Source organism: Clarias gariepinus, chromosome 1 (genome assembly GCF_024256425.1).
Source record: "Clarias gariepinus isolate MV-2021 ecotype Netherlands chromosome 1, CGAR_prim_01v2, whole genome shotgun sequence".
Classification (NCBI taxonomy): Eukaryota; Metazoa; Chordata; class Actinopteri; order Siluriformes; family Clariidae; genus Clarias; species Clarias gariepinus.
The window spans coordinates 32536112-32658876 of NC_071100.1; the positions used below are offsets into that span (position 1 = coordinate 32536112).

A 122765-nucleotide genomic window follows, 5' to 3' on the forward strand; every position below is an offset into this window, starting at 1 on the left:
TATGACCCTGATTTCCTGTTCACCACAATTTGACATAATTAGGGATTTTTGCTAAGGAAGCGTATTCCAGAAAGTCTGGATGAGATCATTTAGATGAGTTGTGGAATAATCTATTGTTCATCCTTTAAGAACAATAAAAAGAAATAAAGTAAAAAAAAAAAATAATATTTTATCTGATCTAAGTGGACTAAATGACTAAAACTCCCATGTGATGAGCAATGCTTGATTTTTCCATCACATTCATTGTTGTTTATGATCTATATTTTGTTAGGGGTCATTGGTCAAAGAATAGTGGACGGTGTTGGCCCTGTTACACATCAGCCGCTATTCTTTGACTTATGACTCCTAATAAAATATAGACCATGAACTACATATTCATTTGATCCAAGACAACAAACTTTTCCATTAAATATGGAAGCTCCCATGTGATGAACAATGCTTATTATCATTTAAAATCAACCATTTTAGAATAATAGAGATCTCCGCAAAGGTTTAAGGATTACTATCTGTTTCAGACAGATTTGAAGGAGAATTGTGAGATTTAAATGCTTTTAAAAGAAAGTATTATTAAAATATTATAAAATATTATCACACACACACACACACACACACACACAAGAAATATGAGTATTAAATACAGTATGTATATGGGAATTGAGTCATGGTGAGGAATGGTATTTTATTTCCCTTTACTACAAAAAAATTTGAGTATAGAGCATCTTGATCACTTTTTTTTCTGGATTGCTCTAATTATGTGCACATTATGTGAGAAAAAGACATTTTTTTAGGTTTGAGTAGTTGGTGACTACATACATACATACATACATACATACATACATACATACATACAAAAATACATACATACATACATATATTACATACATACATACATATATTACATACATACATACATACATACAGTATATTACAAAATGCATTTAAAATAGAGTTTTTCCAGCTGATCATGTTTATGCAATGATGAAACATTTCCATGCTGATAGGAATTGTCTCTTTCAGGATGACCCAATTTAAAGGACAGGAGGACTCACTAAGTGATTTGATGGGAATAAAAATTATGTAAATCATATTGCTATGGTCTTCACACTGACCAGATTTGAACCCAACTGAACAGCAATAAAAGTTTTCAATTTTAGGCAAAAGCAAAAAGTTAGATAAAGCTTTCCATCACTATTAATAATTAATAAATGAGTTAATAATAGTAAAATAAAATGAGTTAATCCCTCCCGTGTACAGTAGGTCTACATACTTATGCCAAGAATATATGTCAATGCACACTAAAGCTGGTGGCCTGTGTTAGTCCAACATCATAGTATATAATAGTATACAATATATACTACATTCATTTAGTGCAGTTTCAATGTTTCATCTGAATCTACAGTTATAAAGTTGTTGCTGTGACAGATCAAACAAATGTCATAACATGACTTCAAGAACTTAAATATTTCCATTTTATTTTTGGCCTTGTTTATCAGAATGGCAAAAATCTAAGAAAAAGGTCTCTGATATTTTATGTTGTCAGTATACGTACCACTGTCATCATTTCACCACTCAGTCCATATATTCCGAATCATTGGAATCTGATTCATTTCAATAACATATATGCATGCTACAATTTATTTAACTCATAAAAAAAGATTACAAATCTTTCAACCCTGCCAAAAGCCATGAAAACACATGTTATAAAAATAACAGAGCAGTAACAATACTTTACAGTCTAAACAGTTGAAGGTGTAAAATTCTGGACCTGTATGAGTTCCTTGAACTCGTGCCTTGCAAACCCTATATTGAAGCCACTGGAACAATGAGCCAGATTATATTTTAAAACATCTCTGTGGGTTTTAGATATAGAGGATGAGTAAGTGTTTGTGTGTGTGTGTGTGTGTGTGTGTGTGTGTGTGTGTGTGTGTGTGTGTGTGTGTGTGTGTGTGTGTGTGTTAACGTGCATTCAAGTGCATTAAGTGTGTGTGTGTGCTGTCCCATGGCAACCAAGCAACAATTAAGGGTGTAACCATCCAGTCATGGTTAGCCCTTATCTATAAAGATTCCCATTTAAGGCTCTTTATCAAACAGTCATTTTTTACCTTTTGTTTTAAACAGTGTTTAAAAGGATAAAATATTATACAGACAGACAGACAGATAGATAGACAGATAGATAGATAGATAGATAGATAGATACATACATACATACATACATACATACATACATACATACATACATACATAATACAGTACATACATAATAAATAATACAGTACATACATACATACATACATACATACATACATACATACATACATACATACATACATACAAACAAACAAACATACATAATGCATTGATAAAGTTATTTTAACTGATCATGATTGTGCAATGATGAAATACCCTTTCCTTCTATTCCTGTTGCACTTCATTTATTTATATCCTATATGCATTTATTACACATATGTTTCACTGAATGTGTACTGCACACTGTTTATGAATCACAATAATGTTCTATTTGAACTGACAAATGATGACCTTCACTTTTCTGGGAAGGCTTTTTATTAAATTTTTGGAGCATGACTATTGAGATGTTCCTCTATGTTTCTCTATAGCACTATAAATCACCAACGTACATCAAACACTGCTTTAACTCTTACAGCTGTTCACTTTCAGTGAGGCTGTGCCCAGTGAAGCCTCAGATTTCTGTACATGGGTGATAGATATAAAACCATGGTTAACGTCACTATAGCTACATTTTCCCCATTTGATAAAATGTGCATATTATACACTTTATTACTGCCACATGATTTGATGTTTGGATAAATATTGCCCTTGTTCCCATTAAGTAAGGTAAAGTTCAAAACATGTTTTCATTGTAGTACAACTAAGTGCTGGGAAGTCTGTGAAGTTACTCAGACCTCCAGTTGGAGTTATCTGGAAGTTGAGTCATGTCAACTAGACTTAGTTCACTACTCATTCAAGTAGGTTCTTCATTCTAAGGTGGGTTAGAAAAGTTCCTCGTATTTAAGTCCTCCGAGGTCAAGTCAGATCCAGCCGTATCTGAAACGGCATGTTACATGAACAGTGGAGAAGGTGAGAATAAGCGGGAGGCTTGTTAGAGATTAGACGGTAGAGAGCTGTTAGGAAAACAATAGAGGGAGATTAGAGAGAGTTGTAAAGTGTAACGACCAGAAAGAGGAAGGGGAATCCTTAGGTGTGTCTTTCTTGGTGAATGTGTGAAGAAGTGTTGATTTTCCTTGGCACAGATGAAAGGGCAGCATGAAAATAGGAGAGAGGTTCATGTAAAGACCTCAACCTATGTTGAGAAAAGGATTTTCCACCTGCACATAGATGGTTTTACATTAGGGAGACATTAGGGCGATAAAACAACCTAGGCTATAAAAGGATGAATCAACACAGAAAGAGCAACACTTCAGGACCAAAAAGCTACTTGGATGAGTAGTGAAATGTTTCTACTGAACTAAGAAGATAAGTGACTGGAATCACTATCAAAGCTTTTCACATTATGTTGCTGCCATCATGTGACTGAGAAGGGAATAACAGGACAATAAAGCCACATAACAGTGTCTTCACTAGTTACATCTCGCAAAGGGTTTCTATAATTGTTGTAATCTATATTTAACTTCAATATTCAATAGGTGCTTTGTGCATGACGAAGATGTAATTTGTGTTACAAACACTTGGGTACCGAGCTTCAGCTCACCACGCCTATTTACTGTTAAACTAGAATCACCAGTTTTAAATTAATTGTGTTCAGAATGCACGATGAGAACTGTAATAAGGACTAATGGCTGTAATAAGGCGCCGTAATAAGGCGCCTTATAAATAAAAATGGCTGTAATAAGGCGCCGTGGCTTAGTTGGTTAAAGCGCCTGTCTAGTAAACAGGAGATCCTGGGTTCGAATCCCAGCGGTGCCTTTTCAGCAGCACGATCGATTCTCTCTTAAAATGTGAATTCCGATTATGTTGTGATGGTTACTACCTGCAAGTGTCCAATAATCACGTGGTTGTTTGCCCCAGGCCGTTTTGAAGAGTTACTTCCTTTTCACGTCCAGAACGTTTGTCCTAAGGTTGACTTTGGTTCCACTTTTGGAACTGTTATATAACGTATTTTTATTAAAAAGTTTGCTCAATTTGTTATTTGCTTGTTTATGATGAAATTATTTTTTATCCTCTATACATAACTGGCTTCGTTCTGCTAACTTTCAAACAAACTTTCTTCAAAGGTAACGTATAGGTGTTATATTTGAACCTACTTCCAGTAACATTTCTGTGAAATTATTTTTTGTTATTTTTTACTACTTTAAATCCCACCAACTTTATATATATATATATATATATATATATATATATATATATATATATATATATATATATATTCTTTTATTAATTAATCGTAATGTAATAAATGTTTTAGCAAATCAAATGTCTCACTATAGTATCATGACACTGATTAATCATTGATTAATAACCTCAAACCATTTCTGGTAAATCTCTGCCTTCCTGAAAATGTAATTTAATGTTCCAGGTACTGAGGCTAGTGCGCTGGTTCTTGTGACACAGACTGATTCAATCAAATGGAAATTTTGACAAGTTTTAACAAGCTTTGAGTCTCACCTCCATGCATTGCTTCTTTTTATCATACTTTGCACATTTCTCAAAAGGGTTGAACCTTGTAATCAGCTGCCAATCAGTAAATCTGGACTAAATGCGAATGATATGGGCTAGTTTGTGTATTTTTTATAACTGTTGAGTCTTGCATAATATTCTATAAAGTTTATACATATACATGAATGGTGAAGAAAAAGAAAAAAACCTTCATTGAATGGCAGTTCTGCTGTGAGGTTCCCGCTCCTTATATCCACTGATTGTCTGACTAACTACCAAAATATTGCATCACCAATAAGACACTAGGTAAAGGTACTTACTTAATTACTAGGTAATTAGACAAAACATTAATTCAATACAGCAAAATGCACCATTTTTAATAATGAATATGAGTTGTATAAGCACCATGAGATACAAAGTGTAATTAAAATTAAAAGAGAAAAGTTTTGTAATTATTTTGTGGCCCAGTTATCTAGAAGCATAGTCTAGTTAAGATCATGTTAAATGGTAGAGAGAATGTGGAATGTGATGCTCAGTCTATTATTTAATGGCATTCCTTTGCTGTGATGAGCTAAAAAGCTAGCCCTGAGCAGTTACAGTAAGTCAGTTGGCATAAGCCCCTAAAATTAGTGGTCAAGAAGTAGTAATTTGACACAGTTACTTATATATAGCAATAAGCTACTGCATACATTTTTAGTTAAAGGTTTCCTAGGAAAGTCTTACACTGATCTTATTATATATGTTTTATTTGTGGTTTCTCCAGCTGCTGTCCTTCCAGATTCTGCACAATCCACTCTGTTTCGCTAAGTACATTATATTTGTAGGTTTTGTAGTTGAGCATATCTTGGGCACGGAAAACTTTGTTGGACTCATACAGATTGCTCCAATAGGGAGGAAGGGGATGGAAGCCACCCAGGTGGGCTAAATGGTCATTATAAGCCCACTGTTCAGAGTCCAGTTTTAGGATATGTCGGGTAGCAACACCGCGAGCTCGACGAGCAGCCATATCCAACTCAATATCCCTTTCCATGTCTTCAATTGAGGGGAGGGGGAACGAGCCATCCAGAACAGAGATGGCAAACTGAGCCTGAAAGTGTGAGCAGAAAAAGAAGAGGAGAAAACATGGAAAAGAAACAGAGTAAAATGTGATAAAATTAAGCAAAAGCCAGAATAACAATTCATCTTTACACATTTGTTAACATTCCAAAAAAAATATTATACAGCAGCAAGGCCAGGCAGAGACATTTAGAAATTTAACCCACCTCCTCTGCACAAACAGCTTTTATTGTACATTTATATGTATGGTATTTGTATGGCACAGATGAGCAGGTGAGGGTTACGGGCCTTTCTCAAGGGCCCAACAGTGGCAGCTTGGTGGTGCTGGGGTTTGAACCTGGGACCTGATCAGTCCAAGGGATTTTCTTCTGCCTTAGTACTGCCAGAAATATATCTGCTATATATCTCACTCACTTACTCACTTACTTCTACAGTATACCACTTTATCCTGTATTCAGGGTCGCGGTGACCTGGAGCCAACCCCAGGAGGATTAGGGCACGAGGCAGGGTACACCCTGGACAGGGTGCCAATCCATCGCAGGGCACACACACATACACACACTCACACACTACAGGCAATTAGGGAACGCCAATCAACCTAACCTACATGTCTTTGGACTGTGGGAGGAAACCGGAGTACCTGCAGTAAACCCACCAAGCATGGGGAGAACATGCCAACTCCATGCACACAGAGACGGGAATCGAGTCTGGGCAGGAAACGAACCCAGACTGCTATATATCTATCTAATAAATAATTTTGAAAACCTCTTTAAGCAAAACACTACGTAAGTATATGTAACTCACCTGAACGTGGAAGTGTGGAAAGGGGCATATAGCTCTGCAGATGCCTATAATGAAGAGTGATGGGTAGGCAGGAGGTATCAGAAATTTGTAAAGAGGATAGACCAAGTGCTCTTTTACTTTCACCCCAATTCGCTCATTCAGAAATGGAAAGACAAAGTTGTAGCCTGTGCAGATCATGAAGACCTCTGGCTTTGCATGCTTTCCATTCTGAAATTCCAGAGTGCCATCCTCCAATACTTTGCTTACTGGAGGAGCCTGCTCCACTCCTTGGGGCATGGGGCAAGTCAGGGGCTTTTGACCATGACTTAGGATCACCTGATTGGAAGATATATAGTCTGTCACAAAATAGGCCTGAAGTGTGCATTCTTGAAAGTGCTAGAGAAATCAACAGTTAACCTCCACAAAACCACATTAACATGTTGATTTGTAGATTGGTACAATAACATGGCAGAAATTAAAGTATGGCATGAAAGACCTTAGCATTGACGTTGGCAAGCTCCATAGCAATGTCCAGCCCAGAAAGACCAGCACCAAGCACCACCACTGACTTGTCTGCAAAGGGCTCTGCACTTCGATAATCATGGCTATGCATAAATATTCCTGTCAAAAACCAACAAATTATACATAAATTCTGGTCTCCAAATGTTCTACCCTTCATTAAAAATAGAAGAGGTAAATTTAAAATATGCCTCTACCAAAAGACACAATAAGACAAAATGAATGGACATTGACTTGTATTTGGTTTATATAGGTTTTCTACATTCACTTGTTAAACCAGACTCAACCCTGCAAATGAAAAGAAGCTTTTAATTTACATTAATCAAACATTTATTTGGTTTGTGTGTTATATTGACTTTAAACATACACTATGAATCCTAGTCTGTTACCAGATATAAACTTCTAAGAACTGATCAAAGGGCAATTGGTCTTGCGTAATATGAGAGATCTTCATGGATATGGCTTTTAATCCTACAAGTTTTGCTCAGAATTACTGACTAGTGAGTTACTTTTCAATCCAAAAACTTTTTAAGTAAAGATAGCAACTGATAAATGAACAGTTACCAAAATCCAGCATAAACTGTTGTTTAAATTACATAACAGGCAGGTGCACGTACCTTTGAACTTTCCCAATCCAGGTATAGCAGGGATGTATGCGTCATAGAAATGCCTAGTGTTTAAAATCAGTAGAAAATAAGTGGGTAATTTGTTCTCAATATAATTTAAAAATGTTGCAATAGTTATCCTGACTGATATTCACAATACTCTTAGTTCTAAAAGAACAACAAAGCAGTATGCATTTGATTAAGCTCATGCAGCCTCCAGATATACCATTGTGTGAGAGTTGGCTATATGCTTGGCTATTTGTTATAGCATATAAAGTAACAACATATGCAATTTTGTTCACAAGCACAATTTTGTTTGAAAAGGATTACAACAGATAAGACTTCTGAGCCATTGTATTTGACAAGATGAAAACCGAGCAACCTTTGCCCCCGAAATTATCTATGTGTTTGACATGACTACTGGCAGTTTTGCACTGATCTATAATCCATATTTGTAATTATCTATAACCTTTTTCTAATGTATTGTTTTTCTAAAGACAATGGTAAATTAGCATTTGTCTTTTAGGCTAAATCATTGTATATTTTAGACTATTTTAAGACAGAGGATTGGTATACTTATAGGCACATTCATCCATCTCTTGCAGTGCAACTAGGGACCGTGGAGGTCAATGGTGACCATGGTATTTGTTCCCATTTTACAACTGTGGTGAAACTTCCAGTCAACATTTACACAAACATTTACACACTACGGGCAATTTGAAAATGCTAATTACTGTGGGAGGAAACCAGAGTACTCAGAGGAAACCAACCAAGCACGGGGAGAACATGCAAACTCCATGCACACAGACCCCAAGGCAGCAATTGGCCCTGGACTGGAAAGTGCAAGGTGACAGTGTTAACCACTAAGCCACTGTTTTAGGCACATCATAGTGTAAAAATAATAAATACATACCCGTTACACACCATAACAGCATCAAAGCGCTCTGTTTTAGATTTACTCCGGTCCACACCATCACTGCTAGTTATGTCCCATGCCAAACCTTTCCAGCCACCCTTTACTTTCACTGGGTCAACTGCGTCTACGGTTGTGCCAAACTGAAACAGGCATTTAAGTATAAAAAACAGTTTATATAATCACTGTCCACATTATACACTTTTTATTTTCATAATGCAATTGTGCATTTCTGCACCTTGCATATAGGATGGACTTAATGTAAAAAAGGACAATAAAATTACCAATTATAAAATAAATCGCTATTCAATTTATCCTACCCTGATGTGGTCCCAAAGGCGGAAATGGTCACAGTACTGCTCGAGGTATTTGCGCACCTCTGTGTGGTGGACAAATGAAGGAAGATGCTTTGCGAAGGGGAAATCAGGAAATGACATAACTTCTTTGGGAATATTGGTTCTGCCAAACGGGGAAAAAATAATGATGTTTACTAAAAAAGAGTTTTTAAAAAAAAACATGCACAACACATAAATGTCAATTTGCAAATATAACTGGGGAAACTTAGGATGCATTGATTGAGTTTTAATGCAATATAAGCACTCAGATATGTTTATACATGACATTAGCAGTGTAACCACATTGTTGCCATGCATAGAGTGACTTTAAATCATAATTCTGGAAAGATTCTGTATATACTCAGCAAAAAAATAACGTCCCTTTTTCAGGACTGTGTATTTCCACAATAATGTTGTAAAAATCCAAATAACTTTACAGATCCTCATTGTAAAGGGTTTAAACAATGTTTTCCATGCATGTTCAATTAACCATAATCAATTAATTAACATGCACCTGTGAAATGGTCGTTAAGACCTTAACAGCTTACAGAAAGTAGGCATTTAAGGTCACAGTTCTAAATACGCAGGACACTAAAGAGACTTGTCTACCGACTGTGAAAAACACCCAAAGAAAGATGTCCAGGGTCCCTGCTCATCTGCGTGAACGTGCATTAGGCATGCTACAGGGAGGCATGAGGACTGCTGATGTGGTCAGGGCATGTCCGCACTGTGAGACGCCTAAGACGGCGCTACAGGGAGACAGGAAGGACAGCTGATCATCCTCGCAGTGGAAGACCACGTGTAACAACACCCGCACAGGATCGGTACATCCGAATATCACACCTGCGTGACAGGTACAGGATGGCCACAACAACTGCCCGAGTCACACCAGGAACACACAATCCCTCCATCAGTGCTCAGACTGTCCGCAATAGGCAGTCCATGAGGAGGAGATGCACTGCAGTACTTCAAGCAGCTGGTGGCCACACCAGATACTGACTGGTACTTTTGATTTTGAGCCTCCCTTTATTCAGGGACACATTGTGAAACATTTTTAGTTTATGTCTTATGGTGTTGACTCTTTTAGTGTTGATACAAATATATACACATTAAGTTTACTGAAAGTAAAAACAGTTGAAAGTCAGAGGACGTTTCTTTTTTTGCTGAGTATATTCCCAAACTCTCTTAATACAGTACATATACATTTAATCTCTCTATATATTGCACAATAATGCAGCACTTCTCCTTTTTGTATCATTTTGAATTAATAATGTGTATATACATAAATATATATTTATATATACACATATCCGCATATATCACGTCAAATGTCCACTTCATAGCATTGTCTGTTCTGTAGTTACTGTATATACTCACTTCATAGCAATGTTGCACAATATTAACAGCATTTGCTTTATATAGCTAATTATTCTGTTTATTTAACCTGCAACTTATCCTATGCACAATGCCTATATTTGCAATGATGTTTATACATTACTATTTGCACTTCTGGGAGATGCTAAACTGCATTTCGTTGCTGAGTACTTGTATTTACCTATTCTATTAGTATTTAAAAAACACAAAATAATGGGAAAAAAACATCAATGTCGTTATGCTGTAACAGAGAACAAATCAGATATTTATGCTTTATCAGCTCTTTTGCTCCACCTCCGGGTACACCTGTGCACCACTGAGACAGCACTAGAGGTCATTCACCTGAGGTCTCTGTACATGCTGCTGTTGATAGGCAGGCCGTTATCGTAATGGCCCACGCGCTCTTCGTAAACCCACGTCCCGCCCACGTGCTTGGTGATCTCGAACAGCACCGGTGGTTCGAACAGATCCTGGCGCGCGAGCAAGTGTCGCGCGACGCATATACCCGCCGCTCCTGCGCCCACCACGGCCACGCGCAGCTTCGCCAAGCCAGCCATAATGATCCTACAAACGTGATCGGAAGGAGAGGGGGGGGGGGGGATACTCTGCTTACATGACGGATTTTTTTAAGACGATAAAAATGTATTCGAACATCGAGCACTTGAACACAAGACATTTTTTGTTATTAAAATACTTATATTAATATCATAAAATCCACGAAGGCATAACCTAAAAAGAAAATATTACACTTTGCTTTGATCTGTACTGTATACATTGTAAATTCTACACCGCATATAGTAATTTATAAATAAATAACCCTTTGCAGATTAAAACATATCAAGCGACAACCTATTAAGTTACCAATTTTAACAACTGCTTTAAATAATCATCATTTTAATGGCTTATGCAATCCTACATAAAATGTATCTGCCTACTTACTATAACTCAGAATAGTGAATGCCCCCAAACTGCTTCAGTCCAGCTCGATCCCCGGAGTTAACTTGGAGGAGGAGGACGAGAGGGGGAAACTCTCAGCTATATTTAAGCACTTTGGCCTCTGGCCAAATACCTCGTTGTTCAAAACTAATTAACCCTTTATTAGACAGACTCTGAATTTTATAAAATTAAATGTTTTTAGCACTGGGTCCGATTTCACTTAGAGTCTGTACTGTAAGCATATTGGTGCATCTCACGAGAAATATAGGATTGCAAATGTAGATGACAGCTCAAACTACAAATGCAATAAGTATTTTGGATTTAAATATAACATTTAATTGCAGATAAAAAAATTAAATGTGGCAGATCTTGAAAGTTTAAATTGAAGACAGCACTTAAGGTTTACAAGTTTAGACTATTAATTTTTTCACCTCTTTTCACATAACTTACAAAAAAAATCTGTTCTACTCTTCTGCAATAGTCTTACTTTGCCTTTGGTTTGCTCTTCAGCTGGGCCAGATGTTCACTGTCAAAATAATGTTATTTATTCCACATGTGTCACAGATTTTTTAACAAATTTCAATGATTAACATTATCAGTGTCTTTAAACTTTGTACAGTACACTTAGTTACAATAAAACTACAAAAGCCTTTTTAATGAAACTTTGGATAGCAATTAAGCGTTTATACTGTGTTTTTTATAACACAGTCTCAGTAGTGATACTGTACAGCTAAGCCCTTTGATCTATTCTGATAATAATAGATAACAATATTTTGCTATGTGTAAGCACTTTGTAAAAAATAAAAACAAAAGTAAAAGGCAATGGTCACCTACAGTAAATAGGATTGTAGCATCATTGAAATAACTGTATATATACAGTTTAAATATTATACTAGTTTTGAACACATATTTTATTGTGAAAATTAGGATGCATTGATTGAGTTGTAATGCAATATTAGCACCCAATATACATGACAACAACAGTGTAACCACATGGGTGACATGCATATTTCTGGGTGTAAACTTGCTCTCTGTAAGATACGATATGTTAAGAAGCGGTTTACTAGGCCAAGAGCAGGGTTTCTAAACTATACATTACACACATGGACAAAATTGTTGGTACCCTTCGGTCAATGAAAGAAAAAAAACTCACAATAGTCACAAAAATTACTTTAATCTGACATCTGTTTTGGGTGTTTTTAGCTGTGTGTTTTATCTGTGTGACCGGCCCTGCTATAGGAACTTTAAAGGGAAATGGATGCATGGGAGCCAACTTTTAGAAGGCCCTCTTAGGCCCTCCTATTATGGTCCTGGCTTCTGGCTATCAGGGGGTCCTAGGGAGGATAGGGGCTTTGGGGGCTTTTAGAGGGCCCTCTGATTATGAGGGCCCTACTAGGAGGCCCTAGGGAGAAGGGTGTAGTGTACCATTAGAGGGCCATCTGATTACAAGGGCCCTACCATGGGGCCCCTGGCTTCTGGGGGGAGGGGAGGGGGGGTGTTAACAGCCTTACAGAACGCCCTCTGACTAGGGAGCGGTGGCATGGTGGGATGGGAGCGGTTAACCTGCCCGCTGAGTGACCCCCAGTCTCATTTATCATTTGCCCGCCGTGGCTCTAAGTGGCAAGAAATTCACAGCACATATTATTTTGACCACATCATATTTCTTGTTGGGTCTTTTTGTTGCACCTTATACCATCGTCAGATTTATACATGTCAACTTGCATCTGGCAAGCTAACGCCCGGCCACCTTTCAACTACATGAGCGCACTTCTCCACAACCTTCTGACAACCCACGTGTAATCCTGTTGTTTATCTAAGTTATTGGTTTATTAAATATGACACGGGTGGGTAGTATTTGTGATTTCGCTTACTTTACCATTTCATTCTGTTGGTGTCCTTGAATTTATTTGTTCCTGGCCCTGCGCATGATATGACTGCCCCCTAGCTATGAGGATGTAATTGTCTTCTTTGGGAAAGCTGCAAAGCAACAATTGCAGATTATAACAGATACATGGCATTTTGGTTCACTTTTATAGACATTTCCATTTCTATTTTGAACTAGCACATTCTGGATAATTCAAACAAATAATTTGTTTGTTATGGTACGATCTGGTTGTGCTACGTTGCTACCTGTCTCGCGAACATTTTGCCCAGGGGCCCACACAACCCATAATCCGTCCCTGCTCCTTGGTCGTCTCCCATGTAGTCCACTTTGGCTCAAACAACAACGGACGGTGCGATCTGACACTGATGTTCCCTGAGCATGAAGTTCACCTTGGATCTCTTTAGAAGTCTTTCTGGGCTTTTTTGTTACCATTTGGATTATCCATCTCTTTGATTTGTCATCAATTTTCCTCCTGCGGCCATGTCCAGGGAGGTTGGCTACAGTCAGTCCCATGGATCTTAAATTTCTGAATAATATGTGCAACTGTAGTCACAGGAACATCTAGCTGCTTGGAGATGGTCTTATAGCCTTTACCTTTAACATACTTGTCTATCATTTTCTTTTAAATTTCCTGAGACAGCTCTTTCCTTCGCTTCCTCTGGTCTATGTTGAGTGCGGTACACACCATGTCACCAAACAACACAGTGGAGTCCTACCTGGAGTCCCACAGTATATATAGCCCCACTGACTGATTGCAAGATTGTATACACCTTTGATGCTAATTAGTGGACACACCTTGAATTAACATATAATTTTTTTTCCCTTTGGTCACATTATCTTCAGTCTTTTTTAGGAGTACCATAATTTTTGTCTAGGCCTGTTCCATGGGTTAATTTTTTAATAATTACGTTGAAGCATAGTTGAACAGCAATAAGTGACTTTCATTTAACATTAATATAATTTTTTTTTTAATTATTACTTTTGTTAGATTAAAGTTATTTTAGTGACTATTGTGAGTTTTTCTTTCATCGACCGAAAGGTACCAAAAATTTTGTCCACGTGTGTATGTCCATCAAAATATTTTGTTTCGCTGCGAGCAGGGTTCGAACCTGCGCGGGGAGACCCCATTGGATTTCAAGTCCAACGCCTTAACCACTCGGCCATCGCAGCCGAACGAGCATGGTTGCCGCTTATCACCAATTTAGGTGCCGCTTATCACCAATGGTAGCAGAGACTATTAAATTATTAACGATTTAAGTATTTGTATATCGCGGTAAATTATGCACACTATCTCTCTCTCTCTCTCTCACTGCGTGCACCATGTCTGTATGTAATCCAACTAAAATACATTGCAAGAAAATACACACCGCATTGTTTTAAACAAATCAACAATGCACTAAACACACAGATATATATCTAAACATAACCAGTTAAACAGCAACATTTTTGAAAGCTTACTTGTTTTTCTGCAAGCGGTGTAAACACTGAAATCTTTAATTGCAGAAACGTGTTACTCGTTATTGATTGGCTAATATTATCACGTGGACGCCGTGTGACGTTGCCTAAAACATACCTCTTTCCCTTTTTCTGTACATTTTCTCTTCCAATTAGTTTTTTTTCTTTTTGGGTGAGAATTTGTTCTACGTTCTGCTTTTTATGTTAACAAAGACAGTTTTTTTTCTTTTCATTTAGCACTTTTTTAGATTCTTCTAAAAGCTGAGAGAGCAAACGAGAGCGAGACGAATCAGGTTCACCCCGTGACCCTAAATGAAAGCAGCATCTGTCAGTACCATGTTATACCGCAACCGATTTCGGTGTTACACCGGTAAGAAACGTAATTTCCTGTATCTCTTTAGTAGTTGCGCAATTTAGCGTTGAATGTGACGCATGTTTTATCTAAGCCGTACACTTTAATGGCCAAAGTTTTTTATGTCATAGCTTTCCATTTACAGGATCCCAAATTTGTTCCAGCATGCCTTTGCGCCAGTTACCTGTTATCAGTGTCATTGTTTCTATAATACATAGGATGAGTCTAAATCTTAATCTGAAACACGTAAAAAAAATATTGGGATTTAGAACTAGTAATTATGTGATTTAAACACAAACTAACAATGCACTAAACATACAGAGCGATATCTAAGCTTAAGCCGTTAAACAGCACCATTTTTGAAAGCTTACTAATTTGTTATACATGTTAACTGTTTATATGATGTTAAACAGGTGAGGAAATGTGTTATAGTAGACAAGGAGCCTTCAGTAATTTCCAAGTCATTCTAAGTCCAAGTCCAAAAAAAAAACATGGGTTGATCCTCACTAATTTGATGCATCAGCAAATAGCCACGAACATTAGGAACATTGGTAGGATTTTTTTTTAATCTATAACAAGAATTAAGGCATTGATCTTGGTACATAAAGGGCAAGATCGAAACCCACTCCTGATTCCCTATCTCTGATCAATCAGACCTCACTGTCTTAAAAACTGTCATGCATCTGTAATGGATATTATGAAATGGGCATGAGTGTATATATACATATTTTTTGGTAAACCTTTGACAACACTATTCATTACTATATCCCCACAGATGCAAGTTAGAGCTTTACTGTTAAAAACAGAAGCTATACATCAACACTGTCCAGTTCTCTGGACTTGGTTTCATCGGAACTGGACAGTAGAGTTGGGTTTTTTAGACCAATGTGGATAAGGACCATCCAAGCTGTTCATCAGCATAAGGTGCAAAAAATCTTAATCTGGCATGCTTTGAGAGTGTGTCAGTGTTACTTACACATCTGTGAGGGCATCATTAATGTACACATATATGTATGCTGCCATTCAGATGCTGTCTTTTCCAGGGATCTTACACTATTTGTTATTTGGACATTAAACCATATTCTACCAGGATTACAAGGGCATAACTGCATAAGCCTTGTGTCTGAAAATGGCAGTTACTCCTTATTAATTTCTTGTATTTCATAATTGCAGTCATGGTGTTGTACTGGATATCAGCATAGTAGTTGCTACCCTAAAGTCAAAATGGTTGTGCTTATGAGTTCAATAGTGCTAATTACAACATGCTGTCTGTTTAAAAGGTTTGGTTCTGAAAAAATTGATGGTAAAAGAAGTCTTGTTTTGTTTTTTGTTTATGTAATTAATGACAAGACATATAATTAGCTTTACTAAAAGAGCACAAACACCGGAATAGTTAACATGCAAAATTGCCATTTTAATTTTACTGTCCACTTGAGTCATCACACATTCATATACACTGCCTGGCCAAAACCATCATTATTTCAGAAGGGTCAAAATATTGGGCTGCATCAAGCAAAGGAAACAACTAAAATGATTGAAAATAATTGGAACTGGGTTAAGAACTCTTTAACACATTGTCAATACCTGGAAGGATAGTGCTCAACCGTCAATGTTTTTGGAGTAACATGGTCAGAAAAAAAACTCGAGAACTTACAGTATATTGGGTATAACAGCTGTGTGGCCATAAGAAAATCACTTGTTAGTGAGACTACTCAGAAATAAAGGGTTTGGTTTAATAAGGAATGTAAAGATTGGGCTTTGGAGCAATGGAAAATGGCAATGTGGTCCGATGAGTCCAAATTGACCCTATACAGTACCATTGTGATGTTTGCATCAGGGTAAAAAGCATCCATCATGTATATTGCCCACTGTACAAGTGTCTGGAGACAGTGTTATGATCTGGGGTTGCTTCAATTGGTCAGGTCTAGATTGCATGTTACGTGGCAATAAAATAAAGTCAGCTGATGACCTTAATGCACTGAATGACCAGGTTATCACACCAATGGAATTTTTCCTCCCTGATGACACGGCATTTTCCGGGAATCAAATTGTGAAAGAGTTATTCTGGGAGCATGAGGAATCGTTCACACATGAACTAGCCACCTCATTGTCTGCTGCAATCAAAGCTAAAGGTTAATGAATGAAATCTTAGAGTGTGAAACTTTTTTTGGCAAGGCAGTGTACATACACCAATGCCTCATAAAGTCGGCTTACAGAATCGTTCCTTAATTACGACACCGTGGTACTGTTAAAATGCATTTACTTCATAAAAACATTTTTTTTTTATAGGTCATAAAGTCGCATCAGGCCTTCAACCAGGCCATAGTTGCTGGTGTGATATTGCTTAACTATAGTTGGAAAATCTACAGTGCATCTAAAAATTTAAATCTTGTAATCTCATATATTTAAGATTAATTACACATGAAGGATTCCAAGTCTTTTTTGTTTTACTTTTATGGCTTACAGACATATCCAGTATCCAGTATGTCAAAATATTAAAATATTTTCAAAAATTAATCAAAAAAAGATTTACAATACAGAAATGTCCAATTTTAGAAAAATACGTTAATTTATGTCCTCAATACCTGGTCAGGGTTCCTTTAGCACAAATTTCTGCATCAATGCAACATGCCATGGAGGCGATCAACTTATGTTGCTGCTAAGACATTAATAAACAACAGGTTGCTTTGATAGCAGCTTTCAGCTTAGCTGTATTGTTGGTTTGGGTGTTTCTTATCTTCTTTTTGACAATATACCATATAGAAGCTTTTGTGGTAATATCATGGTCAGCAAACCAGTTAGTGGTAGATTTAGCAGTGTGGACAGGTGCTAAGTCCTGCTCTTAAAGGTAATTGGCATCTCCATAATGCTTATTAGCAGATGGAAGTGTGCCAGAATCTCTTGGTAGTAAGCTGCATTGACACTAAACTTGATAAAACAGTGTGCTTTTTCAAGTTTGATTATTCCTTTCGTTTTCCTTTAATGTAAAATATGTAGTGAAGTAGGAAATATTGAAAACAGGTTTAGATTTTTTTTTTTTTTTTTTTTTTTTGCCATTTTGGGGGATACAGAAATGAGAAAAAATAAACACATAAACAATGGCTTTCAATGTCCGCAGTGGAGGAGGACTGAAGAGGACTTTAGAACATCAACAATAGGAAAGACTTACTCACTGTATTGCCAAAAGATTTTGGATACCTGACTATAATACACATATGTCCTTGTCAAACATCCCATTTCAGAGTGTTTATTCTGTGAAGGCTTTTCACAAGATCTTGAAGCACAGCTGTGGGAAACTGTCCCTTCAGCTAAAAAAAAAAATAGAGGTTGTGGTCCTGGAACAGTAAATTGGGAAGGGTGTTTTCTGGATTAATCTGCAGTATGATGGACAGAAAGATCCAATGATTACATCATAATTACAAGTTTATTAATATGAATAAAATACCTCAGGAGCATTTATGTGATCATGCATCTCTTTATTTAATATTTTAACATGCAAACTACTAATTGCTGTAAAAGACCACTACCGCTTGTGAATTTGACCTCTCAAAATCCTTATAGAAGTCATCTGATACTGTACATCTGAGTGTTGGGGTATTTCTGTCAGGTATGTAAAACTTGATGTGTTAAACATTAGCATGTGGCTTATATCACTAGATGGCAGAATATCTACACCTAATATACTGTAGATACCTACACCTAACATAATAAAAAAATGAGCAAACAAGGCCGGCATTTACAATACTCCTAATTTTACCTGTAAGTGTAACAATAACGTGTCCAGTTAAAAAGGATCGTTGCACCTTGGACCTTTTTTATTAGCCCATGAAAACAAACACTTTAAAAAGCATTTGATCATAGTATTAGGCAAGTACAACCTCAGATGAACAACAACATACAACTAGACAAATACATTTTCTGAAGAAAGTGGTTAAAAAGTGGTTGCTAGGGTGTGGCTTGACAGCATCACCATGATCCTGAGAGACTGATTGGTTGTCTAAGTAAAATGACCCACCCCTATGTCTCTATGACAATGGGATCCACAGTTAGGTTCAGTTTTAAAGTTCCTATGGAAGTTACTATATTATTGAATTCAACTGAGAGCACTTCCTATTTAAATAAGGAGTACATTCACCATAATATGTCACTGGGGCAAATTTGTGCAATTGGCAATTTAGTCCCACCACCCGAATAAGCCGCTTGATTTGACACCGATATTCACAAGTAAAAAGCATTCAAGAGCATTCCAGTTGCCAACCTTCCCTGGAATGGACGACCCAGCACATTCACCCAAATAACACAAGAGAAAACAGACAGCACAATTAGAAGAAGACTGAGCAAGTAAAGTTTGTTTGGAAGTGTGCCAGGAGAAACGTCTTCTGTCTAAACAAACATGGATGTATGACTGTGGTTTGTTTAGATGTACAGTAAAAGGGCATCTAAACGAACAAACAAAGACTTCCAGAAGATAACATGAGACCAAAGTGGTCTCAAAGTTTGGCCTCGATGCCCAGAGCCATGTTTGGCAAAAATCTGACAGCATTTCAGCTGAAACACCTCATACTCTCTGTCAAGGATGGTGTTTGTGCAGTGATAATTTGGTCTTGTTTTTGCAACCACAGGACCTGGGCACCTTGTAACTCAACTATATACTCTTCTGTATACCAGAGCATCCTACAGGGAAATGTGAGGCCATTTGTCCAAAAGCTACAGCCAGTTTAGATCATTGTATGACCCAACAGGACAATAATCTAAATCAGTAAATCTACATCAGAACAGATGAAAAATAAAAGAATCAAGGTTTTGGAATGGCTTAGTCAAAGTCCGGACCTCAACCCATCTGAAATGCTGTGGTGGGACCTTAAGAGAGCTGTGCATAAACAAATGCTCAACGAATCTCAAACCTCAATGAATTGAAGCAATGTTGTAAAAAAGAATGGTTTAGAACTGCTCCACAAAATTGTAAGAGACTGATAAAGTCATACAGGAAACGATCACTTCAAGTTATTGTTGCTAAAAGTGGATTAAAAAGCTATTAAATCAGGAGGGTACTTGGTATTGCATGCATGTTTTTTTCTTCATTTTTGTTATATATATAAATGGCACAGTGAAAAAAAAGTTAGACATTGGTGTTTTCTGAGGCTATATTTGCCTAAAACTCAGAGCCACTATGATCACATGATTTGTATAATGTTTTTACACAAAAAACAGCATTAAAATAGGGAGCAGTAGAAGCTTCTCCTGAAAAAGCAAAATCAAGACACCAGTTGGCAATAGCAAAAAATCACTTGCGTAGTTCTATACTGTAAATTGTGGGTTTAATTAATGATCAATGGCTGCAAACTAACAGTTACTGTATGTGTCTGGACCATTCAGGTGTGTGGCAAGAGGGAAATGCATAAGAAATGGTTGTAGAGAAGCAATTGTAGCTGCACATCAATCTAAAAAAAGGTTATAAAACCATTTCCAAACAATTTGGGGCTCAGTGAGAATGATTATTTGTGAAAAACATTCAAGACAGTTGCCAATCTTCATAGGAGTGGACGTTTCAGCACGTTCACCCCAAGATCAGACAGTGCAATGCTCAGAGGAACACACGAAAACAAAAAATAACAACCAAGAGTTATACCTTAGACCTTACAGGCCTTACTGAGCATGTTCAGTGTCCATGACAGCATAATTAGAAGAAGACTGAACAAGTGTGGTATGCTTGGAAAGGTTGCCAGGAAAAACTTTTTTTATGTAAAAAGAACATAAAAGCACAACTGACATTTGCAAAATTGCATCTGAACAAACCACAAGATTTCTGGAACAATGTCCTATAGACAAATGAGACCGAAGTGTTTTCAAAGTTTGGTCTTAATGCCTAGCGATATGTTTGATGAAAACCAAACAGCATTTCATCAGAAACCCCACATACCCATTGTAGGTAGTGGAGCAGTGATAATTTGGGCTTGTTTGTGCAGCCACAGGACCTGGGCACCTTGCAGTCATTAAGTTGACCATTAACTCCTCTGTATACCAGAGTATTCTAAAGGCAAATGTGAGGCGTCTGTCTGACAGCTAAAGCTTGGTCACAATTGAGAATGATCCGAAGTGCATCAGTAAATCTACATTAGCTGCAAAAAAAATAATCTTTAAAAAAAAAACTTAAAAACTTTTAAGTAAATTAAAGTCAAACTCCAGACCACAAACCTGAAAGGCTGTGGGACTTTAAGAGAGCTGTGCATAAAAAAAACTAAAGTCTCAATGAACTAAAGCAATGGTGTAAAAAAAGAATGGAACAAAATTGCTCCACAATGATGCAAGGGACTGATAAAGTCATACAGGAAACGATTACTTCAGGTAGTACCTCAAGCTGCTAAAGGTGGATCTGTAACCTATTGAATCAGAAGTGTACGAATTTACAATACCAAAAAGCACTCAGTTGTACAATTCTATACTGTAAAATGTGGGTTTAATTAATGGTTAACTACTGCCAATTACCTATATGAAACTTTTTAGACAGAAAAAAACTAACATTCCAATGATTACAATAAAAAATTAACTATAAACTTATACTATAAAGTGGCAATTAAATTATTATATACTAATTCTAAGTTATTTTTAAATGACTATCAACAATAAGATAAAATGTTAAATACAATGTAATTCATACATATTCATGTAGGCTAATTCATTCATAAAATACATTGATTTTGATGGTTGTCGAGACCATCTTGTTTACCAACATTTTTTATTTATTTATTAATACAGAAACATATAAGAAAGCAACCTTTCCTGAAGTTAGTTTAGTTTGTAGTTACAAAAATTACACGTATATGGTACCTAATTTGTAAATGTAAAAATAATAATCCATAACACAGAAGTAAACTCTGACAGATACTCCCTGCACTCATTACATAATCATCAGGGTACTTTGTATTGTAAAGTTCTCTGTTCACTGTTAATATTCTTTAGGACTGTTTTCTTTTATTTTTAAACAACTAAGTTACTCCATCCGGGGTATTTAAGACCAAACATTCACAAAGACATCCAAAGAAATATAATCAAAAATAAAGTCTGTGCTTTCTTTCAGGGTTAGCAAACCTAGTAGGTTAAGACCTTTTGCACATTTCTACACAAATGACGCTCTGTAGCAGACATTTCACACCAAACATCGAAACTTTAACAGAAAAATCCTTTAAATATTAATGTGCAATGTATTTAGAGAATATAAGAGTTTAATTTTTTGAAATATATTATGAAATAAAAACCTTTACACCTTTAGGTTTTTTTAGATGAGCTATATATACTGTGTACTGTATATATGCATACACAGCTCTGGAAAAAATAAGTAAGACACCACTGCAAAATAATCAGTTTCTTATGCTTTTCTTTCTTACAGGTTCATGTATTGGTGAAAAGAACAGCTTTGTTTCATTTTTTTGTAAACTGCTGACAATATTTCTTCTAAATTCAAAATATAACTATTGTTATTTAGAGTGTATATTTAAAGGAAATAACATCACAACACATTAAAATAACCCAAGATCATGCAGTATTTGCAGAGCTTTAATAACTCAAATAAAACAAATTGCAAATACTTAAATAAATTGTGTTAATGCTTTGACTAAACAACATTAATAAATCAGTATTTGGTGGAATAAATCTAATTTTGTAATTACAACCTTCATGAGTTTAGGCTTAAATGGTACAAATGGTTTGTGACCAGCCATCTTCATCTTGATGCCATTTCACAAGTTTTCTGGAGTAAATTGCAGTGGTCTCTTATTTTTTTTTCCAGATATTACGATGAAATAAAATGTCACAATCAAATTTTTAAACAAAGTTGCAATAATACCCAGCCAAATAACACCACGGGCAAAGATTTATTTTTTTATTTTTTTGAAAAAGGTGGTTTTCCTCTGTAGTTGCACAGTTTAAAAAGATGGCAGATATAATAATAATAATAATAATAATAATAATAATAATTTTTAAAATTGTAAAAACCATGACAGAGACTCAGAGTTGAAATAGAAGGATAATATTAGTACCCAATTTTAAGGGTTTTCCCCATTTTGCTATTTTGATTTATCTTATTCTCTTTATATAATGCATTCACACAACAGAAAGAAAGTGGGTTAGAAGTTATAGATTGTATTTATGATCATGTCATTTTTTAAAAAGCAATATAATTACTGTTTACTTGGGAGGAGTGTCCAACTGGTAGAATTACATCCAGTTATTGTTTCTATACTTGGAAATATATTTAAAAAGAAATATTATTTAAATTATATAACATTTATTTTCTAGGTGTGGATCTTTATTGTGTGTGTAACGACCACAAAGAAGATTTGAACAGCTTAATTGACACGGAAGGCTTCTGCCCTTTGGACTAGTTATTTACCTGAATTATGTTAGGGATTGCCTAGGGAGTTTTTTGTGGGAAAAAATATTTTCCGGAAATCCTGGCCAAGTTCATTACAAATATTCATTTACACCTTTAATGCGTAATTAAAGGAAATGCAATAAATTGTAGGGGAACAAAGGCAAGAACAATATTACATAATTGCTTTCATCATGTCTGTATTTTGAAATTTGGAAGGTTTTAATTACGAGACTAACTGACAAAATTTGTAATCCAAAACCGACATTGGCATAAAAGACCACAGAGTTCATGAGTGTGAGATATCAGTATGTGTTGTCATAGTAACCAAGCACAGTTGGTAGTCTGTCAAGAAGGTACTGTGTTTATAGCACTCATAAACAGTTTATCAGAGGGTGGAACTCCTTTGACAGCAGTGATTTTGCTGGCTTATGAGCATATGACACAATGAGAAATCAGGGCTGGGTTTCACTGATGATTTGTATATTTCCAGTGGCTGCCATCAATTTGATAAGACAAGCATTTATTAAGCTCAAAGGTAAACAAAAATGTTCAGGAATTCCCTATTTATAAGTCGCTTAAAATTTAAGCAAACTTGTGACATTACCCACATGACAATCGGTGCTATTATTATAATTTGTGATTAAAAATCTGCCTTTAAGGGACTATTTGGAATAATATTTCCACTTTATCTAAAAGTCTAGCCCATCAGTTGATACACTTTAAGTTCATTCATAGAGTGTATGTAACACCATGCAGAGCTTATTTGCTGAAATTGTCCTAAAAAAAAAAAAAAAAATGCAATACAAGCTCAATAGGAGATTACAAGCATATGTTTTGGGAATGGCCATTTATCCTGAGTTTTTGGCACCAGGTGGTCAATTTTCTTTCCATACTTTTTCAGGTGAATGTTCCTTTATGCCCAGGTTTACTATTGCTGGTAGATGATTCTAATATCACTCTTGCTTTGCAACAAAAAAGAATATTAATGGCAGCTTTGACCGCAGCGAAAAAGACTATTTTGTAAAGTTAGTTTGAAGCGGATACTTACTTGCCTGCTGTATGGGATTCCAATTTTTTAGATATTTAAATTTTGGAACGTGCCACAGCCAGATTTCATAAAGTTACACATTGGACAATTAATGCCTGGACTGCTGCTATAGACCTTGTTAAAGAATCGACAACTTGATTAGTTTTTATGTATATTGTAGCCATGTGTGTAACCCCCCCCCCCTCTCTTTTTGTATGAATGTATGTATGTGTTTACATTTCCTTAATCTGTGATTCACTTATTCATTTTGTGTGCTTTTTCCCCTTTTAAATTATAAGGCCCCCCCCACCCCCAACTCTGGAAGCATTGCATTTGTTTGTTTTCATAATTGAATTTCTAATAAAAAGTTATTAACAAAAAAGAATCTGCCTTTAAAATATAAAAGAATGGAAGACAGAAGCATTTTATTACTGATCTCGGAGTTTTGGTCTGCACAGCATCAAAATTTTACTAAAGAATGTATTGTAAGAGAAGTAAAAGGGAAAAAAAAACTTTTTTTGTTTTTTGAGGTTTAAAAGGTTCCCTATCAGAGTGTCACTTTACAAAATTTGGTTAAAACAATTTATCTAAATACTCCAAATTCTTTATATTGTATGTAGCCCGCATTGGTTAATTTACTGTAGCTGTGTTGTTTATGACACCCTACTGTAACTGCAAACCTATACAGCTTCCAACATGACAATGACACACCCTGACACTAGCACAAACAGTTACTGATTTACCCAATTGATTGCGCAATAAGCTTTGTAAGAATATGGAAAAACAACATGACATGATAAGTGTTAGACTGCCCCCCACACCCTTTATGAAATACAGCCCCCCCTTTATAAAGACACTGCACCAATGTATCTGTCTCACAATAGCTAACTGCATAAGTTAGTTATGGGTCCTCTAAAACTAATATTTATTTTAACATGGATAAGTAACATATATAATTTGGGAAATGCTGAGAATGGGTAAGATTAAATTTATTAATCTTGTTGAGATTTTTAGGAGGAGGATTAGATCTTTTTTTGCTCCTTTGTTTAATATTTTTGTTTTAATCTTTTAGTGTGATATTAATGTGATATCTCTGTTACAGTTTACATGCTACAATATTATATGATGTATTGCATTCTTAATATGTGAATTTCTAAAAACAACTGTAGAAAATAAATTTTATTTAATTTGTTGAAGATTTAATATTTAACTTACCTGTAAAAATCTGATTTTATATATATAAAATATATATTCAAGGTGTCCCAAAAATTTTACATCATTTCAAATATGAATATCTGAGTAACTACAGGTTTCATGTTGAAAAATAAAAGATTTATTAATCAAAATCCAATCACATATTCAAATAGATATAGATTTTATAACCGATTTCAGAAAGTTTCACAAATGTTTAATATGAGCACTGCCTGTGACACGACACACGTCAAGTCGATAGTCTAGCTTCGGCCAAACACATTGTAGCATATCTTGCATAACGTTCTCTAGCGACCTCAATTATTCACTGCTTGAGTTCCTCTAGGCTTGTAGGTAAACAGAAGGAAAAGATCAGTCCTTTTACATAGCCCCACAGAAAAAAAATCACAAGGTGTCCAGTCAGGTGAACGTGATCACCATTTCAACAGCATATTGTCAAAAGTAAAAAAATAAAAATAAAAACAGTAAAACATTCAACTTAATTTATATGCATCTTGTTAAAATTTGAAAAATTTGAGCAAGAATTGCCTATGTTGTTAGACTATGAAATGATGTCAAATTTTTTGGCACTGATCAGCCATAACATCTGTACCACAGAGAGTTGAACTGAACAAATTTATCACCAACTATACACCAGCAAATTTCCCCAGGTAGCTAAGATCCCAAGGCAGAAGACCCAGACTCCAAACTCCCCAGATCCGAATTCGATCTACCACGCATTGGATGTGCTAAACAAACAAGTCTTATCCATAATGGCCCCACTTGCAAAAAACATCACCCAGAGTATATGCTGCCAACTTTTTGGTGCCAGGCACCCCCGGATGTGCCCCAGGTTAAATCAAAAACATAGGTGGATTTAATTTGAACAGTTTTAATGTTATGGTTGATCAGTGTAGTTTGGTACCTAATCATAAGTTACATAATATGTTTCAGTAATTAAGGGTGGAACTTGTTGATTTATAGTTTCAGTTGTTTTAATATAATAATCTAATATTCTCTCCTTTTCTAGGAATGATTTTGGTGAGCGTGATGCTGGTAGGTTTGCTTTATTAATTTGGCAGATACAGTTTTTGAACCAGAAAAGTATACCTAAGTAAATGGTTAACTCTTTCCACTTTTTAGATGATTTATTTGCATTATGGTCCAACTTGCTTATCTACTTTCATCATAACCCATCCTCTCTCCTAAGTGAGATTAGCTTTATTCTTCTATAAGCATGGTTCCAAAGTTCTTCATTCTTATAACATGTTAACAATTTGACAACCTACGTATAGGACACAAGTCCTGTAAAAAGAGCCCAAGGGCACAAAACACAATCAGGGGCATAAAAGGGTGGAGTATAGTACACTCTATAAAATATATCTGTAATTGGTGTCCTCTAAAACACATTAACACAGCAATACGTATGTCATTGTTTTAGGGTTACTCCTGGCCTTATTATAATATTCTATATTAGGTTTCCTAAAGAAAACATTTTGCATAATAATTTGTCCATGCTGGCTAATGGAGTCTTACGTTTCTGGCATTTTATGTCTTTCTCTGATTCATACTTTTAAATAAAATTATCTCTTTCTTTAATTTATAATTTAAACAAAAACATGGGACAGATTAAACAGAAATAAACCCTCAATTCTTTTTTTTTTTCCATTACAGTTGTGATAACCGCCTGTGACTTCAATAACAACGAGTTGCCCTTCTGTAATTTTCGGCAAGACATTACGGATCACAGTGATTGGATTCGCCACAAGGGTCCCACACCCACATCTGGCACTGGACCTAGTGGGGACTATCCTGATGGCAGTAAGTCTAGGGATCAAGGCACCTGTACACCTAACTCCATATGAGTGTATTTACACATACTGTGCAGTACATGTATTAATTTTTGTTTCCATCCTCAGATAGTTATTACATATACCAAGAAGGAGATAATGTCAGTAATGGACAGAAAACACGCCTGTTCAGTCCTGTGTTGACCTCTACACAAGCTGAGATTTGTGTGCAATTTATGTACTACATGTATGGCTCAGATGACAGCAACACTTTGACTGTGTTAGCCAAACGACCTAGTGCGGAAGATGTGCTATGGCAGAAAACTGGAATCCAAAGTCCATCATGGCTTGGTACAGCTGTTACTGTGTCTAAACCAGCCGGGCAATCTGTTGAAGTGAGTACAGAAAGTTATATGTTGGGTAACCAACATTGGCTTGGTTATAGCAGTGTTTCAAGCATATAACAGCAGTTTGTTATTTTGTACAATGTAGCCTAACTTGGTCTAAGTTTTATGTAGCATTCTTGATTGTTTTAGACATGTTTATACATGTTTAATATTGTCTGTGAATATAAGGCCTTTAATTCTACATAGCATTTTTGGTGGTAGTGTTATAATAAATGCTTATATGAAATATAAAATACATTTAGATGTCTTAAATATCTGTCACTTGCTTACAAGATAATCTTATATTTTAGATTGTATTTGAAGCAAAACGTGGGTTCTCTTCATCATGTGATACAGCCTTGGATAACATTAATATCACAGAGGGAGCTTGTCCTGGTACATTCACTCATTTATTCTTCATAAAAATAACATAATTGCATGAATTCAGTAATTAATGAATCAATTAATTTGATTTTACTCAACAAATTAATTGTTTAAATGTGTGTGGATATGTTTATGTTTATAGGTTGTATATCTCAGTGTGACTTCGATGAAACAGATAACCTCTGTGGATGGACATCAGTTTCAGATGTGTTTGGTTGGATTTTTTGGAATGGACCCAGTGACACACCTGGTACAGGTCCTGATGATGATTTCTCCAAACCAGGCTGTAAGAAAAAAAAAATCTTATTTTCTCTGTTTTAATTATGTATTGGTTAAATGTAACAGATTAACATATTTGTTGTTAAAAGCACTGTTAAAATGTGTCCCTAAAGTACATTTATATATAGTATCTTATTTCAACACTATTTTTAGTTTAGCTCAATTAAAGTTGTGTAAGCCTGTTATTACTACAATGCTGGTTCAAATACAAAATGTTGAGTACATAAGGTTTAAAATGCTTCTAGTTGTGCTAATAAAATATTTTTGTGGTACTTGCTGTTGTTGGTAATATATCCTAGTCATAGAACAAATATGAACTTTTGGGTCTGATTGGAAAGGTTTTCAGTCAGTGATTTTTGTTGTCCTTATCCACCAAATTTTCCTCGAAAGTTAACCGATAATGCATTTATAAATCCAACAATTTTTTTATATTTTTTATTGTACTTTTTAGTTTGCACAAATGTTTTACAAAAACTCAAAGTAGAAAAAAACTACTGGATGTAACTTTACAAACCTATTATCACAGTGGGATCATACCTCTTGATGGATTCGCTTGATAGTGTGCCAGGGGAGTCAGCTCAGCTGTGGAGTCCATCTATATCGGCACCTTCTTCAAACTGCCTGCAGCTGACCTTCCATTATTATATGTATGGCACAGCTCCAGACATGGAGCTTAATGTCCATGCTGTTGTCAATGGTAAGCACATGATTGAAAATATTACTAAAAGAAAGAAAACTTTTTTTGTGTAATTAATAAATTAAATTATTAATCACTACATAATCAATGACCTTTTTATAAAGCAATGAGACTCACAAATGTTGCTGTGAAAATCTTTAGGAGGATCACTGGGGAATCCTATTTTCAGTATCAGAGGAAACCAAGGTCAGGGTTGGAAACCAGCAGAAGTCAAATACACTTCAACAGGAAATATACAGGTATAGATTGTGTTCAGTTGCTTTAAGACAACCAACTCAATGCAGTCATTTAAAGCCATTATTGATGGAATTGTTTGTAATTTCTCTGAAGCAAAAGTCTATGTGTATTTCAGTTTGTAATTAATGGTGTGTATGGAAGTACAGAGAAGACAGATATTGCAATAGACAGTGTGTGTATCACAAGTTGTGATGGTAAGACCACAAACTTATATTATACTTATACATATACCTATATGAACTTCATATGTGGAATTTTAACATAACCATGTATCTTAGTACTTTTTTTGATTTCACATTTACTGTATATTTTTAGGGATATTGAAATGTAAATATTAATTATTTATATATACATATTACTTCGTAAACTGTGTTTACTTAAAGTCTAAATATATATTTATGTAAATATGTTTTATTACACAGATGTCCATATTCTATAGCCAGATTGTATAGTATACATTTATACTGTTAGTATTTTTTATTTTATTTAATTTTTTCCCGTATATTTATTTTTATTTTATTTTACTTTATTCTGTTGTTTCTTAATTTTTAACTTTGTACTGTCCACTTGCTGCCGTGGCAAAACAAATTTCCCACTTGTGGGACTAATAAAGGTTTATCTTATCTTATCTCTTAACTTATCTTTAGCTATAACACCAACCACAAAACCTACAACACCAGGAACTACTCCAAAACCTACGACTCCACAGCCCTCCACACCTAAACCAACAACACCAAAGCCATCCACACCTCAACCCACAACTCCAAAACCAACCTCACCTACATCGCCAACAACAACACCAGGTAAAATGATTTGACATTCGTTGCTACACTATAACCAGCAATACAACCATGTTCTAAGCATGTCTCCTGTCCACTAACAGTGAAGTGTCCTCCTGATGCTGAGTACATTGAGTGTGGTCCAGCTTGCATTCCCAGCTGTAAAGAACCATCCACCAACTGCACTGGCTCCTGTATCACTGGCTGCTTCTGCAAACCAGGGTTTGTGTTCAAGGGGAAACGCTGTGTTCCCATCGAGAGTTGTGGATGTCTGGATGAAAACAATAACTACTACGAGGTATTTTTTACAATTCACAGATGTTTAGGGCAAATTTATCCCACAAGCAGCACTATTCATTCTGTAAGTGTTATTTTGTTTCAGCCAGGAGAGATTGTGTTTGGAAATGGCTGCTCCAAGCTGTGTCGCTGTGCAGGCAATTATACCTTGAGCTGTGTGGACAACACCTGTGACCCCACAGAAGAATGTCGGCAAGTTGGAGGAACATACGGCTGCTATCCTAAAGGTGCTGTGTGAGACTTACATACAGTGGTGTTACTGAATAATATCAGCTTTAGAGACTTTTACAATGTGGAAAGTTCAAAGAGCTATTGAATAAAATAGGTTTTCTGATTGTAGGTTATTTGAATTGTTAATGCTTGTTTACCTTTTCCATCTACAGACACCTCCACCTGTATCGCTTCAGGTGACCCACACTACACCACCTTTGATAAGCGGAACTATGACTTCATGGGCAACTGCACTTACTTAATGTCAGAGCCGTGTAACAGTACAGACGTGCCTCATTTTGCCGTCTATGTTGACAATGAGAATCGCTACAACATTCCCACCATCAGTTATGTGAGTGCTGTCCATGTCCATGCTCTGGGAGTTCAAGTGTCCATCCTGAAAGGAGGAGATGTGCAGGTGAGGAAACAGAGGGAATCACTGGAGAACATATAGAGAGTGAAAATCTGGATTCTGCAGTAATGTAGTACAAGTAAATAAGTTTCTGAACAAGTTTCTCCAACGGTTCTCAGGTGAATGGAACCAAAGTGAACATACCACTGAGTCCTGTTACTGGAATGGACATCTTCAAACAGGGGACACTCTACACAGTGTCATTAAACTTTGGTGTGACAGTTCGCTACGATGGAAACCACTATATGGATATCAAAGTTATCAAAGAGTGAGTGTTGTGTTACAGTGATGATGATTAAGGTCTTGTTAATACAGTATACGGCTGACATGCCCAAATGTTTCTCTGAAGGAAATCCATAAGCAAATAACATTGGTCTATTTAATCTTAGAGGGCAAATCCAGCCTTGGATTAATCGAAATTGATTTACCCTTTATTTTGCGCTCATACAATGTGCTTGTGTGTGTTTCTGCAGCTATCAGGACAAGCTTTGTGGCCTGTGTGGAGACTACAATGGTAACATTAATGATGACTTCCGTACCCCCAGCGGTGAACTGGTCACCAGTCCAACAGATTTTGGCAACAGCTGGAACACAAACCCTGAGTAAGTCACTGGTTTAGTGTTGTACACTGTGTGTACAGAGCAGGTTGGGGGTTCCTTACTCTCTCCATGGTGTGTACAATGGCCGAGCAGTAACACGTCTTTACATTTACGTTACAGCTGCAATAAACCACCAGTCAAGCCAGATCCAGACTGCACAGACACAGAAAAGGATCTTTATGAGAGTCCTGCTTACTGTGGAATCATATTGGACAACCAAGGCCCATTTGCAGTCTGTCACCCAAAAGTCAATCCTAATGTAAGTTCATTGACCAGACCATGTCCAGCTGAGCTGAAGACTATTTTAGTCATATAAAATCAACACGGTGTTCTTTGTTTTTATTGTGTGTTTTGGTATAGAGTTTCTTCCAAAACTGTGTGTTTGACCTGTGTGCATTGGGTGGCCCTGACTCTGCACTGTGTGAAGCGATTGAAGCGTACGTAAATGAGTGTCAGGACCGTGGTGTCATCATCGGACCCTGGAGAAACAACACCTTCTGCCGTGAGTCCCAAAAATCTTAAACACTCTTTGGTCAATTTTCACAAAATTTTTAATTATTTAAATTATTATTCAGCTGTATGACTATACAAGATATATGTTATTTATTTTCAAGCAAGTCAGTCTACTTCAGTAACATCTTGTGTTTTTCTTTAGCTCTTACATGCCCACCCAACAGCCATTACAACTCCTGCGTGTCTCCTTGCCAGCCCTCCTGTAACCCTCCTCCACCCGGCCAATGCAATAGACCCTGTTCCGAGGGGTGTGTGTGTGACCCTGGATATGTACTCAGTGGTGACAAGTGTGTGAAGCAGGACACATGTGGCTGCATGCATAATGGACACTATTACCAGGTGAGTGAGTCTGTCTGTCTTTGTCAAGTCAGCCGATGAGTTTAGTGTACACTGTCTAAACTGTTCTGCCTTCTGTCTCTGTGTGTTAGCCTGGAGATGAGTTCTACACTAAGGACTGTGAGCTTCTGTGCAAGTGTAACCCTCCATTCGTCAGCTGCAGTGCTGCTGAATGCCCTCCAATGCAGCAGTGTGGTGTGCAGGGAGGAGAAATAGGATGCTACCCAGTTGGTTAGTACTTTTTTACAGTAAAATTCCGTAGCTTATATTTTCATGAAACTGCCTGGGTCAGTGATGATTTTTTTTTTAAACAAGTAAAAAAAAAATTACCTTTAAGAAGTTGTATGAAGCCACCTGTGTCCTATCCCCTTACTAGACTCCAAGGACTGTATTATTTCTGGTGACCCCCATTACAACACCTTTGATGGTAAATACTACACCTTCATGGGCACCTGCACCTACACACTGGCTCGCACCTGCAGAAACAACACTGGTGAGAAAATTTACCTGGTTATTACACTACAGTTCATGATTATTTGGTCGTTAAATCAGTCAGGTGATATATGTAGTTGTTCAGGTCAGGAATTAGTTTTAATGTTGCGTGTTTTACAGGCCCCTGGTTCTCTGTGGAAGGAAAAAATGAGGAAAGAGGAATTGCTGGAGTATCTTATCTCAAGAAGTTGTATGTGACTGTCAACAACATCACTGTAACAATGATGAAGAGCCGCACCACTCTGGTCAGTCTAACAACTGCTTATTTGTTGTTCCTTTTATTAATTTATTTTTTAATGCTAAGTTAACAAAACATTTAAAACTGAATGTTTTTAAGCACCATATTGTGACATTTTTCAATTAATTTTACTTGCTTTTGCCAAATGCATATTGTTTTATTAAGGTAATTTCTCTCTCTCTCTCTCTCTCTCTCTCTCTTTCTCTTTCTAATTCTTTCCCACATCTGCAGGTGAATGGTCGTAAAGTAGCTCTACCCCACTCTCCTTCTCCTCTGATCTCTTTGACTTCAGCTGGGCAGTATGTTATTCTCACCACTCCTTTTGGTCTGGAGGTGCGCTGGGATGGCAACCACTACGCTAAGATCACCGTGCCCAGGTACTGATTCTTGATCGAGCTTTAAATAAATCAGTACATGCAGCGTGTCATTTTCAAAAATTTTACCATAAAAATTAGAGAACGTTGAGAAATTTTAGGTCTATTTAAAAGGTATAAAAAAGTATTTGGTGGCTTTAAACATGGATTGGAACATAAATAGGGAAAACAATTAAGCCTTGTTGCAACGACAGACAGGCCAAATCAAATCGTAGCAGGAAAAAATGTCTCCTGGTTGATGATAATTCTTATTTTTCATTCTCCCATTCTCTCTCTCTCTCTATCTCTCTATCTCTCAGTACTTACTATGATCAGATGTGTGGTTTGTGTGGAGACTACAATGGAAACCCCAACAATGATTTTACTAAACCAGACGGTTCCCTGGCTGGCAGCTCCGATCAGTTCGGCAACAGCTGGCAAACTGATGAAGATGAAGACGAAACGTTAGTCTATCCTGTTTTACTTTCTCTCTGTTTAATTTTTCCATTCGACAATTTTACATAGGTCATAAAGGTTTTACTTTTTGAAGATACTGTATGTCCAAACCTGACTGGACAGTTTGAGTACTAGGATATAAAAGATGTTCATGATGTGTTTCTAGGTGCAAGCCTGATGTCACACCTGACCCACCGTGTGACCCAAGTCTTGAGGCTGAAGTGTCTAAACCTGAGAAATGTGGAAAAATTACTGACAATGCAGGACCATTCAGGTGAGTGAATATCACATCAATAGAGCTTAAAGGTTTTCCCAAACAGACAATTAAAATGTCAGGAGACAGAACTGATCTGCAAGTATCCCAACTTCAGTAACGTTAATAAACAGACACCAGGGTGCAACTTGTACATGAATAATTTCAGAATGACTTAAATAAGACCAAATTTAACATCAAGGAAATTAGAGGTACAAAAGCTAACAAGAGCACAAAACAATAATCCACATCATATAAATAAAAATAAGATGCTAATCAGATAATCATGTGATTTATTCGAGTGCAGAAATAACAAAGCCAATGAATGTAATGCTGGGCTCAGAGAAGTTACAAAGAAAAACACTTGTCATTAATGTGCATGGAGGGTGTGCAAATGAATTCACTCACTCTCACTAAAGTCTATACCACTTTATCGTGTATTCAGGGTCACGGGGGGGCTTAGAGCCACCTGCAAATGAATTGAAAATGAAAATTATGTTTTTATGTTCTATTTAAAATGTATTTTCTGTTGGTGTCATTCTTACGTTACCTTATTATTCCTCTTATGCACATAGGGATTGTATAAAGGTGGTGGACCCCCTGCCCTTCTTCCAGAGCTGTGTGTTTGATATGTGCCGCTACAACGGACTGCTGCAGACTCTGTGTGACCAGCTCCAGGCTTATACTGATGCCTGTCTCAGTGCAGGAGCTCCAGTGCACCAGTGGAGGCAGCCAGACTTCTGCCGTGAGTCTCACCATACAGTACTGTTTAGAACGATCATCACACGCACATTCAGTGATTTCTTCTCTAGTTTACGGTAGTAACGTGTTCTCTGTCTTGGACAGATAACTAATTTCCACTTTGTTTTATAAACTAAGAATATAAAGATACAGTGGAACCTTGGATTACGAGTATAATTCGTTCGCGAAGCGGGCTCATATTCCAAAACACTCATAAACCAAATTCAATTTCCCCATAAAAAATAATGAAAACTCAAATTATTTGTCCCACAGCCCAGAATAATAATTACATAAAAATAATTTACACAAAATATTAAGTAAAAATGAAACAAATTAACCTGCACTTTTCCATTAAAAAAAAGTAAAAATAAATCCCGACTGATAAGTGTTTCCGTTTATGTGCGCAGCCGCTGTGTGTGTGGTTGTGTGTGTGTGTGTGTGCGTGAAGCCCCTTCCGTCGCGAGAGAGAGTGTGTGAACCTGCACGGTGTCAAATTATGCGCACGCACACACATGAGAGAGGCTGAGGGAGAAAATTGAGTTTTAAAATTTATTTTAATTTCACATAAACACACATTAACAGAGAAAGACTGTTTTGTCGAAAAAATTAGCAAGAAACATCGCTAATGACATTCGTGTGAGCACATACTAAAAGAACAACTGCTGTAAAGTAAAACAAACAAACAAATGAACCTTTAATTTACCTTTGAAAAGAATCTCGGGCAGAGCAATGTTTCTGTGTAGGGCAGAGAGTGTGTGTATGTGTGTGTGTGAAGCAGAGAGGGGGTGCTTCACACACACACACACACACAAACACACACACTAACAATAAAAAAGGCGAGAGAGAGAGAGAGAGAGAGAGATTGTGTGTGAGACCCGGCACGGTGTCAAATTACGTGCGCACACACATAACGCACACACATAACGAGGCTGAGGGAGAAAATAATTTTTTTACCTTCTAATGAGACTGTCTTATGCTTTACACACTATAAGAAACAGTACACACGCACTTACAAACACAAAATAAAATATGTTTTACACACACACACGTGGTCACAGTGTTAAATAGTTCACGCGTGCACGAATGTTGATTATACCAGTAAGAGACGCGCACTAAGACCCAGCAGGGGGGACAATTTAACCACAACTTCGCAGCGCAAGAGAGAGAAAAACCGTTGGCTCAGTTCGCAATCCGAGGTTTTACTGGAAAACAGTTGCAGAACCAAATTCTTCGTGATGACAAGTGGGATAAATATGTTATAAGTTTTATGGTTCTTCTTTGTCTTTTTAATATTTCTCTCTCTCTCTTTCTCTCCTCTCCACAGCTCTGGTTTGTCCTCCTAACAGTCACTACTCTATGTGTGTGAGCTCATGTCCAGAGACATGTGTGGGTATGAGTGGTCCACCTGGCTGTGCACAGAAGTGTGTTGAAGGCTGTGAGTGTGACCCTGGTTTTGTCCTGAGCCACAACAAGTGTGTTCCCCTTAAAGACTGTGGCTGCGTCGACCCTAACGGCTCTTACCACCCTGTGAGTTTCATACAAAACACACACACGCATACACTTGTACACATACTGTAATACCTTGACATCATTTACTGAGAAGAAATGCTCATTTATTGTATCATTACACACTAAGTAACATGTGTGTTTGTGCACTGTCTAGGTGAATGAAAGCTGGTACCTTGAAGGCTGTAAACATCAGTGTATGTGTCTAAGTGGAAAAACCATTCTGTGCTACAACACCAGTTGTCTGCCTACAGAGACCTGCCAACTGCTGGATGGAGAGTACATCTGTAAACCCAACACAACACCCCAGCCCCCAACACCCCAGCCCCCAACCTCTGAGCCAAGCACTCCAACACCACCAGGTAAAAAAATATTGTTTCTATCACTCCACACTATAACCAGCAATGCAACCATGTTCTAAGAACTTCTCCTGTCCACTAACAGTGAAGTGTCCTCCTGATGCTGAGTACATTGAGTGTGGTCCAGCTTGCATTCCCAGCTGTAAAGAACCATCCACCAACTGCACTGGCTCCTGTATCACTGGCTGCTTCTGCAAACCAGGGTTTGTGTTCAAGGGGAAACGCTGTGTTCCTATCGAGAGTTGTGGATGTCTGGATGAAAACAATAACTATTACGAGGTATTTTTTACAATTCACAGATGTTTAGGGCAAATGTATCCCACAAGCAGCACTATTCATTCTGTAAGTGTTATTTTGTTTCAGCCAGGAGAGATTGTGTTCGGAAATGGCTGCTCCAAGCTGTGTCGCTGTGCAGGCAATTATACCTTGAGCTGTGTGGACAACACCTGTGACCCCACAGAAGAATGTCGGCAAGTTGGAGGAACATACGGCTGCTATCCTAAAGGTGCTGTGTGAGACTTACATACAGTGGTGTTACTAAATAATATCAGCTTTAGAGACTGTTACAATGTGGAAAGTTCAAGGAGCTATTGAATAAATTAGGTTTTCTGATTGTAGGTTAATTGAATTGTTAATGCTTGTTTACCTTTTCCATCTACAGACACCTCCACCTGTATCGCTTCAGGTGACCCACACTACACCACCTTTGATAAGCGGAACTATGACTTCATGGGCAACTGCACTTACTTAATGTCAGAGCCGTGTAACAGTACAGACGTGCCTCATTTTGCCGTCTATGTTGACAATGAGAATCGCTACAACATTCCCACCATCAGTTATGTGAGTGCTGTCCATGTCCATGCTCTGGGAGTTCAAGTGTCCATCCTGAAAGGAGGAGATGTGCAGGTGAGGAAACAGAGGGAATCACTGGAGAACATATAGAGAGTGAAAATCTGGATTCTGCAGTAATGTAGTACAAGTAAATAAGTTTCTGAACAAGTTTCTCCAACGGTTCTCAGGTGAATGGAACCAAAGTGAACATACCACTGAGTCCTGTTACTGGAATGGACATCTTCAAACAGGGGACACTCTACACAGTGTCATTAAACTTTGGTGTGACAGTTCGCTACGATGGAAACCACTATATGGATATCAAAGTTATCAAAGAGTGAGTGTTGTGTTACAGTGATGATGATTAAGGTCTTGTTAATACAGTATACGGCTGACATGCCCAAATGTTTCTCTGAAGGAAATCCATAAGCAAATAACATTGGTCTATTTAATCTTAGAGGGCAAATCCAGCCTCGGATTAATCGAAATTGATTTACTCTTTATTTTGCGCTCATACAATGTGCTTGTGTGTGTTTCTGCAGCTATCAGGACAAGCTTTGTGGCCTGTGTGGAGACTACAATGGTAACATTAATGATGACTTCCGTACCCCCAGCGGTGAACTGGTCACCAGTCCAACAGATTTTGGCAACAGCTGGAACACAAACCCTGAGTAAGTCACTGGTTTAGTGTTGTACAGTGTGTGTACAGAGCAGGTTGGGGGTTCCTTACTCCCTCCATGGTGTGTACAATGACCGAGCAGTAACACGTCTTTACATTTACATTTCAGCTGCAATAAACCACCAGTCAAGCCAGATCCAGACTGCACAGACACAGAAAAGGATCTTTATGAGAGTCCTGCTTACTGTGGAATCATATTGGACAACAAAGGCCCATTTGCAGTCTGTCACCCAAAAGTCAATCCTAATGTAAGTTCATTGACCAGACCATGTCCAGCTGAGCTGAAGACTATTTTAGTCATATAAAACCAACACGGTGTTCTTTGTTTTTATTGTGTGTTTTGGTATAGAGTTTCTTCCAAAACTGTGTGTTTGACCTGTGTGCATTGGGTGGCCCTGACTCTGCACTGTGTGAAGCGATTGAAGCATACGTAAATGAGTGTCAGGACCGTGGTGTCATCATCGGACCCTGGAGAAACAACACCTTCTGCCGTGAGTCCCAAAAATCTTAAACACTCTTTGGTCAATTTTCACAAAATTTTTAATTATTTAAATTATTATTCAGCTGTATGACTACACAAGATATATGTTATATATTTTCAAGCAAGTCAGTCTACTTCAGTAACATCTTGTGTTTTTCTTTAGCTCTTACATGCCCACCCAACAGCCATTACAACTCCTGCGTGTCTCCTTGCCAGCCATCCTGTAACCCTCCTCCACCCGGCCAATGCAATAGACCCTGTTCCGAGGGGTGTGTGTGTGACCCTGGATATGTACTCAGTGGTGACAAGTGTGTGAAGCAGGACACATGTGGCTGCATGCATAATGGACACTATTACCAGGTGAGTGAGTCTGTCTGTCTTTGTCAAGTCAGCCGATGAGTTTAGTGTACACTGTCTAAACTGTTCTGCCTTCTGTCTCTGTGTGTTAGCCTGGAGATGAGTTCTACACTAAGGACTGTGAGCTTCTGTGCAAGTGTAACCCTCCATTCGTCAGCTGCAGTGCTGCTGAATGCCCTCCAATGCAGCAGTGTGGTGTGCAGGGAGGAGAAATAGGATGCTACCCAGTTGGTTAGTACTTTTTTACAGTAAAATTCCGTAGCTTATATTTTCATGAAACTGCCTGGGTCAGTGATGATTTTTTTTTTAAACAAGTAAAAAAAAATTACCTTTAAGAAGTTGTATGAAGCCACCTGTGTCCTATCCCCTTACTAGACTCCAAGGACTGTATTATTTCTGGTGATCCCCATTACAACACCTTTGATGGTAAATACTACACCTTCATGGGCACCTGCACCTACACACTGGCTCGCACCTGCAGAAACAACACTGGTGAGAAAATTTACCTGGTTATTACACTACAGGTCATGATTATTTGGTCGTTAAATCAAAAACTTTAAAAATCAGGTGATATATGTAGTTGTTCAGGTCAGGAATTAGTTTTAATGTTGCGTGTTTTACAGGCCCCTGGTTCTCTGTGGAAGGAAAAAATGAGGAAAGAGGAATTGCTGGAGTATCTTATCTCAAGAAGTTGTATGTGACTGTCAACAACATCACTGTAACAATGATGAAGAGCCGCACCACTCTGGTCAGCCTAACAACTGCTTATTTGTTGTTCTTTTATTAATTTATTTTTTAATGCTAAGTTAACAAAACATTAAAAACTGAATGTTTTTAAGCACCATATTGTGTCATTTTTCAATTAATTTTACTTGCTTTTGCTAAATGCATATTGTTTTATTGAGGTAATTTCTCTCTCTCTCTCTCTCTCTCTCTCTCTCTCTTTCTAATTCTTTCCCACATCTGCAGGTGAATGGTCGTAAAGTAGCTCTACCCCACTCTCCTTCTCCTCTGATCTCTTTGACTTCAGCTGGGCAGTATGTTATTCTCACCACTCCTTTTGGTCTGGAGGTGCGCTGGGATGGCAACCACTACGCTAAGATCACCGTGCCCAGGTACTGATTCTTGATCGAGCTTTAAATAAATCAGTACATGCAGCGTGTCATTTTCAAAAATTTTACCATAAAAATTAGAGAACGTTGAGAAATTTTAGGTCTATTTAAAAGGTATAAAAAAGTATTTGGTGGCTTTAAACATGGATTGGAACATAAATAGGGAAAACAATTAAGCCTTGTTGCAACGACAGACAGGCCAAATCAAATCGTAGCAGGAAAAAATGTCTCCTGGTTGATGATAATTCTTATTTTTCATTCTCCCATTCCCTCTCTCTCTATCTCTCAGTACTTACTATGATCAGATGTGTGGTTTGTGTGGAGACTACAATGGAAACCCCAACAATGATTTTACTAAACCAGACGGTTCCCTGGCTGGCAGCTCCGATCAGTTCGGCAACAGCTGGCAAACTGATGAAGATGAAGACGAAACGTTAGTCTATCCTGTTTTACTTTCTCTCTGTTTAATTTTTCCATTCGACAATTTTACATAGGTCATAAAGGTTTTACTTTTTGAAGGTACTGTATGTCCATACCTGACTGGACAGTTTGAGTACTAGGATATAAAAGATGTTCATGATGTGTTTCTAGGTGCAAGCCTGATGTCACACCTGACCCACCGTGTGACCCAAGTCTTGAGGCTGAAGTGTCTAAACCTGAGAAATGTGGAAAAATTACTGACAATGCAGGACCATTCAGGTGAGTGAATATCACATCAATAGAGTTTAAAGGTTTTCCCAAACAGACAATTAAAATGTCAGGAGACAGAACTGATCTGCAAGTATCCCAACTTCAGTAACGTTAATAAACAGACACCAGGGTACAACTTGTACATGAATAATTTCAGAATGACTTAAATAAGACCAAATTTAACATCAAGGAAATTAAAAGGTACAAAAGCTAACAAGAGCACAAAACAATAATCCACATCATATAAATAAAAATAAGATGCTAATCAGATAATCATGTGATTTAATCGAGTGCAAAAATAACAAAGCCAATGAATGTAATGCTGGGCTCAGAGAAGTTACAAAGAAAAACACTTGTCATTAATGTGCATGGAGGGTGTGCAAATGAATTCACTCACTCTCACTAAAGTCTATACCACTTTATCCTGTATTCAGGGTCACGGGGGGGCTTAGAGCCACCTGCAAATGAATTGAAAATGAAAATTATGTTTTTATGTTCTATTTAAAATGTATTTTCTGTTTTGTATAAAGGGATTGTATAAAGGTGGTGGACCCCCTGCCCTTCTTCCAGAGCTGTGTGTTTGATATGTGCCGCTACAACGGACTGCTGCAGACTCTGTGTGACCAGCTCCAGGCTTATACTGATGCCTGTCTCAGTGCAGGAGCTCCAGTGCACCAGTGGAGGCAGCCAGACTTCTGCCGTGAGTCTCACCATACAGTACTGTTTAGAACGATCATCACACGCACATTCAGTGATTTCTTCTCTAGTTTACGGTAGTAACGTGTTCTCTGTCTTGGACAGATAACTAATTTCCACTTTGTTTTATAAACTAAGAATATAAAGATACAGTGGAACCTTGGATTACGAGTATAATTCGTTCGCGAAGCGGGCTCATATTCCAAAACACTCATAAACCAAATTCAATTTCCCCATAAAAAATAATGAAAACTCAAATTATTTGTCCCACAGCCCAGAATAATAATTACATAAAAATAATTTACACAAAATATTAAGTAAAAATGAAACAAATTAACCTGCACTTTTCCATTAAAAAAAAGTAAAAATAAATCCCGACTGATAAGTGTTTCCGTTTATGTGCGCAGCCGCTGTGTGTGTGGTTGTGTGTGTGTGTGTGTGTGTGCGTGAAGCCCCTTCCGTCCCGAGAGAGAGTGTGTGAACCTGCACGGTGTCAAATTATGCGCACGCACACACATGAGAGAGGCTGAGGGAGAAAATTGAGTTTTAAAATTTATTTTAATTTCACATAAACACACATTAACAGAGAAAGACTGTTTTGTCGAAAAAATTAGCAAGAAACATCGCTAATGACATTCGTGTGAGCACATACTAAAAGAACAACTGCTGTAAAGTAAAACAAACAAACAAATGAACCTTTAATTTACCTTTGAAAAGAATCGCGGGCAGAGCAATGTTTCTGTGTAGGGCAGAAAGTGTGTGTATGTGTGTGTGTGAAGCAGAGAGGGGGTGCTTCACACACACACACACACACACACACACAAACACACACACTAACAATAAAAAAGGCGAGAGAGAGAGAGAGAGAGAGAGAGAGAGAGATTGTGTGTGAGACCCGGCACGGTGTCAAATTACGTGCGCACACACATAACGCACACACATAACGAGGCTGAGGGAGAAAATAATTTTTTTACCTTCTAATGAGACTGTCTTTTGCTTTACACACTATAAGAAACAGTACACACGCACTTACAAACACAAAATAAAATATGTTTTACACACACACACACGTGGTCACAGTGTTAAATAGTTCACGCGTGCACGAATGTTGATTATACCAGTAAGAGACGCGCACTAAGACCCAGCAGGGGGGACAATTTAACCACAACTTCGCAGTGCAAGAGAGAAAAAAAACGTTGTCTCAGTTGTGATCACGTGACGCTTGGGGCAAAACAAGAAGTGCATGCGTGATACATGATACTCAGTACGCGTAAAGCAAGACTTGCTCCTCTTTCAAGTCAAAATTTATAAAAAATCTTTGCTCAACTTGCGGAACACTCGCAAACTGCGTTACTCGCAATCTGAATTTTCACTGGAAAACAGTTGCAGAACCAAATTCTTCGTGATGACAAGTGGGATAAATATGTTATAAGTTTTATGGTTCTTCTTTCTCTTTTTAATATTTCTCTCTCTCTCTTTCTCTCCTCTCCACAGCTCTGGTTTGTCCTCCTAACAGTCACTACTCTATGTGTGTGAGCTCGTGTCCAGAGACATGTGTGGGTGTGAGTGGTCCACCTGGCTGTGCACAGAAGTGTGTTGAAGGCTGTGAGTGTGACCCTGGTTTTGTCCTGAGCCACAACAAGTGTGTTCCCCTTAAAGACTGTGGCTGCGTCGACCCTAACGGCTCTTACCACCCTGTGAGTTTCATACAAAACACACACACGCATACACTTGTACACATATTGTAATACCTTGACATCATTTACTGAGAAGAAATGCTCATTTATTGTATCATTACACACTAAGTAACATGTGTGTTTGTGCACTGTCTAGGTGAATGAGAGCTGGTACCTTGAAGGCTGTAAACATCAGTGTGTGTGTCTAAGTGGAAAAACCATTCTGTGCTACAACACCAGTTGTCTGCCTACAGAGACCTGCCAACTGCTGGATGGAGAGTACATCTGTAAACCCAACACAACACCCCAGCCCCCAACTCCCCAGCCCCCAACCTTTGAGCCAAGCACTCCAACACCACCAGGTAAAAAAAATATTGTTTCTATCACTCCACACTATAACCAGCAATGGAACCATGTTCTAAGAACTTCTCCTGTCCACTAACAGTGAAGTGTCCTCCTGATGCTGAGTACATTGAGTGTGGTCCAGCTTGCATTCCCAGCTGTAAAGAACCATCCACCAACTGCACTGGCTCCTGTATCACTGGCTGCTTCTGCAAACCAGGGTTTGTGTTCAAGGGGAAACGCTGTGTTCCCATCGAGAGTTGTGGATGTCTGGATGAAAACAATAACTATTACGAGGTATTTTTTACAATTCACAGATGTTTAGGGCAAATTTATCCCACAAGCAGCACTATTCATTCTGTAAGTGTTATTTTGTTTCAGCCAGGAGAGATTGTGTTTGGAAATGGCTGCTCCAAGCTGTGTCGCTGTGCAGGCAATTATACCTTGAGCTGTGTGGACAACACCTGTGACCCCACAGAAGAATGTCGGCAAGTTGGAGGAACATACGGCTGCTATCCTAAAGGTGCTGTGTGAGACTTACATACAGTGGTGTTACTGAATAATATCAGCTTTAGAGACTTTTACAATGTGGAAAGTTCAAAGAGCTATTGAATAAAATAGGTTTTCTGATTGTAGGTTATTTGAATTGTTAATGCTTGTTTACCTTTTCCATCTACAGACACCTCCACCTGTATCGCTTCAGGTGACCCACACTACACCACCTTTGATAAGCGGAACTATGACTTCATGGGCAACTGCACTTACTTAATGTCAGAGCCGTGTAACAGTACAGACGTGCCTCATTTTGCCGTCTATGTTGACAATGAGAATCGCTACAACATTCCCACCATCAGTTATGTGAGTGCTGTCCATGTCCATGCTCTGGGAGTTCAAGTGTCCATCCTGAAAGGAGGAGATGTGCAGGTGAGGAAACAGAGGGAATCACTGTAGAAAATACAGAGAGTGAAAATCTGGATTCAGTAGTAATGTAGTACAAGTAAATAAGTTTCTGAACAAGTTTCTCCAACTGTTCTCAGGTGAATGGAACCAAAGTGAACATACCACTGAGTCCTGTTACTGGAATGGACATCTTCAAACAGGGGACACTCTACACAGTGTCATTAAACTTTGGTGTGACAGTTCGCTACGATGGAAACCACTATATGGATATCAAAGTTATCAAAGAGTGAGTGTTGTGTTACAGTGATGATGATTAAGGTCTTGTTAATACAGTATACGGCTGACATGCCCAAATGTTTCTCTGAAGAAAATCCATTCAAGACCAAAACTACATTTACTCATCTTTAAAGCAAATAACATTGGTCTATTTAATCTTAGAGGGCAAATCCAGCCTTGGATTAATCGAAATTGATTTACTCTTAATTTTGCGCTCATACAATGTGCTTGTGTGTGTTTCTGCAGCTATCAGGACAAGCTTTGTGGCCTGTGTGGAGACTACAATGGTAACATTAATGATGACTTCCGTACCCCCAGCGGTGAACTGGTCACCAGTCCAACAGATTTTGGCAACAGCTGGAACACAAACCCTGAGTAAGTCACTGGTTTAGTGTTGTACAGTGTGTATACAGAGCAGGTTGGGGTTCCTTACTCCCTCCATGGTGTGTACAATGACCGAGCAGTAACACGTCTTTACATTTACATTTCAGCTGCAATAAACCACCAGTCAAGCCAGATCCAGACTGCACAGACACAGAAAAGGATCTTTATGAGAGTCCTGCTTACTGTGGAATCATATTGGACAACAAAGGCCCATTTGCAGTCTGTCACCCAAAAGTCAATCCTAATGTAAGTTCATTGACCAGACCATGTCCAGCTGAGCTGAAGACTATTTTAGTCATATAAAATCAACACCGTGTTCTTTGTTTTTATTGTGTGTTTTGGTATAGAGTTTCTTCCAAAACTGTGTGTTTGACCTGTGTGCATTGGGTGGCCCTGACTCTGCACTGTGTGAAGCGATTGAAGCGTACGTAAATGAGTGTCAGGACCGTGGTGTCATCATCGGACCCTGGAGAAACAACACCTTCTGCCGTGAGTCCCAAAAATCTTAAACACTCTTTGGTCAATTTTCACAAAATTTTTAATTATTTAAATTATTATTTAGCTGTATGACTACACAAGATATATGTTATTTATTCTTAAGCAAGTCAGTCTACTTCAGTAACATCTTGTGTTTTTCTTTAGCTCTTACATGCCCACCCAACAGCCATTACAACTCCTGCGTGTCTCCTTGCCAGCCCTCCTGTAACCCTCCTCCACCCGGCCAATGCAATAGACCCTGTTCCGAGGGGTGTGTGTGTGACCCTGGATATGTACTCAGTGGTGACAAGTGTGTGAAGCAGGACACATGTGGCTGCATGCATAATGGACACTATTACCAGGTGAGTGAGTCTGTCTGTCTTTGTCAAGTCAGCCGATAAGTTTAGTGTACACTGTCTAAACTGTTCTGCCTTCTGTCTCTGTGTGTTAGCCTGGAGATGAGTTCTACACTAAGGACTGTGAGCTTCTGTGCAAGTGTAACCCTCCATTCGTCAGCTGCAGTGCTGCTGAATGCCCTCCAATGCAGCAGTGTGGTGTGCAGGGAGGAGAAATAGGATGCTACCCAGTTGGTTAGTACTTTTTTACAGTACAATTCTGTGGCTTATTTTTTCATGAAACTGCCTGGGTCAGTGATGATTATTTTTAAACAAGTAAAAAAAAATTACCTTTAAGAAGTTGTATGAAGCCACCTGTGTCCTATCCCCTTACTAGACTCCAAGGACTGTATTATTTCTGGTGATCCCCATTACAACACCTTTGATGGTAAATACTACACCTTCATGGGCACCTGCACCTACACACTGGCTCGCACCTGCAGAAACAACACTGGTGAGAAAATTTACCTGGTTATTACACTACAGGTCATGATTATTTGGTCGTTAAATCAGTCAGGTGATATATGTAGTTGTTCAGGTCAGGAATTAGTTTTAATGTTGCGTGTTTTACAGGCCCCTGGTTCTCTGTGGAAGGAAAAAATGAGGAAAGAGGAATTGCTGGAGTATCTTATCTCAAGAAGTTGTATGTGACTGTCAACAACATCACTGTAACAATGATGAAGAGCCGCACCACTCTGGTCAGTCTAACAACTGCTTATTTGTTTTCTCTTATTAATTTATTTTTTAATGCTAAGTTAACAAAACATTTAAAACTGAATGTTTTTAAGCACCATATTGTGTCATTTTTCAATTAATTTTACTTTCTTTTGCCAAATGCATATTGTTTTATTGAGGTAATTTCTCTCTCTCTCTCTCTCTCTCTCTCTCTCTCTTTCTAATTCTTTCCCACATCTGCAGGTGAATGGTCGTAAAGTAGCTCTACCCCACTCTCCTTCTCCTCTGATCTCTTTGACTTCAGCTGGGCAGTATGTTATTCTCACCACTCCTTTTGGTCTGGAGGTGCGCTGGGATGGCAACCACTACGCTAAGATCACCGTGCCCAGGTACTGATTCTTGATCGAGCTTTTATTATATCAGTACATGCAGCGTGTCATTTTCAAACATTTTACCATAAAAAATTATCGAAAATTGTAGGTCTATTTAAAAGGTAGTAAATAGTATTTGGTGGCTTCAAACATAGATTGAAACATAAATAGGGAAAACAATTAAGCCTTGTTGCAACGACAGACAGGCCAAATCAAATCGTAGCAGGAAAAAATTTCTCCTGGTTGATGATAATTCTTATTTTTCATTCTCCCATTCCCTCTCTCTCTATCTCTCAGTACTTACTATGATCAGATGTGTGGTTTGTGTGGAGACTACAATGGAAACCCCAACAATGATTTTACTAAACCAGACGGTTCCCTGGCTGGCAGCTCCGATCAGTTCGGCAACAGCTGGCAAACTGATGAAGATGAAGACGAAACGTTAGTCCATCCTGTTTTACTTTCTCTCTGTTTAATTTTTCCATTTGACAATTTTACATAGGTCATAAAGGTTTTACTTTTCGAAGATACTGTATGTCCAAACCTGACTGGACAGTTTGAGTACTAGGATATAAAAGATGTTCATGATGTGTTTCTAGGTGCAAGCCTGATGTCACACCTGACCCACCGTGTGACCCAAGTCTTGAGGCTGAAGTGTCTAAACCTGAGAAATGTGGAAAAATTACTGACAATGCAGGACCATTCAGGTGAGTGAATATCACATCAATAGAGTTTAAAGGTTTTCCCAAACAGACAATTAAAATGTCAGGAGACAGAACTGATCTGCAAGTATCCCAACTTCAGTAACGTTAATGAACAGACACCAGGGTACAACTTGTACATGAATAATTTCAGAATGACTTAAATAAGACCAAATTTAACATCAAGGAAATTAGAGGTACAAAAGCTAACAAGAGCACAAAACAATAATCCACATTATATAAATAAAAATAAGATGCTAATCAGATAATCATGTGATTTAATCGAGTGCAGAAATAACAAAGCCAATGAATGTAATGCTGGGCTCAGAGAAGTTACAAAGAAAAACACTTGTCATTAATGTGCATGGAGGGTGTGCAAATGAATTCACTCACTCTCACTAAAGTCTATACCACTTTATCCTGTATTCAGGGTCACGGGGGGGCTTAGAGCCACCTGCAAATGAATTGAAAATGAAAATTATGTTTTTATGTTCTATTTAAAATGTATTTTCTGTTGGTGTCATTCTTACGTTACCTTATTATTCCTCTTATGCACATAGGGATTGTATAAAGGTGGTGGACCCCCTGCCCTTCTTCCAGAGCTGTGTTTTTGATATGTGCCGCTACAACGGACTGCTGCAGACTCTGTGTGACCAGCTCCAGGCTTATACTGATGCCTGTCTCAGTGCAGGAGCTCCAGTGCACCAGTGGAGGGAGCCAGACTTCTGCCGTGAGTCTCACCATACAGTACTGTTTAGAACGATCATCACACGCACATTCAGTGATTTCTTTTCTAGTTTACGGTAGTAACGTGTTCTCTGTCTTGGACAGATAACTAATTTCCACTTTGTTTTATAAACTAAGAATATAAAGATACAGTGGAACCTTGGATTACAAGTATAATTCGTTCGCGAAGCGGGCTCATATTCCAAAACACTCATAAACCAAATTCAATTTCCCCATAAAAAATAATGAAAACTCAAATTATTTGTCCCACAGCCCAGAATAATAAATACATAAAAATAATTTACACAAAATATTAAGTAAAAATGAAACAAATTAACCTGTACTTTTCCATTTAAAAAAAGTAAAAATAAATCCCGACTGATAAGTGTTCCCGTTTATGTGCGCAGCCGCTGTGTGTGTGGTTGTGTGTGTGTGTGTGTGTGTGCGTGAAGCCCCTTCCGTCCCGAGAGAGAGTGTGTGAACCTGCACGGTGTCAAATTACGCGCACGCACACACATGAGAGAGGCTGAGGGAGAAAAATGGAGTTTTAAATTTTATTTGAATTTCACATAAACACACATTAACAGAGAAAGACTGTTTTGTCGAAAAAATTAGCAAGAAACATCGCTAATGACATTCGTGTGAGCACATACTAAAAGAACAACTGCTGTAAAGTAAAACAAACAAACAAATGAACCTTTAATTTACCTTTGAAAAGAATCGCGGGCAGAGCAATGTTTCTGTGTAGGGCAGAGAGTGTGTGTATGTGTGTGTGTGTGAAGCAGAGAGGGGGTGCTTCACACACACACACACACACACTAACAATAAAAAAGGCGAGAGAGAGAGAGTGTGTGTGTTTGTGAGACCCGGCACGGTGTCAAATTACGTGCGCACACACATAACGAGGCTGAGGGAGAAAATAAATTTTTTACCTTCTAATGAGACTGTCTTTTGCTTTACACACTATAAGAAACAGTACACACGCACTTACAAACACAAAATAAAATATGTTTAACACACACACGTGGTCACAGTGTTAAATAGTACACGCGTGCACGAATGTTGATTATACCAGTAAGAGACGCGCACTAAGACCCAGCAGGGGGGACAATTTAACCACAACTTCGCAGTGCAAGAGAGAAAAAAAACGTTGTCTCAGTTGTGATCACGTGACGCTTGGGGCAAAACAAGAAGTGCATGCGTGATACATGATACTCAGTACGCGTAAAGCAAGACTTGCTCCTCTTTCAAGTCAAAATTTATAAAAAATCTTTGCTCAACTTGCGGAACACTCGCAAACTGCGTTACTCGCAATCTGAATTTTCACTGGAAAACAGTTGCAGAACCAAATTCTTCGGAATGACAAGTGGGATAAATATGTTATAAGTTTTATGGTTCTTCTTTCTCTTTTTAATAATTCTCTCTCTCTCTTTCTCTCCTCTTCACAGCTCTGGTTTGTCCTCCTAACAGTCACTACTCTATGTGTGTGAGCTCGTGTCCAGAGACATGTGTGGGTGTGAGTGGTCCACCTGGCTGTGCACAGAAGTGTGTTGAAGGCTGTGAGTGTGACCCTGGTTTTGTCCTGAGCCACAACAAGTGTGTTCCCCTTAAAGACTGTGGCTGTGTCGACCCTGACGGCTCTTACCACCCTGTGAGTTTCATACAAAACACACACACGCATACACTTGTACACATATTGTAATACCTTGACATCATTTACTGAGAAGAAATGCTCATTTATTGTATCATTACACACTAAGTAACATGTGTGTTTGTGCACTGTCTAGGTGAATGAGAGCTGGTACCTTGAAGGCTGTAAACATCAGTGTGTGTGTCTAAGTGGAAAAACCATTCTGTGCTACAACACCAGTTGTCTGCCTACAGAGACCTGCCAACTGCTGGATGGAGAGTACATCTGTAAACCCAACACAACACCCCAGCCCCCAACTCCCCAGCCCCCAACCTTTGAGCCAAGCACTCCAACACCACCAGGTAAAAAAAATATTGTTTCTATCACTCCACACTATAACCAGCAATGCAACCATGTTCTAAGAACTTCTCCTGTCCACTAACAGTGAAGTGTCCTCCTGATGCTGAGTACATTGAGTGTGGTCCAGCTTGCATTCCCAGCTGTAAAGAACCATCCACCAACTGCACTGGCTCCTGTATCACTGGCTGCTTCTGCAAACCAGGGTTTGTGTTCAAGGGGAAACGCTGTGTTCCTATCGAGAGTTGTGGATGTCTGGATGAAAACAATAACTATTACGAGGTATTTTTTACAATTCACAGATGTTTAGGGCAAATGTATCCCACAAGCAGCACTATTCATTCTGTAAGTGTTATTTTTGTTTCAGCCAGGAGAGATTGTGTTCGGAAATGGCTGCTCCAAGCTGTGTCGCTGTGCAGGCAATTATACCTTGAGCTGTGTGGACAACACCTGTGACCCCACAGAAGAATGTCGGCAAGTTGGAGGAACATACGGCTGCTATCCTAAAGGTGCTGTGTGAGACTTACATACAGTGGTGTTACTGAATAATATCAGCTTTAGAGACTTTTACAATGTGGAAAGTTCAAAGAGCTATTGAATAAAATAGGTTTTCTGATTGTAGGTTATTTGAATTGTTAATGCTTGTTTACCTTTTCCATCTACAGACACCTCCACCTGTATCGCTTCAGGTGACCCACACTACACCACCTTTGATAAGCGGAACTATGACTTCATGGGCAACTGCACTTACTTAATGTCAGAGCCGTGTAACAGTACAGACGTGCCTCATTTTGCCGTCTATGTTGACAATGAGAATCGCTACAACATTCCCACCATCAGTTATGTGAGTGCTGTCCATGTCCATGCTCTGGGAGTTCAAGTGTCCATCCTGAAAGGAGGAGATGTGCAGGTGAGGAAACAGAGGGAATCACTGTAGAAAATACAGAGAGTGAAAATCTGGATTCAGTAGTAATGTAGTACAAGTAAATAAGTTTCTGAACAAGTTTCTCCAACGGTTCTCAGGTGAATGGAACCAAAGTGAACATACCACTGAGTCCTGTTACTGGAATGGACATCTTCAAACAGGGGACACTCTACACAGTGTCATTAAACTTTGGTGTGACAGTTCGCTACGATGGAAACCACTATATGGATATTAAAGTTATCAAAGAGTGAGTGTTGTGTTACAGTGATGATGATTAAGGTCTTGTTAATACAGTATACGGCTGACATGCCCAAATGTTTCTCTGAAGGAAATCCATAAGCAAATAACATTGGTCTATTTAATCTTAGAGGGCAAATCCAGCCTTGGATTAATCGAAATTGATTTACTCTTTATTTTGCGCTCATACAATGTGCTTGTGTGTGTTTCTGCAGCTATCAGGACAAGCTTTGTGGCCTGTGTGGAGACTACAATGGTAACATTAATGATGACTTCCGTACCCCCAGCGGTGAACTGGTCACCAGTCCAACAGATTTTGGCAACAGCTGGAACACAAACCCTGAGTAAGTCACTGGTTTGATGTTGTACACTGTGTGTACAGAGCAGGTTGGGGTTCCTTACTCCCTCCATGGTGTGTACAATGGCCGAGCAGTAACACGTCTTTACATTTACGTTACAGCTGCAATAAACCACCAGTCAAGCCAGATCCAGACTGCACAGACACAGAAAAGGATCTTTATGAGAGTCCTGCTTACTGTGGAATCATATTGGACAACAAAGGCCCATTTGCAGTCTGTCACCCAAAAGTCAATCCTAATGTAAGTTCATTGACCAGACCATGTCCAGCTGAGCTGAAGACTATTTTAGTCATATAAAATCAACACCGTGTTCTTTGTTTTTATTGTGTGTTTTGGTATAGAGTTTCTTCCAAAACTGTGTGTTTGACCTGTGTGCATTGGGTGGCCCTGACTCTGCACTGTGTGAAGCGATTGAAGCGTACGTAAATGAGTGTCAGGACCGTGGTGTCATCATCGGACCCTGGAGAAACAACACCTTCTGCCGTGAGTCCCAAAAATCTTAAACACTCTTTGGTCAATTTTCACAAAATTTTTAATTATTTAAATTATTATTCAGCTGTATGACTACACAAGATATATGTTATTTATTTTCAAGCAAGTCAGTCTACTTCAGTAACATCTTGTGTTTTTCTTTAGCTCTTACATGCCCACCCAACAGCCATTACAACTCCTGCGTGTCTCCTTGCCAGCCCTCCTGTAACCCTCCTCCACCCGGCCAATGCAATAGACCCTGTTCCGAGGGGTGTGTGTGTGACCCTGGATATGTACTCAGTGGTGACAAGTGTGTGAAGCAGGACACATGTGGCTGCATGCATAATGGACACTATTACCAGGTGAGTGAGTCTGTCTGTCTTTGTCAAGTCAGCCGATGAGTTTAGTGTACACTGTCTAAACTGTTCTGCCTTCTGTCTCTGTGTATTAGCCTGGAGATGAGTTCTACACTAAGGACTGTGAGCTTCTGTGCAAGTGTAACCCTCCATTCGTCAGCTGCAGTGCTGCTGAATGCCCTCCAATGCAGCAGTGTGGTGTGCAGGGAGGAGAAATAGGATGCTACCCAGTTGGTTAGTACTTTTTTACAGTAAAATTCCGTAGCTTATATTTTCATGAAACTGCCTGGGTCAGTGATGATTATTTTTAAACAAGTAAAAAAAAAATTACCTTTAAGAAGTTGTATGAAGCCACCTGTGTCCTATCCCCTTACTAGACTCCAAGGACTGTATTATTTCTGGTGATCCCCATTACAACACCTTTGATGGTAAATACTACACCTTCATGGGCACCTGCACCTACACACTGGCTCGCACCTGCAGAAACAACACTGGTGAGAAAATTTACCTGGTTATTACACTACAGGTCATGATTATTTGGTCGTTAAATCAAAAACTTTAAAAGTCAGGTGATATATGTAGTTGTTCAGATCAGGAATTAGTTTTAATGTTGTGTGTTTTACAGGCCCCTGGTTCTCTGTGGAAGGAAAAAATGAGGAAAGAGGAATTGCTGGAGTATCTTATCTCAAGAAGTTGTATGTGACTGTCAACAACATCACTGTAACAATGATGAAGAGCCGCACCACTCTGGTCAGTCTAACAACTGCTTATTTGTTTTCTCTTATTAATTTATTTTTTAATGCTAAGTTAACAAAACATTTAAAACTGAATGTTTTTAAGCACCATATTGTGTCATTTTTCAATTAATTTTACTTTCTTTTGCCAAATGCATATTGTTTTATTGAGGTAATTTCTCTCTCTCTCTCTCTCTCTCTCTCTCTCTCTTTCTAATTCTTTCCCACATCTGCAGGTGAATGGTCGTAAAGTAGCTCTACCCCACTCTCCTTCTCCTCTGATCTCTATGACTTCAGCTGGGCAGTATGTTATTCTCACCACTCCTTTTGGTCTGGAGGTGCGCTGGGATGGCAACCACTACGCTAAGATCACCGTGCCCAGGTACTGATTCTTGATCGAGCTTTTATTATATCAGTACATGCAGCGTATCATTTTCAAACATTTTACCATAAAAAATTATCGAAAATTGTAGGTCTATTTAAAAGGTAGTAAATAGTATTTGGTGGCTTCAAACATAGATTGAAACATAAATAGGGAAAACAATTAAGCCTTGTTGCAACGACAGACAGGCCAAATCAAATCGTAGTAGGAAAAAATGTCTCCTGGTTGATGATAATTCTTATTTTTCATTCTCCCATTCCCTCTCTCTCTATCTCTCAGTACTTACTATGATCAGATGTGTGGTTTGTGTGGAGACTACAATGGAAACTCCAACAATGATTTTACTAAACCAGACGGTTCCCTGGCTGGCAGCTCCGATCAGTTCGGCAACAGCTGGCAAACTGATGAAGATGAAGACGAAACGTTAGTCCATCCTGTTTTACTTTCTCTCTGTTTAATTTTTCCATTTGACAATTTTACATAGGTCATAAAGGTTTTACTTTTCGAAGATACTGTATGTCCAAACCTGACTGGACAGTTTGAGTACTAGGATATAAAAGATGTTCATGATGTGTTTCTAGGTGCAAGCCTGATGTCACACCTGACCCACCGTGTGACCCAAGTCTTGAGGCTGAAGTGTCTAAACCTGAGAAATGCGGGAAAATCACTGACAACAAAGGACCATTTAGGTGAGTTAATTTGATTTTTTTAAATTAATTTTTAGATTTTTACAGGTAAAATAATTCAATATGTACTGTATTTTATTTATAATAACCCCATAACAATAAAAAAAGGAACATACTGCATTTTTCCCTTATTATTCCTCTTATGCACATAGGGATTGTATAAAGGTGGTGGACCCCCTGCCCTTCTTCCAGAGCTGTGTGTTTGATATGTGCCGCTACAACGGACTGCTGCAGACTCTGTGTGACCAGCTCCAGGCTTATACTGATGCCTGTCTCAGTGCAGGAGCTCCAGTGCACCAGTGGAGGCAGCCAGACTTCTGCCGTGAGTCTCACCATACAGTACTGTTTAGAACGATCATCACACACACATTCAGTGATTTCTTCTCTAGTTTACGGTAGTAACGTGTTCTCTGTCTTGGACAGATAACTAATTTCCACTTTGTTTTATAAACTAAGAATATAAAGATACAGTGGAACCTTGGATTACGAGTATAATTCGTTCGCGAAGCGGGCTCATATTCCAAAACACTCATAAACCAAATTCAATTTCCCCATAAAAAATAATGAAAACTCAAATTATTTGTCCCACAGCCCAGAATAATAATTACATAAAAATAATTTACACAAAATATTAAGTAAAAATGAAACAAATTAACCTGCACTTTTCCATTTAAAAAAAGTAAAAATAAATCCCGACTGATAAGTGTTTCCGTTTATGTGCGCAGCCGCTGTGTGTGTGGTTGTGTGTGTGTGTGTGTGCGTGAAGCCCCTTCCGTCCCGAGAGAGAGTGTGTGAACCTGCACGGTGTCAAATTATGCGCACGCACACACATGAGAGAGGCTGAGGGAGAAAATTGAGTTTTAAAATTTATTTTAATTTCACATAAACACACATTAACAGAGAAAGACTGTTTTGTCGAAAAAATTAGCAAGAAACATCGCTAATGACATTCGTGTGAGCACATACTAAAAGAACAACTGCTGTAAAGTAAAACAAACAAACAAATGAACCTTTAATTTACCTTTGAAAAGAATCGCGGGCAGAGCAATGTTTCTGTGTAGGGCAGAAAGTGTGTGTATGTGTGTGTGTGTGAAGCAGAGAGGGGGTGCTTCACACACACACACACACACACACAAACACACACACTAACAATAAAAAAGGCGAGAGAGAGAGAGAGAGAGATTGTGTGTGAGACCCGGCACGGTGTCAAATTACGTGCGCACACACATAACGCACACACATAACGAGGCTGAGGGAGAAAATAATTTTTTTACCTTCTAATGAGACTGTCTTTTGCTTTACACACTATAAGAAACAGTACACACGCACTTACAAACACAAAATAAAATATGTTTTACACACACACACACGTGGTCACAGTGTTAAATAGTTCACGCGTGCACGAATGTTGATTATACCAGTAAGAGACGCGCACTAAGACCCAGCAGGGGGGACAATTTAACCACAACTTCGCAGCGCAAGAGAGAGAAAAACCGTTGGCTCAGTTCGCAATCCGAGGTTTTACTGGAAAACAGTTGCAGAACCAAATTCTTCGTGATGACAAGTGGGATAAATATGTTATAAGTTTTATGGTTCTTCTTTGTCTTTTTAATATTTCTCTCTCTCTCTTTCTCTCCTCTCCACAGCTCTGGTTTGTCCTCCTAACAGTCACTACTCTATGTGTGTGAGCTCGTGTCCAGAGACATGTGTGGGTGTGAGTGGTCCACCTGGCTGTGCACAGAAGTGTGTTGAAGGCTGTGAGTGTGACCCTGGTTTTGTCCTGAGCCACAACAAGTGTGTTCCCCTTAAAGACTGTGGCTGCGTCGACCCTAACGGCTCTTACCACCCTGTGAGTTTCATACAAAACACACACACGCATACACTTGTACACATATTGTAATACCTTGACATCATTTACTGAGAAGAAATGCTCATTTATTGTATCATTACACACTAAGTAACATGTGTGTTTGTGCACTGTCTAGGTGAATGAAAGCTGGTACCTTGAAGGCTGTAAACATCAGTGTATGTGTCTAAGTGGAAAAACCATTCTGTGCTACAACACCAGTTGTCTGCCTACAGAGACCTGCCAACTGCTGGATGGAGAGTACATCTGTAAACCCAACACAACACCCCAGCCCCCAACACCCCAGCCCCCAACCTCTGAGCCAAGCACTCCAACACCACCAGGTAAAAAAATATTGTTTCTATCACTCCACACTATAACCAGCAATGCAACCATGTTCTAAGAACTTCTCCTGTCCACTAACAGTGAAGTGTCCTCCTGATGCTGAGTACATTGAGTGTGGTCCAGCTTGCATTCCCAGCTGTAAAGAACCATCCACCAACTGCACTGGCTCCTGTATCACTGGCTGCTTCTGCAAACCAGGGTTTGTGTTCAAGGGGAAACGCTGTGTTCCCATCGAGAGTTGTGGATGTCTGGATGAAAACAATAACTACTACGAGGTATTTTTTACAATTCACAGATGTTTAGGGCAAATGTATCCCACAAGCAGCACTATTCATTCTGTAAGTGTTATTTTGTTTCAGCCAGGAGAGATTGTGTTCGGAAATGGCTGCTCCAAGCTGTGTCGCTGTGCAGGCAATTATACCTTGAGCTGTGTGGACAACACCTGTGACCCCACAGAAGAATGTCGGCAAGTTGGAGGAACATACGGCTGCTATCCTAAAGGTGCTGTGTGAGACTTACATACAGTGGTGTTACTGAATAATATCAGCTTTAGAGACTTTTACAATGTGGAAAGTTCAAAGAGCTATTGAATAAAATAGGTTTTCTGATTGTAGGTTAATTGAATTGTTAATGCTTGTTTACCTTTTCCATCTACAGACACCTCCACCTGTATCGCTTCAGGTGACCCACACTACACCACCTTTGATAAGCGGAACTATGACTTCATGGGCAACTGCACTTACTTAATGTCAGAGCCGTGTAACAGTACAGACGTGCCTCATTTTGCCGTCTATGTTGACAATGAGAATCGCTACAACATTCCCACCATCAGTTATGTGAGTGCTGTCCATGTCCATGCTCTGGGAGTTCAAGTGTCCATCCTGAAAGGAGGAGATGTGCAGGTGAGGAAACAGAGGGAATCACTGTAGAAAATACAGAGAGTGAAAATCTGGATTCAGTAGTAATGTAGTACAAGTAAATAAGTTTCTGAACAAGTTTCTCCAACGGTTCTCAGGTGAATGGAACCAAAGTGAACATACCACTGAGTCCTGTTACTGGAATGGACATCTTCAAACAGGGGACACTCTACACAGTGTCATTAAACTTTGGTGTGACAGTTCGCTACGATGGAAACCACTATATGGATATTAAAGTTATCAAAGAGTGAGTGTTGTGTTACAGTGATGATGATTAAGGTCTTGTTAATACAGTATACGGCTGACATGCCCAAATGTTTCTCTGAAGGAAATCCATAAGCAAATAACATTGGTCTATTTAATCTTAGAGGGCAAATCCAGCCTTGGATTAATCGAAATTGATTTACCCTTTATTTTGCGCTCATACAATGTGCTTGTGTGTGTTTCTGCAGCTATCAGGACAAGCTTTGTGGCCTGTGTGGAGACTACAATGGTAACATTAATGATGACTTCCGTACCCCCAGCGGTGAACTGGTCACCAGTCCAACAGATTTTGGCAACAGCTGGAACACAAACCCTGAGTAAGTCACTGGTTTGATGTTGTACAGTGTGTATACAGAGCAGGTTGGGGGTTCCTTACTCCCTCCATGGTGTGTACAATGACCGAGCAGTAACACGTCTTTACATTTACATTTCAGCTGCAATAAACCACCAGTCAAGCCAGATCCAGACTGCACAGACACAGAAAAGGATCTTTATGAGAGTCCTGCTTACTGTGGAATCATATTGGACAACCAAGGCCCATTTGCAGTCTGTCACCCAAAAGTCAATCCTAATGTAAGTTCATTGACCAGACCATGTCCAGCTGAGCTGAAGACTATTTTAGTCATATAAAATCAACACCGTGTTCTTTGTTTTTATTGTGTGTTTTGGTATAGAGTTTCTTCCAAAACTGTGTGTTTGACCTGTGTGCATTGGGTGGCCCTGACTCTGCACTGTGTGAAGCGATTGAAGCGTACGTAAATGAGTGTCAGGACCGTGGTGTCATCATCGGACCCTGGAGAAACAACACCTTCTGCCGTGAGTCCCAAAAATCTTAAACACTCTTTGGTCAATTTTCACAAAATTTTTAATTATTTAAATTATTATTCAGCTGTATGACTATACGAGATATATGTTATTTATTCTTAAGCAAGTCAGTCTACTTCAGTAACATCTTGTGTTTTTCTTTAGCTCTTACATGCCCACCCAACAGCCATTACAACTCCTGCGTGTCTCCTTGCCAGCCCTCCTGTAACCCTCCTCCACCCGGCCAATGCAATAGACCCTGTTCCGAGGGGTGTGTGTGTGACCCTGGATATGTACTCAGTGGTGACAAGTGTGTGAAGCAGGACACATGTGGCTGCATGCATAATGGACACTATTACCAGGTGAGTGAGTCTGTCTGTCTTTGTCAAGTCAGCCGATGAGTTTAGTGTACACTGTCTAAACTGTTCTGCCTTCTGTCTCTGTGTGTTAGCCTGGAGATGAGTTCTACACTAAGGACTGTGAGCTTCTGTGCAAGTGTAACCCTCCATTCGTCAGCTGCAGTGCTGCTGAATGCCCTCCAATGCAGCAGTGTGGTGTGCAGGGAGGAGAAATAGGATGCTACCCAGTTGGTTAGTACTTTTTTACAGTAAAATTCTGTGGCTTATTTTTTCATGAAACTGCCTGGGTCAGTGATGATCATTTTTAAACAAGTAAAAAAAAATTACCTTTAAGAAGTTGTATGAAGCCACCTGTGTCCTATCCCCTTACTAGACTCCAAGGACTGTATTATTTCTGGTGATCCCCATTACAACACCTTTGATGGTAAATACTACACCTTCATGGGCACCTGCACCTACACACTGGCTCGCACCTGCAGAAACAACACTGGTGAGAAAATTTACCTGGTTATTACACTACAGGTCATGATTATTTGGTCGTTAAATCAAAAACTTTAAAAGTCAGGTGATATATGTAGTTGTTCAGATCAGGAATTAGTTTTAATGTTGTGTGTTTTACAGGCCCCTGGTTCTCTGTGGAAGGAAAAAATGAGGAAAGAGGAATTGCTGGAGTATCTTATCTCAAGAAGTTGTATGTGACTGTCAACAACATCACTGTAACAATGATGAAGAGCCGCACCACTCTGGTTAGTATGAACTTTAAACATTATTTAGTGCTTTATGGGATATATGTTTGAATTTAATCTCTTCTTATTCCCCAAAATTTTACAATTATCATATGTGGTGGGCAATTTGAAAATTTTTTTAAATATGCCCATGCCATCAGGGAAGGAAAAGTAGCTTGACAGGATAATCTGATCATTCAGTACATTCAGGTCATCAGCTGACCTAATTTTATTGCCACATAACATCGCCGAGAATAGACCTGACCAACTGAAGCAACCCCACATTATTAAGCCCAAAGGCTTGCACAGTGCCCACTATTTATGATTGGTGCATCGCTTCATGCTCTTCCCTTCTTACCCTGACACACCCATCACTCTGGAAAAGGGTCAGTCTGGATTCTTCACCACATGACCTTTTTCCATTGCTCCAATTTTTATACTTTTAAGCAAACTGAAACCTTTTTACCTGATTAGCCTTACTAAAAAGTTTTTTGTTTTCTGCTTATAACCACCTGTTTAGTCCGATTTTGCATTTTTGTCACATTGTTTGTATGGAAGTGCCCTTATGTTCACTATTAAACACAGACAGACAGACAGACAGATAGATAGATAGATAGATAGATAGATAGATAGATAGATAGATAGATAGATAGATAGATAGATAGATATTGCACAGACGAGGTTTATAACGTCTTTATATGTATAATTTTATACATATTTTTAAAATTAAAATAAAGCTGTCTCTATGTCTATATCTCAAATCTCTCCCACATCTGCAGGTGAATGGTCGTAAAGTAGCTCTACCCCACTCTCCTTCTCCTCTGATCTCTTTGACTTCAGCTGGGCAGTATGTTATTCTCACCACTCCTTTTGGTCTGAAGGTGAGCTGGGATGGCAACCACTACGCTAAGATCACCGTGCCCAGGTACTGCATCAAGGACTGACTGATTTACCAGCATTTCCAAGAAGCCATTTCCTAGGATCATTGATCAAAATTCTATACCTATTATAATCTCTCTCTCTCTCTCTCTCTCTCTCTTTCTCTCTCTCTCTCTATCTCTCAGTACTAACTATGATCAGATGTGTGGTTTGTGTGGAGACTACAATGGAAACTCCAACAATGATTTTACTAAACCAGACGGTTCCTTGGCTGGCAGCTCCGATCAGTTCGGCAACAGCTGGCAAACTGATAAAGATGAAGACGAAACGTTAGTCCATTCTGTTGTTTCATTCTTGATCTCAGTTTGTTTGCTTCTTTCTAATGGTTTAAGTGCATAGCCTGTTTTCTAAATTTATTTTCTAGGTGCAAGCCTGGTGTCACACCTGACCCATCATGTGACCCAAGTCTTGAGGCTGAAGTGTCTAAACCTGAGAAATGTGGAAAAATTACTGACAACAAAGGACCATTTAGGTGAGTTAATTTGATTTTTTTAAATTAATTTTTAGATTTTTACAGGTAAAATAATTCAATATGTACTGTATTTTATTTATAATAACCCCATAACAATGAAAAGGAACATACTGCATTTTTCCCTTATTATTCCTCTTATGCACATAGGGATTGTATAAAGGTGGTGGACCCCCTGCCCTTCTTCCAGAGCTGTGTGTTTGATATGTGCCGCTACAACGGACTGCTGCAGACTCTGTGTGACCAGCTCCAGGCTTATACTGATGCCTGTCTCAGTGCAGGAGCTCCAGTGCACCAGTGGAGGGAGCCAGACTTCTGCCGTGAGTCTCACCATACAGTACTGTTTAGAGGCACAGCTGTGGTGTAACTCAATAAAATAACTCCAAGATGTTGACTTTTAATACCTATATTTTATATTCTGTTCCCCTCTTTTCTCCACAGCTCTGGTTTGTCCTCCTAACAGTCACTACTCTATGTGTGTGAGCTCATGTCCAGAGACATGTGTGGGTGTGAGTGGTCCACCTGGCTGTGCACAGAAGTGTGTTGAAGGCTGTGAGTGTGACCCTGGTTTTGTCCTGAGCCACAACAAGTGTGTTCCCCTTAAAGACTGTGGCTGTGTCGACCCTAATGGCTCTTACCACCCTGTGAGTTTCACGCTACGCATGGACAAATACACAAAGACACATTCGAAATATACTTAATTACATTATGTAGCAATATAGAATAAAATAATACAATCATATCATTTGATATTGATATTGTAACCTGTTTATGTACTTGTGTACTGTCTAGGTGAATGAGAGCTGGTACCTGGAAGGGTGTGAACATCAGTGTGTGTGTCTAAGTGGAAAAACCATCCGCTGCTCCAACACCAGTTGTCTGCCTACAGAGACCTGCCAGCTGTTTGATGGAGAGTACATCTGTAAACCAAAAGGTAAAGAAAATAAATTAAATAAAATTAAAAAAAAAACGTCTGTGGTTCCTACTTAGTGATTTACAGTTTAATCATATTCCTTCTTCCTTTCTCACAGAGCCTACAGTTCCAGGGATCTGCTCTGTGTCCGGAGACCCTCATTACACCTCTTTTGATAATAAGGTCCATCATTTCATGGGTTCCTGCTCCTACACCCTCACTAAACCCTGCAATGAAACATCTGGGATGCCATACTTTACTGTCGACACTCAGAATGAACACAGGGGCAATAACAAGAAAGTGTCTTATGTGAAATCAGTCATCATCAATGTGTATGGAAATAAGATTATCTTAGGCAAAGGCCGTAAGGTCCAGGTGAGATGCATTTCACAGACTTGACTAAATTGGAGTTGTGTGTTTATGGTAGTTTAGTACTGGACATTACAAAATACTGTTTGTTCATGCAGGAGTGTAACAGCATTACCTTCCTTGTTACAGGTAAATGGAGTTCAGCTGACAGTTCCCATCACTCTGACAAATGATATAAACATCTTCCTCAGTGGAACATTTGTAGTGCTGGAGACAAACTTTGGTCTGCGTGTGCGCTTTGATGGCAATCACCATGCCGATGTCAGTCTCCCATCCTCCTACAAAGGCTTGTTATGTGGAATGTGTGGTAAGATTCAAGAGCACAGTTCAACACAGTGATTAACAACTGAATACAGTTGTTATTAAGTAAATGAATAAATTTCTTGTAGAAATTTAGGTGAATAATCTCTTCCACAACTATATATCGTCCTTAAATTCTCTAATTGTTAATATTCACATTTTTACATCATTCTCAAAGGAAATTACAATGACAACCCAGCAGATGACAACATTATGTCAAGTGGCAAGCCTACAAGCAACACCAATGAGCTTGGAGAGAGCTGGCAGGTGCCTGATGACAGACCAGAGTGAGTGATAGCGCTTTTAATTATTGTGGTTACAGGACGTGTGGTGTTCAAACCCATAAAGTGCATGTTGGTACATGCTTTATAATTACAGAAGAAACCTTTGCAACATGAAACTCATGAAGTAATGCCTGAGCCTAAAACGTGTTCGGGCAAATAACCTGTCTCCATTTTTCTGTGCATATGACTGATGGCTGTAGAGTTTTCTCAATTTTGTTAAGTCATTTGAAATGATCTTTATGTTTATTTCTTATTCTGACTTTCAGTTGTACCAATGGAGGTGGAGATATTGTATGTGATAAAGATATTGAGAGTGAAGCTAAGAAACCAACCAGCTGTGGAATGATCACTGATCCTGATGGTGAGAACACACACACACACACACCATTTGCTCATCCCATCTGATGTCTTTGCCTAAGCACTATCCCTCCTCTGTCCACTCAGGAATCTTCAAAGCATGCCATACTGTTGTGCCGCCTAATCCATACTTTGAGAACTGCGTTTTCGACCAGTGTGGCACAGGTGGTTCCCCAGTGGCCCTCTGCCAGGCTATTGAGAGCTACGCTGTACTTTGTGCCCAAGCTGGGGTGCCAATTAACTGGAGAAACAACACTTTCTGCCGTGAGTGTTTTATTTATTTGTCCATGGGCATGAGGTAGAGAAAAGTTATAAAATTTTGTTTCTACGTTATCAAGGAGGTAAATTCATGCCTAATTTTCAGCTTTAGTTCTTTAGTGTATAATTAGCTGCCACTGTCTCCCATTCCGATTGTTCAAACCTTTCTGCACAAAAAAACATTTGAGGGTTTATTGCAGCCCCTTAATAAATTTGCTTCTTGTTTCTCTATGTCCTTCAGCCCTAAAATGTGCTGTTGGCAGTCACTATGAGCACTGTGCTACTGCATGCCCCGCCAGCTGTCAGGATCCTGGCTCAGCCAGCACATGCAAACAGCCATGTGTAGAAGGATGTGTTTGTGATGAAGGACTGATATTGAGCGGAGACAAATGTGTGCCCTTCAGTCAGTGTGGATGTACCGATAAGAACAGCAACTATAGACCTGTACGTAAACGTGTTTTGTATAATTGTAATAGCTGAGTCCTATGTTCAATCATGTTTTTATTAACAAAATATGCTAATAATTGCACGTGTGCTTTACTCAGGTGGGTGAAAGCTGGTTTACTAAGGATGACTGCTCTGAACGCTGCATGTGTCATCCTTTGAACAATGTGACATGTGAAGCATGGAAGTGCAGCCCCGCACAAGAATGTAAAGTTCAAGAAGGCCAGCTGGGCTGTGTAGATACAGGTAGGCACTGTTCAATCCTGAAATAAACCAGTCAGCTACTATCCCACAGTACAGTAAAGTGGATGTATTCACACGTAGTACAAGGTCAAGGTTACCATTTATTTTCCAAATCAACATTCTCTTTCCAACTACATAAAATAGCAGTTAACCAACAACAATGCTTTTGGTACATCACTCATTCAGCCTTTAATGTAACCTCTATAAATCTCTGTTTGAACAGGAGTGGGTATTTGCCACATAGCTGGCGATCCTCATTACTATACCTTTGATGGTGTCATGCACACTTACATGGGCACATGTACCTACACTTTGGTGGAAGTGTGCAACACCTCCATGGTGACTCCATTTACCATTGTGGCCAAGAATGAAGAGCGTGGCCAGCCTGAGGCCTCCTATGTTCGGTCTGTCACTGTCTACCTTCCAGGAGCCAATGTCACACTGAGCAAGAGCAAGAGAGTACTGGTAAGAGTCATAAAAACATTTAGTTTAGATGGGCAATACAAGAAGTATTGGGCAAGAAGTAATGTTTTTCTTTTTTTTTTCCAAAGGTATTGGTCATATAGGCATGTACATGATGTAGGATTGTTAAAATACAATACCCCTATGGAGTAGCTAGAACATATTTGATCATAAAGTCTTCTGGTTTTGCCTTCTATAGCTGGATGGCCAAAGGATTCGTACTCCCATGGACATTACTGTCGCCAAGGCCAGGGTGTTCACCAGTGGAGTCAACAGTGTTCTGTCCACTGACTTTGGCCTCATTGTCCAGTTTGATGGTGTTCACCATGTGGAAATCACTGTTCCTGGTGACTACTTCGACAAGGTAAGAAAACATGCTGATGATACTTGCAAAGGAGAAGTGCTCAGAGGCTTCTAGTTGCCCTTTAACAAGGCTTTATTTCATCTCTACAACAAGCATAGGATGAGGAATTGATTTACTCAGGTGCATATATGTACATGATCATGCATATGAAAAAAAAAAAGTTTTGAAATTGAGTTATTTCAGTCAGTTGTAGCCAAGAAGTATTGCTCTACTATACAGTATGTTGCTGCTCAATGTTGTTTTCTAACTCCTATCAATTTGGTAGGTATGTGGAATGTGTGGTAACTACAATGGTAATTCCAGTGATGACAACTTGATGCCAAATGGCCAGCCAGCTGACAATGTCATAGAGTTGGGTAACAGCTGGAAGGCAGAGGGAGACAGCGATCCAGGGTAATTTTGTATACACACAATGATCATTTGTCGATTAAATAACACATCCCAATAATCAGGTGTTTATATATAAGTACCAGGAAGTGTGATACAAATGCTTACCTGATGAATTTGCTTATAAATGACCACATCTTATTTATTGGTTTTTATGTCCTTGTCATTTTTGTTTCTCTAGATGCCAGCCAGACACACGTCCAGATGTGCACCCGAACTGCACAGCCGAGGAAGAGGAGGCCATCAGTGAACAGTGTGCCAGCATCATGATGTCAAACCTGTTTAAACCCTGCCACTCACTTATCCCTCCTGATCCCTTTGTGAAAAACTGCATCTATGACATGTGCGAGTATAATGGCATGGAGTCCACTCTGTGTGACAACGTGGAGGCCTATGCCCAGGCCTGTCAGAGCGCCGGTGTTACAATCAGCTGGAGAAACATTACCTTCTGCCGTGAGTAATAGTGAAGCTACTAAAATGAGAATGCTGTTAATGCTTTATAGAGTCAGCTAATAAAATTACAGAGGTAAGGTTAAATGTAGAACACCTCAGATGTATGACGGCAGCTTTTCTGTTCTGACCTTCCATACAGCTCTTCCATGCCCTCCAAACAGCCATTACTCAGACTGTACAGCACCATGCCCTCCCACCTGTGCAGACCTTTTCCCCATTTTCTGTCCCCTGCCACCAAATGGATGTGTGGAGGGCTGCCAGTGTAACGCAGGCTTTGTGCTGAGTGATGGCAAGTGTGTTTCACTTTCCAACTGTGGATGTGTGGACAGCAAAGGAGAATATCATGATGTAAGTTGCAAATCAACTTTGATCCGTATCCATATACGACAACTTTTGAAGAAGGATTACAAGATTTTTTGTTTTTAGATTGAGCTTTAGAATGAATGTTGCATGATGGGAATATTTACCTGCGGTTTATGTGCTCCCATCGTGAGCTTTCAGTGGGACACACAGTTTTGCATTTGTGATAAAGACAAGACTGCCATGGTCAGTAACTCTGCTGTGTGTCACAGGTTGGGGATTCTTGGGTGACACAACACTGTGACCAGAAGTGCACATGCAGCCACGGAGGAGTACTGAGCTGCAAGAAGTTTCAGTGTAGCTCCAGCTCCACTTGTGCTTTGAACAGTGATGGCGAGCGCTACTGCAAACCTGAGCGTGAGTCTTAGAAACCGATAACCTTACGGTCGGCCAGACAGTTTTGTATTTTTTTCATTTTCCGCAGGTTGTTTTCTCTGTCAGTATACATGTAATCTTCCATGCATGTTATAATGCCCTTTTTTTCCCACAAAATAAATTCTACCGTCGTGAGAGTGCTATTCAAGCCAAATATTTAAAATACCGTGTCACACCTTTTAATCTTTTTCCTTACATTTATAGGTTTTGACAAGTGCATAATTTCTGGAGATCCACACTATCGGACCTTTGACAAATTCAATCACCACTACCAGGGTGCGTATACATACATGCTAACCAAGGATAATAATCTACCCAGTTTCCTCACCCCCCTAACCGTGAGGGGTAAGAATGTTCGCAGAGGAGGCAACAACCGCATCTCCTTTCTACACGAGGTGTATGTGGATGTGTATGGTTTCAACATTCGCTTGCAGCAGAAGAGAGTGCTGCTGGTAAGGAAATGCATCATTTATGTTAAACGTGGCATGCATGTGGTAAAATTAAGCATATAATCTTAGTGCAGTGAAACTGAAAATGTGTCAATAATCCCCCCTAGTCATAGGGGATTAGAATTTTACCACACAGTTTCAGAAATAGAAACTACAGTTGTTTACTCATTTCTGTGCGGTGGTGATTGATGCCTTCCACAGGTTAATGGTGAGCGTGTGTTCACGCCGTACAGTCCTAACCCGGGTATCAAGATCACCTTGAACTCCTGTTACCTTCAGGTCACAACTGACTTTGGCCTCACCGTGCGCTTTGATGGCAACATGCAAGGAGGTGAGAATAAAGACAAACACCACGTGTGCAAATTAATACTTAGGCCAAGTCACATGCACACCCACACTAGACTGTACAACACGGAACAAACACAGACCACAGCACTGACAGCACAATTTCCTTTCTCGATAACCAGAGGTGATTTTGCCGAGCACCTACAAGACGTTCGTGCTTGGCCTTTGTGGAAACTATGACAGTCAGTCGAAAAATGAGTATGTGAAGCCTGATGGCACCCTCACTCGTGACCTCAATGAGTTTGGAGACAGCTGGAGAGTGAGTGACAAGCAGGGATTGGAGTTCTACACCTCAGACCAGCCACGGCACAACCGTCTGCACAAGTGAGCAAAGCACTTTCAAACCGGGCCTTTTCTGACGATCAGTCATTACGTCATTTTTTTGCCTTAAGTTAATAGTAATCATCATCAGACAAAACTGCACAGACTCCTTCTTTTTATTACCCACTCAGCTACAAAACCACCTGGCTCAAATTTACTCTCTCTCTCTCTCTGCATTTGCCTCAGGAGACAGGCGGAAGAAGATTTGAACTCGGGCTTTGACGAACTCGGATGCACTCCAGCTCAGCAGGAGGACCTGAATGGGAAGAATAAGTGTGGAGCATTGAGTGACCCCTCAGGACCCTTTGCCCTCTGCCATGCCACTATTTTACCTGATCAATTCCAGGAGTAAGCACAGTGACCTGCATTATTGTAACAAGCTCTATCCGCAGAGCATAGATGTTAAGAATGTTTGTGTGTTGCAGGGATTGTGTGTTCGACTTGTGTGCAGAGCAGAGCAATTCAACACTGCGTTGTGACAGCTATGCTGTTTATGCCCTGGCTTGTCAGGAGCAGGGAATTAAATTAGGGGCTTGGAGACAACAGCTGGACTGTGGTATGTCTCTCTCTCTCTCACACACACACACACACACACACATAGTTTATCAAAAGTTTGGGGACACCCAGATTCTCATTTTATTAAGTAAGCTCTTTCTCTGTAATTTGCAGTACTTTATCATACTGTACCTTGTGTTTGTGACGGTTCAATAACAGTTTCAGTGTAATAAATGTCAGAATGATTTTATTGTTCTCAGTCCAGTGAAAACATCCTTTCAGAGACATACCTCTAAATGACCTCTAATTGACTGATTTGTCCATACTGTTATTTCAAGATGTCTCAGTATGGAAATATTCTGATTCATTATTATACATTTGTGAGCCATACTATATACCATAAGCAGTTGGTAATTTTATTACATATTATAATTTACTGCCTGGCCAAAGAAAAAAGAGACATTAATATTTTGTTCGATTGCCTTTATCTTTGATTATTCAATTCAAATCTATTTTATTTGTGCAGGATAGCGCTTTTAACAATTGTCATTATCACAAAGCAGCATGACACAATCAAAAGATTAGAGCATGCGGGCACGGTTTTAACAACCTCATGCACCAAAGTTTAGTTAGACCAAAGAGTTGATTCGATTAATTGATCTATGGCAAATGAAAGCCGTAGACCATAAAGATTTTCGATTTCCCCTTAAAAAACAAGTGTATTTTTTCTAAGGCTGTGCAGCTTAATACTGTGTGTGTGTGTGTGTGTGTGTGTGTGTGTGTGTGTAAATGCACACTCTTACTTTCATTATTAAACATAGCTGTTATTTTTACTATCAATGTATTTTTTTCTGATGCAACTTCATCAAGTGTTTAAGTGATCTCTGAGCACAGTCATTTATGTTTTGTTTTTTTCTTACCACATATATTCTGAGGTTGTTCCAGGATTTAACAATGTGTTGGACAGATCTTAACCCAACATCTGTAGTTTTAGCAACATCCTTAGTTGTTTTCTTTGCTTTATGAAGGCCAAAAATGTTATCATCAGTAACGTCTTTTCCATGACCATCTTCTGACATAGTGATTGTTTAACAAATGAGAAGCTGTATCAATTAGTGTTAAGAATTGTTGTCAGCTGAAACATATAAATCACTGCAGTATTTATCAAATCAAAGTATTACATATTTGCTAATCTAAATCCAAACAGCCAAGCAGTGTAGTGTATATAAATGTACATTATTTTAGCAGATTACATCTTTTCCCGATGAACACATGAAAATAAAACCTGAAGGTGCGGGTCAACACTGCTCTTGGCTAGATTTCCTCACTGTGTGCATTGGGTCTGTATTTGGTTATAGGTCTTTCATGTGGTGCCAACAGTATCTATACAACCTGCATGACTGCATGTCCATCATCATGCGCAAACTTGGCAGCACCCTCAGAGTGTGAGCAAACCACATGCTTAGAAGGATGTCAATGTAATAATGGATTTACCCTGAGTGGCACTGAGTGTGTCCCGTACACCGGATGTGGTTGTAGCTATTTAAACCGCTATTACACTGTAAGTCCAGTGTTATGCATTCTTAATTAGAATTACCTTAAGTAAGTAAGGTTGTATGAGCTCAGAACATCTGCTTTTCTCTACGCATGTGCACACAGCTGATGGAGACATTTGTGACTGAAGACTGTGCTCAGAGCTGTCAGTGTACACCCACTGGTGCTGTATGTCAACCCAAAGGCTGCAAAGAAAACCAAGTCTGTACCATCTCGAACACCATACGTGATTGCTACGACTGTAAGTGACTCCACTTTAAACACCCACAATATGTTCCTGTCAATGAGTCAGAAAATCTGTTTATACAAATCATGCTGCTTGCTTTCTAACCACAATAGTTTTACAGTATATGATGTTAGGGAAATATAAGCCTGCTCTAATTGACATTGTCTTTCTCAGTGAACCCATGCTCAAGCTCACCATGCTTGAACGGTGGCACTTGTGTTGTGGGATCAGACAACAGCTACACCTGCGAATGTCCAAAAGGCTTTAAAGGGAGCAATTGTGAAACTGAAGATAGTAATGGTCTAGGTAAATAAATCAAGTAATTAATTAATCAAAAATAGATCTGCATAATGTACTCATAAAACAGCTGCAATATGCTTTAAGGACTGATTGGTATACTGCCACCTTCTGTTCTAACAGATCAGACAACCATCATTCTGATTTCTGTCTTGGTACCACTTGCCGTCATCATCATCATCGTGACAATTGTGTGCATCTGCAAGAAATCTGGCAGGTATGTCCAAGAAAACAAAAGAATGCAGTTTTGCAGTGTCTACCCATGACATTTTTCATATCAATTCTCATTCAAATTAAATAGTTGTTCATTATGCATTATTAATTTAAAATGTGAGTTGTAATGAGAACAGTGATTATATAGTGACTCTTAAAAAATAAATGTCAGGTTAAAGAATTTTAAATGTATTTCATTTACATAATGTATGTTGTGACAAGTAGAACAGTGAGTAAAATTCCGTTCTTCTTTCAGGTACAAAAAATACAGTTATGATACTAGCAGCACAAACAGTATACCACTGGCAAATAAAGGTATGTTTGGTGTTTTCTGGTAGAAGTTGTTTTTTTAAAAAACTGATGTATAATTTAACTAACAGACTTTACCTCTTCCAATAGACCACATCTATGACAATCTGAGTACGGCAAGTGGAAGTGTGGACAGCACAGTTTTAAAAGCGTCCAAATTCTAAATCAGCCATATGTTCTAATTTTAATATGATTTCATTTTGTATTTATTAAAATATCATTGTTGCAGGAATTAACATGTGAACAACTATTCAATTACTTTTGTCCATGATTAATGTTTTCTAATCATGTTTCACTTACTAACTTATTTGTAAACATTACTGTAATTCTTGGTACAATACTTGGAATAATCTACTGACTTAATTAAATGTTAAGTTTTTTAAACAGTGTATGTTGTGTATTTTTATTTTTAATGAAACAAGACAAATGCCCACATCCATTTATTCAGGTCTTTCAAGTGCATTACGCAGTAGGTAATCATACTTTTTCACAAACTTTAAACACATTTTTGTGATTTAAACACTTCAGATAATGAGAGTAAACCATTAGACATTAGCCATCAAATCACCTGACATTCCACAAAAAAGAAGAAAATTGCAATAAAGTGCTTAGATGAAAAATAAAACTTCAATAACCAATATGAGAAATGTACCAACTGGATTCCTAGAATGTAATACAAATAATAATGATCATTATTATTATTATAATAAAAACATAAAACGTCAATGTTTATGGAGTAGTACCAACTTCAAGTCCGCTGAGTCAAAGTTTGAAATAGTTGGACTAAAAACTATTGATTTGTTGAACATTGTAATATTGAGAGGAGTTCTTTCTACCAAAGCCATGGTATTAACATCACATTTTATAGAGTAATGCAGATCAGTCAGGTTAATCATATTTGTAAATGTCGGACAACGGAGAAATGCAAATAAGAGAACATTTAGGCTGGTAGATTCAGTGTCTAGCTAAAAACCTGTTACGGAATATAAACCAACTCAGCTAATTAAAAACCAATCGATGACCCTTCCACAAACACTGAACATGTATGCACACCAGTTCTCTATTCAAAGGGTTAAATCTGATCAGTCATGGATCGATTGTAATATAAAATTAGGAGGCTTGAGTCCAACTATAAATATAGCTGAGAGGCATGTCAGCCCCCTGACAATCACCCTCCTACCCCCCATCACCGACTGTAACGAAATCAATACACACAAATCAATAACACGGTGCTGGTAACATCCAGTCGAGCAAAGCACTGCAGCATGGGACTTGCCGAGAATGATATAAAGAATAAAAAAGAAATCAAAATGATGTCAGACGACATGACGCCCACCAGGAGGAACCCAAAGTGGTTCATTAACTCATCTGTGGTTGTGGGTGTATGAGAGTGCTTGTGTAAAGGCAAAGCACGATGAAAAGAGGGGGGAAAAAACCTCAAGCTGGATATGGCTGAGTTCACAAAAGAACATTTCATATCCCATTAAATGTTTAACAATCATGAATCATCACCACTATTAGAGAAGGAAGCTGTTATATATGTGACTGTTTCTAATAATTTAGGACTACGCTATACTGGAGCACTGCAGTCTTCATTTAAAGATTGCATAACATTTTGATTCAGCCGAAGAGAAGTCAAAAGCTGATGCTGCGCTGCCTCAGGAGCATTTCAGTTTCCCAAATACAACACTTAAGATCGAAATTTACTGTGATACATAATAGCAGCTTATATCCGGTGTCAATGACAAAATTAAAAACCTAAAATAATCAATTTATAGACTCATAAATAAAATTAAATAAGACATTAAATCATTAAAATAAAGGAATACAAAGGATTGTGCTGGAGCAAAGGAATGGATGTAGATATTAAGACAGACAAGACCATGAAAAATAAATAAATGCATTTACATTCAGAAATCATTAAAAAAATTAAAAAAAAAGGTAACCACTGGTGGCGATCAGTGGAACAGCATACTGTAATACAGAACAGTCAGAGAAGGCTCAAAAATGCTATAAACAAATATTCATGCAGGTCTACTGCCTTTCAAGTCCTGTTTCATGACCCTGTGTGTGTCTTTACACACTAGCCCCCACAAAGTGAACTGAAATAAAATTGGCTACATTAAAAAAAAAAAAAAAAAGCCTTAAAGTGACTGAACGTCCTCACACATTTATAGGTTACAGCATTTCTGCATTCTCATTTTACCTGCCTTTCAGAATCAAGTCGACAGACCATAGCATACTTTTATCTGAAAATAGATGCAGAGCCTTAATGCACAGCATGTAAACAACGAACACATCGACACAAAAAAAAAAAATAAATGCACCCATGACTTGATCACTACTAAAACTTAAAAGACCCTGTACCTGCTACATTACAGTGAACCTTAAACATTCCCCTTTTCTACGTTTTCAGAACAAATCAGCTTAAGTTAAATAATTAACAGCTCACTACAACTTTAAAAATTAAATTCGAATGTGAAGCTTCCTATTGTGTGTGCATGTGTGTGTGTGTGCATGTGTGTGTGTGTGTGTGTGTGTGTGTATACATTTAGCTGTGTGACTCCAGCACCAGCACTTTGCACTCGCGCTTGGCGATCTTGTCGAGTGATAAAATGCTCCGTTCCGGGGGGAGGTAGAGTGGCCGGCCGACCGGAGAGCCGACAGGAGGAGTGATTGCGCGCCGTTCCATAACACTGCCTGTCCTGCAATGAGACGAAAATACAAGTCTACAATTAAAGTGCATGAAGAGACCGTGTTGATGTTGGCACATTCAAACAGCTTTTCATCCATTAACTTTTGCCTTAGTGTTGCTCAGTAAACCGGAGCACTTTTTTTTGTAGATTCAAGCTGCTAAACTGAAAGTGCAAATTGAGTCATGTGAGAGCTAAAAAGCAGAAATGTAATACGTTTGAGATATCTGAGACAACAATTTCAAAGAGAAAGTAAAAGCTGCATGTGATGCACCAAAATTTATTTATAAAAATATGTATCCATTTTGTTATTACTGGCTTTATGTTCTCTTGGCTGAGCTGATTTTTGTGATTTGTGGCCAACGAATCAATGAGTTTTACAACCAAGTTTATAGCCCTATCTATCTTTTTATCTAAAACTCTATTGTGCAATCGAACCAAACAGCAAACAAATGAAGGACCAATTTACAGATAAAAGTAATAGCAAGTATGAACGCCCCATTACATAAATCCTATTCACACAAGATTTGTCACTTTGTCAATGTGTGTGTTCCTACCTGGTGAGGTGGGATTTGGACGGCTGCTGATGGGAGAAGGACTGTGAGCGGCCCAGGCTCAGACTGGCCTGGTGCCGGTCCAGTATGTCTCGTACAGCAGGACTGGACGGACTGTTCTTACGCGAGAGAGGACGAGCTTCGGGGGGAGGGTTTGACACGGACGCTGTAAACTGCAGCTTGAGTTTCATGTGCTGACTCAGCTAAAAGAGGGGAACGGGTTGGATAATAGAAGCGGGATAAAAGTAAGAGAATGATGATTTGCCTTGACTTAAACAAGCTGTTATATTTTTCAATCTTACTTTATACATACTTCATTTTGTTCACTGATACAAAGTTAATTACTCCCTCTTCAGCTTAGTCTTTTCTGGGGGTGAATTAACAAGCCCAGACAGTGCGATATTTCTGTAGCTGAAACACACACACACATTACCTCAAAAAGTCCAGCTTTGAGGATCTGGAAGGCCACAGACACAGAGAGAGTGCTGCCTTTGCGACAGTAACCAAGGTTACTTAAAGGAGAATGACACACTACTGCATTTACTGCCGGGTCCTCCTTCTGTCCTCGGCCTGGAGGGAACAAAGAGAAGGACGAAAATTTAGCTGGAAAATAAGAGAAAAATGAGGACAAGAGGTGGGGTGAAAATGAACAGTAATCTCCTGAGCCTAGTTGTCTTTACACTGATGTGATTTCTAGCTGCAAACGTAACCAGAGTTTAGTTTCTGCGCATTTTCTTGTATCATCTGCAGGGTGTAAATTACATATGGCTTATTAGGGACCCTGCTCCAATAAGCATGACATCAGTTCATCTGGCAGACAAACACACTGCTACAGACAGTTACACCCAGTGCTATGAGAACAGAATCACTCCTTGAAATAATAGCAGTAAAGGAGCACACTGCATTTACATGGTTACTTATTTGACTTTCAAAATCAAAGATACACAGCGGGCTAAAAAACTTATTTAACACATCTTTAACAAATGAAGTGTTACTAAATAGCTTTGAGTGCTTCATCTCTTTTGGGTTAGAGTCTAACCCTGCTTCTCACCTTTAACCACTTCCCTTTCTCAATTCTCCCTCCTCTGAACAGTTGCTTTTTGCTTCTTGCTATTTTCGACTCGCTTCACATTTCCTTGCTTTGTTTGTTACTGTATTTTTCTCCCCAAACATCCACGATTTTTCTCTCTTTTCTGTCTTCTCCCTCGCACACAAAGCTCCCATTCAGGGTTTTTTCACCACTCAAGCCATCAACAGAGCCAAATGTTTGAATATCAAACACAAATTCTATTCAGTGCTTCTCAACTGATCTTACTTTAGGATATTATGCTCCCATACTTCCAATAACCACTCTGTCCTGGGCAGGGTTGCAGTGGCTCCAAATGCCTTTCACGGAAAAAAGGTGGGCTTGAGAACTGGGAATACACCCTGTAAGGGATTGCAAGTCTACCACAGGGTACTGTACATGCACACACACTCATACCGAGTGGCAATTTAGAGTCACCAAGGCACCTACTAGTGTGATTTCTGGAGGTTGAAACAAAACCAAAGATATGATTCAGCAATGGATAGATTTCCATGTCGTGATTTAATGTTAGGTTGTGCCAAGTTTTAGACTTAATATAAACCAGATGATCTATCTGCAGTATATATATATTATGTAAATCAAACGTTTTTCGTTTCGTATAACAAAATATATATATACATAAGCCAGTACTTTAGAAACAACACTAAACCCTATAACTTCTTCATTAATCCAGAATTCTATCACCTCTTTTCATCCTCCCTCCATGGTCTTTCTCCTCACCCTCTGGTGTCCAGACAAGCCGTACAGCCAGGAAGTCCTGCAGGTTGTTGAGGAGCGTGTAGCGCACTCTGAAGTGCTCGTGAGCCCTTACGGCACTGGGACAGCTCGCAGTCATAATGAAGTGAGGCCGGTCCAGTCTGATGCTAGGCACACTGTAGTGTGTGTAGATGGAGCTGGTGAATGGCAGCTTGGGGGTGGACCACTGGAGGACTGCTATCAGTGGCACTTCAAGACCCTGCGTCACAGACATCCACTCAGCTCAACATGTGTTTCACCTGATCATGGCTGGGTTGGTTGACATTTAGGGCATTGTATAGTAATTACCCAAACTAGTTTTACTGATTGATCTTACTATTAATCAGTTTATGGAATTAATGTTAAATACTGCATAATAAATGCTTCATCATTATGTACTCTGTACACACCTCATTGGAATCATCCTGGGCCTGATCGCTAAGCTGCAGTTGAAACAAAAAGTTTTGCTGTTCCAGAGCGCTGAGCATGCTGGGAAGGTGACTAGACTCACTGTCCATTCTGTAGAAGGATGCCATGGCAACTTCACCTGACTGATGGCTGCAGCAGAATGAAGATCAATAAATATCACATCCATTATCCACTTAAATATAAAAAAAAAACAAAAAAACACACACATCAGTTAGTACACAACGGTTTATAAGGTCATACCACACGTTGTCGACCAGCAGCACGGAGCCATCAGGCATCATGGGTAAATAAGAGGCATTGAAGTTGGGCAGAATTCGGACATCATGCACACACACCTCCTCCTGAGAGCTTCCGTTTAACACTGACATGCATAAACAGGATGTAGCAAACATGGGGAAGGAAGTCACACCAATGAAGCACTAGAGGACAATCATATCAGGTTTTCTTCAGCTGTGTAAAAGCTGACTTGGTCTATGATCACATCACAATCTAAATACAAGAGTAACATTACATTGAGCAACCTGACCTGGATTGCATGAAAGTATATTTTGTGGAGCTACTGGGACTAGAGCTCAGGTGGACTATTTCTATAATAATATGAAGATTCTCTTTTTATTTCTATCAAATATTCTCGTTTATAGTTCTGCATGCTTGCATTAGGAAGAGCTTTACAGTTCGATTTTCTTGCTGTGGAAGCAATTTTGCTTTTCCTATAAAGCTGGTGTTCATGCTTAAAAATGCACAAGATAATTTTGTATCTAATTAAAAGAATTCTGGGCAACTGTATGTCAAAACCACAATGGTGTAAAACACAACATGAATAATTTTGTAGATTTTATCCTGTTAGATTTCTTAAGTGTAAGAATGAGAACGAAACCCCCAACTCATACTCATTACTAAATGATAGCCTGTGTGTGTGTCCCACTATAAATAAATGGAAAAACTAAATTTTTCCTAATTATGTACATGATTATACTGCACATACAAACATAGATACTGAATTAGAATATATAATTAAATAATTAAATAATAATATAATAATAAATACAGAACAGTTTTCACCCTAATCAGCATCACAACGAATGCAATTTATGAAGTCTTGCATAATTTCTTTGCTTATTTACAATAAATATTAACAAGAACACAATATCATAAAAAGATTTCCAAAATACCTTTTAGTACAGTCAAGTGTTTTCCAGACACAGTCATCTGCTGACACTTTACTGTGGGCGGTGGAAGGACGTTTAGAGTGGTGCTGACTGAAAGAGGAAAATATGGGAAAAGGCCACAAATCAATGCATTTAAATCTTATTCTGCAAAATGTCCATCATCCTTCAAAATAAATAAGAACAATAAAGGAATGCATTAAGCTAAGGCCACGTTTATTGCCTTAAAAATCATTACAAATATACTGTAACTCCTGAATTCTGACCACAAGAATAGCAAAGAAACCTGCCCTTAACTCCTAAACTCCTACTCAGCTCCTCAAATACAGCAAAGGCTGCCAACATGCTTACACACAGTATTGGCAGGAAACCAAGTGGCACTTCTTATGTTTAAACAAGTAGTACAGTATATACAGGTATTTGCTTTGGATCAATCGGCATACAGACATAAAAGCTTGATAAATCTATTACATTTACTATACAGTTCTACAGCACACATTACAGTTAACACTCTAGCTTGTTGCTATCAAAATCTCTTTCGGTAGTCCGTGTTTTCTCCTCAATGAGCTCGGACCTTCCACTTTTGATGCAAGTTATCGCAACGTTAGAAGTCGTACAGATCATCATTTTGATCATCATTATTCTTGCGCCTACCTTGGGCTTTGAAGGTGTTGAGGTCCTGGCGGAAAGTTTGGCATGGGCTCTTCTGCTGAAGAATGCTGAGGTAGCCATGTTCCTGGATCTCAGCTTTCTCCTCCTCCTGCTTCCATACAGTCACTATGATCTAGTCAAGGCAAATGGCAAATAACTCTAAAATTGCTGATATGACATATAATGACATTTTTTTTTGTCAGTTATCATTAATAGGGGCATGTACTCCATAATCAACAATACAACAACAGTTTAATTTTGGTTAAAATGAGTGATTAATACTGCACGAACCGCAGCACGGCTCAGTTCCAGTGATTTATGATAACCATCATACTGTTTCAATGATTCTGACCACAAAGAATTCTAGTATGTATTTAAAGGCAAATTATATCTCAGTTATTATATCCATTTTATGTGGCAGTCTGGAGAGAAAAAAAAATGAGCAGAAAAGTTTTGACCTAAATTTTTTTTTCCTGCCAATAATTCTATCTGACGACATCTCTTTAGAAAACTACAAATGTACAGTATTTCACCAAAATGAAAAGAAATATTTTAAATAGTTACATGCCACTATGACATGGACAGAAGCCTAATGTAATCAAACTGTGATCAGGCTCCAGCTGTCCAAAATAAACACAGGTAATGCAGTGTACAAACAGTTTTTGCATCTTAATCATTGGCAATTCGCCTATCTGAATTACACCCTTTCCAAACTCAGCATGTTTGACAGACAAATTAAGGACACCCCAGTGGTCATATTTTGTTGGCATCATTTAGGGCCTAAACTCAGATGAGTGATATACGGTATATTTTCTTCAATTTCAGATTTAAACAATGGAAGATGTCTGTATGTTAATTAAAGCTAAATCTAATAAGTCTAATAAAATTAAATAATAAAAAATATAAAATTATTTGTCACTTGTAATTTACAGCAAATATGGTTAAATTATTTTTTCGCATAACCAAGTTAGGATAGTGGGGTCAGGGTCAGCCATAATACAGCACCCCTGGAGCAGTTAGGCAACTTGGCAGTGCTGGGTCTTGAACCCCCAACCTTCCAGTCAGTAACTCAATAACCCACAGCCTTAACCGTTTGAGCCACCACTGCACTATATATTGTACACTTGTATATAGCGTAATTTATTTAATGATGATATGTTTTACTTCTATTTTTGAGCCACGTGCAACCATGTTGCTTTAAAGTCACTTTGTAAACAGAGAAGGAACTTGGGGTTAGGAAGGATACTCCAGGTTGACTTCTCTGTTGTCATGGCATTTTATATCATAAACAACATGCTTCCTCTTTACTCTGCTGAGAAAGAAGAGTTCACCGAGCAGAAATGCCATCAAAAGCAAATACTGTAGTGCAAAAACGCAAACTGAAAAGAACAAATATTTGCACTATTTGGTGTAGATTATTTTTCTTTTTTTTAATAAAGTATAATACATGTCTTTATGGCATTCCTTATGTGTTTAGCAAATTACAGCCAGTTTGCCAGTGTATAAAGTGTAGACTTTACAAGTGTATATGTTCATAAGTTCAATTCATAATAAATAATAAGAAAGTTCATGGTTTTGTTTTGCTTTACCGTATGAAAAGCATACTGTACTCTTACAATTATTTATGATGTGACAGTAGTGTTGTTTCTCCTTAAACACGAGAGATGTTCAGGTCACACCAGGACTTGTAATTAAAATTTCTAATAAATGAAAATAGTGCAAACCTGATACAGTAAGGTGACAGAACTGCAAAATGTTTTAAAGAAGGTCATTGTTTTTTAGAAGGCATGTTTTAAAGAGATCCCAGCCAAGGTGGTTCAGAGCCCACTGCAGAAGCAGATAGTTCGATCATGGCTCGGCCGTACTTTACTTGAGAAATATTTCTGTACCATGCTGGGATAAGTGCATTAGTTTAATAGGGAATTATATTGAGAAATAAAGGTAGTTTTTATTTTAATAATCATGTTCCTTTCAAATCTTGAAATGGTTGTGCTCTTTGTGTGTGGCCTGGAAAACCCCGTCACATGATCAAGGTTTGACATTTTATTCTATATATAGTTATGCAAAACTACAGATTTCCTGAACTGAAGGAAAACCTCAAAAGTCCCGGTTTGACTTAACCACCCCTCTTGAGATTTTGAGATTATAACTGTAAGGGTACTGGACCCATTGACACTGAATCTATAAATGCAAATTAAAATTTCTCCCTATTCCACTTGGGAGGGCTGTAACTTTAGTTCTTTTTATATGCACAAAAGAGTAACAATTACAGTTCAGGAAAGCCTGTAGTTTTGCAAAACTATATATAGAATTAAATGTCAAACTGTGACGAGGGGTTTTCCAGGCCCCACACAAAGAGCACAACCAGTTAAAGTTTCATAATCTTGCAGAAGACAGAACCCAAGACAAATTAAATATATGCAAATGCAGTGGCTGCTCAGTGGTTAAGATGTTAGATTACTGATCGGAGGATCATGAGTCCAAACCCCTGCATCATCACCCTGCTGGTGTTGGGCCTTTGAGCAACCTTGAACTGCTCAGATGAGATGAACGTAAGTCATGCTGGATAAGGGCATTTGTAAAATGTTAATATTAATATCCAAGAGAAAGTCAATACAAACATACTCAGCTAAATATCATTGCTGGTTTAAGTATTATATTGTTATGGACTACAAAGCACAGTCTTTCAGCTGTGTTTGGGCAGGTCTAGTATTTATCAGCACACACCAGCAAGCTCTGATAAGCCCAAAGACAGAGTGACAAACTCACACAATTACCCTAGGCTAATAATATGCTGCACTTACCTTCACTTTAAGTGTGTTGACCGGTAGTTTATCCAAAGACACGGTCAGGGGGAAGATGACTTCATCATTTAGAACGACTGGCTCGTCCACAGGAGACTGATCATATCATATGTTTGAGAAACATGCAACACAAAGGGCAATAAGCATGTTAAATTCCTACTTTATTAGTCCTTACACATGCATTATATTTGCATGTAATATTTGGCATTGAGGGACATTTAGAAAAGGCTTACACAAAGGGTGTAACCAAAGGGACAGCTGTGCAAATATTGGACCGAGATCCAGACTTTGTTCAGAGCGTTGATTTCTCACAGTGTGTTTCCATACATAAACTTTAAAGCATACAGGTACTGGTTTTATTGGGGAAGATGTGCAGTAATGGCTGAAGCTGCACTATTGCTAACTAATAGACGTAGTGTTATTATTAGTTTACAGCCCTTTATACTGCCTAGAGAACTGTTCAGAAGGTTAAATGCTAAACCACAATCCTTTTAGGAAACCCAGTGTATTCAACTCTGTCCTCGGGTCTAGAAACACAATTAAAAATGACAGAAAATATTGTGCTTTATGCAAAATGTAATAGAAAGTCTATGACTAACACCACTGTTGACCAGATTACACGGTTATAATTCTTTATTAATTGTAGTAAGTGAGTGATTAATCACTATAAGCACAGCAATAACACAGACTTTTTTGTTTGGTCTCCCTCTTCTTTTTTCTCCCCCAAATATTATAGACTTTCTAGCCACTTTGCTGCATTCCTTGATCTACTGCGGCCCTACAGGAACATGGAAGGAAATTCTTAAGACTATATCCAGGTCGGTGTAAGAAGACTGCCTGAGAGACTGTGTCCAAAATCACATATTGTATATGAATTGGTTGTAAGAAGTATTGTTTGTTTTATTTGTTTGAATATTTTTCTGTAAATCCTACAAAACAATTGTTATTTTCTCATCAAGCTTATATTTGATTAGGATTGTTAAACTTCCCAAATTTTTTCAGACGAATCTCACCATTTGTCTTATGACAGGTTAAAATATTCATATATAAGTGGTTCGATCTTCTTTTCGCTTGAAATGCGAACCAATTGAGTCCAAAGGCAGAACTGAACATAGTGTTTTTAGCACAGTTTAGTCATCACCGTGTTATGAATATTTATTCATTATTAAATCTGTCATCGTTCTTGTAAAAGCTCAATGTTAGTCAAGCTAACATGTATAACCTTTTATTTTTCATCAAAAGGTTAAGATAATTGCCTTCTTTAATGTGTATTTAATAGTTACTTTCTGACCAAACTTGTAAGATTGTTTTTAGGTGCAAAACTCAGTTAGTCTTTAACAAAAGCCAGGAACAAAACTGGACCTGAAACACTTGTACCAGTGCCAACTCATCCTAGTATTTTCCTACCACGTCAGCATCATTGCTGTAGATTACTACACAACGCAATAGTTACTGTCTAAATTTTATCATGCATTTATGGCACCCTGTTTTCAGCAAGTGATTAAACAAAATACGTGAGACAAATTCTACATAAAGCAGATGCACCACAGTCAGCAAATACACATCTTCATGAAGGACCAGCGTGGCAGGTGCGAATGATAACTGGCAAGTGGCAGCTCATTATTCAAATTTTATCATGCATTTATTGCATCCTGGTTCCATAAAGCGATTGACCAAAATACGTGAGACAAATTCTACATAAAGCAGATGCACCCAAGATTGTCAGCTAATACACACCTTCATGAAGGACCAGCGTAGCAGGTGTGCCTGATAAGTGAGTGTAGGAATATAACCAGTTCAAACAATCTGTATTCACTTATTCATTCATAGGTCTGATGAAAGAGCAAATAATATAAGGAAGCGGACACCACCCACAGCGGTGCCTGTGAACTCTGGAAGTTCAAACCAAAATAATAATAGTCGTGTGTGAGTAATATGGTTTCATCATCGGCTACCACTTTATCCTGTATACAGGGTTGTGGAGGGGTCAATCATCACAGGGCGCACACACGCACACATTATGGGCAATTTGGAAACGCCAATTAGTGTAACCTGCATGTCCTTGGACTGTGAGAGGAAACCGGAGCACCCAGAGAAAACCCAACAGGCATGGTGACATGATGCAAACTTCATGCACACCAAGTCAGGAATCAAACTCAGAACATATATATATATATATATATATATATTGCAGTGTATATATGTATATGTATGTACACACACATGTATATTTTATATAAACAATGTATATATTTTTTATTCATTTATTGTGTGTGTGTGTGTGTGTGTGTGTGTGTACTGGCCCACCTGGACGGGTGCCCTGCGGAACTCCCTGGCGCCGTTCCCGGGGTTATTGTGGATGAGAAGCGGTTTACACTCTCTGAACCCCCGGTAGTTCGTGGCTCCTCTAACTGAGCAGCTCCCTGCATCATCTTCATCACTCTCCTCCTCCTCGGCTGCATCCTCCCCGGAGCGATCCCTCCCCCGCGCCCTGCTCTCACCCGGACACACACTGGCGAGCGCGCGCAGGGACGCAGCCAGTTCGCGCCAGCCGCGGCCCGCGCGCTCCTCGCTGCCTCCGGAGCCCGTGCCGCTCTGCGCGCGCAGCACCAGCAGGAAGCGCACCGTCTCCCCCAGGTAGAGGTGGCTGCGGCGCGGCAGGGTGCGGTACCTAGCCGGGTCTGACAGGTCGGAAATGGGCACCGCGGGAAAATACATAAAATACTCGCACTGCGATTCCATCATCAGAACCATGACTGGGGTGTTATTATCACCGCGAAAGCCAGAGAGCTAGCTAGCTAGCTAGGCTAATAGATCCGGGTGCGCGTTTAACTAGCAGGGGCAAAACATCCTCTCTGCAGACATAAATCCTCGAATCGCCCCTCTCTCACGTGTACGTCTGTTTGCATCACAATTATCTGCAATAAATACGATTAAAATTCATCCTGTTATGTCGTTGCTCTCCCATCTCCTGTAGCACATTCAAACCAGTTTCAGGATTATTAATCGAGTCACATTGGCGTGCAGTGCAGCTAAGAAGCGATAATACAACTAGGCATTACTAGTAGATTATCGAAAAACAGTTTTGAGACAATTATGCACTAGCGCACGTTTTGACTTTAAAGTTGACTTTAATTCAACTAAATAAATACCGACGTCTACTGGTAAAAATAAAGAAAAATAGCCCTTCATAATAACCATGTGTTTACCCCTGGATATTAAGTTGAAACACTAGGACGAGCTGGTCTTCTACATGTAAGTTGCTGTTAAGTTATTGTATTTACTTTTAAATAACCACTTTATGAAATCAATTTCCAGGAACCAGGCAGTGTGAAAAGCAATTTTGTTGGACTGCCTTTAGCTTTGATTAAGAGGCACATTCATTTCGTTATGTTTTTTATAACATGAAAAAAAAAATCACAAAATGTATTTCCATACTGGGCTATGTTCATTTTTGCAGATGTCTTGTATGGATGACAGGCAAGTCTACTCTGGCACATTCTGAAGACCTTCAACATGGATAAAATCAGGCCATGTCAATTCATGACATCAGGAAAGAAAAATGCATACATGTGGGAACCTGCTCATTTTACAACCCGGGATAATAACAGTGGGCACAATACATGATGGGAACATCGCATTGCTTCATGCACTTCCATTCTTACCCTGATGCACCCATCACTCTGGAATATGGTCAATCTGAACTCATCAGACTACATGACATTTTTCCATTGCTTTGAAGTCTACTCTTTATGCTTCCTTTAATTCTCTCACTAACAAGTGGTTTTCTTATGACCACATAGTTGTTTAGTCCCAGTCATGTGAGTTCTTAGTAAATACTGGTACTTTCATTATTAACCATAGCTGCGATTTCTACTGTCGATTTTTTTTACCAAGTGATCCTGACCCTGCTCGAGGTCATTCACGATTTTCCTTTGACCATATTTCTTCTCCAAAGCTAATATTTTACCAATATCCTTCCAGGTTTTAATGATGCCATTCAGTCATTTACAGTAATCTCGTTAGTTGGTGTTTTTTTTTTGTTTGTTTGTTTGTTTCAGGCCTTCTAAAACACAGTGATATATTTTCTGTGACAAAAAGGCTATATATTTTGACATGGTTGTTTAAGAAATTAGAAACTACACATTGACTTAAAGTTAAAAGAATTGTTGCCAGCTGAAACATATTAATCATTGCAGAATTTATCAACCAAAGTATCATCCTTTTATCAACCTTAATATTTGCTAATTTAAATATAAAAGTGACTTCTTTTGACCAGGCAGTGTAGTAGGGCCTATAAAGTAAAGTAAACTCATTAATTCTTAATGTGTTCTGCAGGTAAAGATTTAATAGAATCTATAGCTGTAGTAAAATAAAATTAAGTAAAATAAAGTTAACTTATTCATTCTTAATGTGTTCTGCAGGTACAGATTTAATAAAATCTATAGCTGTAGTAAATAGATTTTGTTTTGTACAGATTAGATTCTTGTTACAGGAATTTATTTAACATTTGAATGACCACTGGATGCAAAAGGTTTATAAACCTCTGGTGTAGGCTACTAAACAAATTTGGGGGCATTTGGCCTGGAAATGGCCTGTTCGATACAAAAAGACAAAAATCACTCAATTGATTCAATATCGAAAGTTTTATTTTATTCCATTCAACCTTTTTTCCTATCCATCTACATACAAGTAAAATATAGATCCAAGACATACTTACAAAGGTATGTTAAAATGTTATTACTAACCAAACTTTAATATTCAAGTAACAAAGAGAACCAAAATAAACATAATGCACAGATTTACAAGGTTCAAATGGAATATCTACTTTATTGTAAATGTACTATTGAGTAAAACATTATGACAGTGTGTCAGCATTACATTGAATTTGCAGCATTGACATAAGATTCTGGTACTGAGGAAAGTTTGCTGGGTCAGCAAAGTTTTCTTGCTTCATACTTCTTAGACATCTCCCTGTCAAGATTTTTGTTTCCGTTAGTAGCATCCAATTTGCCTTAGGGGGATTTTGGGATAAGACCAACACTTAAAAAACCCACACATCTCAATTACAGCTTAGAATTTCTATTTTCACAGTCACAGGTTATGTTTTTCCTAACTAAAAAGTATCGGCAACTCTTTGGTGTACCTTTAATCTAGCATCAGTGATGTAAATGGAAATTCAAGTTTTATTTTCTGTACCGTCAATGACTGTAATCTAATACAGGTGTTGACAGAATAATGAAAAGACCAGCATTTTTTTGTGTTGTTTGTTTGTATGTTCGTTTGTTCTGTCTACAAAGCCATTTCTCTTTTTGCGGGCAGAATACTAGAATGTCAGTGTTAAACAAATATGTACTGCCAGACACAAGTAAATTAAGTCGAAGACTTTCTTTAGTCTCTTAAATAAAAAAAATAAAAAAACATACACACACCAATTTCAGGAAAAGCTGATAAAAAGGCTACAACACATAAATCAAACCATATTGCTTTTGTACAATCTCCAAAAGTCTGTTAGGTACTTATGTGTTTACTAGTTGCCAAATGGCAGCCCCTACAAAGTACAAATTTTGTCAACATGAAGATGCAAAGCTTTGGTTGAGAAAGTCTTGATTAGTGTTCAGCTTTATTTCCATCATGCAATATGCTGGCATAAGTGTCAGTATCGGCTGGCACGCACTTTCAAACCCCCACAACAATTATCTGCCATCTTGTACAAAACATAGGCTCTAAATATTGATTTAGAATTTGAAACAGAAAAATGTCTCTGATAAACAGATTTTTCATTAGAAATGTTTTTGTTTGGATTTTCTCTGACTCCAGCATTCCCATATAGAAACTGCCCTCAGCCAAAATGGATTTGTTATAGAAAAGTACAGCAAAATACAAAATCAAGATGTAGTGTGACAATAACAGAGATGAATCTGGATTGCTATTAAATACTGGTGTCAATGAGTGCTATTTATAAACATGCACAAAGTATTTTAACATACACTACACATCATCACTTACTATAATTATAAAGACTACGCATGGAGTGCTGTTTTAATAATTATGCTTGAACTGATCAAAGTTAGAAACTTATGAATTTAAACATGGAAGCCAAGCAACCCGTTTGTATGTTCAGCTTTATCAAGCTGTACGATGCATTTCAGTTGATTTCACACTAAATTCACATACCATCATTTTACATACCACATGACTGAGATACTTGCAAATTATAAAATTATAAATACATTACTTACATTAAGATCTGTTTTTTTTTTCTTTTTTCTTAACAATTAAGCCCTGTTCCAATTTGTTTCATATGGTAAGGCAAAAGTCACAAAATTTTGGTTTTTAGACTTGCATGTATTAGGTTATTTATGGATGTTCTTGTATTCAGTTACAGTACCAGTTAAAGGTTTGGACACACGTTTGGATTTATTTTCTACATTCTACAACAATACTGGATGTTTTTCAAAACTATAAATAATACACATGGCATTAGCTAACTAGAACAACAACAGTTAGTTGTTATTTTAAGACACGAGTGTCAGCTGTTCTAGAAAAGTCCTTGCAAGAACAGTTTTGTCACGTGTATTTGCAAAACCCATCAAGCACCATGGTGAACCTGGCTATCATGAAGACCATCAGAGGAAAGCAAAACCAAAACTTACCTCTGCTGCAGAGGAGAAGTTCATTTAGAATTACCAGCCTCAGAAATCACCAATTAACAAACAGCACCTCAGAATAGAGCCATCAAAAGCAGATACATCTTAATATCAACTGTTCAAATGAGATTATTGCATATTTTGGAAATAAAAAGCAGGAAAGACCATGCAATTAGAAGGCGTGTCCAAACATTTAGCTGATACTGTATAATTGACTCATCTCCAGAGGATTCATCTCATTGACTGCGATTTCACTAGCAAACCTCAGCATAGACATGCACACATCTACCTACATCAAGTCCGTTAAGTGGTATCAGTTTACTGTCATAAAAATAAAAATAAAAACTGAAAGGCAAAACTGACATCATTGGTTATAATGCACTAATGTTTAATTAAGTACACTAAGTATTTACAAATGATTTCAATTTAAATTCATCTGGAATGACAAATAAATAAAAATACATTTTAGACAGATATTCAATACTGCAACATAAATAATAACCAATAACCTCTCACAGGAGCCAGGAGGTAGATTACAGTGAGCAGAATAGCCTACTCCATCTAATGGACCAAAAACAGCCAATTACTCATTTAATTTTGATAATTTATTTCGGTGTCATCAACTGGAGACTTTTTATATAGCTTATATAATATGCACCATGATACTATGCCATGAGTGCCATGACCATGACAAGTTTTATTATGGTAACTAATGCAAAAAAAGTACTGTATTTCAAACAGTTTCTTCCTCCTGCAGTCCTGCACTGCGACGCAAACTGCCACTGTTAGATGTACTGATCAAAAATCAATTCCTGACACCCAAACCAATGTCATTGATTTTCTTTGCATTCATTCCCAAGATTTGTGCCAGACAGTAAGAGTATTATGATTCTGCTTTAGTGGTATTTGTACTCCAGTCGATGGCTTTACGCTCTATTTCAGTACTGTCACTAGGCACATAAGCAATGTTAATCGGAAAAGTGCTATGTGGCTTAACGCCAAATTGTCTGTGGGTAGGAGGAAGCGTGAAATGGAAAGGTTGTTTGTGGGAGTCGGAGACAACGGGTAGCATTCAAAATGCTTTTTTGTACCGTCACAGCTCAAGTAAAGCAGCAGAAGTAGCAGAAACCATGCACCATGATGTAAACAAGCTGCATCACACTTTACCCAGCATGCATCATTCCCAATGCTGTATTCTGGGGCCAACTGCATTGTAATTGTACCACTGTATACCTCATTACAGTGCTCATTAAACACAATGACATCCAAGTCACATGATACCTACATGATACCTACAAAGGACAGGATGAAAAGGAGTTCAGAAGCCTAGCAAGTATTACAAGTCAGGATCTAACTCCAGCTCTGAGTAGTGCAGTGCAGAGGCCCAGTGGAGCCATAAATCAGAAAAACAAATGTAGCTATTTAACTCACTATCTCAGTTTTCCCTTAATGTCCACATGTTCTTGGGAGTGATTACGGGCCAGGATGGTTCCATCCCAATCCCTCTCTAATGATTCACCAGCCTGCTGTCCAGTCCTATGAGGTGGCAAATCCTTTTTAACAGCAAGCCCATTTGCAGCCAGTGCTGGTCCTGGAAACTGCTGTGCACGTGGAAACTGTCGGAGATCCAACAGATCCTTGTATTGGATCTCCGGCCTAATCATACGCAGACAGGCTTGCCTCGTGGCATTGTCCAGACCTGGCTGCAACTCGTACCCCAAAATCTTCACCATGCCACTCTGAAAGGGACGGATGGCCCTGTCCCGAATACGGCTAGCTTCAATCGGCTGGCCTCCATCGCGCAGACACACACTGGCCAGAACCTCCCGTCTGCTCCTCAATAAGGCAACCTCAGCATGCATCCTCGCTCGACCAAATCTCTCCACCCTGTCCCAGAAAGTGCTGTTAAAGGCTTGGTACAGGTGCCAGTCCAGGGCGTTCCAATCACGCAGCTTCTGGCGCTGCTCTTCCGTCAGTGCTAAAGATGCTGAAGCAGCTGCCTTTCCCACCCAGCCAGACCGACTTTTAGATATCTGCTGTCTAGCATTCAGGCTAAAAGACACAACAGCATCCAAAGGCCAGCAAAGAGCATGTCGGAGCAGCACCATGGACTGGTCAAAGTACTCAGACAAAAGGATAAGTTTAAAGTTGCGTCGTACTGTTGCTTCACCACGCTTTGCAAGAGCCAATGAGTAGTTAGCATTGTGATCAAGGCCAAAGTCAAACCACAAAAGGTTGCGGGCATAGTGGTTGTTGCGCAGTTGAGGCTCATAGTATTTGTACGGATTATCTGCAAAGTCGCCTAGTCCCTTTGAACGTCGAAAGGCAGGGGCAACATTTTTGTAATAGGCATAAGATGACTCAGCTAATGCCACAGGTTCTCGTAAAATGGAGAAATAAAATGTATTTGCAGGCATGACTTTCTCCACCTGTCAAAAGAGAATAGAAGCTTTTAGTATCTAGTGAACTTTAAGTGTACTGGACATAAGAAATACGAAACTGGTTCACAGCTCTATTCCTGGAAAGCCATTGTCCTATGGAGTTTGAGGCATCCCATACTCTCAACAAATTAGCTGATTTTTAAACTCTTTACATTATATATACAAGTATATACAAGTGTAAAATGTGGGATGGATGTTGGAAAAACTTCAACCTGTGCAGGATAATGGGTCCCCTGCTTTATGCATATATACACAGGCTACAGTATTGCAAATAAGTTTCACTTTAGAAAATGTAGCGTTGATCAGAGGACCAAACCTATGATTTGATTTAGGTCAGCACTAAAACAGACCTAACAGACATTTCATTTGGCTTGGGTATGTTGCTGCTTGCTCCCTCTTGTGGGACAACATCTGCCTGCTAAGTGTAAGTAGGTGGATGAGTGGGAAGTTGACTAAGTGAATGAGTGGATCACATGCATTCCTAAGAGTATGTGGGAACTGGAACATGAACACAGTGCATAATACAAAGCTTCCTGTTTCCTTCCTTAACCCGATTTTATCTCTACAACATATTCTTTGTACAGTCCTGGGTGAGGTGAATACTGAGCTGAATACTTCTGGGGGACATGGCTGAAGCTTATACTTGTTAAAATACAGATGCTGGTCTGCTTGTAATGGCATTGTATAACAGGTGACATTCAATATGTTCAATATTAATGTGTTACAAGCTAGGTCCAAAAAATTGGTTAACTACTTAAAATCACCTCACTCAGATAAACATTGTTAAATTCACTGTTTCTTCAAGACCACAGTGACACGGAAACATAGTAAACAACTTTTATTTCCATACCTCTGGCTTGTAGAAGCGCATGTGGTTTCCCATGACATCAAATTCAACTACATGGGGACCCCTGTACCCTTTGACTCTCTGGGCTATGAAGGGGAGTGGATAGCCAAACTGGTAGCCCATTGGGAGGGCAAAACGTAGACCCTGCTCCTCACCAAAGCGGTAGAGCATGTTGAGAACGGTGCTGCTGGCTGTCTTGTGAGTCTTCAGGAACATGATGTGTTTTTGTGGCCTGCAGGAGCCCAGAGGAGGCCCCTGACCGCTCTCGGAAAGAGAGAACAGAGACCGAGGCCGCTCTGTCTGTACCCAGCTAACATAAAAAAAAGAAACAAAAGACATAAGGATGTGTCTAATCAGATATCAGAGATAGCTAATAAAAAGACAATAAGAGATAATATTAAAGAAATTATTCTGTAAGAGTAAGTAAAATGGTATTCCTACGTGTAAATACCACTGCCAATATTCAGAGTCTCATAAAAAGGAGATACTACACACTGATACAAATGTGTTAAATCAGTAAGAAAACAAAAACTGAAAAGCACAACAGATGGAGGACACAAACAAAAAGAAAAAAAAACCAAATACAAATACAGATTGTGTCAGAATACATTAGTACGTTTACTGCTAAAATTGTTCCAAAAATCAATTCTCTGTCATTTCCCAACACAACTCTCTGGGTCAGTGATGGTGTCTACACCAAGCTGAAAGTATGATGATTGCTGATTTAGACTCTGGGAACCTGGTGGCTAATATGAAGGCCAGATACAGCCAATGCTGCTATGCTAAAAAATGCACTTTAACACCATTGTCTCATTTAAATGTATCCTTACATTAGGTTACTGGGTAAGTAACCAAGTCAAACACTGTCAAACACTGTTGGGAAGGTTTTCTCTCAAATATTGAGGAAACAGATAGGTCTTTAGTCATTGTTTAAAGATTGCCAGTGACCCAGCAGTATGAACATCTAGAGGAGGTTCATTCCACCTAGGTGCCAGAACAGAAAACAGCCTAGACACATGTCTTCCTCAATCCCTGGGAGATGGTAAGACCAGCTGAGCAGTTCTGGAGAATCGGAGGGAAAGTGTTGCGGTGGGGGTGTGATTAGTGTTGAGAGGTAACTGGGTGCTGGGCCATTTTTATCTTTGTAGGCAAGCATCACTGTTTTGAATTTGATGTGGGCAGCTACAGGAATCCAGTACAGGGAGCAGAAAAGTAGGGTGGTGTGGAAGAACTTGGGTAGGTTGAAAACAGGACATGCAGCTGCACCTCTCATCCCGTGCATAAATAACTACTGTAATTTTGCACTGACCCCACTATCATGAAGGTTTTTTGAACGGCTATGTTAGAATCCACATCTGCATTTCCCGATCTGTCACCATGAACCTTTGCATACTGTTCCAACAGATGATAGATGCTACTCCCCTGGTAATGCCCTGGTACACCACTCTTACATATCTAGAAAAAATAAACACCTATATAAAAATTTTATTTCTGGAATACTGATCAGTATTTAAAAACAACTGTTTCTTTTAAACTAACTAAAGGCGTGGAAACACATGTACAAGTGGATCATGGACTTTTGGACCATTGACAGCCAGACCTGTCATCTGAATACAGACTTCTCTTTTACTTGCTGATTGGGTATGAGTGCATCACCAGCCTCCTTACAAACGGAGAAGTGATAATGTACAGAGAGTTACTGACCTCAAAGAGCTCCCATATTGGTGCCATGATTGGTGCCACTTGTCATGAAAAAAGACAGGGATTTTGGTTTACAAATCACTAATGACCTCACCTACCTGCTGTCATATTATAATTAAGGTGAGCCATCCAGCACACTAAAAACAACTTTAGAGAAGACCCTAACATTTTCACCAACTTCTACCCTTGTACCATAGAAATCATCCTGACTGGGTCCATTACTGCCTGGTATGACTGTTGCTCCACCCGCACCACTAAGGCTCTCCAGAAAGAGCTGAGTATAGAGAAGAGAACCATTACGATCAATAGACTCCCAGCCATATAAAACATTTACCAGATGCATTGCCTGAGGATAGAACATATCATTCCGTACACAAAGTGTTTTCCAGATTTCTATTTGGCACACACTATAGGCGTAATCATTAAAGAACAAAAAGTTAAAAAGTAGCTTTACCTAAAGTTTGTTAGGGAAGTTGTAGGTCAATTTATTTACATTCTCTCTGTCAGGAAGTTACTTTGCATGCTTGTCATACCTTTATCAATGTTCAAATAAACTTGATTTAATAGCAAAAATATATATACACTGTATGCTAATAGTACTGACATTGTGTGATTATGGCTATAGAAGAGCACTTTTGCTAAGTTCTTATCGTATAATGGTGAAATAAAGGGTGGACCAAACCACCCCAATACTTCACTATTCATATCTCTATTCATAAACTATTAAAACTACTGCGCTAGAAAAAAAAGCCAAATTGAACTTCACTCTTTCTTCACTCAACTTTAAACTAGGGCTGCACCAATGCATTAACATAATCATAATCATTAACATGATTACATAAATATATGGGAAGGAAAGACCACCTGATATGATCTTCTCATAATATGTACAATATGAATATATGAATATATGTATATGTAGGTGCCAATTTGACTAATATTGCGATTCTCAAAGTATTGCAACTTTAATTGTTGTTGTTTCTCTTTCTGCTGCTCCCGGCAAGGGGGCGCCACAGCGGAAATACCCAGTCCGCACTACAACTTGGCACAAGTTTTACGCCGGATGCCCTTCCTGACGCAACCCTCCCATTTTATCCAGGCTTGGGATCGGCACTGCATTCAGTGGCTGGGGTTTGGGCACTGGCTGGGAATCGAACCCGGGCCTTCCGCATGGCAGGCGAAACACCTACCTAAAAGTATTGCAACTTTAATGAATATCCTAATTTAAGTTGACCTTGAACAATTTTAAAAATTTGTTATAACGCGAAAGTTTTATACCTTACCTTTATTTAACATTTTCACAACTAAATTGAACAAGACTAAATAAATGTAGCCCATTCCTTATAGCTTTACTTTTTTCCCGATAATTACTTCAAATACAAGAATAATATTTAACTTCAATTTTAATTTAATAAAAATCATCCGCTGATTATAATTTCTATAAAAACTTTACCTCACAGGATATCAATGTGTAAATAGTTTAGAGTGCACCTATAAGATTATACACAGACAATTATGCTTTATACCTTAAACGTCTCCAAAGTCTTCAGCGCGTGTTAAGCAGTAATGAGCATGTACAGTAGCTTCAAACAGCTTCTAACGTGGGCACACGTGGCTTCTAATGCACATGTTTCGAGACTAAGTAGTGCTATGGTGTTTTGAGACTGGTGTAAGAGTGTGTAATGAGTCTTTTAAAACACTCAACAACTTTTGAAAATGTAACACCATAAAAATGTGTCTGTTGCATCACTCAAAGGGGACAGAATCAGTTATATTCTAAGGCTGAGCGGTCCCTGGTTGATCGATCAGATCGTCAGATCTCTATTATAAATGTAATAAATTATTCAAAAATCAATTTGGGAGACAATGTAGTGATACATGAATCGGCACACAAAAGAATTGCAATTCTGACTAAATACATTTTTTCTCCCCATCTTAAGTAAATACCTTGACTTCCATTGAGTGCATCGATACATTGCAATATTTATTATCTTCACCAATTTTGTAATTCAAAGTAGAATATGAGTCATTATTACTTAAAATTCAAACCTGATAATCCTACATGTGGTAATTCTTTCTTTTCACATTCACACACATATACACTCACATCTACACTTACATGTTTATGTTTACATTCTGGACCATTGCACAAAGACACTTTAATAAGGCACCTTAATAAGTCACTTTTTATGCACATTTGCACACCATCTATCTTTCACCAAACTTCAATTTAAAAAAAAAAAAAAAAAAAAAAAATTTACAGGATATTTCTATTTTTTATTTGTATGTACAGTATATTTTTATTTTAATCTCTATTTTTATCCTATTTAAATTAAAATTTTCTATCGTATTTCTTTTATTTCTTTTATTAATATTTCTTTATTATTATAAGTTTTAACTCTCTTTTTAAGGTCACTAGCGGTTGTATAAGCATTTCACTGCATATCGTACTGTGTATAACTGTGTATGTGACAAATAAAATTTTAATTTTGAATTTGAATCTTTGCACATTGTTACATTGGCATCTTGAGGATTGTGATGTTTTAATATTTATTTTACAAAAAAAATGTTTCCTACATGAAAAAACAACTAAAACTATATAACCATAAATTAAAGAACGAATAAGTCGAATTAAACAGGAAATCGTTTGTACTTTTGTCACATGACTCCTAAGACGCTATGCAGTAAATTAAACAGAAAATAGAGTTGAACAATTCTTTTCATGAATCTCATAGTCGGAGTCGTTCGTTCTTTTGAATCTATTGCATTGCATAGCGTCTATGGGAGTCACATGACAATAGAACGAACAATTCGGACTAGAAGACTCTAAGGGAACTACTCATTTCTGTTTCCAGTACATAGACTATGGAGGTTTTACAATGCTTTACGCACCCAGTAGAAAATGAACAAATCACTCCCTGAGACTACTCGTTCTTCTGAGTCACTCGTTTAAAAAGAACAAATCGTTCATGAACGTCACTACTACTGTTTAGTGTTCCTGGAGCTTTCTGTGGAAGCCTTAAATGATTTCTTTCAAAGTTTTTCATTACAACACACAATTGAGAAGCTTATAATTTTTTTGATAACTGGCAGTTAAAACATGCAAGTCTTCAAACTTTTTTGGGGGAAAGAGAGAGAGACGCAAGGATAATGTCTAGGGTAAAATAAATTTAATTTTTAAAAAAGCAACCACGAGTTGTGACTCAGTCTCATTTGATTTCCTGTTACTTTTCTTTATCTGTTTGTGGGTGAGAGGTGTCATACCCGCTTCACAAGCAGTACAGTAGCAATATCTAAGAACTTGGGTATGGATAAGACTGATTTCAAATGGTCTTGGTGGCCATGGTCTGCGGATTATACCCATGATTTTACAAACTTTTTTTTTTTTTTTTAAAGGGAAGAATGCAGATTCTTTTGGCAAGTATTCTTTTTGGGCATGTGGCTCTAATATTCTCATGCTAGATTAAAAACCAGGTGGACTCTTTTAGCCAACCTGTAGTCAGGGGGTCACTGATTTGTGTAGCTGTATTCTTAAACTTCCAGTTTCCAGTTCCAGAATAGTTTACTTAATGACGTTTGGTGCTGTGAGTAAACTTTTTGGTGGTTCTCTTACTAATCTTAAATGCTGATGTGTCTCCAAGCAGACCGAGGGATGGTCATAGTAGTACGGAGTGTTTCAGTAGTATTGCCTAGTGCTAAAAACATTTAATTGGAGTGCAGTCCTATATGGCATTACTTTGCTGCAAATGAAGCCAAAGAAAGAAGTTCTCTGTAGTATATCTGACAAAGGCTAGGAAAACTCACAGCAAAAGAGAATAGACAGACAAAGCAGCCTCTGTTTCTCTACAGGAGAGTGATAAGGAATGAAGGAGAAGGGAATAATTAAATGTAAGGTAATAAGAAGGAAACAAACAAAAGGAACTAAAGAAGAAAAAAAGCAAGTTGAGCTCCATGAATCCTCCATGTGAATGTGAATCAGTTTGAGTCATTCTGTAGCTACAGTAGAAACACTTTAGGAAGTATAAAAATCCCACATGAGTAATTCAGTAAAAAAAAAACTAGAATGTGTTAGTGTACACTGTGTACACTAACAGCCAACGGCCGCCCCCCCACCCCCCTTCCACTTCATTTATTTGATTATTTTGTGATGGTTTAACTGCAGCCTTAAAGTAAGATAATGGAAAAAAGTTGTTTGGAAAAGATGGAAATGGCAAGTTTAAGGAAAAAAAAAAAACAGTGACACCATAGTCATAAAATGGGAGATAAAAAAACTGAAACTAGAAATAGATTACTCATTTTTTCCCATCACTTATTTATTCTTGAATTTTATATATATAATATATAAAATATATGGTTTTGAAATCCCCCATATATATACACACACTACCGTTCAAAAGTTTGGGGTCACTTGAAAATGTCTTTGTTTTTGTTTAGTGATTTATTTTCTACAACAATACTGGGGATTTCAAAACTATAAAATAACACATATGGGATTAGGTAATTACATAACAACAACAAAAACAACAGTTAGTTGTTATTTTAAGCCACACATGTCAGACTTTCTGTAATAGTTTTTGCAAGAATTACGTGCATTTGCATTGTCAAGTGTCAAGTATCTTGGTAATAATCCATGACAGAAAACAAGGGTGCGACCAGCATACCTGCAACACCTGACAACTGTCAATCATCATTCATTCTCATAGTAGTCAATTACTTATGACTAACTAACAACTAATAAAATTATAAAAATACTTATTCATTTGAAGTCTTTTTTGGTTGATGAAGTATATTATAAACTGTCTGGTTAGCATTTCAGCACTATAGGTTGTGTTTGGATTGCATTTTGATCTTTCCCATTGATTTTGCTTGTTCACAGCATGGAAGGTTGATGATGTTTGTACACAAATAATTTTTCTTTCCTTTGTAGTAGTTTATTAATACCTACGTGATCTCTCCTACTACTGTTAGGGGGAAAAAAATCATTAAATGCTGTCTGTATGTGCCCTCTTTACAGTGTCAGTAGTTTAAAAACTGCCCCACAGATACTTATAGAAAGGCAATCCTGAAGAATTGCACTACAGACATTTTGATCACAAAAGATACTAAACAATGAAAACCATCATTATGTAAAATGTTGAAAGAGGACAAGGCCACCTTCTTACCTTTTATTGAAGAGGACTGCGAGGAGTTGGCCTGCAAACGCGATGACCACAAACACAAGGAGCGCTTTCCACATGGGTCCCAGCCGATAGCATCCCAGCCAGCGCATCCTCCTAGTGCAAAAAAAAAAATAATAATTTAAGAAATGAGCTGTTTACCAAACAACAGAAAATAACCATTCAGATTAATAAAGACAAACAATAAAGAATTTATAGAAGAAATCAAGGCTAAGAATGTTAACATTTAATTTTTGTTTTTTAAATTAAAAAAAAATAAATGAATGAATAAATTAATTGAATGATTAATTGATTTAATCACTCCTGTTTGGTAGTATATTTTTTATTACAAAACAGTGCAGGACATCATGCAAGCATCATGTTAAATGCATTACCTCATGCATGTGGGTACACTCAACCTATGTAATTCCTGTTAAAATCCACAGCTTTTCGAGTAGCAGGTTGATTATAGATGATCTTGTTCCAATTATGATAATTATAGTACATTTCCTGTCCATAAAAAATGCTGCACTCACCCACAAAAAATTTAGCAAGTTTTAGATATTACAATGTAGCAAGTGTTTGTATGTGTGTCTGAAGAAGAATACACTATGACCTATTACTGCACATACTGTCATGTAATTGCTGTAAATGCATTTTGTCAGCTATTTTTAATTTTAGCATTAGTCAGTCCTGGGATAAATGTGCCTGTTAGTTTTTATCATATTTACCCTATTTTTGTTTAGTCAAGTTTTAGTTGACCAAAAGTCTGGACATTTAAGTCTAGTTTTAGTCAAAGGAAACTTTATGTATTTTAGTCTAGTTTTAGTTTTAGTAACATGTGGTTAACTCCGTGGTTTCAAACATTTTCTGTCATTCCCCACTTAAGGGGGTGGGTGAATTTTCAAGCACCACTTGTCAACAAAATGATAACGAAATCGGCCAAGTTTACTTTTTATTGAAATATCAATTTCTAAACCAATAAGATCAAATAACAAAAACAGATAAAATACACGTGCAATTGTTATAACAAACTTACTTTGTCACTTATCTAGAGCTTTCTTTTAAAGAAGTCGAGTGGCTTATTAACGTGGGTGTGTTGTCCCTAAGTGTCTTCCTACCTTGTTCGGTCTCATGCTGTCTGCTGCCAGCGGTTTAAGACACAAAACACACACGGGTCTCTCTTTTGCTCCCACCATCCGCACCATGAGTATAAGTGCAACATAGGCTTCATCATGTTTTCCTTTCGGCTGGCTTTTTGGTTGATTAGGCTGATAGTGCTGAATCACCTGCTTTTTTGTGGTCCATGTAACAAATGTATCCATTGACATTATTATGCACACTACATACAGTACGCTACTGACCCGGTTTGTGACGACGGTAAAGTTAGTTTGATATTCGCATGTTCGCATCTTCGAATTCAATAGCTGCGTGAATAAACCCGCAAATAAGATACCCACATATATTTCCTCTCTACATTGTCTTTAAGCTACATCCGCCTTAAATTATACATGTTTAAAAGCATAAACACCATTACTCTCTACATCGCAACGAATGATTTAAGGATCATCGCAAAATGCAGCACACCAACAAAAAGCGTAGAACGATATTGATCTTTCCTAATATAAATTTTTAACAAAAATACAGAAACATCAGCATACACATTGGAATAAATGGAATTACATATATAATACCGAATGTTTCCTTATATATTGTTCCTCTGCAATTAACATGCCGACGTTAAACCGTTATTGTTGCACTATGGTTCCACTTTTTATTTTATGTTATTTTAATTTACTTGTATTAATAATCCATTTCTTTGCGTGTGATTGTTTAGTTTCGAGTGCCCGATCTTTATTGTCAATAAAGAAAAGATAAATTAGTATAGGTACTTTCCTATTATTTTACACTAATTCCCTCCCGTTCATTGCGCCCCACCTGTCATGTCTGTATTCCCCACTAGTGTTAACCACTGGGTTAACTCAAGGCTGTAAAACTGGGTGATTTTTATGGTATACCATGATGCGTCTCTTCGGGTTTGTGGTATTCTACCCAGGAATTGTGTGCCCACACTGTTTCCCCTCCAATAATACCATACATCAGCTTTTTTTTCTGGTTCAACATATAGAAAATGAGTCCAAATATCGGTTCTCTCTCTACTGATGTGATGACTGACTTTAAAAAGTTAAAGATGACTGAGTTTGTAACATCCCGTCACTGCGCGTGCAAACTACTCCAGATATGCAGCTTTGTTTTATTATTTAAACCATATTTTAGCCTTGTTTTTTTGTCAACAATATTGCATGCTGATTTCGTCACTGTTTATTGATATCCCTGACGTCTCGTCATAGTAACAGAAAAAAAAGCTGACATAATTTTCATCGACGAAATTAACAGTGTCATGCAATGCACAAAAAAACTGCTGTGGATATATACAGTACATACAGAAACAAAAACTATTTAAAACTTTCAGGTCAGTTTATTTATATTTTATGCGACTAATCTTTTGAATCTATGAAATGATCACGGTTTATACACAAAAAAAAAAATTTAAATTGTTGGCTGGTATGTGACCAGCTGTTGGAATAAATGTGATACAGAAGTTAACTGTTGAGCAGATTAGTTTTTTACAACAACTGATTGCAACACTGATTAAATGTCAAGACATGGGTACTTGGTGTATTGCATAAAAGCCTGTTTTCAAGGAATAGCGTTTCATCAGACTTTGAAACCGCTCCAACTGGAGGGGGGTGGTGGGAGTGTGCTTTTTTTTCTCTCCAAAATGTCTGTGCAAAGCCAAATGAAGAGATGGACAGCTTCTGACGTTCAGCATAAACTGAATAAGCTTTTGCTTATGAGACTTGTGATTATGTGTTGCTATAACTGTTAAGCAAGTGCACCCTTTTTTTTTTGTAATGTTACCCTATAGCGTTCAGTGTGGTTTTTTTTTTTTTTTTTCACAACAAAGAGATGATTGTGAGGGGAACCATGCTCGGTTTTTTATAACGGATTGAGGAAAACAAGCGTCTCTTTATCTTATAATCATGCACACATCTGATGTTTTTTTGCAGCACCGATGGATGATAATTGCGTTTTGCATTCTGAGGCGATTTTTAACTCTAGTGCATGGAGAGGCATTGAAATGAAAAGAGTATGTGGAAGGCGGAACAGCCTTTGTTTTGACGTGCGTGCGATTCGCTCAGCTCGTACAGCCGCCGTCAGAAAAGCCTCAGTCACAGCCCGGGTTTAGCGAGTGAAATCATGCACTGCAGCTCACGGCTTACCTCGCAACGAGTCTGAACAGCATGATAAAGCCGGGCCGGGGTCGGGAGAGACCGGGTGCATGTCGGCTAGGATCGGCGGGAGAGATTTAGATCCACCCGAGCAGCACGATTCCCCGCGGTCGCTCCATGGACATAAAACCGAGTCCCGCTCGAAGGGCAGCGGAAGTGACTCTGCTCTCTTCACGTCGAATTTCGCACTGCTTCGGATGATGGAGCTCTTTGTGTGTGTGTTTGTGTGTGTGTATGTATGTATGTGTGTGTGTGTGTGTGTGAGAGAGAGAGATGGGACTCGGGTAGAGGAGGGGCAGTGAGTGGGTGTGTTTTGAAGCGGTTTCACGCAGCGTGTTGTAAGCCGCTGTCTGACGCCATATGACCCCGCGGCGCGCACGCGCTCAAACACGCGAAGTTTTTGTGCGCCAAAGATTAGGTTCACACGCCAAATCTGTACACGCCTGGAAAAGTCTCATATCCGGCTGCTCCACAGATTCACTTCTTTTGTTTTAAGTGGTTACATTACACCAGTCCGAACAGGCCACAGAGGTGAATTAGATCAGCACTATAAGGTCACAGACAGAGTACTTGAGTTTTCCCAAAGAGAAAGTGTATAATCACAGCAGCCAGTCCACAGATTAAACATCAAAATGTGAACAGGGAAAGGTTAAAAAAAATCAGTTTTTAAATTTAAGGTGATGTAAACAATGGTGTACAATAATACGAATATACTGTTTCTATGTACATGTACATTAGGCTTGTATATGATTTTTCTGCTAAATTAACTACCCAAATTCTTCCATGATTTGAGCTGGACATCCCTGATATTCCTTTAAATTAAAGGCTAGTTTTCACATTCACTTTATACAGTAGGAACACCCGGTACCACACGTCACTCTCTCACTCATCTTCTATACCACTTTTTCCTGAATTCAGGGTCACGGGGACCTGGAGCCTATCTCAGAAGGCTTAGGGCACACACACATACACACACTCACACACTATGGACAAATTGGGATGTCAATTAACCTTACCTAAATGTCTTTGGAATGTGGGAGGAAACCGGAGTACCCGGAGGAAACCCACCAAGCACGGGGAGACAGGAATCGAGCCTGGCCGGGAATAGAACTCGGACCCTGGAGCTGCAAGGTGACAGTGCTAATCACTACACCACCGTGCCGCCAGGTACCACACCTGTACCTGCTCATTTATTCAGTTACGTGGCAGCATAAAACCATGCAGATTCAAGGCTTTAGAGCTTCAGTTTATGTTCAAATCAAACATCAGAATGAAAAAAAGTGATCTCTTTGATTTTAACCATAGCATATTTATTCTGCCATATAAGCTGTTTTAAGTATTTCAGAAACTGCTGATCCAATGGAATTCCCACACGCGATGTCTCTAGACATTATCCAAGAATCATGCGAGAAAGGAAAAACACAGTGTGAGTGGCAGTGCTGTGGGTGAAAGCACCTTGTTGATGATAGAGATAAGAGAAAATATGACCAAACTGGTTTACTCACAGAAACCAACTTTACAACCGTGCTGAGCAGAAAACCATCTGAGCATGTACACAAGGTCAAACGTTGAGGTGGATGGGCTACAACAGGAGAAGACCACATCGGGTCCCACTCTTGTCAGCCAAGGACAATGGGCACAAGTCATCAGTACTGGACCAGTTGGAAAAATAGAAACAAATCAAATGTTCTTTAACAGCCTTCAGTTGTCCAGTTTGGTTGAGTCTGTGCTCATGATGGCGAGTGAGTCTGGTCATTTCTCTCCATCCTATGTAAACTTTAGAAACTGTTGTGTGTAAATATCCTAAAGACTGATGTTTGTAGAGATCAGCAGTTTCTGGAAAACTCAAAACAGTCCATCTGGCACCAACAACTTTGCCATAGGTAAAGTCAGAAAGGTCACATTTTTTCCCTTTCTGATGTCTCACACAAATATTAACTGAAGCTCTTGACCTATATCTGCATGATTTTATGCATTGTGCAGCCGGCACATGATTGGCTGATTGGGGAACTGCACAAATAAACATTTGTATAGGTGTTCTTATGAAAGTGGAGTGTATTTCACGTGTCTACTATATTTCTCCATGTATAAAAATTGAAAATGGCAAATTCTATGTGTTTATTGGGTATTAATCATTTTACCTTCGGAATCTGAGCAATAAAAATATTATGAATCTAATTACAAAAAAAAATTGGTTATGGCTGTAGCTATACTTCACAGTAAAGCCGATCTAAGAAGGAATTTCTTTTGATACACACACACACGCACATACATAAATATATACTGTACATACATAAAAACATATAGTGGGTCTTAGTATCACGAAATATAATTTCAGACAAATAACGATATATAACCTTTTTCATCGTGCCATTTTTTTTAAACAAAAATGAAGCCAGAAAGAAAAAGACATGAGTTAATAGCTTGTAGATCCACCATTAGCAGCAATAAATTGAAACAATTGTTTTTCTTCATAACTTTATCAGAGTCTCACATAGTTGTTGAGGAATTTTGGCCCATTCTTCTTTACAACATTGTAAAGGGCATAATGCACATCTCTGTTAAGGTCCCACCACAGCATTTTAGGTGGGTTGACGTCTGGACTTTGACTAGACCATTCCAAAACCTTGATTCTTTAATTTCTTAGCCATTCTGATACAGATTTTCTGGTGCGCTTCAGATCATTGTCCTGTTGCACAACCCAATTTCCTCCAAGCTTTAGCTATCAAACAGATGGCTCCATATTTGCCTCTAGAATACTCTGGTATACAGAGGAGTTCATGGTTCAAGTCATTGACTGCAAGTCATTGACTGCAACATGCCCAGGTCATATGGCTGCAAAACAAGTCCAAATTATCACTGCTTTCCCTCTGTGCTGGTTTCAGCCAGCTGTTTGGTGTTGGCAATGGGCATTAAGGCCAAACAACTACACTTGGTCTCACCTGTCTCCTGTTAAAGAAGTCTTTGTTTAGATGAAGTTTTGTATATATGGTATAATGTGTGTGTGTGTGTGTGTGTGTGTGTGTGTGTGTGTGTGTGTGTGTGTTGCTCTGGCGGACCATGATTTATAGCTGCAGTTAAGGTAACCAGGGATTTTTACCATTTCGGAATGTGTATTAAAATTAACACAGTAATATAAAATTTTAAATTAAATTAAAGTTTTCCAAATTTTATTGCTGATTAGTTAAATAGACTTCAAGGTAGAGTTGTATTCTTCACAATCTTTTAAACTATGCATCTGAGACACTGTGTAAGAGTAAAATTAAAAGAAATGCGAAAGGTTACACAAAAAAGAACATAAAGCCAGACTGTGGGTACGACAAACAGAAATAACACTGAGGAACATTAAGCCATTAAATTGAGAACTAAAATTAACCACTAAGCAAAAATGAAACCAAGGTGGTTGAGTAAACTGACAGTAGGTCATTTTACATGGGAAGATAGTCATTACCATGTGCTACAGTGATTTTGTAAAATCATACTAATATCCTTCTTTAATTATGTAAACACTTGAGTAAATTCTATTTGCACTCTTGACCAGGTTATTTTCTGTCTCTGCAAGTCTGCTTTTGAATGTGCCATGCACATGCGATGTAAGTTGAATAAACATAACTTAAGCATATGGAACCATGATTGAAAGTATGGTGCATGCACCTTACAACAGCAGTTAAGTCAGATCAAAGAGGTTTTATAATACTGAAGGCCATACCAGAGTGTGCCTACATTTCACTGGCTGAATTTCCAAATGACAGATATCATGTTTGAATTTCACATTTTGCAGACAGTAAGTAAAGCTCATGGTGGCATTATAAAATGATCAACTCTTAATAAGATACAAAAACTGTCCTTCGATCTTGTGCTTTTTTAAACACAAAACCTGACTGATCTTATGTTTGACCATGTTTAGACAACATAATTACAAACCAATGAGGTTATGCATGTCTAAGGCACGAGAGTCAAAACCTCTTCATGGCACTCAACCATCATTAGCTGTTAAACCACACATCTTGGCTTGATTACCTGAATAACATGTCATTGAACTCTTCAGTAACTGAGTCCAGGACACGGTAATTAAAAGCAACTGTAGCCCTTCAAATGTCAGATACCCTTCTGCTCCCTATATTGCTTTATGATATAGGTTGGTACCCTGAGATGGACTAGCATCCCAACCAAAGTAAATTACTTAGCTTTTAAACAAGGAATACAGAAACAAGCTCAGAATCCACTGCAACCCTGAATAGGATAATGCCTTAACTGCATGCATGGTGATTTTTTTTTTTTTTTACAATATTAATGTTTAATATTGTCTATAGAATGTAAAGTCATGTTTATATGTTATATATTTAAAGTAAAGTAAAAAAAAATAATAATAAAGATTATACAGTATATGCCCAAAAGTATGTGGACACTTACACACTATTTTAACATCCTTTTTTATATTAATGATTTGGATACTAGAGAAGTTAGACACTGATTTCTGCCAATAAGGTCTGCCAATAAAGGGTGTAGTCAGAATTACAGAACAACCCAATAGATTTCAATAGGGTTATAATCAGGACCTGTAAGGGTCCCTTGAGCTCTTCCTTGGCTAAACCTATCGTTAGGAATTGCAGTGTTGTACTGTCATGCTGGAACAGGTTTGGGCCTCTTATTTATGCAGTAAAGGGAAGCCTTAAGTCTACAGCATACAAAGACTTCCTATACAATAGTGTGCTTTTAGCTTTGTGACGACTGTTTCACGAAGGGCCACAAATGGGTGTGTATGCCAGGTGTCCACTTTTGGCCATATAGTGTAGGTTTAAACAACTTCACAGTGGATCAGAGAAACCACCCAAATATTGGATAGACCAATAAACAAGCAATACAAAAGTAAGTCAGGTCTCAACCTCTAATGCAGTAAACCATATAGACTGGAGGTTGTTGTGACTGCAAGGTCGATAACCACAGACCAGAAAGCTGGGATGAGCAGAACACCTGTGAAGGCTTCTGGCACAGTTTCTCCACATTAATATTTTATCAAGCAGGGCCATGTTCACATAGACGTGTATTATTTAACAGAGTTGCTGAGCTGATGTTGAAAAGGGAGAGGGAAATCCAGCAAATGGAGACCAAATGCCACAAGCAGTGGTAACCTTAGATGTTTAAAATAGGCTTGTTGCCGTAATATAACATAACATTACAGTTACTTAAAAGAGTGTATAATGATATTGTACTGTTAAGGGTTTCTGTCAAGAGTAATTTACACCAGTGGTTCAGATTATCTTTTAATAATTGATTGTAAATGTGCATGGTTTTTATTTACATCATGGCTACTGAAGGTTTCTCATAAGGTATACAACCTAGAGTAATCTTTTTGAATTAGGATGAGAAAATCGAACAATGTGCATTGTTTTAATCCATATATGCAAATCAGAAGATGTTTTCAAATAAATTTCAGGTTTTTCTTATAAAGGTTTTTTATTGCATAAAATGTACTGTACTTTTTAAACTTTAGAGTTCAGGCAATTTCAACTGCTATTTTGTTTACCGTGCAAATAGGTTTGCATACAGTTTGTGTACAGTATGCATTAAGCCTGAATTATGAACTAGTTAGTGACTGTGAAATGGGATAAGACTGAACAGGCTAAGCCTCACTAATTGACCAGCCAGAGTAAGCTGATTATTTTTAGGGCAGGTAAGAATATGTGTGAGCCTGTCCCATTTAAGGACTGTAAAAAAAAAAAAAAAAACGCTAGGATCAATGCTGTAATGCAAGTAACCACAAGCAAAGATGCCTGAATGAATTTGCAATTCATAGTAGGTTGAATAATCAGTAAAAATGTCCATATTTAAGAGATTCGGGACTTCTGCAGTTTTCTAGTCATACGTATTGTTAATTCTGCTTTGATGTTTATAGTTGTTATTGTTTTGAAGAAAGAAAGAAAATAATTCAATCATTTTACACAGTGGAAAAAAAACAATACAAGGAACAGAACAAAGAACTAGAACAAGAACTAGAAATCCCTCATTAATTCATGTGATTTAATTCCCAGATTGCACCTGGATGTGGGCCAGAACAGAAAATAATAATAATAACAATAATAATAATAATAATAATAATAATAATAATTTTAAAGAACACACATTCCAGACAGGTCAAAAAGCATCTATTTTTTCCCAACAACAGTTGCCCAGGTAATATTGTATTTAATAAATATGTGTAATGAAGTGTTACTTACACTTCTTCGCTCATTGGAAATAATATAATCTATAAATACATCTATAAATAATGTTGTTGGCATTTTCAGCCAGCTCACGGGCCATCATTCGCCGCGGTGGTTGTGTGCCAGTGTCACTGGGCCATAATACTAACACAAAGTCGTGGTTATTTCGTTTCTGTAAAAATCACAACATTTGTGTGATGAGTTTCCATCTCTGCACACGCGGGTGTGAATCCGCTTGGTGTGAAAGCGGCCAAACAGTCGCTGCGCCTTCAACTTTTTCAGCTGGGGCTGTTTCTACTGGAAAGCGCAATGAGAACTCTATAACATGTCTTTAACACCCCACAATTCTGCTTACTTACTCTGAGACCTGTTTACTCACCGTGCTGGTCAGAACTCAAGCTGAAGATTTGTTGTTTTTTTTCTTCTGGAATTTCGTCTAGCGGTCCGAGAACTCGGTCATTCCTGCTGTAGCTGTTTCCCCAATCCTTCTTAAGGAGCCAGTTCCGTGTCTGTGTGTGTGTGTGTGTGTGTCTGTGTGTGTGTGTGAGAGAGAGAAAGAGAGAGAGAGAGTATGGTAATAGAATGCCTTTATCGTGTACGAAGGAAAGCAAAAATGCAGAGTGAGCTTTATGGACACCTTAGTGCTATGTCCTCGTCCCTTCTTAGTGTGTTTATCAGGTACATGCAACCTAAGCCTGCCTGTCAGTGCCCCATCCCCCACAGCATCTCCGTCTGTATTTCACTCTGTGTGTGTGTGTGTGTGTGTGTGTCTGTGTGCGCGAGCGCTATGTAATTTCTTCACTCTTCACTCTTAATCCACACTAGTATAAAAGATGACTTCTCCATCGCTCCAAACTTTTTAAAGGGCTTTACCTGGAACTTTATCTGAAAGAGAATCCCTTCTTTGTGGGTTCTACACACACCCTTAAACCCTACAGGACCTTTCTGGTTCTGTGGAACCCATGTCTAGGAATGGGTTAAACTTTCTGGGAGCAGTTAATGCAGACAGCAGATTCTGTTGTGGAAACTATGGGAAAAGTGATCTTTCCCAGAATTCTTGCATCAGCTAACATTAGAACTTTACACATACAGGATTGCATGGGTTTTAGATTGGCTCTAATTACTCAAATAAAAATAAAATCACCTATTGAGGCTATGTGTGTGTGTGTGTGTGTGTGTGCTTTTAACCAAAGATACACTGAGAAGTTCAGCTGTGTGTGGAGTGTTGTTAGCTTGGCTCTGTTTTTTTCCTGTTTCTTACTGTATGACATTCAACAGAACAAATGTACTCATTCATTCAACTCTGCCTGTTGGATAGCACACAAAACACACACATGCTTCGCATCTGACTTTTTTAAGAAACAGTCACAGTATCTATCAAGTAAGGATTTAGGCAACGGTTTATTCATCAAACTGTTTTAAATCAGTGACTCACAAGAAGTAAAATATGAAATATTTGGTAATATATACCATCACCGCGTAACTCTCCCATCTGTTAGCTTCAAAGTCCGTTCAGTTACTATCACTATTACAGATTTTGTTGTTACTCACAGACTCGGTTTCATTGTCAGTTTTATGCAGTTCTTTGAAAAGTTCACTTTGCCACACAAATATTTAACAAGGTTACATTGCACATTAGGGTTACACTGCAATTAACTTAACTTTATAAAAATAAAAATAAAACTTGTGCTTTATATGCTTTTTATATGCTTCTTATCTTGTAGTTTTTTGTTCTTAGCATTGCACTAGTAACTTTTGGTCAGCTTTCACATTACCCTGTGTGTACTGAATGTAAGATATACAGTGTATACAGTGTGCAATCATATCTATACCTTGTCTTTGTGCTACTTTTTCTATTGCTTATGGATATCTGAAATTTTCTTTCAGGATCAATAAAGTATCTATCTATCTAGATACTTTATTGATCCTGATAATCTTATTTTATTCAGGTGGTCAGTCGACTAGATTTACAAATACAGGTTAATAACATTTACAGCAGCAATAGTTGCCAGCTTTTATAGTGATGCGATAATCACTGTAACATAATTTTCACTTTTTACCAAATACAAAAAGGAATTTCACGTTTTTTTGATGTTCAGCATTGAATATATTTGAGTGTCATACACTACAGTAGTGGTTAATATGAAATTACACGTGGTAAGAATTTTTTTTTTTCACCTAGCCTACTAGGTTTCCCCATAGGGAGCACACACCTTTAACAGTTCTCATTGCTCTGCTGAACACAGTCACAAAACATCCACACAGAAACTTAAAAGCTTCCAGATTAATTTTATAACAGAAAATTATGTATTTGTATCTGTATACTGTATATGCTTTAAGATATATCCATATCACTCTCTCTCTCTCTCATATATTCATATATATATATATATATATATATATATATATATATATATATATATATATATATATTCTCTATTTTATAATAGTGAGGGGATTTAGCTTTGTCAGTATACAATAACAAGCCCATCTGTTTGAACCAGCACTGACCAGATATTAATCATGTGCCAAATGTGGACCTGAAATTCCATTAATTCTTTAGCTTATTATACAGCTTCCATGTATTCTTCAAGTGACATCTAGAGGTAGAAGAAGCACTGGACATGTATGTGACATGCACTCACTGGCCATTTCATTAGGTGCTCAATTGCTCTTTAATGAAAATATCTGATTAGCTAATCAGACAGCAGCAACTTAATGCATTTAGGCATGTAGACATTGTCAAGGCAATCTGCTGAAGTTCAGACTAAGCATAAACGAAGACTAAACTTTGAACGTAGGATGGTTGGTGGTACAAGATGAGCTGGTCTGAGTATTTATGAAAACTTATGTGACCTTGAGCATACATTTATACTAATCTGTTCAATCATGTTTTAAATAACAAGCTGATTATTAGACTTTAAACAAATAAATGTACATATAATATTATGCAACCTGCTGATTACATTTAAAAAAAAAAACATTGTGGTCCAGCACACAGGAGGTAGACTATACTTACACTGTATGCTGGACACAGTTTTGGCAGGAAAGTGGGGCATGACTGGGCCTGTAGGTGGCACCATGGACTGCTCACAAACTGCTTTTACCAGAATTAAAAGGCTAATAAACCTGCTATGAACAGCTATGAATGAGAAAGTAATAACAGAAAAATGTCCTACAATTGATTAAATGGGAATTTTTTTACTGCATCTTTTTAAAGGCACAGTAGATACTATACTTATCAGTCAGTAAGTACTATGTCACTTTACTTTCACTAAACCCATGGTATCAGGTAATATATGTAAGATGATGGCCACTATTATACTTTCACACGTCTTTTCACACATGATTTAAGATAACTACAGTATCAACAGTTACTACACTAATCCAAAATAAGAAATCTCTTATTTAGAGCAAGGCATTTGTATTTATTTGATGCATACACTACAGTAAAGTAGTGTATTTATTCATTTATATTACAGAACAGCAGTGACAATTACAAATGTCAAAAAAAAAATAATAATAATGCACATCTTTTGCAGGCAAAACAAAAAACCTTTGGTTCTTTTTTATTTTAAAAGGTTGTCGTGTAATGCCCTAACATTTAAAGTCTTTGAATGTATCTTTGTTCTCAGCTATTGGCTCTTCTGTTACACTAATTGACACATAAATATATATAACTACTTTCTAACTCCATGATCATTTCTGATTTTTATTTCTTTTTACATTGTAAATGAATGCTGAAGGCATCCAAAGAAAATGCATTAATCTCCTTTGAACAGTTGATATTGAGATGTGTCTGCTACTTATGCTCTGTAAAGACTTCATAACGCCTTTAATCTGAGGTGCTGTTAATTGGACATTTTTCAGGCTGATAACTCTAAATGTCTGCGGCAGAGGTAGGTTTTGGTTTCGCCCTCCTGGGATGACCTTCATGAGACAGTTTCATTATGGTGCTTGACCTAATTTTGAAAATGCACTTGACAATACTATTCTTGCAAGAACTATTACAGAAAGGCTGACCTCTGTGTCTTAAAATAACAACTGTTGTTTTTGTTGTTGTTAAGTGATTACCTAATTCCATATGTGTTATTTTATAGTTTTGAAACCCCTAGTATTGTTGTAGAATGTAAAATAAATCACTAAACAAAAACAAAGAAATTTGCAAGTGACCCCAAACTTTTGAACGGTAGTGTATATATATATTGTCTATTTAAATTGCTTGACTTGGATGGAAAAACTGTTATTTGGGTATTAAATCTAATTTTTAAAAAGTCAAACAGTACACAATTGATGTTTTTTACTTTATTGATAGACATGTTTACAGCACGTTCTGATACCCTCCACACAGAGTGGGCATCTATAACATAGGTTCTCCTCCTGAACTTGACTGTGGGACAAGTCTAAATATCATGTGTTTGCAAGAAAAGTCTCAGAAGTCATGGCATCTTAGGCCCATATTTACATACTTAGTGTACATTAGCACATTTCAACACTGGTCCATTATTTCATAGCAGAAATCAGACGTAAGACTTTAAATGCATCAGGCCACACTAAACTTTAGCGAAAAGGCCACACTAAAAGTAGCGAAAAGGATAATCATAAGAATCAAAGATCTATTTAAAAACATTTTCAAAATGAAATACAATTAAGCAAATTACATTGCTTCCTGTTTTACCAAAATAACAGTACCATCAAGTATTGAAGCAGCAACTCTTTTTTCATGCGCTCAGTTCTAAGTGAGCATCCTTGGTGGTGGTTCCCTTTTGTTTTTCAAATTTCCAAACAAGCCTACACCATAGTAAATCAACCATAAAGAATAGTGCTTCAAACGATGCCACAAAACCCCCAGGGGCTGAGAGACCTACTATTATTCCGTGACCTCTCAGCTCTCAGAGTGAAAAGGCCCAGCACTCAAACATCCCAGGAGATGAGGATGTAATGGACACTATTAGGGAAGAGTAGAAGAAGGGGGGACAGGGCAAGTAAAAAGTGGTAAATGGTTTCACGTCTTCACCATGGCCTCCACATAGAAGGGTCACCCCCTGGGAAGGCAGGGGGAAGGGCAGAAGGGGCTAAAGGTTGGGGGGAGGGTGATCGGGGTGAAGAGGACCTAATGCCAGCCCCCTCACGCTGCAAGAGGATTCCAGGAGATCCATGGGGGCTGCTGGGTGAAGGGGGGCTTGCAGGAGAGGGAGGGGTGTGTAGGTTGTGAGGACGGGGCTGAAAGGAGGGAAGAGCCAGCGAAGATTGTGTAGGAGATGTGGGAAGAGGAAGAGGGCTGGTGGTGGCAGCACTACTCGTGGCACTGCACTCTCCACTAATTTGTGGCAGAGCCTTCAGCAGGTGGTTCAGAAGACGAGCACCCAGTGATTTGTCCATGCCTGGGCAGTTGAGGAGCAAGTTATGTACCTCATGCATACACTGGATATAACCGCTACTGTATCGTTGGCGGGATTCAAAAGTCACACTAGGCCCCTGACTGGATGCTGTAAAAAAAATAATAAAAAAAAATTAAAAAAACAGAAAAATTATTAAATCATGCACTTTAAATTGTGGACAACTTTATACGCAGAAAGCAAAAGAGAGATACTCTTACCTGGTCCAATGCCTCTTTGGAGGCCTTCCATGTGTTGCACAGTTATCTCCAGAACATCTGCCTTCTCCAACTTTGATTGCTTATAAAACAATAATTGACAGCACAGTCATAAAAAATGTAAAACGTTTTAAATAAAAATAGCTGGAAATCATTTTTATTTCAAGTAATAGCGGAACAGGTTTTTAATGGTTTTAATATTATGCATGTGCATGCTTGTTTGTTTGAAGTACACTTACATCCAAATTGTAGGCATCCACCATAATACCCTTAAGCTGCTCCAGGCTTGAATTGATTCGTTCTCTGCGTCTCTTCTCTATCAGAGGCTTTCGTAGCTAAAACATGAGTGCATTTAGATTGTTGATTACTGTAAAGCAAAATGTGTTATGAATGTGAACAGATGAGAGCTGCGGTATCATGCGTGTTCTAACACACCACAGCTGTCTGTCTAGCTATCTCGAGTTCAATTCATCAGCACGTGGGGTCAGAATATTAAACTACAACAACTTTTTTTTTTCTTTTTTTTACCCGTCAACTCCAAGTCATGCTACTGTACGAGTCAAGATATATTTACCTTACGCTCCTCTTTGGCGCTGAAGCTCTTTTCCGGTCCATTGCCGAGATTTGAAGCGGTCATAGCTCTCTCTTTCTCTTTCTCTCTCTCTCTGACAGAAAGTAAAATGAGTTCTGTGACTCGCGGTGATGAGTTTCTCGTGTCGATGTTTTTCTCACAGGGTTAGACTAATGGTGCCTGCTAGGCTGGGAAAATGATGCTGCCACCTCGCTTTAAACGTGTGTAGCTGACGAAACCTCCCCTCCAAAAAAAAACCCACCACCCTGAAGCATTAGCATGACAATGCATGGGTGCTTTTAGCAGCACACTTTCCCACAGTCTCAGGGGAAGGCCGTGAAGAGCCTGATGTCGCCGCAAAGAGATAATAATGGAACGGTTAAGAGTAACGAAACTTGTTGCACAGAAAAAGTAGAAAAAAGTTCACATACGGGTCAGTAAAACAGATTTTATTGGGTGAGAAAGTGAAACAGTACAGTTGGCGGCGCAGTCATGTTAGCCTGTAGAGGTGCTGTATTTACCACTCTGGGTGTGAGATAACGCACTGCACCGAATAACTGGATCTTTAGTAGTAGTAACAGGAGTGTTGGCTTATCGATAGTTTGGCCAGTGACTTGACGTATGTTACCTGAGGAATTTTATCTGAAGCAGGATTAAACCAACACTAGACCTCAGGGGGAGAAGGTGGGAACCGCTAGGAGGAGCATAATCAATAGAAAAGAAAGCTGATTTTCCCAAGGGATAAAAAAAAAAGAGGGAAATTCTTGATGATTATCTCCACGTTTAGCCAACCCCATCCATTCCCTGCTATTGTTCCGCCTTTATCTGTGGGACGAGCTAAAGTCTCTCTCTCTGTCTCTCTCTCTCTCTGCTGTTGTTTGGCTGTAATGAACCAGTGCAGGAGAATAGGCAAGGTGCCAAAGGTATAACTGCATTTAAACTCGACTTAGTTCTCGCTTTCTCAGCTGGTTTTAAAATCTTGCCCTTCTAAAACTTACTTACCCAGTACACGAGTTAACCAAACAAACATACAATACAAACTGGCAATAACGAAATGCAAACTAACAAAAATCAAGAATTGACAAGGAAAGTATGTTCAACTAATAAAATAAGATAAGCACCTAACAAATTAAACCAAAGCAGAGTAAATAAGTAAACTTAACAAGTATACATAAAAAAGTGTACAGAGAGGCCCACAAAAAAGAATGCACATTTCAAGTTATCTATTCCCATTTTTAAAAAATGAATTGAATTATAGCAAAAATGTGTAGTATATATATATATATATATATATATATATATATATGAAATGTCATTACCTTCCTGATATGTTGCTTAAAATTGTTATTGATGTTTTAGTTCCATTGGTAATCTTTGTTACAACATAATTTTGTAACAGCTTTCTAAAGAGGGCTTAGGAAACTCTTTTTGAAGGTAAACACATTATTGCTGTGTTCTAGTATTGTGCAAAAGGCACATGCAAATAACTGCCGTAGAATAAAGGATGTCTTTTTACATTTAAAGAAATACTATAAAAAGCAATGAACAGCGGAGAACATGTAAGCTTCATGCTCACACACACATAATATATATATATATATATATATATATATATATATACACACACACATTATATATATATATATATATATATATATATATACACACACACATTATATATATATATATATATATATATATATATATTATGTGTGTGTGAGCATGAAGCTTACATTATATATATATATATATATATATATGTGTGTGTGTGTGTGTGTGTGTGTGTGTGTGTGTGTGTGTGTGTGTATGGAGTTTACATGTTCTCCACGTGCTTGGTAGATTTCCTCCAGGTTCTCCGGTTTCCTCCCACAGTTCAAAAACATGCAGATTAGCTAAATAAGTCCCTATTGGCCTCTATGGTCCCCAGTTGGAGTACAGAGGTTATACTATATATATAAAATACCTTTCTGGTTGTTTGTTATTGCTAAATAAAAAAGCCTTACATTGTAATCTAGTCATTTTGCAGTTTTTGGTACAAAATTATGTTTTTAGTGCAGTTTATTTCAGATGCAAGCAAATACCCATTTTTTACACACTAGATTACATATTAGCAAAATATTATGTAACTATATACTGTATATAGTTTTTATCACTTTAATACACTCTTAGTTTAAAGGATAAGTCTAGTCTAAAGTCACACATGCATGTATGTATGCATAGTACTGTGCAAAAGTCTTTAGCATCCTGTTTTCTTTGTAAAAACTTTGTTGTACATGACAACGTTTGTTGTATTTATGACTTCATTATTAAGTCAGTACAAATAAATAAATAAATACATAAATACATTCTGATTTCCAAACATTAGAACTTCCACATGCAAAAACAAAAAACATTGTAGATATCTGATCTACAAGATCTCTGTCCAGAGCTGCATATTGTGTAAAAGACAACTTTTCGGACAAACAAAAAGTATGAAAAGAAAGTTTCTGGGTTTTGCATGTGTGAAAAAAAGAAGGAGGTGCAACAAAGTCCTCCGAGGGACTGTAGTTGGTTCTGCAGAATGTTCAGTAAAATTAAGCAGCCAATTTCCTTATAAAACTGCACAAACTGTACCTAGAACTATATTTTAAGCAAAGGTCCATCACACAAAATTATTGACTTAGTTTTTATTAATTACTGTTCATTGCTTTTTATAGTATTTTTTTTAAATGTAGAAACTTTTAAAGACATCCTTTGTTCTACAGCAGTTATTTGCATGTGCCTTTTGCACAGTACTGTAGAACACAGCAATAATGTGTTTTCCTTCAAGTTTCCTAAACCCCCTTCAGAAAGCTGTTACAAAATTATGTTTTAACAAAGATTACCATGCTAATAGAACTAAAATATCAATAAAATTTTTAAGCAACATATTAGGAACGTAATGACATTTTACACACAGTCTTGCATGCAGGACAGTAAGGAAGTGCTTTGCAGACTATGTTCAATAGATAAACCCTTCACACCTTTTTTTTTGCTGAGTTAACCTTTTAAAGACCATACTCCCTCTAAGACGTTAATGTTAAGTATTCTAGAGAGATGCAATCTCACATGAACAAAACTGTTGTAAAGCAATCACACCCTTTTGTCCACAAGTCTCTTAGTACTATAAACCAGTGTTGTCAAATCTTCTTTAGAAAGGGCCAGTGTGTGCGCAGATTTTCATTTCAAACAAGTGAAAGCCAAGAACAACTAATTGAAAAGGTGGAATCAGGTGCAGCTTCTGCGTGGTTGAAAATAAAACCTGCACAGAAACACTGAGCTATAAACATATATTTTAGCATTACCATAGTATAAACAACATTATGCAAAATGCAAGGTCACCATAAGTCATAGAAAGAACACATTTACATTTGCTAATAACACATTCCAAGTAGTCAAGTGTATGTTTGTCTGATGAGATATTGTTTTTACAATAAGAATACATTTCTCTAGACTTTAAATAAAAATAAAAATATAACAAGTCTTTCCTTAAGCGAACGCAAATCACCCTTTAATCTCATAACGTAGGACTCAGTTTCATATCTTATACCACAGTGTTATCTTATTTCCAGACTTTCGTCCTGTGGGTGATAATAAACACATTTGAGCAATTAGACAACTCAACTGCTACTTAAAATGTTGAATATTTGTCTTGCAGAACAATGTCATGCATTTTTCCCCACATTACTGGCTCTTTGAATGATTCAGTAATTTATTTCCCATTTTAAGAATTGTAGAATTGTTGCACACAGGTGTTTACTAGCACAAACTTACAGGACAAGTAGAAATGAGTGGCTTGAAGTTAACAGAAATGTTTTTTTTTCGTACTCATTTATTACAGTATGCTACTGTATGTGTAGCATACTGTGGAGATTTTTTTCATTTCCACAAAGCTACGTAACACTATACTATGCTATAATCATATAGTATGGTGTTACATAGCTTTGTAAAGATGAAAAAAATAATGTGTAAGTAATAGTGCTTGGCAGTTCTTACAGTAGGGTGTGTGAAAGTAGCATTTTACATGATTAGATCTACATTTTGGCAACTCTGACACCTAGCTGAGGAGATCAAGGATAAGAGTCCCTACGTAGGGGCCCAATAATGTCTGTTTAGCAGTTCCAGGAACGCACAATTGTTCCAATGCAGAGCCTTAACCAATGAGCCTTTTTTACACTATTTAACAGGCATTTTTCTAATGTAGAATTTTGCAAAATATTTGTAGCACAGATCACCTTTCCTGAAACCCCACATATATCAGGAATTATATAATAAACAAAGACTTGTACCCTAAAGCAGGGATCTGGACAGCCTGCTAAAACTGGTTATGGACCACTATTAAATGTTGATAACAAGCCCCTGGCACTTCTCTAAGCCAGTTTCAGAGGTGCTATTGTCATGCAATTAAGTCATGATTTTTTTTTTTTTTACCTTTCCGGCCTCTCCGTTACCAAGCTCTGATCTGTTGTCGATACATGCTAGACCACAGAGGCCGGTTTTGTCAAGGTCTTAAGATAACCGTATGAAATAAATAGGCTGCATTTTTTTTCAATAATTTTCTCGTTTGAAAGTTTAAATTCAGTGGCTTTTGCAAAAATGTTTTGGAAACTGTTCCATTTTATTTCTTAAAAATAAAATATTAAATTTAATCAAATTTATTTTTTTACAAATACATGCATTTTGTTTATAACCTAAAAAAAACATTATATAGTAACAAATATCAAGCAAATCAGCATAATCTTTTGTTTTCTCTTCTCTAGTTATTCCTTTAAAATAAAAACAGCAATAAAAAATTGAGGTATATATAAATATTACATATGTGGTAATGCTACAGTTCCTATTGTTTGTCCTTCATTCCATACTGTGTATTACGCTGTGTATTTAATCCATACTGTGTATTATACTGTGCATCCATTTTCAGTAGAAATTATTATAATACTTGTTTTTTTTAGCTTTAGCAAAAAAATAAAAAAGACCACAAAAATATTACATGCATGTTCTATACAATTTAGTTACATGCTAAGTTTTTTAAAATGAACATTATAATATTTTTGCTTTTAATTGAGTCATTTTTCAGATTTGTATATGATTCATTTCATCTCCATATGATATTCTCAGGTCTGTTTTGTTGTTCTAGCATTTAAGATGACTTTCTCATCTCCCATGGGGTGCAGTTAGTAAGGTCCTGTTGAGAAGACAATGTGTTTCCATAATGATTGTTTTTATGATACAGATGTCTGTCTATGATTATTTCCAGTACTTACAAGTTTTGGCCTTTAAGTACTGACAAGCGGCTTTGAGCGTGTGTTTCCATCGGAGCTCAAATTGTTCATAGGTAACATTTTCCGAACTGTATCGATTTCAATATTTTTGCGGAAAGTCTCCGCGGTCAAATAGTAAGCCAGTGGGTCCAGAATGGTATTCAGACAAGTTACCATCAAAGCATTGTAGTAGGCAGACATCACAGAACATGTCATTTGATCATTGTTGATGTAAATCACCACCAACATGACATGGTAGGGCAGAAAACAGCAGAGAAATATGGCCAGGTTAACGATTACCATCCTCTGGATCTTGCAGCTGTCAACAATACCAGACATCTTGGCTGCAGTGCTTTTGCTGACAGCATGTACTAATCCCCATGAACACAAAAGCAGGATGATCAGTGGTATCCCAAATCCTATCGTCAGTGTGGAGGCAAGTGTAACTGGCTTAACGGCATATGTTGGGATTTTTCTGAAACAGGTTTTAGAGGTGTCATTTTTATTAGAATTTATTATGTAAGGCGGCAGGCTGGCTCCTATTGTTAGAAGCCAAATCCCCAGACATATTAGTGGTGCTTTTTTGCGGCCTTCACGCACTCGGGATGACATCGGAAAGCAGACAGCCAGGCAACGGTCAATGCTTATACATGTAAGCAGCAAGATGCTTCCGTACATGTTGGCTAAAAGTAATAGACCAGCAACTTCACAGGTCTTTTGTGATAATTCTCCAATTCCCAAGTGATAATAGATCCGTATTGGTAGAGTACAAACCAGAAGGAGATCTGCTAATGCGAGGTTGGTCATGTATACAATGGTGTGTGAGCGTGATTTAATGCAACAAAAAAAAACTACAAGGGCCATTAAGTTAAGAGGAATCCCAATTATACAGACCACACTATACATGGCAACAAAAGCAGGGTTTGTCTGATTCTGGCACCGGTAAACTGCCTCATCCTGACATGTCGAGTTGCATGACATAGTTCCTCTTTTTGATGGGACTTAGAATACTTTATAGTAGGCTGCACTGAAAAACAGGTACATGAACGTTAACAAAGGATGTTAGCAACTTCAAGTCATTTTGCAATATCCGTAGTCACAAAGCAGAAAAGCACTTATCTATCTTGTAGAAAGATAAAGCGTCTGAACTGAAAACCTCAAATATTACACAGCTGTCTGTGTACTTGCATGCGAATAAACAAAAGGTGGTAATGTAATGGTCGATTCCGCTAAGAGCTTACGCAGCCTTTCTCATTGCTACATATGTTTAAGACAGTATTACATTACATAAAAGTTGCATATTGGTAAATTTGCACAGTAATCTCAGGGTTTTGATTAGGGTCATCCAGTATTTTCAGGGACCTTGCATTATTTACAACTATAAACAAAATCAAATATCATGATGATCACTTGATGAAAAGTGATTTTTTTTTTTTTGCTGTTGTGATTTTTATTTATTTACCCCTTTGATGTTAAGTAACATTACACATAATTGCAGTTTGAAACAGCATGAATTATCCTAATTATTGCAAGTATGAAACCATATTTTTAATATTTAAAAATAATTTTTTAAAAATCACAAATACTTAAAATGACATATATAGGTACATCCAACAGTTACATCCAATTATGTAGCTAAAATATTACTGTTTGAAAGCATATTATCATTATGTCCTGAATATTTATTTATTTATTTTATATATATAAAATATTTCACAACCTGTTTTTCTCATTTTTTTAAAAACCTAAAATGAATTTTGGATTTTGTTACTCAGAAACCGCAATATGTATTGTTATGCTGTTGACTGAAAGTCGTTATTACAGTAACTAGGTTAGTAATACAGTTAAAAAGGTGATGAAAGTGTCGACCCCCACTCCCAAGTCTGTGGTTTCTATATAGGACATTTGTGTTTTTCTGGTGACATTAAATGTTAATTTTTTTAGAAGAATAGAAATTAAGTTTAATCATTTAAAATATTATGAAAATATTTATATTATTGTTAGCTCATTTTACTTGTATTTCCCGATGAACACTCTTTCATACAATTGAAACAGTAAACTAGCAACATTTTTCATTAAACTTAGATATTGAACTGTAACAAAAATAAATATTTCAAATCAGTTGAAATTAATCATGAACTTGAACCATGAGGTTCCTTACACTTACCTGTGAAAGGATTGAATGGAACAGTATATATCTTGCAGTAGATCTGCACTGTTGAGATGTTGCTTAACTATTTTATGTTAAGAGTAACTTCTCAGGAAGTAACATTGAAGTAGTGCAAAGTCTCTCTCTCTCTCTCGCTCACTTTTTCCCCAGAGACTATATAGAAAGCTTCCGTTTTGTGTGAAAAGTGGCCTGATAACCTTAAGAGCCAGATGTACGAGCCTCAATAACAACTCCAAAATTCTCAGTCAAAGAAACAAGCAGCAATCTGCGTGACTTGAAACAGAAATAATGTATTACAATTCAAATCAGTCTAAATGCGCCTACGTAAACCCATAGGAGTTGCAAGATAAGGAAATGTGAAAGTGTAGTGGGCGTGATACTTGCACAGCATTAGACAGGCTGAAAAAACTTGAGTGGACAACATTCATTTATAGAAAACCACATCCACACTCATGAGCTTAAATGTCAAATTTCCTTTTGCAAAGTTTTTATGTGCGTCACATACTAAACAAATAAAGAGCAAGACCAAAACATGACAAATCAAAATGATAAAAATCAGGCAACAAATTTATGGTAAAATATATAAGTGTAAAACTTTAATCATTTAAAAAGTACAAATTGTGATACGAAACTCACACTACTGTGTTAGCACAACAGCCATGTGCCTAGTCAGCACTTCTTAAAATAGATTTTACTGGCATGCCAACATTTGAAAGTGGAATTCAAATTCAAACTTTCGGAAAGCAGTTTTAAACGAGCGAAAGGCAGGAAGCAGGTTTCTGGATTCAGTTTCAATATGGTCGTAGTAGGAAATGTCTTCATTATATGGATGAAATTATTTATATGCATTAATAATTAATTGACATTGTTCAAACCATGCTTGTGTTACTCTCTGTGGAGGAGCGTGAGTGTTTGGTGAACTGCAATTGACTGCGACACACACCAGAACAAAGTGGTCACGAAAGAATGAATGTAGATGAATGAAGTTCTTAATTACAGGTCATCATACTAACAAATTGTGCCAGCAAGTTCTTAATGCGATTGTAACCTAGAGAAAACTATTTAAAAAATATATTAAAATGTAAAAAAATATATTATTTTTTTTAATTATGCTATTAAATACACTTTTAAAATCCAAACAATAACTTCTAATGAGCAAAAAGATGAATTAGCAAATAAAATTTTTAATTACAAGATGAATAAATAATAAATAGCTGTTTTTATAACAAAAAAAGTAGTTCATTTATAAGATACATTTATAAAATGAAAAAAAATAATAAAATACATCTAAAACATGTTATTTGCTGAATATTTCAGTGTCTAGACAGAGTATAAAAGCAAGTCTAATTATTATTACTTAAAATTTATTCCCATGAGAGCACAAGTGCTAAAAACTGCATCAACTGCTAACCTAAAACTAGGACAAAGTTTCAGTCTCACAACAGTGCAGGCCACAAGTCGCCTACAGGTTTTGTCACCACCAACGACCACTTAGAGTTATGTACACTCACTGATTTGTTTATTAGGAACCCTTATACATCTGCACATTTATTCAAATGTCGAATAAGCCTGCCATGAGGCCGGAGTGCAATAAAAAATTATGGAAGCACATGTCAAAAGCATGAGTTAACATTAA

The 122765-nt window shown here is 38.0% G+C and overlaps 6 protein-coding genes and 2 non-coding genes across 14 annotated transcripts; 2 read left to right on the forward strand and 6 right to left on the reverse strand.

Annotated features, from left to right (window-relative positions):
• Positions 1–3868: 3868 nt before the first annotated feature.
• trnat-agu (transfer RNA threonine (anticodon AGU)) lies at positions 3869–3942 on the forward strand. The gene has a single exon. It is a non-coding gene; the product is annotated as a tRNA-Thr (tRNA).
• A 1041-nt stretch (positions 3943–4983) lies between these two features.
• On the reverse strand, positions 4984–14554 carry zgc:77439 (uncharacterized protein LOC378987 homolog). Of its 3 annotated transcripts, none has more exons than XM_053497545.1 (8): positions 14497–14554; positions 10560–10781; positions 8829–8967; positions 8509–8651; positions 7608–7660; positions 6968–7092; positions 6493–6807; positions 4984–5719 (listed from the first exon to the last, which is right to left on the reverse strand). In XM_053497545.1, the coding sequence occupies exons 2-8, from the start codon at positions 10772–10774 to the stop codon at positions 5366–5368; spliced, it is 1344 nt and encodes a 447-aa protein (XP_053353520.1). In that variant the 5' UTR covers positions 10775–10781; positions 14497–14554; the 3' UTR covers positions 4984–5365. The 3 variants fall into 3 exon arrangements, with proteins under 3 accessions (XP_053353520.1, XP_053353521.1, XP_053353519.1); XM_053497546.1 differs by lacking the exon at positions 14497–14554 and adding an exon at positions 11604–11656; XM_053497544.1 differs by lacking the exon at positions 14497–14554 and adding an exon at positions 11157–11244.
• On the reverse strand, positions 14127–14208 carry trnas-uga (transfer RNA serine (anticodon UGA)). The gene has a single exon. It is a non-coding gene; the product is annotated as a tRNA-Ser (tRNA).
• A 10585-nt stretch (positions 14555–25139) lies between the features above and the next one.
• zanl (zonadhesin, like) lies at positions 25140–71450 on the forward strand. The gene is made up of 119 exons (XM_053495448.1): positions 25140–25220; positions 26465–26490; positions 27109–27255; positions 27354–27619; positions 27922–28006; positions 28137–28280; positions 28800–28970; positions 29112–29209; positions 29323–29401; positions 29855–30010; positions 30091–30284; positions 30369–30510; positions 30667–30911; positions 31025–31173; positions 31379–31507; positions 31625–31763; positions 31865–32006; positions 32160–32356; positions 32446–32584; positions 32730–32846; positions 32966–33090; positions 33315–33460; positions 33757–33900; positions 34059–34166; positions 34721–34890; positions 36211–36413; positions 36550–36754; positions 36837–37030; positions 37115–37256; positions 37413–37657; positions 37771–37919; positions 38125–38253; positions 38371–38509; positions 38611–38752; positions 38906–39102; positions 39192–39330; positions 39475–39591; positions 39723–39847; positions 40069–40214; positions 40501–40644; positions 40803–40910; positions 41432–41601; positions 43092–43294; positions 43431–43635; positions 43719–43912; positions 43997–44138; positions 44295–44539; positions 44653–44801; positions 45038–45166; positions 45283–45421; positions 45523–45664; positions 45818–46014; positions 46104–46242; positions 46385–46501; positions 46621–46745; positions 46966–47111; positions 47391–47534; positions 47693–47800; positions 48355–48524; positions 49969–50171; positions 50308–50512; positions 50596–50789; positions 50875–51016; positions 51173–51417; positions 51531–51679; positions 51885–52013; positions 52130–52268; positions 52370–52511; positions 52665–52861; positions 52951–53089; positions 53233–53349; positions 53481–53605; positions 53826–53971; positions 54251–54394; positions 54553–54660; positions 54810–54979; positions 56304–56506; positions 56643–56847; positions 56930–57123; positions 57208–57349; positions 57506–57750; positions 57864–58012; positions 58218–58346; positions 58464–58602; positions 58704–58845; positions 58999–59195; positions 59285–59423; positions 59566–59682; positions 59814–59938; positions 60697–60842; positions 60982–61125; positions 61221–61328; positions 61476–61645; positions 61767–61969; positions 62118–62259; positions 62357–62613; positions 62737–62914; positions 63086–63194; positions 63458–63552; positions 63636–63812; positions 64048–64250; positions 64352–64496; positions 64717–64958; positions 65155–65319; positions 65585–65712; positions 65888–66159; positions 66299–66507; positions 66732–66876; positions 67099–67346; positions 67545–67674; positions 67811–68012; positions 68196–68357; positions 68435–68565; positions 69863–70065; positions 70164–70299; positions 70459–70590; positions 70705–70798; positions 71051–71109; positions 71194–71450. Exons 1-119 carry the CDS (start codon positions 25147–25149, stop codon positions 71265–71267), a joined length of 18549 nt encoding a protein of 6182 aa, XP_053351423.1. The 5' UTR covers positions 25140–25146; the 3' UTR covers positions 71268–71450.
• An 80-nt stretch (positions 71451–71530) lies between these two features.
• On the reverse strand, positions 71531–84447 carry trappc14 (trafficking protein particle complex subunit 14). 2 transcript variants are annotated; one of them, XM_053497541.1, is made up of 10 exons: positions 83530–84447; positions 81223–81318; positions 78422–78551; positions 77774–77860; positions 76842–76962; positions 76583–76730; positions 76158–76392; positions 74784–74920; positions 74354–74553; positions 71531–73808 (listed from the first exon to the last, which is right to left on the reverse strand). In XM_053497541.1, the coding sequence occupies exons 1-10, from the start codon at positions 83974–83976 to the stop codon at positions 73655–73657; spliced, it is 1755 nt and encodes a 584-aa protein (XP_053353516.1). In that variant the 5' UTR covers positions 83977–84447; the 3' UTR covers positions 71531–73654. The 2 variants fall into 2 exon arrangements, with proteins under 2 accessions (XP_053353516.1, XP_053353514.1); XM_053497539.1 differs by having other exon boundaries at positions 76122–76392.
• Positions 84448–84916: 469 nt separating this feature from the next.
• gal3st4 (galactose-3-O-sulfotransferase 4) lies at positions 84917–108023 on the reverse strand. 2 transcript variants are annotated; one of them, XM_053497543.1, is made up of 4 exons: positions 107893–108023; positions 98024–98134; positions 91164–91470; positions 84917–90301 (listed from the first exon to the last, which is right to left on the reverse strand). In XM_053497543.1, exons 2-4 carry the CDS (start codon positions 98128–98130, stop codon positions 89303–89305), a joined length of 1413 nt encoding a protein of 470 aa, XP_053353518.1. In that variant the 5' UTR covers positions 98131–98134; positions 107893–108023; the 3' UTR covers positions 84917–89302. The 2 variants fall into 2 exon arrangements, with proteins under 2 accessions (XP_053353518.1, XP_053353517.1); XM_053497542.1 differs by lacking the exon at positions 107893–108023 and adding an exon at positions 101302–101578 and having other exon boundaries at positions 84918–90301.
• A 3780-nt stretch (positions 108024–111803) lies between these two features.
• On the reverse strand, positions 111804–114931 carry her8a (hairy-related 8a). Of its 2 annotated transcripts, none has more exons than XM_053505421.1 (4): positions 113684–114931; positions 113349–113444; positions 113113–113191; positions 111804–113002 (listed from the first exon to the last, which is right to left on the reverse strand). In XM_053505421.1, the coding sequence occupies exons 1-4, from the start codon at positions 113744–113746 to the stop codon at positions 112527–112529; spliced, it is 714 nt and encodes a 237-aa protein (XP_053361396.1). In that variant the 5' UTR covers positions 113747–114931; the 3' UTR covers positions 111804–112526. The 2 variants fall into 2 exon arrangements, with proteins under 2 accessions (XP_053361396.1, XP_053361479.1); XM_053505504.1 differs by having other exon boundaries at positions 113349–113476.
• Positions 114932–118711: 3780 nt separating this feature from the next.
• LOC128505378 (lysophosphatidic acid receptor 6) lies at positions 118712–121201 on the reverse strand. 2 transcript variants are annotated; one of them, XM_053493157.1, is made up of 2 exons: positions 121127–121201; positions 118712–119986 (listed from the first exon to the last, which is right to left on the reverse strand). In XM_053493157.1, exon 2 carries the CDS (start codon positions 119938–119940, stop codon positions 118975–118977), a length of 966 nt encoding a protein of 321 aa, XP_053349132.1. In that variant the 5' UTR covers positions 119941–119986; positions 121127–121201; the 3' UTR covers positions 118712–118974. The 2 variants fall into 2 exon arrangements, with proteins under 2 accessions (XP_053349132.1, XP_053354307.1); XM_053498332.1 differs by having other exon boundaries at positions 118712–119981; positions 121127–121197.
• Between the last annotated feature and the right edge of the window lie 1564 nt (positions 121202–122765).

Bases quoted from the DNA above. Each gene is read 5' to 3' on its own strand.
- zgc:77439 (XM_053497545.1), bottom strand. From the start codon at position 10,774: ATGGCTGGCTTGGCGAAGCTGCGCGTGGCCGTGGTGGGCGCAGGAGCG. The intron at 8,968-10,559 runs GTGAATGACCTC...CCCGTTTGGCAG, and splicing joins AGCATGTACAGAGACCTCAG to AACCAATATTCCCAAAGAAG. The intron at 7,093-7,607 runs GTACGTGCACCT...GGTTTTTGACAG, and splicing joins TGGATTGGGAAAGTTCAAAG to GAATATTTATGCATAGCCAT.
- trappc14 (XM_053497539.1), bottom strand. From the start codon at position 83,976: ATGGTTCTGATGATGGAATCGCAGTGCGAGTATTTTATGTATTTTCCC. The intron at 76,963-77,773 runs GTATTTTGGAAA...TATGCATGTCAG, and splicing joins ACACTTGACTGTACTAAAAG to TGTTAAACGGAAGCTCTCAG. The intron at 76,393-76,582 runs GTGTGTACAGAG...TCTGTGACGCAG, and splicing joins CCCAGGATGATTCCAATGAG to GGTCTTGAAGTGCCACTGAT.
- zanl (XM_053495448.1), top strand. From the start codon at position 25,147: ATGGGTCCTCTAAAACTAATATTTATTTTAACATGGATAAGTAACATA. The intron at 46,015-46,103 runs GTGAGTGAGTCT...TCTGTGTGTTAG, and splicing joins ATAATGGACACTATTACCAG to CCTGGAGATGAGTTCTACAC. The intron at 70,066-70,163 runs GTAAGTCCAGTG...ATGTGCACACAG, and splicing joins ATTTAAACCGCTATTACACT to CTGATGGAGACATTTGTGAC.
- her8a (XM_053505421.1), bottom strand. From the start codon at position 113,746: ATGACCGCTTCAAATCTCGGCAATGGACCGGAAAAGAGCTTCAGCGCC. The intron at 113,192-113,348 runs GTAAGTGTACTT...TTGTTTTATAAG, and splicing joins TGGATGCCTACAATTTGGAT to CAATCAAAGTTGGAGAAGGC. The intron at 113,003-113,112 runs GTAAGAGTATCT...TTTTTTTTACAG, and splicing joins CCAAAGAGGCATTGGACCAG to CATCCAGTCAGGGGCCTAGT.
- LOC128505378 (XM_053493157.1), bottom strand. From the start codon at position 119,940: ATGTCATGCAACTCGACATGTCAGGATGAGGCAGTTTACCGGTGCCAG.
- gal3st4 (XM_053497542.1), bottom strand. From the start codon at position 101,324: ATGCTGTTCAGACTCGTTGCGAG. The intron at 91,471-98,023 runs GTAAGAAGGTGG...TTTTTATGTTAG, and splicing joins GCAGTCCTCTTCAATAAAAG to CTGGGTACAGACAGAGCGGC. The intron at 90,302-91,163 runs GTATGGAAATAA...CTCTTTTGACAG, and splicing joins TGCGCTTCTACAAGCCAGAG to GTGGAGAAAGTCATGCCTGC.